General features: G+C 27.7%; 3 protein-coding genes across 5 annotated transcripts; 2 read left to right on the top strand and 1 right to left on the bottom strand.

Moving 5' to 3' along the window:
• Window positions 1-9,325: 9,325 nt before the first annotated feature.
• Window positions 9,326-11,322, top strand: LOC124812685 (GATA zinc finger domain-containing protein 4). The gene is made up of 2 exons (XM_065791720.1): window positions 9,326-9,447; window positions 9,565-11,322. The coding sequence occupies exon 2, from the start codon at window positions 9,566-9,568 to the stop codon at window positions 11,210-11,212; it is 1,647 nt and encodes a 548-aa protein (XP_065647792.1). The 5' UTR covers window positions 9,326-9,447; window position 9,565; the 3' UTR covers window positions 11,213-11,322.
• A 4,318-nt stretch (window positions 11,323-15,640) lies between these two features.
• Window positions 15,641-46,627, top strand: LOC100213884 (14 kDa phosphohistidine phosphatase). Of its 2 annotated transcripts, XM_065791718.1 has the most exons (4): window positions 15,641-15,767; window positions 23,910-24,078; window positions 42,863-42,987; window positions 46,089-46,627. In XM_065791718.1, the coding sequence occupies exons 1-4, from the start codon at window positions 15,720-15,722 to the stop codon at window positions 46,182-46,184; spliced, it is 438 nt and encodes a 145-aa protein (XP_065647790.1). In that variant the 5' UTR covers window positions 15,641-15,719; the 3' UTR covers window positions 46,185-46,627. The 2 variants fall into 2 exon arrangements, with proteins under 2 accessions (XP_065647790.1, XP_065647791.1); XM_065791719.1 differs by lacking the exons at window positions 15,641-15,767; window positions 23,910-24,078 and adding an exon at window positions 33,088-33,321.
• A 24,472-nt stretch (window positions 46,628-71,099) lies between these two features.
• On the bottom strand, window positions 71,100-128,108 carry LOC100211520 (GDP-D-glucose phosphorylase 1). Of its 2 annotated transcripts, none has more exons than XM_065791716.1 (11): window positions 127,525-128,108; window positions 116,957-117,073; window positions 93,289-93,396; window positions 92,887-92,922; window positions 92,693-92,785; window positions 86,537-86,595; window positions 86,335-86,437; window positions 86,145-86,245; window positions 79,263-79,399; window positions 71,732-71,797; window positions 71,100-71,287 (listed from the first exon to the last, which is right to left on the bottom strand). In XM_065791716.1, the coding sequence occupies exons 1-11, from the start codon at window positions 127,594-127,596 to the stop codon at window positions 71,172-71,174; spliced, it is 1,008 nt and encodes a 335-aa protein (XP_065647788.1). In that variant the 5' UTR covers window positions 127,597-128,108; the 3' UTR covers window positions 71,100-71,171. The 2 variants fall into 2 exon arrangements, with proteins under 2 accessions (XP_065647788.1, XP_065647789.1); XM_065791717.1 differs by lacking the exon at window positions 71,732-71,797 and adding an exon at window positions 71,651-71,713.
• Between the last annotated feature and the right edge of the window lie 16,071 nt (window positions 128,109-144,179).

Below are 144,179 nucleotides of genomic sequence, written 5' to 3'. Positions count from 1 at the left end.
GGAACTACTCCTCCTGTTTTAGCCTAATACTCATAGCCTCTAATTGAGAACCTATTGAGTTACAATGTGTGGCGAAAGCCTTGTTTTTAGAATTCAAATCCGTAATTTCAGATTCCAACTTAAGTACCTGCATTTTTAATTGATATATTTGCTCCACACAAGTTTCTTCTTTAAAAGCTTATTGTTCAACTTGACTATTTAGTTCCTTTTTTTTATTTAAAATTGAAAAATAATCTGCATCTGCTGATTTTCTTTTTTTTGTTAGTGGAGCTGGAGACAGTTGCATTTTAAAAAATGCTTCGTTTTTTGATGCTTCAAAATATTTTTTTATTTTATAATCTTTTTTTGGCGTGTTAACTTTAGGCACATTTTATCGAAACCATTAAAACTAGGCAAAGTAAAATCAGTTGGCAAAATAAAGCTCACAAAACTAAATAAATCCCCTCTTAATTTAAAGGCTGTCATTAAAATAGAAATGACATTATTATTGATCTTATCTGCGTTAATTATTCTCTTAACAAAAGGAAAGTTACATTTATCTTTCCAACCGTCTTCCCATCCAATGTATACTTTCAAAATTTCCCTCTCAGTTGAATACATAGTGACGTAGGAATAATAATAAAATACAAGCAAATAAAATAATATTGACTGACAAATAGATGCACTGGATAAAAGAAGATTTAACAACTTATCTGATATATATCAGTGATACTTATCTGATATATATTAATCCAATTAGCCAGAGAGAAAATTCCGCGTAACTTTGTTTATTTTATACCTCCAAAATTTGTCTCGCTGAAACAGTTGCTTCAATAAAATTCGTTAGTAAATAGCTTGGGAAGTAACGCAATAAAGTTACGTCATCGCTTAGAAATGTCAACACAAGTTTAAGCGTAAAACTAAAAAAATTGGTTATAAAACATGCCAAGTTTAAAAACATATTCGCTAACATAGCAAGAGGTACATAAAATAATTTTTATATCTTCATCTGCATAAAAGGTTGAACTTACGTCATCCATCAAAAAATTAATATTTTACATTTAAAAGAAATAAATTTAAAAGTATAAATGCATTAAAAATTGAGTTATAGTATAAAAATTACACGGGTGACGCAGGAATCTGATAGAATATACATTCATTGATAAGTGTTCCAAATTTCAACCATCAACCATGTAGCTATGTTAGCGAATCTTGGTTGGCCCAAGACAGGTTTTCCGTAAAAATCGCCAAAAACAGAAAAGTGATCCAAAATCATTTAAAATATTTTAACAATGTTTATTCTTATTTCGTTTGATGTAAATATTTATTTAACGAAGAAAGATAGTTCTTTTATATTTTTTAATTCAAAGATGAAAGCGTTTATAGAAAAAAAATACTACTAATTTAAAGTTAGTAAATTTGTATACTTTTTTTGCGGAAATTCTTTTTTTTTTAAAACACAAAAATTCTTGTGACGTCAAGCTCGGTTTTATATTGAGTGAAACAGCCGTGTCGACTGAGGGTTTGGTTGGGGCAGACAGTCTACTAAATAATAAAAAAAAATAAAAAGTATATTAAGATATTCCTTATGTTTATATTAAAAAGTCACCACTTTGAGGAAGTCTCACAACAAGCGAAAAAATAAAACTATTTTATGCCGCTTAACTGCAGATTTACCCATTTATATAAGTAAATGATATAAATATATATCTTTATATGTTATATTTAACATTATATTTATGTATATATATAATTATGATATAAATATATATCTATACATATTATAATAATATTATATTTATGTATATATATAATTATATAAATGCTTAAATACAACTATACGTATATCATTTACTTTTACTATAAGTGATATAAATATAAAATAAATAACATAAAGTGTAAATGATTTGAGATCCTTGAATCATACTGTTATTATAAAATTAATTAGTCATAGGTTATACCTGAATGTTATAACTTATGACAATATTCATTATTAAATAGTATAACCTATGATAGTATAGTCTATATAATATAGTATAACTTATGACAATTTATTACATAATATCATAATATTTGATTTTATTTTAAAAGTAAGTAAATGTTTTTTGAGGATCCCTAATATGCTTTTTAATACAAATTATAAATGAATGGAGATCCTCAAAACACATTTACTTACTTAACGTAAGTTTTTATTTAAAAAGTAATACTTTTAAAATAAAATCAAATATTATGATATTATGTAATATATTGTCATAAGTTATATATATTAGATTGTTTATTTTATATAAAATAAATAATATAATATATTATAATGATATAAATAAAGTATAAATGATTTGGAAACTCAAAAAACATTTACTTACTTTTAAAATAAAATCTAATATATAAGCGTCTATAATTCGTTTTGCTATAAAAGATTTCTTATTATTCGTTAATGAATTCCAATAAAATTATAACAAATAGAAATCAATAAAAAGTAATAAGGAAGCTAACCATTGGAATATGAACAGCATGTTTGTATGTATGTATGCATGTATGTATGTATGTATGCATGTATGTATGTATGTATGTATGTATGTATGTATGTATGTATGTATGTATGTATGTATGTATGTATGTATGTATGTATGTATGTATGTATGTATGTATGTATGTATGTATGTATGTATGTATGTATGTATGTATGTATGTATGTATGTATGTATGTATGTATGTATGTATGTATGTATGTATGTATGTATGTATGTATGTATGTATGTATGTATGTATGTATGTATGTATGTATGTATGTATGTATGTATGTATGTATGTATGTATGTATGTATCTATGTATGTATCTATGTATTTATGTATATATGTATGATACAAAACATATTGTAGTGTGTCTGGCAAAGTAAATGGTAAACAACAAAAATTATCTGATTTTTTTTTTTTTTTTCTTTTTTTTGTTTTCTATTACAATATTTATTACAATTTAAATGAATAAAACTTTGTTACAATAATAAAAGTTAACAAGTCAAGATATCGTTAAGAAAATAAATATTAAAAATAAATATAAAGAACGCGGGTTACTCAAAGAAGACCATCAGGTCTTGTCACAGAGAAACTGCTAATTGCTTGTGGATAAAAAAACAAACAAAAAAATAAATAAAAAAGAATATACATTAAATATATACATATACTAATATAGATAAGGGATTTTCAAAAAATTTTAAAATTTAAAAGTTATAAATAAAATCTTCAAAATCTTCTAACTCACTTAATTCCATTTATATCACGCCAGGCCCATAGGAATAATACGTCCCTTGAACACTACTGCGATGTCAATATTATAGTTGGATTAAGTTTATTTTCTGTGTTAGAATAGTAATTTTTCTTCCTATTCAGAGAGACATTTAGAAAAAAGTTTATCATTGGTTATATGTTTTTTACAATTATCTAAAATAAGATAAACTGCTCGAGCCGAATCAATAAAATCTATGGGTTTAATTAGTATCAATAATAAATACCGTTGTAGAAATGTTAGATTGAGTTGTAGTATTTAGATAAAAATACTACAACTCAAGCTTTAGGATTATTTTAAAAATGCTAATATTTGAATTCTTAGTATTTCTGTATTTTATAAAAAGTATCATGTTCAAAATAAAAATGAAACTAAAGACCTTAACATAATTAAAGCTTTTATGTTGCTAAAAAGTTCAACTGAGATTTTTACAGTATTTATTTCAACAACCTGGCCAGGGATAATTTAGTGCAATAAAGTATGCGCTTTAATTCGGCATTGATCCTGAATCTGACTTTAAAAGAGTTCAAAGAAAAAGACTATTGCCACAAAACATATATTCTAATTCATATTCTCAGACGAGATTTACTTTTCATACATTTTACAGATCGGAATTTGAAAAAGTGTAATTCAATTATTAAACTATTGTTTATTTTATTAAAAGCACTGTGAAGTATCAAATACTTTATGGAGATCTCTTTGGAAAAAATTATAAAATTATTCCCTCCAGGTTTTGATGCATCTAAAATAAAAATTAGGATGGAATTTATTATTTTTTATTTATGGAGTTTTTAGTGTTGGTTAATTGTTGCAAAGGCATTTCTAATTTATCAGAAATTTTTAATGCATCAAAAACGCACAAGAAGCTTTTGCCAAATATAATAAAATGTAAGGAACAATGTTAACAGTACCCATAGGTATATCATCATAGGCTTTCAGAACACATAAAAATGTGCGGGCTCCAAAATTTGTTGCTTTTTAAAGTGTTTTATTAATTTAAGTTTTATTCAAAGTTTTATTATTACCTAATAAAGTCGTTTTTTATACTTAATTATTTTCAAAGTTTGTTGCTTTAAACTTGCGATAAAACCATGGCCCTTATGACTTCTGTAGCGCCGGGGGCCGTATCATCAAATGAAAATTTGATGACATAAAAATTGATCATAAATTGTTTCAGATCCAAAATGTACGTTGACCGACTAAAACCTTGATGCATTTAAATACTAACAAAGATACGTTAGACATAATTTATTTAAAAGGGTTTGTTGAAAATGGGCGTGAAACAACGGTATTTCAATCTTTAACTAAATTAAGAATCAATTCTCTGGTTTGAAAATATCCTAGTTATTTCTAAATCAAGATAAAGAAAGCAACGTTTTCTGACGTTATAGTTTTTTGTTTTTTTTAAACATTATATTTTGCTGTTAAATTAAAAAACCTACACAAATTTACAAATAAAATTAATGGTTGGAGCAAGAAGAAAACGTTATTTTTGTCTTATCGACGAGCACTGTGTTACAACATATATTTTTTTACAAAATTTTTTCCAAGAGTATAAAGTATAAACTAAAAAATAAGAAAGATGTTTACAAAATGTATTATAAATGACAAGTTTTGACTGAGAACTTATTATTAATGCAAATGTTCATTATATTGGTTCTTTAGTAATCGACATTACTATTGTGAATGTACAATAAAAAGAAAATACTATACTAGAATGATTAAATTTAATGATAATAAAAAACAATTAGTCGGTGTTTATTTCTGTTCATACTCCCCAATAAAATACGTGTTCGCACCGGCCCTGATTATATATATTTTAATTTTGTTATTTCACTATTTGAAATTTGTCAAAATATAAAATTAAAATCATCTTTAATTAATGTGATATTCAGGGCTGTGAAGTCGAAGTCGCGACATTTTTAGCGGAGTCGCTTAACAAAATCGCGACTCCGACTTCAACAATAAAACTTCTCGGTATTGCACATGGATGTACAAAATATTTAACCTTCAAAGAATTTTTCATTTATTTGACATAAAAAAAAAATTTAAATTATCGAGTAACAATTTTTATTGAATTCAAAGAATTTTTCAAAAGTTATGCTTTGGAGTCAGAGTTGGAGTCGGAGTCGGAGTCGTAGAAAATTTCTACAATTGGAGTCGGAGTCGAAGTTGGTACTTTATTTTTACGATTTCACACCCTCGATGATATCAACATAAACCTATTTTCAAATGTTAAAACATAAGCTAAAATTCAACATTACCAAAAAATATCTAAAATCAGTTTTTTAGTAATCAACATTACGATACTAGAATGATTAAATTTAATGACAATAAAAAAAATAAGTCGGCATATTTTATATATTATTTATGTATACGTATTTGTGCTTGCGTATACCTTGATGAGAGTGTGCGATGAAAAGAAATTAAAAAATTAAATTAAAATAAATTAAGTTAAAACGGAGCTGTATATATATATATATATATATATATATATATATATATATATATATATATATATATATATATATATATATATATATATATATATATATATATATATATATATATATATATATATATATATATACATAAATAAAATATAAATAGAAAGTAATTATTGAAGAGATGCGATCAAATTAGTTTAAGCCAGGGTTCTTTTTTATCGCTTTAAAATATTCCAGTTTTCGGGTATTGAAAAAATCTGTACCTAGGTAAACAAACTTCCTTACCATTGCGCACACAACCTGAACGACACCAACGAATAAACCTTTTGATTTTATTCCCATGCATCCATCTTCATATGTTTCGCACTACGATTTATCAGTAAGACTATATTTTTAGGAAACTTATTTTATAAGAATTTAAAATTTTATTATAATGATAATAATACATAATGTTGTGGTATTTATATACCAAAAACCTAACATATATATGTAAGGCTTTGATAGCCTTGAATTTATCCAAAAAAAATTAAACGCATTGATTCCACATGCATTAATTGTTTCTAGAGAAGGGTTATTTCAATTGTTCGTTGGGTACCTACTACCGTGCAGTGAAGGAAAAACCATTTCAAAAAATCTTTTGCTCATGCTCTCGTGTCCATGAGGTATTTTCCGAAGTCACTTTTTTTTTGGATAATCCTAATCATTTTTTCCTATACCTTCGTAAAATTTAAAAAGTGATGCCTCTTTTCTAATAGTGTTTTTTTTTAATTCAAGTCTAAATATATTCTTTGATCAGGAAGTTGGTACTTAGCTCCGTCACCATCCTGTAACTAAATTAGAGGTTGGCGAATAAACTTAAATATCTCATAGAAGAGATACAAGCCAATAAAACTGTCAGTCAGGGTTTGAAATGTGAAATATTAGAAGACGAGGCAAGATGTCTAACATTTCCTTGCATGCCTTCCGTGCAAAACTGTCAGTCATGGAATAGTAATACTTGTCAGTATATTTTTTAACAAATTATTTGCCCCTACTAAAGTAAAAAAAAAAAAGTTCTCTGTTTCTAAAATATTTTATAACTTTCAGATCCTTACCCCCTCCCCCACCACTATCACCAGAGTGATAGTGGTGGGGGAGGGGGTATGGATGCATCCCCCATCCCCTCTCCCCCCTAGATCCGTCACTGCTGAGTTGGCGCAGTTAAAAATAGTAAAACACGAAGATCAATCGCGTTAAGACTTGTAAACTATTAAGATAAAATATTAAGCTCAGTAATTAGAGGAACCGGCAACAAAGATATCAACAAAGATAACAACATTATATCAACAAAGATAATGCAAAAGAAACGATGTTAGAAAGAAAAAAGGTTTGGGAAGAATTTAAACGGTTACGCAACGAAAGTAAAGTTGCAATAACTAAATTTGATCTCTCCAATAAAATAAATCTCTCTCTAAAATCTCTCAAATAAATTTGATCAACATAGTAATTTTTCAGCTTCCAAGGAGAAAAGTTTGTAGCAAAACTTAAAAAGTAAAACTTGTTAAATTGTCATCTCGAATCTTGATTGGTGTAAGGTGGCTTACAATGTGGTTTTTTGTTCCCAGTTCACTATGTGCTTTTTGTTCCCAGTCGAATTAAATTTTAGAAACTTTTAAATACTTTTTTTAAAGTATTCTTAAGAAAAGCACGCTTTGTAAAACACCTCAAACAAGTTCCACCCGCAGAATATGACCTATTAGCAATAATCCTAACCGAATTCATTTTTTTTAACAAAAAAAAAAAACTCAAGCGTGTAAAACCATGTTAAGAATGTTTATAAAAAAACAATTGGTATTAAAAATACAAGCTATGTATACAGTTTTATTTCCACCTATTTTTAAAGTTTTATGTTGAGTTGTTAGAAAGAGTGGGACCATCTTACCCCATTCTCCACCTTTCCCTTTTGTTCTTCCTATATCTATTTTATAGGAATATGTTTACAGAAAAAGTTTGGTTGTAGAAGATTGAGATTGTAGGACGTTGGTTCACATCATAAATGGTTAACATTTATGATGTGAACAACTTCTAAACAAAGTATAAATTTGAACTAAATGTCTCACCAAACAAAAATTTGGTTTCTACTGAAAAACTATGTTGTGTTTCAAATATTGTTATTGCAATTTAGGATGGGAAATGGTGTTTGAATTTCTCATCGAATAATTTTATTATCACATCAAGTAATCTCAAAGATAAAAAATCTTGAACTTATTTAAAAATTTATATACAATTTTACTTTGGAAGAGCGTGCCACATTTTTCACCTCGTGGGACATTTTTCCAATAAAGTTTCCTTATTGAGCAATATATACTTCATTGAGTAAAAAAGATGGTTTAAAAAATTTTGAGCGAATCAATCTCAATGTGACGCAAATAGGGAGTAATAAATTTAATGTACAGCAGCCGTATTCATACCCCTCCGCTAAACCCTACGATAAGTTTTTTCTTAACGGACGCTCAAATCCTCCGTTAGTTTAACAGATAGATGTGAATACGGCTGCAGATTTTTTTTTCCAAATCTATGGTTATTTATTATTTTAAATTTTTCAATTAGTTTTTTAATGAACTTTCTAAATTTATCTCATCATTGAGCCGAAATTACTATACGAGGTAGTTTCGTCATTTATGAGCATTTCATAGTGTTATCAGTACATAAAAGCTTAGAAGTCTGAAATGTTTTTTGTTTTTTTATTTTATATTATAAATATATCTACAGGGCATCGATACGTACCATTTATTTGCGTTACAAAAGCAAAGATTGTTTATAAATGACATAATAGCCTAATATATAATAATTCTTTTAAACACCCAATAATTACATAAAGTAAGGTAAAAGTATGAAAAACAAAACAAAACAAAAGCAAAAAAAAATTTAAGTACTTTTTTGCATTGTTCTTGGAATGTTCTCTTCCATCAGAGCTCTAAATATAAACCTTTGTTCCTTTTAATTCCAATGTTGGAACAATTGTTTTAAAATCGCCGCAACATTGGCCTCCAACACTTCCTGAGGGCGTGCAATTATAATTTTTTTACCCTCGATTATACATTGGAGCATGTTTATACCAACTTTCTGGCATATTGTCAATACCTCACCCACAAATGATCGTTGATTGTTCATTAACGACATCTGAGTCCGTATAATCGAGTAACATATGGGGGTTGTTTAAAAGCCTGATAAATAGGATAAATATGACGATAAAGCCTGATAAATATGACAAAACTAATCTACTTTACTGTATAATTGATAATAACTTTCTGTTAACAAAACACGGAATGGGGAAATAATAATTTGAAACCGGAATATAAGGTTTTTTAAAAATGGTTTATTTTCCAAACTCATTACCCTCTCACCGCTCCCCCTTTTTTTTTTTCCTCCACAGTTGCATGAATCTTTGAATGAATTTAGAAATACAAAGTTTTTAAAATACAAAATAACAACAATGCAATTTTATAAAATTAAAAGAAACTGTAATTAAGCTCTTAAAAAAAAAAGCCTGCTGCAATAAATAGACATCAATTAGTACATTTCATTATTGATAATAATAAAACTTGAATGATTTTAATACCTATTGTATATAGAGTTAAATTTTCTCATCAAGGCAACTAAAAAAAAGCATTAATTTTTTTCACAAAGCTTTTTTACTTAAACAATTTGTTAAACGGAATGTTTTAGAATAAATTAAATGGTTATGATATGACTCAAGTATTTTAAAATTAAACTTATATATAAATAATAATAAATTCTTATATATATAAATTTTCTCGGCAATTTTATCTTTGGGTTTTTTATCATAATCTGATATATTTGATTATCTTGCAGAATGAACGCAAACATTGATGACTTGCTTATGAGGTGTTCGCTCAATAAACTTATTAAAATTGTTGAGTTTCAAAAAGATGTTTTAACGCAGCAAACACATTACAAAAATATTTTGAACCGATATGAAGCCCTTTTTATAAGTGTAATTAATGAAGAAAAACGAAAAAACACTAATGTAAATAGCAACGCCGCAACGAAAAAAAGTGGACTAGATCGAATTCTGTTAAATTCATATAAAGTTAATGAAGAAAACAAGTTTTGTTCTGACAAAATTAGATATAGCAACGAAAGCTTAAACAAAGAAGAACCTGTTAAAGAAGATCTTTCTTTTAAAATAACGAAATCGTGCTTTAACAAACAGGAACTCAATAGACCTTGCAACATGTTTAAAGAAAGTATGGTACAATTATGGGAGCGTATTCATTATGATTTTTTATACAAAGGTTTTTTAGATAATAACTTTCCAAAAAGAAGTTTATCGTTAGATTCAGAGTCGAATTTTTCAAAAAAGACCTTTTATGAAAGTAACTTTTTAGACCATGATTTTTCAGAAAGCTACATATCTGAGCACAGTATTTTTAATCGTTGTTTTGAATACGACTTAAATGTTGTAATTGATATAACAGAAAGTTTTTTATCAGACAGCGGTTTTTTAAGAAAAGAAATTTTTAACGAAGAAAAAAAAACAAGATTCTACGAACAGGCTATTGCAAACGAAAAAAATCTTATTCAAGAAATTGAATTTAAACTCCTTAAAAAACACAAAGAAAAGTCAAACGTACTAAATTCTTTAAATGAATTACCTTCTAACTTAAATGAAATAAATTTGCTTACAACTGATGATAACTTGTGCACCGACGTCATCAGCATTGAAAAAATATTATTTGAGATAAATGAACTTTTCAATTATCCAATATTACAAAACTTAGATACCACGACCAAACGTATCTTTTTCGAATTAAAAAGATTGGAATCTTCTTTAATGAACGAATTATCGTCTCAAATCTGTGTACAAGAAGTAGCAACAAGTAACCCAACATTTTGGGAAAATACAAATCTTCAGTCAAAACAAATAAGTTCATACAGCGTAAATCAACTCTTTTGCAACACTCCTACAAATGAAATAAATAATCTTGAAAAATATCGGACGTTTTATCTTGGTTACTTTGATTTTTCTCATAATACAAAAACAGAAATAAAGAAAAATGTTTTTTCACGTGGTAGTGCTATTGATGACAACGTTACACCCGAGAACTTTAACCACGATAACAACGTTACACCCGAGAACTTTAACCACGATAACAACGTTACACCCGAGAACTTTAACCACGATAACAACGTTACACCCGAGAACTTTAACCACGATAACCTCAACATTTTAAACATTAATATAAGTGATAACCAAAGCAATATCCAAGGAAATAAACATAATACTTTTGACAAAAATGATATCATTGATGAAAAGGTACCATTTACTAAATTGTCAAACGACAGGCTGGAAAATTATAACAACAGAGCAAACTTAGAAAACAACAGAAAAGTAATAAAATCAGTGCTAAAATATTTTCCGCAATCTAAAGATAATTTATTTGGTGAAATCAACCCTCACTATTCACCTTTTTGGAGTGTTATTCCAAAAAACACGTAATTTCTTTATTTAATATTTGAAGGAAATGTTATATATTTATGACAGATGTTGTATATTTATGAAAAATAATGTAATATTTATGCAAAAAAAAGTACAAATCGTAAATTAAAGTGTTTATTTAAATGTTAAAGTAGTGCCCAACTAAAAATCATTAAAAAAGGTAAGCAGTTAAAACTACATCATCACCTCATTATTATCATTATCATCATTACTACCACCACCAGCTCCACCATCGCCATCCTCATCATCATCATCATCATCATCATCATCATCATCATTATTATCATCACTATCATCGTCATTATCATCATTACTATCATTGTCATTGTCATTTTATTTTTTTTTTCATTTTCTTTTTTTTTGTGACTATCATTACTATTTTTTCATTTGACTAAAAATTATTATTTTTATAATGAATAACCAGAGAAAGGGCAACAATATTTGTTATCACCTTTGTAATACTATATAGTTTTACTTTTCTTCACAGTATTTGCAAAAAAAGAATTATAAAATTTTAACACATACTATTGACAATGAATCATAAAATGCCACTATTACTAGTGTACCAATTTTTTCTGGTTATTGAGTTTTTTTAAAATGACCAAACGGTCTTACCACAGAACACGGTGGAAGAGCATTTCACGAGTAATTTAACGCCATTTTTCTTTCCAATGTCAGTTATAAGGCCATATAGCTGTCATTAGAAATTAAACCTCGAACCTCTTGATTACGATGCCAACACTTTAACGCCAACTTTTGTGCCACGGCTGCGTAATATTGCTCCTGAACCGATACCAGAATATTTCATGAAAAATTTATTTATAATAGTTTTTTCTGATTTCCTTAATGTCAGAGTAAAATCATTGGGTTGAATCGATGATCAAAGTTCGTTCTTTAATATATATTGAAACTTAGCATAAGTCTACCAACATTATAATGTATAAATAAACTATTAAATTAGATAAATACATAAAAATACCATACTGGATTTATGAGTTACAAATATATATTCTAGTTAATTAATAACTATTTATCATAGATGATTATCATAGGTGATTATTTGGTGTTTAGAAGGGGTTAGAAACATAGAACTTTTAACATTAGTAATTTAAACTAAATTGATGATGCACTCCTTAACAGCTCTCCTATCTAGAAAATTGTTCTTAGAAGTAATGTTAAGGAGTACTGTAAAGGATTGGGAAAATTTGAAGAGCGGAGGAGCTGTTAGAGTTAGTTTTTTAGTCTACCTATTTTTATTAGTGCATCAAAACATGTAAGAGATATCATTGGCGCATGCAAGTAATATTATCTGAGTAAGTCAAAAATATCATGTAATTTAAAATAACGCTTTTACGATAACAAGTGAAATTACTAATCTGATCGCAGTTACTCACAAGAAAATAACGAATTTTTAAAATTTTGAAGCGTAACGTCGTTACGCTTTCAAAATTAATCAATAATTACTAATTAAACAATTACTTAAAATTAATCAACTATTACTAATACTGTTACAAAGAAAATAGAAACACCCTTACAAAATGAAATAAGTAGCGCTTTTACCGTCATTGTTACCGTCACTGTTACCAAAATTGTTCCCATCACTGTTACCAATAAAAGTAGTTTAAATAACATTTCAATAAACTGCTACAAGAAAAATGCCTAACTTATAAACATCAAGGAAAAATACCTAAAATTCATTTTATTCAAACTTGAGCACTTCGTTTATTTTTTTAAAACTTTTATTTTTAAGAAAGTTATAAAAAAGGCATTTTAAAAAATTTAAAAAACTCTATTATCAAAACCATTTTTTTTTCAAATTAAAATGTACATCCAAATAATTACTGTAAAAAAATAGCGTGAAGGTTTTACATGAACAAAAAGTCATAAAAAAAAAAGTTTGTTGAACGAGTCTTAAAAAACTCAATTGCTTTAGTGTATTTTTAAATACAATCCGTTTTTAATTTGTTTTTAAAAAAACTTGCTTTATATAGGGCAGCCAGTAAATATTTAATACATTTACAAAAAAATATTTTAATTTACGTTGTTAAATATTTACTTTGTTCTCCGGTTTTTATTCAAATAATAATGAATAGATATTATTGTGATTCAGGGGCGGACTCAAGCTATCGAGTAAAGAGGGAGGGAAAATTTTAATAGTTTTTCGATTCAGTAGATCCAGGTCATTTAGTGAAGAGAGGGGGTAATTTAAAGGATTTTTGATGCAGTAAATCCACACCAACTAGTAAAAAGGAAGAGGGCAATATTTTGGTTTCACGATTTGTAAGCGAATCATAAAACGTTTTTGAGTAATTTTTGTTAGAAAAATTATTTCTATACAGTCTTAATTTATGTAACTAATAAATTACTTCATACGTCGGACAACATTCCGATTTAAAATTTACCCCACAAAGCTTTATGAAAACATCATACCAATTTTAAACAGCCATCATTATTTACCTCATTATTCAAAAAAAAATTGCTGAATTAAATATAAATACAAACAAAACGCTGACCTAAAACTTTAAGGGGAGAGGCAACTTTTGATTGTTCCACATCGTACTCCCCCCTCTTCCTCCTCCTTGCGGATTCGCTTTTGTAGTGAGTACATATAAATCATATAAAGAAGCAAAAAATAAAAGCTTAAATTAAAACCTCAAAAAATCTTCTAGAATTAAGTTAAAAAAATCTATTTTTTATAAATTTTATATTTTATAGTTATAAATAAAAGAATGAACGAGTTTTAAAGTTATAAATGTAAGAATGAACGAGTTTTAAAGTAAATGAATGAACGAATAAGCAATAACGGATTTCATTATTTGAGCATAATAACTAGTTTTTGTGGTTTTATGCGTAGGCATAAACGTTCTATAAAATATAAACTTTATTATTTGAAACACAATTACTTAAAGTGAGGGTAAATGCAGCTGAACGAGAATCTTTTCGAAAGCGACTAAAAATGTTTTTTGTAAGTAAACCTAATATATATTAAAAAAAAAATCATTTTGAAAAGGAAGGATTTGCTCGAAGTACAATATATGATAACCTAAAAAGACTTGAGACTGTTCAATCGTTTTCTGATAGAAATCACGCTGGTCATCCGAGATCCTGGACAAGAGAAAAGAAAGCCGAGTTAACGAGACTTGTCAACAATCGAAAAGGGGTCAGTCATAGAAAAATAGGTATTAAATTCGATGTAAATCAATCGACAATTGGTCGTCAGTTAAAAAAAATGAATATTAAATATAGAAAACGTGAAAAGGCTCCAAAATGCACTATAGAACAACAAATAAAGGCCAAGAAAAGAAGCAGGAAACTAGTTAACCAACTCTATAACACAAAATCGCTTCTAGTCATCGATGACGAAAAATACTACTGTTTTGCAGGGGACAACATGCCTGGAAATTCTGGATACTACACAAACAACAAAAAGACATGCCCAGAAAGTGTTCGTTTTATAAGAAAACAGAAAGTTTCCAAAAAAAATTATTTATGTGGATAGCCATATCTGACCGTGGTATGTCTGAGCCATTGTTTCGCACTTCCGAGGCTGTAGCGATCAATTCATCAATCTACATTAATAAATGTTTACAAAAATGACTTCTTCCATTTATTCACAATTATCATGGAGACTTTAACTATTTATTTTGGCCAGATTTAGCAAGTTCTCATTATTCTAAAGATTCTCTAAATTGGATGGACCAATATGTCTATTACGTTGATAAAGAATCCAATCCCCCAAATGTGCCTCAAGCACAACCAATTGAAAATTTTTGGGGACATTTGGCACAGAAGGTTTACGAGAGAGATTGGCAAGCTTCAACAGAGCAAGTTTTAATTGATCGCATTAAACTAAAACTACAAGAAATTGATTTAAACTTTTTACAGTCGCATATAAAAAGCGTCAGAGCAAATTGAGATCAATTGCAGATGGTGGTGTTTTTTCATATAAAAAATAATATATTTTTATTAAAAGATAAATGCTTTATTTAAAAAATTATAATAGTAGTTTGTTTTTTTAATTATAAATAAGTTATTGACGTTTTTATTTTGTCCGATAACTTCCGCATCACCCGTTAAGCAGCTAAAGTACAAATAGTCCATTAAAAAAAAAAAAAAAAACTCTAATTGTGTTTTTAATAAGAATAAATTTGAAATACTTTTAATTTTAAAACTTTTCAAAAAAGATATTTTTTTTGACTAATTTTATAAGAATAAATTTTTAAGCATTACATAATGTTAATAACAATACTAGTATTAATAAAATAATATAAGTAAATATTACATAATATTAACAACAATACCAATATTAATAAAACAACATCAGCATAAATATATATTATTCTAATTGTTAATAACTTAATATCGTTTGCTTATAAAAAAGAATTTCGATACAACAAAATACATTTATTATGGTTAAATGTAATCAAATATAAATGAGATATCTTAGCAATATATACTGAATGTGGATTTCTTTATTTTATTTAAATAAAGAAAAATTCAATTATCTATGATGCTTCTTAATTCAATACGGACGTATCGAAGCAAGGAAATGCTGGTTTGTAAACTTTTCATTTGTCGTTAATTGATAATGCAAATAATGTTTTTTGTTTGTTTTTGTTTTACCCAATTACAATATTTTCATTCCAATTTACTTGATGCTTTAAGCAATCAAAAGAGTTTCTTACTCTTTCATATAAATTGTATTTTCAATTATTTGGTTGCGAAACCAACGATTAAAAAGTAAGAGCTTATTCGAGCTAGTCTTAGTATTTCTTTACAAACTTACTTTTCAAAACATTAAAAAAAATTTTTTTAAGAGTGGTAATAAGTAAAATGCGTATGACGATGCTTTCTTGTTTTTGAGATAAATTAAAAGTGAAAACTTAAGTTTAAAATTTAATAATCGACAGCATAGCATGAAAAATATAATTTAAATTAGAATATAATATTATTAAAACACAAACACACACAATATAATATAATTGAAAAAAAAAAAGAAGAATTTACAACAATAACAAATAAAATATTTGTATATAAGAATCAAAACGTTTATGTGTGTTTTGTAAAATACTTTAAGGCTCTCGGTGGTAAGACTCATCGCAGATTTAAACGAGTTTCTTTATAAACTTATTATATCAACATTTTTATAATATATTCAAGTATTACGCTTATTCAATATTTTTCTTAAAATATCTCTAGAAAGTATTTTATATATATATATATATATATATATATATATATATATATATATATATATATATATATATATATATATATATATATATATATATATATATATATATATATATATATATATATATATATATATATATTTAATAGAATTTTATTTTGTTCATATTATCGTGGTGTAAAACACTGTAATCAATATATAGATATAAAAATATAAATTAAAAAAAAAAAGTTGTAAACCGTTAATATGAGAACTTGTTTTGAAACCAGGATCTTATTAGTAGTAGATAATGTAATAATTTATTTGTCGTTTTTAATACAATAATCATAATTAAAATCAGCTCCAATTAAAATCCAAAGTCGATGTTGTACCATCTAATTTTGCCAATTTATCTTATAGGGATTTCCTATTGTCAGTCGATTTATAAGCCTAATATTGCACAAAATATTTTTTTTATAAATTCAAAAAAAAAATTTCAAATTTAGCATTTGTTGCCGTTTATTTTTAGTTTGCATAAAAGTTTATTGAGTTGCAGTTTGCTGTTTTTCATTAAATTTTTTTTTTTTTCAGTTTTTCAATAAAGGTTTTTATAACAAAAATAAGTACTAAAAATTTCTACTGAAAATTTCAAAAGTTTCCTAAGCCTATTTAGAATGAAAACTTAAAATACATTTTGAAAAAGTTATTTATCTTGAAAATAAGATCACAATTTATTTATCAAGAGTAGGAAATGAACCTGAAGCAAAAGATCAAGAGGTATCTAAAGAAATATAAACAATTACCAATGTTGTGGTGAAAATTGGTATCAAAATAAAGGTTTTAAATTCAAGTAAACAAAGTGACTACAGCTAACCGCAAAAATAATCACGTGGTCTGTTAGGGACAAATTATGCGATTCTACAGTTCTATATAATTATAGCAATAAATAAAAAAATAGTGAATTTTCAACGCTAAAATTAACTCATCTTAGTTTATTAATGATGGTCTTAATGATTGGCAATTCATTTTCAACATTGAAAACCACAAAAACAGTTAGCTTCATCAAGGTTAACTGGTAGCATATTTAACCACCAGATAACGTATAGAATTATGACATTTAATTGATAGGCAAATAACGAAGAGTTGTATTGTAAAATGGGCTATCATGAAAACAAAGAGAAACACCTTATCAAATTGGAAATGTTCATTCAATAATTGCAAACAAAGGCGTTGTTTTAGCCTATCTATTAATCCAACACCAGGTCTATCACATGTGGATCAGTTATGTTATTGTGCGGTACCTTATAAGGGGTATCAATCAATAAAGATTTTCAGATGTTGTTAGAACTGAAACCAGGGAAAACAGTGTGTCACCATGTTTGTAAATACTTGTGCAAAGTTAGAAAAATAAATATAGAGGCCATAGATCAATAATACAAACATTAGTTATATGAAAATGCAGTCATTATGCCAGGGTATTACAAAGAAATGCAATAAAAGTTTATGAAATAAAACAAGTTTTCTATTTTTTTCTCTAGCGCATTATACTTTGTGAACTTTGTTCAACTTATGTGATGATACAGAAAACTTACTTTTCTACAAAACACTGCTTAAATCTTTTTTTACCTAATAAACGAGCCGTCTTTAAATAAAGTGAAAGGAGCGACTTTATAAGTAAATTTTTAAAAGCTATAGCCATTGGAACTGCTTCATTGATTTTTAAACATTTTTAAGAGTTTAATTAATTTTAAAGATTAATAAAACTAAAAGCTTAAAATAATTCTGATTTTGAAGAATTTGGATTTGAATGATTAAACTACGAAAGCTAAGTAATAAAATAATATATCTATATAAAATGTAAAAACTTTTACATGTTTTTGCAAAACTTTAAACTTCCAAAATGCAAGAAATTTTTTTTTTTTTTTCAGTTTACAATGTTAGTCGTGTTACATAATTCGTAATACATAAACATAAGTCATAATACAATTACTTAAATGATACAATTCAGCGTACTAACAATATAAAGCTAGGTTTTTTGAAAGAAGATCATATTGATCTTATCATCGGAACCTTAAAAAGTAAAAATATTTATTTATAACATTTATATATATTAAAAATTTAGCGTATTTACATTATGCAAAGATACAGCACCTTTTAATATATAATAAGCTGAAGATTTAACAAATACATTTCACATACATTTTTAGTAGAATTTTAGAATGTTGTCCATAGAGAGAATGAATTTTTTTAACTTTTTAAACAGGAAGAGTAATAGAAGGATCAAAATTTGGTAATACTATTTTATTCCAAAGGTGGGGTGCACGATATGAAATACAAAACTGATTGAACTTAGATCTACAAAAAGGTTCATTTAAAAAACTATTATTTCTTAATCTGTACTTATTTATTGGTTTTAAAGAAAAAAGGTCATTAAAAACAAATAAAGATAAATCTTTTTTCCATATAAAAGTAAAACATAAGACATTAAATATGTTCAGTTTATAAACGTCTAGAACCTTCATATAATCAAAAAAATATTTTGAATTTGAAAAGTGATCTTTATAATTAACTATGTGGATTGCATGTTTCTGTTGGCGATAAAGATGTTGTAATTTACTTTTATCCGTACTTCCCCAGGCGATGATTGCATAATTAATATAATTGTGTATAAATGAATAATAGAGTTGGGTTAGTTTTTTTTTGTTTAGATAATTTCGGGGTTTGTACAAATTGCATATATTTTTAGAAATTTTTGTACTAACATGATCAATATGTCTTTCCAAGTAATATTCTCATCAAGATAAACACCTAAGAATTTTATAAAAGTATTTCTTTTTATTATCGTTTCATCAATATAAATTTGAGGCATATTACTTGGTATAAAACGTTTTTTTGCGCAGGAGTTTGAATAGGTACTTCTGATTCTTCCTCAAAAACCCCATTTCTGTTGCGGAGTGAATTATTTGAGGATTAGTGAAGAGCGGCTTTTTGTCTATGTCATGGTTAGTTAAGAACAATAATATGGCATTAAGAAAAAATGATATCCATTTAAAAGTAACTTTAAACAACTGCTGAAACTAATTTCCCATTATAACCCTGTTTTTAGGGAACATGTGATAAAAGTTCAACAGAAAAAGATTAAAAAGTTTAGCTAATTAATCGGTCATGAAGTTATTTCATTTGAATTTGCGTTGTCGAAGTTAATTTTTTTAAGAAAAAATCAAATTAGTTTTCATCAATAGTTTAGGCCATCTCTGATTTAAAAATGAACAGTTGGATAAAAATTAATTTATGATACTGTAGAATTAATTCTGAAAACTTCGAAAGACTATGGCAATAAAGCCAACAAAGTAATGAAGAAAAATGCATTGTCTTTTTTAATGCCACCTTAATGCTACTTTAAGAAACTAACTATAAACAAAACGATGTTGAATAAAAACTGTTCAAAATTGATATATTTTTTATTTAACCATCATATTATTAGTTATTGTAACATTGTCTGAGCAAGTACCTATACGTCAATATCAAAACTAATCTGTACGTCAAAATCAACACTAATTTAGGGGAAAAGTGTCAATAATGATACTCGAATTTATACGCCAAAATCAACACTAATCTTTACGTCAAAGTTAACACTAATCTAGGGGGAAAAGTGTCAATCGTGATACTCGAATTTATACGCCAAAATCAACACTAATCTATACGTCAAAATCAACACTGATTTATACGTCAAATACAACACTAATCTATACGTCAAAATCATTACTAATCTAGGGGAAAAGTATCTATGATGATACATTTAATTTGAAAGCTTCAAAAATTAATAACCTTAAAACCTAATATTAAAATTTTTATACTTTATTTCCTGTATCATATTGAGTTTTTTCAAAATTTTTAGTTTTTCATTTTTATAAGTTAAAAAATTTAATTGGAATGTCATTATCGGCAACCAACTGCTTTTATGCTGCAAGATTCTTTAAATAAAAAAGGTAAACAAAAAGTATTTTTGCTTGTCATCAACAATAGCACAGCATATTATTTTAAGAAATCTATAAACATATAAACTTCCTCAATTTTTTTATTCATGCCTGCGTATAAACAACGACATCAAGAGTGGCAATTTTAACAGTTTTTTTGAACAAAATTGTAAATTACTTTGGCTTTTTACAAAATAGCTTTGCATCTGATTTATTTCTAATAAATCAGATGCAAAATTAGTTTCAGTTACTTGTATTATTTTCCTCACTGCAGTATATTCTTCTTTTAATTTTTGTAAAAAAAAATTTATTTTTAACTTTAAAATATTATACTTATAAACACCTGACACATGCTACCTAACGGATCGTACTTATTTGCCTCAAAAACAATATCTTATTAATTTGCTTACCAGCTCATTTGTCACACAATCTGCAGTCCCTAGATGCTGGTGTTTATTCCCATGTTAAAAGAGTTTGTTGCAAGTTACTTCAACAGTCTTATGCATTGACAAAGTTCAGCAATTTGTCAAAAGATTACTTTGATAGATTTGCTATGAAAGATTTGTCAACTGCAAGCAAAACTTTCTAACTCTTGTGAAGTTTTTAGACGTGCAAAATTAATCATTTCAAAATACCGGTTTATTTCCAATCAATATCAATAAATTTGATCAATCAAAATTACGTATTGCTAATAGGTTTTTTTTTGCCATACAAATATATAAATGCAGTAATACAATAGATACTTTATAAAAAGACCCAAAAATTTAAGAAAAGTCGCATATACCATATAAATTTGTTAATGGTAACAATGATAATAATAATTCTTTTTAAAAAAATGAAGGAAATAAAAAAATTAAATTAATAATTTCAAAAAATCAAAAAAAAAAAAAAAAAGCAGATACTATTAAAAAAAAAAAAGGATTAACTATTTAAGATAAAATACTAATTAAAAACTAAGTTAAAATTTACGAACCGAAACATTCAATGTAAATAGAATATATATTTATATATAGTAAAAAATAATAATATAAACTTATATATAGAAGCCTAATTGGTCCATCAGTCAAAAATCAAAGAAAAGTTTCGTGATCTACTCAAGACCACACTACCCAAGGCCACACTAGATTGAAAATAATAAAACTTAAAATACTTAGATAAAAAATTTATCAGTATCACCCAGATAACGGTAGAAAAAGTTTCGCATTGTATCGATAATCAGTAACATCTGCTTAAATTTTGCTTTTACAGAAAAAAGAACAAATGCAGACGCGCCAAGATTCGATGGGGAATATTTCAACAAAATTAAAATACTTTAGAGGCTGCAAGATGCTAAAAGAAAAGTAACCTAGGAAACAACGCTTACTTTATATTGTTTCTTAGCTTGCTTTACTTGTGATGAGCAGCAAATAAATTACGTAACAACAACAACAACAGCAAACAAAGTTAAGGTTAAAAAGTGCCGTTAAGTTTTGGGCGAAGCTTCAACAAGTCAAAATTTTATATGCAAAAATTTATAATGCAAGATATGACTTTGTCAAACATACCAAAGCGATGTAAAAAATTGTTATTACTGCTCCAAAGAGCGGCGCAAAAATTATAACTTTAGTTCCTGAACCTATTAACTACTCAACTTCAAAAACAAAATTGATAGTTTTTTAATTGTTTATTTTGCATTTTTTTAGTTTTTTAACCTATTGGCTTGCATATTTTATGCTCCCAAAATGTAAGGTTTTTTTTTCATTTAAATAAAGTTTCTTAAAAAATCTAAAAACAAAACTTACTTTGCTGTTGAACATTTTAGGTCAATGCTTTAGTAAACAATAAATGACGTTGACATAGAACTCCTTAGGCTTGAATTAAAGAAGTGATTAAGAAGGTGTCGGAGCGCTTCTTCGCCGTCAAGTTTCTTTATTGCACAATCTCTTGCTCAGCAATTGAAAAAAATAATAATCTTTTTGCGCAAAGTTGGGCGGATAGAGCGAGTGAGACTCGCTCTAATAACTTTTAATGCGTCAATTTTGCAATTTGAGAACGGGTGTTGTCATGGAAGAAACAAACTTTGTTGTGCTCAAATCGTTTTTTTAAAGAATTTTGCTAAAAAATTGTTGAATTAAGCACTGTAAGTTGCTGCCGTAATTGTGATATTTGATAGAAGCAGTTCAAAGAAGAAGTAAACAATACCGCGCACGTCCCACCAAACCAAAAGCAACATCTTTTTGGAGTGTCAATTTTTTGAGTTGGTTTAATCAGTTGTTTTTGCCCGAACCACCTGCGCACCCTAGTATGGTTTACGTATAATACCTAGTTCTCATCTCCTGTAATGACATGATCAAACTTGTTAAACCTGCGATGTATAGCCTAGGGGCTCATGCAGGTGTCCGCTCGCTGGCCTAAAAATTGACCAGCGTTCAGTTTACACAGAGCTTTGAGGTATTTTTAATTTGTGTCAGTTGTATTCTATAGTACTAAGTTTGCTTTCAACACTTACTAAGTTCACTTACGTACTAAGTTTGCCTCCTAAACACGTAGATAATCATGGATCGCTTTCAATTAGCTGCTTTAAATGCTCCAAATCCTATTAGTTTAGCAATTAGTTATTGGTTCTTAAAATTATAGGTCACCAACCTTGTACTAATCTGTTAATTGAATGTTTATTGCAATTGTTTAGTTGTAAATTATGTGTTAATTAGTTTTCAATTATGTTGCGATTAGTTCAATCATCTAATATCGAAAAAATGGCCAAGGTAATGAAAAATGAAAACCATTGTTTTTTAAGACAAATTTTATTTTTGAAAGTTTTTTTAGATATTTTTAGCTCATTTTTTAATTTATTAAAAGGATTTATGTAAAAAAAATTCTTTTGTGATTTGGTTTTAAAAAGCTTATATATTTACATTTTCATGGTGGAGATTTGTCCTCAACCCCTCCCCCTGGCTTAACATCCAACAAACAAATGAAGGTTTAAATAAATTAACTGATTTAAGAAATGTTTCTAAGATTATTTTAATTCAATTTTTCATTCAATTTTTTTAATAAAAAACGATTTTCGTAATCAAAAAAAAAAGCTTTTGTAGAAAAAGGGTTTTACAAAGGAAACCTATATATGTGATATATATAAAATTTCAATAACAAATAAACTCTTCCAAAACTTATTTGTAGCACATTTAAGTTGTTATTATTTTTTGTTAAAACATTAAGAGTATTATTACAATATTTTCTGCTTTATTAGTTGTTAAAAAAACAAAAACTTAAATGACTAACGCATAATAATAATAATATTAATAATAACAAAATAATAAATAAACTTTTTAATATAATTAGATGTTTTTCCAAGATAATGTTTTTTCATTCAACCAAAGAAAGAAATTGAAAGCCTTATTGTTTGTTTTTTTGTTTTGTTTTTTTTTTGTTTTTTTTTGAATTAGTTTTATTTTCTGTTTTTTTTTTTTAGCGCACAGTTAATGTTAAATATTATTAGAAATGGATTAAAAAAATTTATAAAAATAATAAAAAGTTATAATAATATTTATATTTTGTTATAATAATTAAGATTCTTGGAATGGGTAGAGAAAAACGACAAAAAGACAAAAAAAAAATTCAATCTGTTGAAGATGTTAATATTTATGAATCTGGTCGTTTTAAGTACATTCTCATGAAGCTTTCGATTGGCAAGTATAGTAAAACAATCATAAGGGGATTTCAGTCTGTCGAAATACACGGTAAATGATTTTTGGTTTTAAAATGTTTAATTATATTATTAGCTTTTTATACATATATTGTTTTTACAAATATCACCTATATATGTATATATATATATATATATATATATATATATATATATATATATATATATATATATATATATATATATATATATATATATATATATGTATATATATATATATATATATATATATATATATATATATGTATATATATATATATATATATATATATATATATATATATATATATGTATATATATATATATATATATATATATATATATATATATATATATATATATATATATATATATATATATATATATATATATATATATAGTGGTTTCAAAAATGTTAGAATTATTTAAAATGCATAATACAAAAGGTTTAATGTAATTTAATTTAATTTAATAACTTATTTAGTAAATCAATTTTACTGCTCAAATCAAATATTTTTTTACATTATTTATCTGATTAACACGTTTTGGCCAATGTTTTGAACATATTTCTTTGGTTCTATGCTTATAAAAGAGTAGTTAAAATCAGCTAATTCAAGATCAAGACTATAAATTAATCGCAAAATGCGAAAGTTCAATGAAAATATAACAGACAACTATTTCAAAAAAAAAGTTAGTAACAGTAGTCTGTCAATTCTTCTCCAATCAACAGCAGTCCGATTTGATGATGGTTTTTTGCTAAAGGTGGCTGACTTTTTGTTTATTGTCTCAGCAGCAGCCAATCCTTGGTCAGTGAGCGACAAAAACTTGCTAGATGCGATTATGCCTTTAAAACTAGCAAATTGTGGTCAGATTGCTTCTGACTGAGACCAACTTTCGTGGTAATATTTTTTTAAGAAAATATATAATGCATCAGCAGGGCTTCAGCCTTTCTTGAACTTGGATAACTAAGTTTGACTATATTTATAATGGAAAAAGAAATTAATTGTTGATTAATTCAAGAAAAAACATGCAAAAAATGACTTGTCTTGAAGCTTTAACAGTTTCAAGACAAGTAATTTTAAAGTTTACATAACTGTGTGACATATTTATACTAAATTTAGTATAAATACGTCACACTGTAAACTTTTTAAAAAATCATAAGAAATGTTCAAAAAACCATTTTAAAACTTTTTTTAAACTTCTATAAAATATAAAAGACAAAGCAAAGTTTTAAAAGGTTTCAATAACCAATGAATACTCAAAACTTTTGAAATTAAAATAAACTTGTCAAACATCCGATAGGTTCAGAATAAAAAACTATCGATGAATGTTGATATAACTAAATGGATTCCTTCCATCTTTATATCAAAAGACACGTACTTCCTAATAATATGACTTTTTTCTATGATTTAATTACCTAGAGCGTTTTTTTTTGTCAAGTTTTTAAGGGGGCTATATTTACAAGATTCTTACACGGTAAAACCACATTGCTAAATTGTGTAGTGAAAATTCAAAGTATTGCTATTTTAAACAAAATTAAAATTTTTTTTAACAAATGTATTTTAATTCAATTACATTATTCTTTAATTGATCGTCATAATAATTGTACAAAAATTATAGTACTAATAAAAGAAAACCTGAACCTTGTAATAAAAACTTTGAAGAAAAAAAACAAACTTAAAGCATGTAACACACTTTATAAATTTTTAGAACCATTTTGCTAAGGCATTTGTTAATTAATATGAAACAAAATCTTTCAATATAAAAGATCTTAAAAATGTTTTTATTTTTTTATTGTTTATTCTATTAATGTGAAACCAACTCTTAACCCGTAAACTTTTAATTGCAAGTAGATAGAAATAAATTTTATAGAGTGATAAATCAATTCGACAACAGTTTTCTCAAACTTACAGTAGTCTCTCGCTTAATTGCGCACCCAATTAGTTGCGCATTCCAGTTAATTGGGCGTTTAGGCTCAAAATATTTGTGTTTCAATTTTTTACTGAGTTTTTTTATTGAAAGTGTAATTAGATCAGAAAACGTAACTATTATTTTCCTGTGTTAAGTTAAAAACTAGTTTTTATCATAAATATTTTGAGATAATGATTATTTTTTGAGATAATGAGGTATATTGAAGCAATCAAGGAAGATGTTGAAGATTGTTTGTCTCTCGAAGAAAATAATGATAATGCAGTTGCTATGGATAACAATTCTGACGAAGAAGAAGCTAATAATGATGAGATAGATGATGGTACAGATTTCTTGGGTATTGAATTTATACATTTATCTCCGATCGATATTGGCAAGCAATTAAAGTGTCAAAAAGCTAAAGCAATTTTAAAAGACGACAACGATAAATTAATGAACAACTATCATCAAACATACGGTCAGTAATTATGAAAATTAAACAAGAAAAGCTGCAGAATGCATATCAGCCCACAATTCATGACTTTTTCCGTCATGCATTATATATTTCTTAATAAAGATTTGTTTATATAGTTAATAATTTAGTTTGTTAAATTTTTTCTTATCTTTTTCTTATTTGCGCACTCCTAGTTAATTGCGCACTGCAGTGCCTGTTTCAATTTGCGCAATTAAGCGAGAGACTACTGTAATGTCCTTTTGTTTATGTCCAGCCAGAGACTTCTGTATTAAGAAAATTATTTTGTTTATTTTGCTGCCCATTTTGATTAAACAATATAGTTTCAAATACTGTATATATATATATATATATATATATATATATATATATATATATATATATATATATATATATATATATATATATATATATATATATATATAAATCAGTCCCGTAGTAACAAAAATTATGTTGAAGGGGGTGGGGGGGGAGGGCAATACTACTGGGTAGATCAAGTAGTAGTAGGTCGACAATTTTTATCAAAGGAACTTACGCTAAAAATACGGATAACGAGTTTGGTCTATTCTATCCTTTATACCTTTTATATCTTCTTTTGTAATTGTTTGCCTTTAACTAAAAACTAACTTCAAATAATCCATTCGAAAACCATCAGCCGGGGGGAGGCGGCAAATGGCCATGCCGTACCCCGGTTGCTACGGGCGTATATATATATATATATATATATATATATATATATATATATATATATATATATATATATATATATATATATATATATATATGTATTAGGGTGCATCAAACGCCCCATACTCTTGAAAACTGATCTGTCTCTATTCTTAAAACTTTCTATTGGTTCTCACAAGACACTGTTATATTTTTTCAAAATTGAATCAGATTTAGGGGGGCCACCTTAAGTCTGAAACTTGCAACGAGACCCTAAACAGAAGAAAAAAAAGGTTTTTTAAATGTATGTTATGTTGTTTCTCAAAGAAGCGAAACTTTATAAAAATTTCAATAATAATTACCATTTTTTGTTAAAAATATCTTGAAAAAAAATTTCGACAAAAACCATGAAAAAATGGGTTATTTTAATTTTTTGTTAAAAAATGATCATTTTTATGCAATAAAACTTATAATAATAATTATATTGTAAAATTTTTATTATTTTTGAAATTTTTATATAGTTTCGCTTCTTTTGAGAGTCAACATAACATATATTTGAAAAACTTTTTTTTCTTCTGTTTAGGGTCTCATTGCAAGTTTCAGATTTGAGGTGGCCCCCCTAAATCTGATTCAATTTTGAAAAAATTAAGCAGTGTCTTGTGAGAACCAATAGAAAGTTTTAAGAATAGAGACAGATCAATTTTTAAAAGTATGGGGCGTTTGATGAACCCTAATATATATATATATATATATATATATATATATATATATATATATATATATATATATATATATATATATATATGTCATATATAGTATTATATAGTATTATAGTATTATATAGTATTATATGTTATATATAATATTATATAGCATATTTTATATGTATTTATATATATATACATATAGCATTATATTTGTATCAGTGTGATATCTAATATTTCCGATATTTACCTTGTATTAGGAATTGTGAAGCTCCAAACTTAAGTATGTTCATTCTTGTGTCAAATGAGAATGTTTTAAAAAATATTGTGGTGATTGGAGCCTGTGAACAATAATATCCCAAAATGGTTCGTTCCCTTAAGCCCAAATTGAGAACAATGCATACAGTTGCTAGTAATAAAGTTGTAATTAACTACAATAAAAAGTTTGCTTTAAAAAGAAAATACTAGAACCTAAGCGTATTTGAAGATAAAAGAATAGTTTGAAGTTGAAAAACTGGTTTCATTTAATAGTCAACTTAAAGTCCTAATTTGAATCTTTAATATAAGTTTGACTTTATGCTTATTATTTACATAAATTTGTATGACAAAATTATAAAATTAATTTGCACTAAGATACTCTGCTACTTCTTTAGATAAAATATATTGGTTTTTCTTGAATTTTATATATTTCCAACGATGTTCTTATTGTAACGCGATATTTTTCTTATTATTTGATGCAATACTAAAGCAATTATTTTTGAATTTTTAAATAAAGTTTAATATGATTTTCAATCAAAGTTTAGATGTGCGTTAATCAAGGATTAACGCACATCTATTTATAACGTTAAAATGGTCTTTGGTCTTTTACGACATACAGCTTAGCTATTTAGTAATCTTTTGATCAATTTTTTACAGATGTTATAATTCAAATTTTAAAAAATATTTTCTCTAGGAATATCTTTAATCAATCTATTTTCTTCTTTTTTTTATGGTTTGATGAGGAAAATGAAAAACGTTTTATTTTTTAGATTGCATTACATTTTCGTTGCAAAAAGAAAAGTAACATTTGCAACCAATTTTCAATATATTTTTATCTGGAATGTATATATTAACTGTACAAATAGAATTAGCCAGATTTAAGATTTATTCAATATTTTTGATGTTGTAATATAACCATCAACTTTCGATGAACAAATGCGTGCTAACCTTTTTATACTGTCTTCATAATACGCCGTTCTTTTTAATATTACAACATTATAATAATCTGATAGGGCTCTAAGAATAGATTGTAGCGATTTAAGTTATATGTAAGTTCTTTGAGCCCCCCCCTGTCTGTTTTATATATTATCTTTATGTGACGTAAACATTTCTTTGTTATTTATTTTTTGTTAAAAAATAGTAATAACGAGATATTTCTTCGAGTACATTACACGTTACTTTTATAACTTAAATACGGAGAATATTGAATATTTAAAAAATGATAGACAGGCATTTGGTTCTGTTAAAAGCTGCCCTAGTTTTCTACAGCTTTGAACACAGCGTTAAATTTAAGTATAAGGTAAACAGACTATAGCTCTTTTACCCCTACCTCTTAAGAGTGCCCTTAAAAATTGCCTTTAAAAAAAGGTGCAGCTTAAAAGAGAATAAAAAGCAGAGAGCTGAAAAAGAGCTTATAAGTTAGCAAAATTAGAAAGTTTCATGGCAAAGATATATACGTCAGTCACAGGATGTTCATTCTGTTTCTGATACAGAGCCAGAAGCTAGTTATATAAAGTTTACCTTCAGCCAATAAAGAAATAAATGTTATAATTTATAAACCAGCCACTAAAGATTCAGTATTAAAAAAATAACAGAGTGATATTGGTAACTTAAGTAATGATGAGATATTACACTGGCTAAAAAAAAAATCCATCAAAATTTTAGCACACAAACGGCTTATTTGAAAAATCATAGATACTTTTTGAAAACCAAAACAGATATTGTTTAAAAAGATTGTTCTATCCAAAGCTGGCTGATTGTGAAAAATATTGAATGATTAGTATATTTTCCAACAACTGGTTGTGTATACTGTTTTGTGTGTATTTTCGAAGTCATCTAAACCATTATCATCCCATGAAATTTGTGATTGGCGCATAACATGGAACTTTCGATTGTTGCAATACCTATTTAGTTCAAAGTCATAAAAACTCTAAGGACTATAGAACAGCTTCTAAGAACTTCAACAATTAACTGCTAACTTGAAGAACAAATAAAAAAAACTTGAAGAACAAATAAAACTATATATAAATAAGCAGCACAGTAAAAATGTTCCTGGATGAGTTGTAGAAATATTAATTAATATGGAAGAGCATGGTTTATCTTTCAGAGGAGACAAAAAACACTTCTTTTCACAAATTAATTTTGGTGAACTCAAACCTGTAGCAAAATTCCAATTCTTTTTTAAACCATATAAAAAAGTTTGAGAATAAAGGATGAAGTGCCACATCTTATCATCAAACTTACATTACAAGTTAACGCACCACTTGATCATTATAATGGAATATTTTCTAAACTACAATTGCTGGATATTGATGCTACAGTAAAGGCAAAACAAGAAATACATTTTGAACGAAAATAGAGGAGTTAGAATTTATACTTTAGTTTTATTTGTATAGTTACTTTCTGGATGGTCACTGCAAGACCTCTAAATCAGTTTAAATGTATGTAGGAAATAGTCCGCTTCTCTTTTGGATTTTATTTAAGATTTCAGAGATATGTTCATTCATTTTGAAAAAAGAAGCAAAGGAAAAATTGCCCTATATTTATTATAAAAAGATGATGCTTTAGATAACCTTGAGCCAAGAGACAAGTTTAGAATCAAAACATTTATACCTGTGGTGAATAAATTACAATAAAGTTTGACACAGAGGGCCACAGTATACAATGATGCTGCAAAAAAGTTTTTATTCTTGCCATAATTTGAAGTTACAGATAACAAGATTTGTGAGGGCGTTACAGCTTTATCCCAAAGATATCCTTGATGATGTAATTAATGACATTGGCATGTAGAAAAAGGGATGTAGAAAAATACTTTAATGTAATATAATATGCTGATCTTTATAACATGTTTCAAAAAATTAGAAAGATAATCTCAGTAAGTTGTGAAAAAACATTTTTACTTTTTACCAGGTTTTTCATTTTTAAGTTTGTTTTTGAATAAAATGATTATAAGTTAAAGATTTCACTATTTATGATCTTCTACTCAAGAGTGCTTTTATCTTCTGCTCTAGAGAGTTAGACTGAACTACAGTTTCAAACTACAAATTGTGATTTTTATTTGTAATTTGCATTTCAGTTGCTAGTCAAATTTTAATTGTAATTTTCATTTTAGTTCAATCTTCTAGGTGTTAGCAAATCATACTTGTCCCGGATATAGAATATCAACTTATCAAAGACCCATATCTCATATAGCTTCGGGCCTAATCAAGACTAAATCCGGCCCTGATTGAACATTTTATGTACTTAACAGAAATGAGAACGCTGATGTTATTTCAAAATAAAAAAAACTATTCAGGCTGACAAAAAAACAGATTTCTTGAGCTAAAAACCAGTGCACCAAGGATGATATGTATACGCGTTTGCAGGCTCGCAGGTTTTAAGCCAAAAAAATTTCTCAATGTTTATAAAAAAAATTTCATTTTATTTATTCCAATTTAAATTAAAAATTTTTTTTGCAGTTTTTTTATATTCATTTTGTGGCAGTGCACAATGGGATAGAATATACAAAAAGTTACCAAAACCACAAAAAATCTAAGCATGGTCATATAAAATTCAAAACCTCATTTTGATATTAGAGAGTTTATTCAATATGCAGACAACGACCTTGTAGCAACCGGGGAAAGAAAACCAATTTGGGGCTTTTAATTAAGTGTTAGTTAAAGTGTTAAAGCTTTAAGTTAATTTTATCCCACAATACATCGTGGGACAAACTAAAAAAAAACAAAAACTCCAGTACTGGAATTTAGTGTCTCTAGTACCACTGTACTAGAAGCATGAAATCCAGTACTAAAGTTATTTTTTAATGGGAAATTGTAAAAAGGTAAAAAAAACTAATTAAAAAAATAAAATCTTTGTTTTTTGAATTATGCATAAACTTATAGGTAAATATGCAGAATAATTTAGAAATTTTATATTATTTCTAAATGCCACAGCTGTATTCTAAATATATTCAGATATTTCACGTTTTTCACAAATGATTCAACTATTTTTTGACTTTGAGGCGCCCTAAAGGGTACAAAAAATTGATCAACTGCGCTATAAAATAAACATTTTTTTTACATGGCTCCCTGAACACATAAATATCTGCGGGGGCCAATATCTGTGGTTTTATAAAAGTGTTTAATGAAACTCGTTTTTTTTAGATAATAATTTTCAAAGGTTATTGCTGTAAAACTGCGGGAGCCATAACCCCCGCGACCTCCGCAATGTCAGGAGATATGATTAGTCCTATATTTACTTTTTTAGTAATTTGCATGTTGATTCAAATTACTAAAAAAGTAAATATAGGACCTTTTGTTTTGACCTTTTTGCTAAAGGAAATAGGTTATTAATCCGAGAAAATTGTTTTGTCAAATATTTTGAAATAACCTTTATACAGAACGTTATGTATTTAATTTTGTGCATATTTAAAATAAAAATTCAAATTGAAAAAACCGAGTGTTTTTTTTCTTTTCCGGATTAATTTAGTTTATTAGTAATAAAGTGTTTTAAACCGATAGTTTTCTTTGTTTTAACATTAAAGTATGTTTATTTATTATATAATTTTGTCTTTTATAACTATAAATAACGAAGATTTACATTAAATCTATTTAATGTAAACCTTTGTTTTTTTTATAACTTACAAACCTTTTTTCAACTATATATAACAAAGTTTTACATTAAAAGTAACATTAATATATGCGGAATGAATTAAACAAGAAAAAAATTTTATGCAAAAACTTTTTTGACTTTTCTTGGTTTTTAATTAATTTAATTTATCATAAAGTTGAAAATATATAAGTAAAATACAGAAGTTTGGTTTTTATCATTACCAATTCAAAAATTTATCAAAAGCATGCGTTTTTTTAACCCTGAAATTCCCCTCTTAAAAAAGAAATATTGAAAAATTTTTTAATAATCTTTTTTTAATTAAGCATTACTAACCTAGTTTCTTAAATAAATATTTGAAAAATTAAAATCAGAAAAATATTTAAGAAATTATAATCCTATTTCAATGCAGTATACAACTGATCCTATTCAATGCACTATACGACTGAGCAATGTGCGCCACGTGAACAATGATCCTATTCAATGCACTATACGACTGAGCAATGTGCGCCTTTATTCCGAAGCTAATATATTCGTAATTGTCGCCTAAAAATGTTGTCTGAATCAACCTCATCTAAACTTGATAGCGTAGAAGATGTTGCTATAGATGATCATGGAAAATTTAAATATATTTTAATAAAACTACGCGAAGGAAGCAACAACAAAATTGTTGTGCGTGGTTTTCATTGGGCTGAATATCATGGTGAGATAAAAACTAACTTGTTACTTATTTTTACTCGACTGTTTCTAATGAAGCTTCTCGTAAAATTACGTATAAACACAACCATAAGTTTTAAAATTCACCAGGAACCACATTTTCTTAGGAACTTTTTATTTTCTTAATTCTTTAGTATAATATAAATTAAAACTGTTAAAACTTTTTTACGTACATTTGCTCTTAACCTGCCACCTATCTTTAACTAATGATTTATTTTATAAAATTAAACTTACACTGTAAGTTTTATTTAACATTTGTTTAAAATCATAGTTTGTAAGCTACAGTGACTTGACAGTGACTAAATTTTAATAAATATTTTGCAGACGGTAGCAGCCTACAAAAAGTTCATCGAAAATTTAAAAATTTTCTAATCATTTTAATATAAAAAATATCATATGAACATTCATTGTAAATAAAATCGTTTTTTTTTTATGTCTAATATTTAAACATAATACTTAGCAATATCAATAGGCTATACACTTATCTAATTCTTATTAATTAATCCGGAGTTGTAAAAATAGGCCCTTTTCAACAATATACATCTAAAGTACTACAACAGACACTTTCCCTGAGCAACAAGACACTCTTAATACTCTAATATTTTACAGCTGTTGATAGAGCCAGTTTCTTGGATAGCTACCACACACTTTAGATAACCTCACTACTGATTGGATTAAGAACCATTAAATTGAGTTTTAAATCTCTCATTAGGAAAACATAAAATAAGTTGTATAACCATTATTAAAGAGTTACAAGCAAAAATTTATGAATAGAGTCAAGAAGATTCATTATCTTAGGCAAAAAAACAATGTAATACAGGTTTACACCGTTAGTCTATTAGAAGTGGATAGTGGATCTAGTCAGCAGAAATTTTCTGCTGACTAGTCAGAAGAAAATTTCTGAATAGTCAGAAAAAAAAGTTAAAAGTGGATCTAGTCAGCAGAAATTTACTGCTAAATTGACTCCGCATCATTTGCAAAGCTTATTTAGTGTGAAAGAATTTAAAAACTTTATCTAGGAGTAACAAAACATCTTATTTACATTGTGACGTCTATTAAATTAATAGTAATATTAGTAGTAGTATGAGGGGTAACTAATAAATTAACTAAAAAAAGTTGCACTATATTAAGTTATAAAAAAATAAATAAATGGGTGAGTGTACAAAGTTTTAATTTTAAAAAATTGTTAAAATTAAGAAATATTTTAAAATTAGAGCATGAGTATTTTTAAAATTGATCATACCCCCTTTCCCCTATTACTTTATTAAACACTTTTTGCAGATCCCTACTCCCCCTTAGATACCTATATATATGTGTGGTGTGTGTGTGTGTGTGTGTGTGTGTGTGTGTGTGTGTGTGTGTGTGTGTGTGTGTGTGTGTGTGTGTGTGTGTGTGTGTGTGTGTGTGTGTGTGTGTGTGTGTGTGTGTGTGAATATACATATACTTATTTATTTATGTATACAGGTCTCAGAAAAAATAAAGTCTGCAATCTTTTGCAGACTTTATTTTTTCAAAACCTGTTTTTTTATTATCTCAAAACCTGTTTTTTGCAGACTCAAAAATAAGGTTACCTAAAATACACAATCCCCTTTATATCCCTCCCTCCCCTATACCATACATCCTCTTATATTGGGAAACTAGGATCTTTAGTCAGAAAATTTACTTTTCTATTGGTTAGCTAGTGAATTATGGACAACCATTAAACAGTATGGTTTTATTTTCTATATAAAAGAAATGTTATTTATTCAAAAATATTTAGTTGTTAGCAAGTATTGTTAATTGTGATAAATTAGAAAAACAAACATTACTAAGTAATTTTTTTTAAATTAGTGTAAATGTACTTTTATGTTGAACTCTCCCTTCCTTTCCCCCATACACTTTTGTATGCTATTTGAACAGCCCCTTACAGATGTAGCATTAACAACAGTCAATCTAAGTAAAATGATACTTGTTAATAAATAATGCTTAAATTGAGCAAATAAATTGTTATTTATGGTATAATGTAATCAATTCTTAATTTCATTTTTTCTTTCAGTTTGAAGTGTGTTTAACATATTTTACCAAAAATAATTAGAACATAGTTGTTGTTTCACAAAAACATTGTTTTAGTGACTGAAATATTTTTAAATTAGCGTGTTTTTGAGAAAGTTCTCAATTCCTGTTAAATACTGAGCATTTTTTTAGAATATTCCTAAACTACTAGAATTGACTATAAGTTCCATAAATTTTTCATAATATTATAAAACTTTCAGCAGATGTAGAACGTTCTCAAAATGTAATTGTATAACTATAAAAGCACACTCACACCTGTTGTAATAAAAGAATAACTAGTTATGTTTGAATAGCAATTATTTAATTTGAATGACATCTAAAAGTTGTTGGCTTTCAGCAGATGCATTTTGCTTTGTGTTTAGGCACAAAGTTTGTAAAGACAAGATTAAAAAAGTATCCATTAGAAGCAAGTAAAATATGTAAGGTCTATTAGGCATACTTTGGCATGTCTGTTAGGGATTAGGACAAGTGTAAGAAATATACATGTAGTTTCACCTCAAAAAGTTGAAAATGATAAAGTTTCCATATATATTGGTACACTATATGAAATAATGTTATATGTTATAATTATATTTTGTATTAAGTGATGTGTGAAGTTTCTTGACGAACCGCTCACACAATTGCTACATCTACATTGTAGATCCTACAAAGTAGAAGTAGCAATTTTACCATCTAAGTTATTTGCAGTGACCTGCTAATTTATGTCTCCAAACTTCTAGAGTTTGTTTTTGTTAAAGTTATTAATCCATATAAGAGTAATACTTTATCGATGTGTATATCAACATTTCTCGATATAAAATAAAAACTTAATAAAGAGAAACTTTAAAGTAAAATTAATAAAGAGAAACTTTAAAAAATTTGATTCCGATTCTTTAATCCTAGAAATTTTTGATATTAGGTGGGAAATCATCTTCACATAAAAAGAAGATGATTTCATTGGATAAATAAATCTATAGATTTTTTTATGCTATATAATCTATAGATTTATTTATGCTCATAGCATAAATAAATCTATAGATTTTTTTATGTTAAACATTTGAAAAAGTATTAGACTGATATGCTCCCTACAAAGAATTAACAAAAAAACAAATCAAACTTCAATCTAAACCCTGGATAACTTTTGGTATTCTTAAATCAATTTCTGCTAAAATCATACTTTATAAAAAATTTACTAAATCAAAAAATGCCATCATTTGCTAGATTACTAAATACAAGAATTTCAAAAAATCAATCAATACATCTTTTTTAACAACCTCATTAATGCAAAGAATACTTGGAAAAGAATTAAAGAAATCATAAACATCAAATCTTCTGCCAATACTAAGTCTTTAGTCTCAAAATCAATGAAAATGTGATCTCAGATCATACCAGCATTGCTAATATATTTCATAACTATTTTGCAGCTATTTAAGACAAACTAATTAACAAAATTGTTTCTTCTTATTGTGTTTTAAGCATTTTTCTTAAAATACTTTGTACTTTATTTTTTGATTGATCCCATGACTAGTAACTAATCTCATAAAAGGTACCTTTAAAGATAACTCAAGTCTTGAACCCAATAGTCTACCAATAATCTGCCAACTTTTCTTCTAAAGCTGGTATCTCACATAATCTCCAAACATCCATGTACTATGATTAATAATTCTTTCAAAAAATTTTCCAGAAGCTTTGAAGATATTGTGTATAGGAAATACTTTTAAACCAAAGTAATCCAATTATCAAGCCATTTCTCTTCTTTTCAACTTAAGTAAACTATTTGAAAAATGTTTCACAGACTCAAAAATATTTTGGAGAAATGTCTTTACAAACATGGTTTTTGCAACAAATACTCAACAACTCATTCATTAAAAAAATAACAGAAAATTAGGGAAGTCCTTGACAATAAACACTTTGGATGTGGAGAATTTATCAAGATAAAGAAAGTATTTAATATAGTTGAGCACACAATCCTCTTTGATAAACTGCAACACTACAGTGTTAATGGTATTCTTTTTCCTGGTTTCCTCTTATTTTTTTAAAGAACACAATTTTTTTCAATTAACCGTATTAACTCAGAACTAGCTAAGTCTTTTAATGGTGTTCCATAATGCTCAGTTTTAAGACCATTTCCTTTTCTTTCTTTTTTTTTTTATCAATGGTTTTAAGGTTTCACTTTTTAAATTTTCTACTGCTTTTCATTGTATGGATGACACCAACTTGCTCCAATTAATAAATCACTTAAAAAATTTAACAAAAATATGAATCACAATCTCGCTAAAATTTTTAATGACTTCACTCCAATAAATTATCTTATGACTCTAAAAGAACTAAAAATATTATATATAAATCTGTTCAAACAAAAAAACAAGCAATTAAATTTCAGTATAAGTGGACAGAAAATAAAACTTTTTTCTAATGTTAATTCACCTTCAGGCCACTACAGTTGAGGAGGCTACTTTAGTTTTGGTTACAACACTCTATAACTCTATAACTCCGAAGCACAAATCTTGAGAAACAAGACTGCTGTGCGGAGTAACAAGTTAAGCATGGTACTACCAGGACCTGGTGGGGATCCAACTTTGAATTTCTCGCTTATGAGGCGAGCACTATACCACTACCGCATTTATCTAGTTTACTCTATTAAATATCTCTGAATTCAAAATACTTTAATTTATCTTTTGCGTTGTATCTTTAAGTCTTAACATTGAAATTAAGCAGATCGAACAGTATGTTAGCTAAAATCCATTATTATGCTAATCATGAAATTTTGTCTAATGTATATCTTGCTATTTTTCACTTTTAGATAGGTTTCAGATAAGTTTGAAAACAATTTAAGCAGCTTGCTTTTTAAGACTAACTCATCTCCAATATAAAGCTATGAAATTAATCCATTTCTAAAGTACTAATTCAAATTCTAACATGCTTAATTTTTTACCTTAAGATTTTGTGACTTTATTCAACAAATAAGTTGTCTATTTGTTTGGAACCGAAATCATAATAATCTGCCTCTTCTATTCAGGGAAGAACTCAGACCTGTTTTAGTGCCGCTGGAGTGGGATGGGCACCCAAAAATTATTTTATCTTTTAATTTTTATTTTATTTTCCTATTTTTAAAAATAGAAATATAATTTTTCGGCCTTAAATGCAGTAGTATATAAATAATTTTCAGTTTATTTTAGTTATTTTTTCTTCAGGACGATAAAATGAAACAAAAAGCAATTGCATTTTTCACATAATTATGTGCAACTTAATTTTAAAAACTTGTTACTAATTTTATCACTATGGAGTGTATAGTAAAATTAACTTTTGTTTGTTGGCAATTAAGAGTGAATTGCTTTTGGTAATAAATGAACAAAAGTAACAAATTTCAGTCTATCACTCAAAGTATCATGTAAATTTAATTTTTGAATGTATGAACTTTTGATCTTTAGCTTTCTATTTTAGTTTACATGAGGAAAGTTCAGAAAGTTTTGTTTCTTTTCCATATTCATTTTGACTCATGGTTGCATGGTTTTAACCAAATGGTTTAAACCATTTGGTTAAAACCATGGTTTAAACCAATTAAAAAAATGTTGGTTTAAACCAAATTAATGTTTTTTTGAAAAGATTTGACCTTACAACAGAAAACTAAAACAGGGTTATGTTAACAAATATAACTATTCTTCAATATAGATATTTTTTTTAAATCCATGATTTTTGTTTCTGTTTTTTCATAGAATAGAGTCCTCAGTGTTCTTATAGAAAAGAGCAGTAATAAATTAGTAATAACACTTATTTATCTGTTTTCTTCTACAGGCTATTTCTCCTAGTTTTCTTAATGTATATTTAAATGTTTAGCAAAACTATAAGTAGTTCTAACATAATTTATTGATACCACAAAAATGTCTCAAAAAACTGCGCGCAAATGTGATATGATTTGGTTAAAATATACACAGGTGACTATTCCAGAAAGAAAGGGGTGTAGAGCAGTTTGTAATGCGTGTAGAAAAGAAATGGAAGGTCAAATTCAAAGGATGCATGAACATATAAAAAAGTGCAAGCAATCACAACCCCATGAAATTATGGAGTCAATGGAAGATCAACAACTTCTTGAAGATAGTTAAATTACTGCATTGCCATTTTAAATTTTAAATTTTCCCTAAATTGTAAACATATAAATTGTAACTAAGAATAATTCAATAAACTGCAATTTCATTTTAAAGGTAACTCACCATCAACATCACAACAACAAATGAAAAAGTCTCATAAATATTTGAAAATTGATAAGTTTTTCACACGAATAAGCCTCAAAGAGAAAGATTTATTTGATCTGCAACTTGGTAGATTTATATACAGTACAAACTCTAGCTTCAGAACAGTTGAACACAAATAATTTTATATATAAAAAATAAAAAATTAATCAATATGCTTTATCAAGGATACACTCTACCTAATAGAACTCAAATTGGAGTAGAAATATTAGATAGAATTTACGCAGAAGAAATTGAAAAATGTAATGTATTGAATGGGAAAATTGTAGCCATGTCTTTAGATGGCTGGAGTAATGTACATAATGAACCTATAGTTCGTATCTCTGTAGTTACAGATAAAATTAACATTTTAGTAGAAACAATCAACACTTCTGATCATTCACATACTGGTGAATATCTTACACAATTAGCATGAGAAGCAATAGATTCTGTAAGATGTATATTTGGATGCACAGTAAAAAGCTTTGTGACTGATAATGCAGCTAACATGAAATCAATGAGACAAGTACTGTCATCTGAAAGAGATATTATCATAACTTATGGGTGTGCTGCTCATATGCTGAATCTTTTAGCAAATGATCTTAACATTAAAAATGTGAGCAAATGTTACATAAATAATAGAATATATAAGAAATAATCATTAAGCTGGAGCAATTTATAAATTAAATGAAGGAACAAAGTTGCCACTTCCTACTGATACTCGCTGGAAATCTGTATGTGATTCATTTGAAAAATATGTCAACAACTGGAGCATCATTTTCACAATGTTTGAAAAAAATAAAGACTTGGATCCCATGATTGGTAAAAAAGTAAGTGATATACAGATAAAGCGAAACACAGAAGATTTATTAAAAATATTAAAACCAATTGCAGTAGCTCTAGATAAGTTGCAAAGAGGTCAAACAAAAATAAGTGACACTGTTGAAATTTTTAAAGATTTGATAAACAGTTTATTTTTAACAAACGAAAAAAAAAAAAAAGTTGAATCTAGATACCTTTAGACTGTCAGTGATGCTCATTTCCTGGCAAACACAATAGATCATAGATATTTTGAATGTAATCTTTCTGAAAATGAAAATGAAGCTGCCATGAATTTCGCAGATAAAGAGTTCAAGAATTTGTTACCAATAATATTCAAATTAAAAGCCAAATTTGCTCCATTCGGTAAAAGCTATTTGTATAGTGAATCTGTTTTAAAAAATGTATCACCAATAGAATGGTGGAAATCTCTAAAAGTTGTGGATTGTAACATAATGGATATTGAAGGTTTATTAAATGCACCAGCTTCTAGCGCTGGAATTGAAAGAATTTTTTCAACTTTTGGCCTTGTTCATTCATTCTAAGTTAAGAAACCAATTGGGGGTAGAAAAAGCAGCAAAGCTTGTATTTATATATTGAAGATTAAACAATGATGTATTGAACAATTTTGATGAAATTTTACAGTAATATTGGTAAAGAATATAGTATACTCAAATAAAATGCATTATACTTTTTTTTAATTTAAAAGGATAACTAAATACGGCATTATTTAATAAAAACCTAATTTTAACCAAAAAAACCCATGGTTTTTGGTTTTTTTTAAAAAAACCGGTTTTTTTGCAACCCTGTTTTGACTAATAATAAAAATAACTTAATAAAAGTTTTATTAAGATCTAGTTGTTTTTAAACTTCAATGTTTTAAATGTTTAAAAAAATCCATAGTAAATGTAACTTATTTATTAAACGTAGTTTTTAAAAATTATACTTAATGAATAAAAAAAGTAAAACATTTTTTTAAAATATAATATGTTTATTAATCAAAAAACTATATCATTTTAATAAAGTACGTTTACTGTAATTATCTCTTTTTTAATTATCTTTAATTTAAAAGGCGCCTTAAAATCACTTTAAAAATTTTAACCTTTAGTAAAAGTTAAATGAACAGGTTTGCTTATATTTAAATCAAAATTTTAAAATTAAAATAATAGTAAATATGTTTGTTAAATATTAATGTTTTTTATTCGAATAGTTATTTGAATACAAGACAAAACTATTTTGTTAATTTTACAAATATATTACACAATTTAATATATGTAAATGTATTATGTAATGTAAATATTGATTGAAAGTTGTTTAAAGTATTTATACATTTAATTACTAATTATTTAAAACATTAATAACTACTAATATTAAATTTACTTAAATATAGTTAATAAATGTTAAAAATACTTTCAACAATTTTCAATTATTATTTACAAATAGCATGGTTAAATTCTTAAGTAAATAGTTTTTTAGTGTAAATAAAGTAACATGGTTACATCTAATGGTAAATTCATTTATTCAAAGAAATGCCTTTAAATCAACTCTTTTCTTCGGAAAAACTAAACAAGATAAACACAAATGATTAAGATAATGATTTAAAAAATGATGATTAAAAATCATTGTCAAGGCAACTGTTTTAACTAGGGTAGAAGGAGGCTGTAATCTTGAGAACATTCCCCCCCCCCCCAACTTTGCCGTAAAAAAGCGGTATCCCCAAATAAACTTTGTGTTTGTCATTGCTATTTATCAACTTTTTTATTTATAGGGAAAATTGTGATTATACTCTATGATCTGCTTGCAACTTTAAATTATCTGTCCCTAAATACTGAATAATTCATTACGGCTACGAATCCATACAACATAAAAGCATAAAAACATGGAACATACTTTCCCAACACTCTTAAAATTGAAAACTGCTTTAACTCTGAGCTTTTACTTATTTACATTTTTTTCTCTTTTTTGTTGTGTTATTAAATAACTTTTATTAAATTTATTATTTTAATCTTTTTTAAACTGAAATATTTGTATTAGTTAACTCTTCATCACCATTATTGTTATTATTACTATATTTTCATCATAATAAGTGTTATTATTTTCACTGATATTATTGTTATAATTATTGTTTCTGTTATATTATCGTTTTTGTTATATTATTATTTGCGTTTTTATTGTTATTATTATCATTATTACTATTAATAATAATGATAATAATAATAATAGTTATTATTGTTATTATTATTATATTGTTATTAATATTATTATTATTATTAATTATATTATTGTATAGTACATATTTTTTATTATTACTACTTTTATTCTTTTATTTATTATAGTTCTTATTATTATCATTTTTTTTTTTTAATTATTGTTTGTAAATATTCTTGATATAATTTCAGAATATATTTGATTCAATTCAATTTGATTGTCAATTTTTATTTTGTTTAGCTGATATTTACGAAAAAGAGGAACAAAGTTTTGCTGAACTTGGTATTCATACTGAATGTTTAGGCGGAGGTCGTATTGATCATGATAAAGATAAAAAAATGATTTTAGTATATGGATATTCGGTGGTACAATTTTGTTTAATAAAATATCTTTCATTAACATCGTAACAAAACATTTATTTAAGAATTTAATAAAATAACTTTCATTAACATCATAACAAAACATTTATTTAAGAATTTAATAAAATATCTTTTATTCGCAACGAAACATTTCATTTAAGAACTAATTTAATAGTTCTTAAGGGGAAAAGTTAGACAATAGTTCAAACTGTAGAGGTTTTGTGTTTTACTAAATCTGTTTTTTAAGTTGTAAATAAAATGCTAAAAATGTGTTTTAATATATATATATTTAATTTTTTTTCTCTTTGATATTGAATAATCAAAGATTATTCAATATCAAATCAAAGCAATTGTCACTTAAGTTTTTGAATTTTACATTTTCTTATACTCTAATAACAATTCTTTGTTATTAAATAAGCATAGTTGATCATTGTTATTTCAAACAGTTCACCTTTTTATGATTTTGAAATCATTCACTTTTTTATAATTTTGACATCATTAACCTTTCAATGATCTTGTAACCATTTATCTTTCTTATCTTGAAATCATTCACCTTTTCAGGATCTTGTAACCATTTATCTTTCTTATCTTGAAATCAATCACCTTTTGATGATCTTGTAACCATTTATCTTTCTTATCTTATCTATTTTATATTATATATATTATCTTATCTATTTTATAATTTTAAAATTATTCATTTTTTTATGATTTATGAAACTATTCATTTTGAAAATTAGAATTTTCAAAATGAGTAGTTTTTACTTTAACACTTGTGAAATATTAAGGATACAATTCAAAATAATTTTTTTTTTAACTTGCAATATATGACATTAAATTAAAAAGAAAGAAAAAATATTTAAAAAATAAAAATTTTAATCTTGTACTGCATTTGTAAATTTTGAAATTTTAAAGACAATACACTGGCTGTAATACTTTTCATTGTTTTTGTATAGACTTTTGAATCTTGTAAGGAATCTTTAAGTATAAAGATTTCTTTGAAGACAAAAAATACAAAGTTAAACTAATAAGATAAATTAATATCAAAATAATATAAAAACAAATCTTGTTTGCAGTTTTGTTTCAGTAAGTTTCATTTTATTCCATTTTGTAAAATAAAAACTTCATATTAAAAATATTATGTATGTTACTTTTTTGTCTACGAGTGAAATAAAGCTAAATTCATCTTTTTGTTGGTTATCTAAATATTTTCATTAGAAAGTACTATCTTTTAACTTTTTTTTTCTCAACCCTTGAATGTCATGAAGTTGTGTGTGTGTGTGTGTGTGTGTGTGTGTATATACATACATATATATATATATATATATATATATATATATATATATATATATATATATATATATATATACATGCACACGAAATCAAAATGTTTCAGTAAAATCTAAGAGAGTCCATGAGAAACCTTATAAAAAAATTTTAAAATGATTTAAATACTCTTTTAAAAATTTTAAACTAAAATATAGTTTCAAACAACTTACATTTAATACAAAGAACATTTATGACAAAAAACTTTAAAGTGACTAATCAAATAATTGAAACAAAAACAAAACTTTTTTATAATCTGCAGATCATGTTGGAATCATTAGCACATTTCATCACTCTTTCTAACTCCTGAGTTTACTTTTTTTTTAGCCATAATAGCTAATAATTTTTTAGTTAAATTAAATATACAGTAGAATCTCTGACTCTGAAAGGAGTGTGTGTGTGTGTATATATATATATATATGTATATATATATATATATATATATATATATATATTGTCCAACTTAGCCAATGTCAGAATTAAGCAAAGTTCTCCTTATGTCAGACTTATTGAAAATTGTCTGAATCATCAAGATTTTGGAACTTATCAACACAGAATGGCACAGAAATGCTTTGTTGTCGGGTGTTTAAAAGCCACTTATAACATGCTCTATCCAAATCTTTATTTAGGGAGACTCACACCCTCACTCTTTTCGCGACAAGTTTTATTATTTTTGATCTGAATATATTGTATTTTTTTCTTTTGACTATTCAGATAATGTTTGCTTTTGAATGTCATATTTCTTTGATATAGATACAGATAGTTCTCCTTTGCCGAGTTCTTTTACTATTAAGTATTTTTCTGTTATAATTCTACTTTCTTTTAGCAACTGATGACTGCTTTCTTCTAGCAACCTTCGACATTAATAAAGTTTAATAGAAATTTAACCAAATCAAAGATATCAGTCAAGTTGTTTAGTTTTGTTTAATTATATTTGATGCAAAGGTATTTTATTTTCAAGTGTTTAAAGTTAGGAATTTTTATTGAAGTATTGGAAGTTTCGTTACTTATATGCAATTCAAAATAAAAATCCTTGTTAAGCAAATTTACTTATAAACAAGTGCGAAAATAGTCCTATGACTATGGTTTAAATCTTGGTATTAAAATTGAAACATCTTTGTCAGATAATTATCTTGCTGGAGTACACTGGATGAAAGGATTTACAAGATCGCAAAATAGTTACTTGTAGGAAAGAGTAACCTGTGTTTTTTGTTGATTACATTTTACGTTGATACAATGTTTGCATTTTATGATTTATAAAACGTTGTTGGTTTTAATATGTGCTTTTATTTATCATTAAAATTACACTTATTTTTAATGAAATTTCTTACTGTATTAATGTAAACAGAGCGTGTACCAGAAAAGATCAATAAAACATAAATTAGTAAAATTAACTTATTTATGTTCTGTGTATTAAGTTTACTTTTCCGTAAAGTAAATTTAAGACAAAGAAGTGTGTTCTAATAACTTAAGGAATGTGTTTTAATAATTTAAGATGAGTGTTTTAATAATTTAAGAAGTGTGTTCTAATAATTTAAGAAGTGTGTTTTAATAAAGTGTGTTATTCCTTTACAATTTGACAAGTGAGAGTAGCAAACTTATAAATTTATATATTTTAACAGAAATAACTTATAGATCTTAGCTAAAAAAACAAACAAAAAACTGACTCATCTAGACAAATTGTTTATTTGACTTGTAAGAATATGGTAAGAACACGGTAAAAAGAAAAGGCTTATTTTTATCAAAATGTTTGTTTTTATAAAGTTATTTACTTTTTGTTTTAGGGATTTGGTAGAGCTGACCACTCTATTGCTGTTGAACTCTTGAAGTTAAAATTTCCTCATTATACCAAAATATCTTACACGAATGAAGGTTATTAGCAACAGAAAAGATTTGTACGTTTTTTATAAATATTAGCTTAATTATTGAAAGATTATTGAAAAACTTTAATTTATTTTAAAGAGATTGAACTTTCTACTTAGTTCTTTGGTATTATTGCATATATGAAGATAATTGCTGCATATATGAAAAATTTGTGTATTTCAATTTTGTTCGTATTTGAATATCGTTGCATATTTAAACGTTTCATATATGAACACAGTTTGAATGTTGTATATAAGAATATATACATAACATTTTGTATTTATAAATAATGTTGCTTATACGGATTGCATAATATTGTTTTTTATACTATATTTCATTTTGATCAACAATGTTCAAATTGTAACAAAGCAATGTAGCAGTTGCAAATTATTTATAACTATGTAAATAATTGAAGAATTTATTTCTTCAGTACTTTTTATAAATACAATTAATATATGCATCTTGTTTTGTTTGTAACCAAAGTTACACTTTGAATTTTATCTTGCATTTTTTTTTTGCTTTAATATTTTTTAACCCTAGTTGCGGAATGGAGTGTTGATATTAAATGATTGAACCCTGCTCTATTTAAATGCTTTTTCTACATTTTGATCATTGATGATATGCTAACTAAACCATGTGCAAATTCCTTTCTCTTTTTCGCGGTCTGTTGAATTACGAGTCGTCTATAAAGTACGTACGCCAAAAATTTAGAATTTTTATGTCGTGATATCAACAAATTTCTTGTATTTTTGCAACCTGACTTAGTGACGTTAGACGTAGTGACGGTAAGCATAGAGTTGCATTCGTGTTTCGTCGGGCAATCCAAAACAAGTGCATCATTCATTTTTTACTAACATGAGATATCAACTTACTAAGCCTTGTTAGTTATAACTGATAAATACAGGGTTCCCACTCCTCCTTAAAAACCTTAATATCCTTTTTAAAAAAAAAAAACTCCTTAAAAGTCCTTAAATAACCTTAAGGAAAGTTAAAATTTAACTGCTCTCCTTAGTTTCTCCTTATTTACTCTCATTATCTTCAAGGAAGAATTAAAGTATATTGGATTATACTTGTCAATAGAGAATAATATAGTATTATCTATTAATAACAATCCACCATAATTTTTTTGAGATCATTCGACTTTGATTGATAATTAATCAATGACTGTTTGACTCTTTTCAAATATAAAAAGTGTAAATTGATGAGCATCATATTTTCTTTTAAGGTGGTAACCCTAGAAATATATGTTGATTTTTGATGAAATTTTCATAAAAAATATTTCTATTATATTTAACTAAGGATTTTAATATCTTTTCAAAAGTGTATAACATGAATAGGTTTATTAATATGATTGTCAATATATTGATATAATTGTGAATTGGTTCCTGCTACTTTTCCCTAACAACACCCTAGCAACATATAAATGCCCTAAAAAATGCAGCAGAATACTATTTTTGAAACATTTTTATGGCTATAAAAATAAGTATAGATATTCATAGAAGTATCAATCGATGCGCTAATTATCTGGGTTTTTTTTAACACTTACCTCATAATCTAAAATAATTATAAAGGCCAGAATTCACTCTATTATTTCAAAATTCCTTAAAATTGCATTTGCCTTTGAGTAAAACTTTGAACTTATTTGCGAATTAATAATAGTTGTTAGAGAATTTTTTTTTAAGTTGTTATAAACAAGTTTGTGTAAATGAAATTTAAAAACTAGTGTCTAATCAACTACAACATTTCAGTAATAAAAAAATCAAAATGACTGGAAAAACTATTGATAATATGACAAAATGAAAAATCATAGCAATGAATGAACAAAACATCTCAATGAGAAAAATTGCGAAACATTTAAACACAACACATGCAACTGTTAGCAGAATAATCAATCGATATCATGAATGTAATACAACTGAAAAATCTTCCGCCTCCCAAAAGACCTAGCATTTCAAATAAAAGAAATGAACGTTCACTTATTCGTATAGTGAAAAAAAATAGAAAGTTATCATCTACTGATCTCAGTCGAAAATGGCAGGAAGGTTCTGGTGTTGCTGCTAGTGCTCAAAAAATTAGAAGAGTACTACAAAAAAATAAGAAGAGTACTACAAAAAAATAAGAAAAGTACTACAAAAGCACAATTATATAATTACATAGGAGAGTACTACAAAAGCACAATTATATGTAGCGATCTGCTTGCAAAAAACTACGTCTATCAAAAAAACATCAGAAATCAAGAAAAAACTGGTGCTTAGATCATAAAATTTGGTCTAAGAGCATGTGGCACAACATTCTTTTCAGCGATGAAATGAATGTTGAGTTTGATTCAAGAAAAAACCGAGTAATGCTGAGAAGAATGCCACATGAAAAAATGTGCCCAAATTGTCCTACATGAAAAAATGTGCCCAAAAAAATGTGCCCAAATTGTCCACATGAAAAAATGTGCTCAAATTGTCCTATGTATAGAACAAAACAAGGTAGTGGTGGTATTGGCATCTGGACCTACATGAACTATGAAGGTGTCAGTTGCTTCAAACTATTTAATGAAAGACTTGATTCTCAAAAATATTTAAACATATTGGATATTTATTGAATGCCTTCTATTGACATTTTCCGAAAAGACATGGGAATTATCTTCCGACAAGATAATGCTCCATGTCATACTGCTAAGATTTGCAAGCAATGGTTTGAAGAAAACAACATTAAAGTCATGTCTTGGCCTGCCAATAGTCTAGATCTCAATTGCATAGAGAATTTGTGATCTTGTTTAGACCACAATCTTGGTAAAATTGAAATAAAAGATCTGGACCAGCTGAAAGAAGAAGTAACAAAGTTACTAAATAATGTTCCAAAAAATATTACTTAAAATTTAGTGAATTCCATGCTGAAACGAATCAATGAATGCTTAAAAGCTAAAAGATTGTCAACAAATTTTTTTATTTTTGTGTTTTTTATTTATTTTTTTGTTCGTATGGTTATTTAATTTTGTTGATGTGGTTTGTTTATTTTGGCCACATTATTTTTTTGATACAAATGAACACTTGATTTCATTTCAATATTTTAGTTTTTAATTTTTTTAATTTATTATTACTTTATAATAAATTTATATGGTAGTCATTTGATTTATTTAATAAAAAAAAATTAAAGAAAAAATCTCTTTTAATTTTTAAAATATATAATTTCAAGCTTATATACAATAACATGATGGATTGTTTTTATGGCCAATACTGTATATATATATATATATATATATATATATATATATATATATATATATATATATATATATATATATATATATATATATATATATATATATATATATATATATATATATATATATATATATATATATTAGGGTACATTATAAATATATAATATTTATAATGTAACCTATTTGACCGGTCCCGGATGATTTCAAAAAAGTAGTTTTTCAAAAGTTGGTCATGTTGGGTCTCAAATTAGGATGATAATTATTTTTGATATTTTATAAAAATTTCAAAAATAATCATCATTTTATTAAAAAAAATTCACACTAGATTTTACTGCAATAAATATGATATTTTTAAAGGAAAAATGAAAAAGGTGCATTTTTTGTAGTTTTCATAGCAGTGAAATATAAAATAATGTTTTTGTTTTTTTAAATGATGATTATTTTTGAAATTTTTTTAAAATTTTTGTTCAAAGTAGCCAGCCGCTTGGGCTGGCTACTTAGTACATGGAAATCGAAAACTTAAGTATAATATTTTTGAACCTAGTGGTGTTACATATAATTTAGGTCAAGTTTTGAAATTTTAAATTAGGCTGCCCTTGTTTTTCTTTTACTTTCCGTCTGTAATTTTAGTTAGTTTCTTCTACACTGTGTAAATAAACACTGTGCGATAGGGAAAGAGTTTTAGTATTGAATTGCCCCTTTTTTTAATTACACCTAAATATACATATTTAGGTGTAATTAAAAAAAGCTAAAAAATATTAGGTAGATTGGATACAAAAGACTATTATTTGATTTTAATAAATTACCTCAAGATGCCTAAATATAAGAGTAGTTTCCAAGAAGTTTGGTTAAGTAATGATAGTTACACTTCTTGGCTTCAAAAAGATAAAAATCCCAGCCTTGCAAGATGCCAAGTTTGTTCTAACTTGTTTTTAATAGCAGCTATGGGTATCAAGGCTGTTGATACACATGCAAAAAGAGTAAAGCACATAGAAAAATTGCCTCAAGAGGGTTACTCTGTTTTGTTCAAAGAAACTGTGCAATTAGAACCACAGAAGCCTATCTCATCAAAGCAATGTAACATTTCAGATATGCTTCAAAAGGAAGCAGATTTAAAAGCAGAGTTGATTTGGTGTTTAGATATTGTTCAAACCAAATATTCTTTTAGATCAAGTGAGAATGAGTCTAAACAATTTTCATTAATGTTTCCAGATAGCAAAATTGCTAACAACTTTATCTGTCGTCCAAAAAAATCTGACTATATAGTAACTCACGGTCTTGCCCCGTATTTAAAAAAATTCTAATAGGAGATCTTTACAAGCTAGATAACTTTGTTTGTCTTTTTGATGAGACTTACAATAAAGTAGTAAAGAAAAGTCAAACGGACTAACATGTGCGATATTGGAATGAAGAGAGTAATACCGTTTGTACTAGATATTATACTTCAGAATTTATGGGTAAAACTGCATCCCCAGATATTCTAAATATATTTAAATCCTGCATGATTGGTTTGAATGATGAACAAATGCTTCAGGTATCTATGGATGGCCCTAATGTTAACAAACGGTTTTTGACAATGCTCAATGAAAACGACAGACCAATGAACTAAGTACGCTCATTGACTTTGGTACCTGTGCATACTATAAATGGATCCTTACAAACTGGTGCCAAAGCTACAGGCTTGAACATAATTAACTTATAGTCTTCAATGTACCAAATATTTCATGAAAGTCCATCAAGAGCAAGTGATTATGAACGAATAGCTGGCGCAACAAGTTCAGATTTCCCTTACATGTTTTGTAGCACTCGGTGGGCCAAAAGCCAAAGTGTTGCCAAAAAAACAATACAGGGGTGGTCAAAAGTAGTCTTAGTTGTTGATTACTGTAAGTCTTTACCAAAGAGCAAGCAACCTGGATATAGTAAATCAGGGCAAAACAACAGTTTCAAACATTTAAGCGCTCGAGCAAATAAAGTTTTAGTTCCTTTAAAGTTAAAGTTTTTTAAAGAAATTAGTGGCAATCTAAATTCATTCCTTGGTATTCCTTATTATATTCCTGATGCAATTGTATTGCTGTTTATGGTCTTTAATATGTTTTGAGAATTAAACTATTTTCTTATTATTTTCAAATTTCAGAAAATAATGCAAAAGGTTGTTTTCAATATTACTAATTTTTTTCTTTTAGTTTCTTTTAAACCGATAAGCTTTAAAATGACTCCTTTTCTTGTGGTGACACTTTAAGAACTACTACGCAACTTTTATGCAAAATTCATTCGATAGCATGTTCTTGTAAACGTTAAAACTATAACGTCTTTATTAGAAATAGATTTATCTAATTGTGCAAACCAGCTTTTAACCAGCAAGATTGATGTTGGCTTTTCGTTGAAGTATGATCTCCTGCAACTTTAGAGTAAAGGAAAGATTACTGAAGTTCAATTTGACAAGTTCATGAGGGAAGTATGCGATTTCCTTGTCTCGATGTGTGCTCATATCATTGAGAAGAGCCCTTTGTCTTCTCTGGTTGTTTGCTGTTTGATGTGTATTTTCCCATCATTTATAGTTGAATTCCGAGAAAAATATAAATATTTTTTTGAAAAACTGTTGATGAAACTTGTTACTTAAAAGGAAATTAGAGCTTCTGTTGGTGATTTAGCTAAGAAAGAATATTCCAGGTTATGTAAAACTGTTGTTGTTGATAATAAAGAATTATTTTTTAATTTTGATAAAGATGAAGATCGTTTGGACTACTATTTGTGGAAATACACTGATTTATAGCTGTATACAAATCTACCGCAAACTTTTAAAATTGTCCTCATTTTATCGCATGGACAAGCTCTAGTTGAACGAGGGTTCAGCAGCAATAAAAGTCTGATTGATAACAGTATGTCCACAGACACCATCATCTCTTTACGTTCGATCTACGATTACCTCACTTTTTATGGGTTCATGGCACATGAAGTTGAAATAACTAAAGATTTGTGCTGCAAACAGGCAAGAAAGAGATATTTGATGATCAACGATCAAAAGCCCTCTCTGCAGAAAATGGAAGCAAAACACAAAGTAATTGAGGATATTGAAGTAATAAATAAAGAAGTTCGACAGGCATCTACAAGTGGCGAATTGATTGCGAATTGAAAATTCCGTGAAAAATTCTGGTCTTTAAATTTATAAAACTTTTATGAATGGTCCGAAAAAAACTCGCAAAAATGGTTTTCAAGAAAAACGAAAAAAGATTAGAAACTTTTACGGAATTTTCAATTCACGATCACTTAATTTATCCCTTGATCTATGATTGAGAATTTATAGAAGTCGTCTGATGAAATTGGATTCCGTGCTGAAAAAAGGATAGCTTTAGGTTTGTGCCTTGATTATAAATACATTTTTAGTTCATATAATACTAAATGAAATGTCATTATTTAATGACATTTAATTTTTTAATGACATTTCAATCTCTTTGTATTTAGATGATATTAAAGCTTCCATATCAAAATCTAATGCATTAAAAGAATTGCCTTTAAGAAACAAGAGTCTTTTGAAAAAGTTTTTGTTAAAAAAAAGAAGCTTGTTTAAAAGAAAAATGAACTTACATAATAATGTTATATAAATATATATATATATATATATATATATATATATATATATATATATATATATATATATATATATATATATATATATATATATATATATATATATAGTATATTATACTTTTTTAATAATAGTTTATCTATTTATATTTAATACTTATTGAAAAAAGAAAGATTCTGTTTTTAAAGTAATTATTTTCTCCTTAATTCTCCTTATTTTTTCCTTGAAAATTGGCGTTCGAGACCAAATCTCCTTATAAATTGGCAAAATATATCCTTAATTCTCCTTAAAGTCCTTATTTTTAGCTTCAGTTTTAATAGTGGTAACCCTGTAATAAGAATAAAAAATCGTATGAATGATTAATTTAGTTGGCTCATGACATCTCGAACTTTATTTCCTGTCCTTTGTAAGAATATAACTCTTATAACTGATTAATGAGAAGGAAAACGTACAAAACGTTTTTTGACTGCAATATCGCGACGTTAGAATTATCTTGTTCTAAGTCCATGTTTTTGCAAACTGAGAAAATCGATGTCAAAGTTTGAGTTTGTTTGCTGCTAAGTTAAAAAAATTATTTGGGAATTAAAGATTTTCTTTAGATTTATGATTGTTCCGTTGTTTATTTTTAAATAAAAAAAACTTATAAAAATTTCGCTAACGCCCATATTTTCCCACCCACTTTTGAAGATAGAACAAAATGACTTTGGTATTTTGTAAAATACAAAAATGTTATTTTGTTACATTTTATATATTAAATATATTAACTACATTTTTTAACAAAGACATGTTGAAAATTGATGAAATTTTGTTCTAGGTAGTCATTCTTCTTACTCAGTGCTGTTACACCCCCACGCCCCTAAATTAGGGTTGGGAACTCTTTTTAAAGTAAAAGGAGTTTTTTTTTTTGTAATACCTGAAAATGGAATTTTTTAAAATTTATTTTTGGAGGGGCTCCGACCCACTAGCTATTGCACTGTTCTTACAAGTTTGTTTGATACCTGTTCGCGCCGGCTCTGAACAAGACTAAGACATCTAATTTAAAACAGAACACTTCGCTACATAATAAAAAAAGGGTAATATATAGCGTATAGGAAAGGGATGAAAAATATTTATCAAAGAAATAGCTTTTTTTAAATTTTCTATCAATTATTTAAGTCTTACAGATATTAACACAACAATTAAACTAATCTAATTACAAAAAACATGCAAGATGAACTTGATTTTATTTTTCGTATACCTGTGATTCTATTACAAGAGTTTAAGTATTTATTAAAAACTATTATAAATAATAAGCTAAATAAGGAATTTTATCAAGATTTCTAAATAATAATAATAATTATATGTTTTATATATCAAAACTAAATAAATAACAGAGAAAGTCATATATAAAATCACTTTATTAATGCTTTGTAAAATGCAATATCAACATCAGGCATGTATGAATACATGGAAATGATATCATTGGCTTTTTCAGCAGATAAAGACTGATAAGGAGCATGTAAGAAAACTGCCATTGGTATATTTGTCTTTAATGATTTTGTAATAATGCTTGATGCTGCTCGCTTGACAAACTTATTAATACGAGCTTGTGAATAATTGTCTGAAAATGAGGTTTTAAAAAAAACATGGTATGGCAGTCCATTTCGATAAACAAGATTTTTAACTTTTGTATAAGGCACTAACTTATAACTTGAAAAACCAGCAACAACTGAAAAATTCTTCACATCTATTAATTGCATTTGGTAAACAGAGAATGGTTTTTTACAGTTTACATTTTTAATAGCTCTTTCTAGTCCAAGCGGACTAAATATTTCTGCAACAGAGAGAGATTTTTCAATTTGACTATGAATGTTATCACATTCTTGAATGCTGGAGTGACCTGGCTCGCAGAAATTTTGCTCAATGACTTTAATTTAAATTCACATAAAGCTGCTGACATGAAACTATTGTGGTACACATGAATCGAATCAAAGTATGAACTTATTTATGTCAAGGTCATCCATGATTTTCAGAAGCAGACATGTTACAGCACTGGCAAGATCATTTTCTCCACGACCAGCCATAGCTCCATGCCAAAGGACGCAATAACCTTTCTTGTTAAGCGAACAATGACCAGTTAAGTTATAATTTGAAAGTTTCCGTTTGTAATAAAAGTTTCCAACATTAGCCCGAGGCAAAATTAAAACATTTTGAAGATCAATACAAACAACTGCAGTTTTAGGATCAGCATTTTGATGATCTTTTTCACGCTCAGTTTTGGTATCATTCCTTGATGTTATGTGCTTATTATAACTATCTGTCTGCTCATTGCTTGCATTAACAATGTTGCAATATTCATAGCATGTGTCACATAAATCTTTCTTTGGTTTTTGAAATTCTATGTTGAACTCGTGATTGAAGATATAACGATACATATGTTCTTTTACTGGTATATAGTCATTTTCATAACAATATATTTTAAAAGATCATACAGTTTACCTATATTGAAATATAAGAAAAATGCAAACTGACGTTGCATTTTTCTTATATTTTGTTTCCAATTACTCGCATCAGCTTTACGCTAATTAAGTGAAAAAATACCTTCGTTTTGATTTAGAGCATGTTCCATTTTTGGGTCAATTTTTTTAGTTGCCATTTTGAAAATTACAATAACAACAAAATTATTCCGTACAAATATGTAATTGTAAATATATGATTGGTTGATCGGAGATAAAATAAGATAACATTTTCAAATTTGCTTATTTAGGAGATAGAACAATGCAATATGGCATGCAACACCGTATTAAAAGTTTTATATGTTTTCAATATAAATAAAATAGAAAAACATAGTGCAAAACTATTCAAAAACTATAAAAACTCGATTTTTTCCAAAAGCGGAGATAGAACAAGATAATTCTAACGTCGCGATATGTAGACCACCTTTTTTTTTTTGTAGTTTTTTTTTTAAATTCACCCCTAAAATGGCTGAAAGCAACCAGTAAAGTATGAGATCAAAAAAAGAGAGAAACGGAAACCGTTTTTAAAATAAATTAACTAACACATTAAAAAAAAAAAAAAACATCAATAATGTTTAATCAACTAATAATAGTAGTTGTTAAACAACATAAAAAAAAAAGAAGAAATTATAATTTATTCATCAAAGCAATTTAAAAATTGCGAAAAATTCATTGCTAAAGATGGTAATTTTTTGCAACTTTTCTTAAAAAATAAAAAATTGCGGACGTTTTGGACCAAATTTCGTACTTTTTTAAAAATAGGTTTGGGATTTTTAAGGCAAAAAAAATCGCCGTGTACTATAGAAAAATTTATGAAGAAAAAGCAACGAAACCTGGAAGATAGAACAAGAAGAAATAATCTACGAATCAATGGAACTGATAAAAATGGGCAAAAATCATGGGGGGACTCTGAAGAAAAAGTTCATAAATTCTTCTGGCAAAACTTGGACTGAAAAATATTGAAATTGAACGTGCCCACCGCACTGGATTGAAGAAAGATGGACGACCGAGGACAATAGTACTTAGCAGAAATTACTTGCAGAAATACAAAGACAAAATAAAAATCTTGAAAGAATCTCATCGACTAAAAGGCACGAATTCCTTGATTAACAAAGACTTTTCTCGTAAAACCGTTGGTAACGGTTTTACGAGAAAAGTCTTCCGGATAGCAACGAAAAAAGTCTTTCGGATAGCAACGGCGTTGCTATCCGGAAAAAGTTATTTGCGGAAGTTACACAAAGGCGCTCAAATGGTGAAAATGTAACGGTAAGATATAACAAAATTATTTGCCATAATAATAATTCTAAGATCTTTCAAATCAATTTCAAATCAAAATTCTAAAATCAATCTTAACAAATAACTAGCACTCCTAAAAAGAAATCCTTTGTTGTTGTTTTTTCCATTTATTATCATGGCCATGACTAATAACTTTGAATCACTTTTTTATTAATTTATATGAAACAAATCTCTTTTTTTCAGAAGAAAACCTAGGCCCTGAAAATAATTTTTATCGCAGTATTTTATCCGATTGTTCGCGTCAATTTCCGAGCCAACTAGAAGGGTTTCTTTTTAAGAATGCTCGCGAAAAAAAAAATCAAATTGTAATTCTCCACCTCGATATAAGAAGTTTGAAATGCAGTTTTGAGAAACTTGTAAATCTATTAGAAGAACCTAAACACATTTTAAATATAATTTGTTTAACTAAAATTTGAATCACAGTAGATGAAATAGGTGGTAATTTTGATATTCTTTATTTTAACATAATTTCTATGAAGAGAAAAATAAATAAGCGCGGCGGTGGAGTAATAATTTATGTTCACGAAAATTTGACGTATTGTTATAGGAATGATTTTGAGCGTTTCAGACTGCGATTAAGAAATTGTAACTATTGAAATTACAAACAATCAAACTAAAAACATTTTACTAAGCTGTTGTTATCGGCCACTTGGCGGCGTGAGTGAAAACCTGAGCATGTTCTTAAAACAAATCATTAGAAAAGGAACCAATAATAAAAAAAGAAAACTATATAGTCAGAGACTTATGAACTGTTATATGAACTGAAATATGAACTGTTTTCTCTATATTGACGACCATAAAAGTAAGAATATTTATGATGCAATTTTTGAAACAGGGTCAGTTACTTTAATAAATCGACCCACTAGAGTAACAACAAACACAACAACTCTTATAGATAATATTATAACTACTGATATTTTCAATAATAATATACAAATAGGTATCATAAAACTGATATACCAGATCATTTTCCTATATTCCTGAAACTTAATAAAACAAACCCAAAAAACATTATTACCAAAAAAGTAATACAAAAACGCATTTATAATGAGACTAATTTAAATTATTTAAAGACCAACTATCGTTACTGCATTTGAAAAACATAAATTTTGATGATAACGCAAATAATATTTATGAAATTTTTTTCAAAGCATTTTTTTCTGTTTATGAAGTTAATTTCACAATCGTAGAAAAAACAATAACAACTAAGAATATCAATACACCCTGGATTACTAAAGGTTTTAAAAAATCGTCGAGAATAAAAAGTTAGGTATAAACTTTTTAAAAACAAAAACAGCATTAAGCGAAAAAAATTTATAAGGACTACAAAAACCTATTTGAAAAAATTGGCAAAAACCTGAAGAAAAATTATTACTTCCAATTATTCAATACATTTAAATACGACGCAAAACGCTCGTGGCAAATAATGAAAGAAATTATTGGCTAAAAATAAATCATGCTCAAGCTTCCTGCCACAAATGGTTACAGTCGATAACTAAAGTTTATATGAACCAAAAACTATAGCTCAAGAATTTAATAAATATTTCACTCATATAAGACTGTCTGAAAAAATCCCTAAGACCAAATCTTTGTTGACTGATTATCTAGAACCCCTGGATAATTGCATTTGTTCAGATGAGTTATCTTCCGAATTAATGTTTGATGAGAATAAAATATCCTTCAAATCTGTTTTAAAAAATAGAGCAATTGGAGCAGATCAAATTAATGGGAACGTGGTTATAGATTGCTTTGAATAACTTAAAGTTGTTCTTTTTAAAATCTTTAGGGCTTCTATCCATCAAGGAGTATTCCCAGAACAATTAAAAATTGCAAAAATTATTACTATTTTTAAAGAAGGGTGAAAATGTGAAATCAGTAATTATCACCCTATATCTGTCCTTTCCACATTTTCGAAAATTCTAGAAAAAATTATGTTCAACAGAATATGCAAATATTTTCATGATAATAATTTACTTTACATTAATCAATTTGGTTTCAAGAAAGAAAACTCAACTGAACATGTAATTATCCAATTTGTACGTAAAATCTCAAAATCATTCAAAAAAACCACAACATACACTAGGAATTTTTATTGACCTATCAAAAGCTGTTGATACGGTTGATCACCATATTTTGATTTATAAACTCGAATATTACGGAATAAAAAATAAAATTTTAAAATGGTTTAAAAGTTATCTATCTAACCAAAAACAATTTGTACCATTTAACAATAATTATCAACCCACTTTTCTTAATATTAACCTGTGGAGTCCCACAAGGTTCAATTCTTGGCCTCTCCTTTTTTTAATTTATATAAATGACTTAAATAAAGTTTCAAAACTAACGGGCATTATGTATGCAGATGATACAAACTTATTCCTTTCTAACTATGATATCGCTGAACTTTTTAAAACAGTAAACGAAGAACTCAGACATATATTTAATTGGTTCAAGTGTAATAAGTTAAACTTGAATAGTAATAAAACAAAATTTCATTTGATTACAAAAAAGCGATTTCTCCCATCAAAATTACCTCAAGTCTTTATCGATCAAAAGGAAATAAAAAGAGATTTTGTGACAAAATTTTTAGGTGTTTCTCTTAATGAAATCAAGAAAAGCACCTTAAAATTTAGTATAATCAATTAACCAAATCGCTTCACTCATTCGAAACATTATTTTATTGAAATGAGAGTTCTGAATATATACGAGTTTAATGTATCTAATATTTTATGTTTTGTATATATGTGGATAAATAACTTATCCCTAGCTGTCTTCAAAGATCTTTTCTCTTTTAAACCAATCAGTAAATATATTTTGAGAAATAATAACTTTTTAAATGAACCTTTTTGTCAAACAATCTTTAATCAACTTTGTATTACCTATCGAGCGCCACACCTTTGGAATAAAATTGTTTTGCCAAATTTTAATTTTGAAGTACCTATTACTTTTTGTTTTTTTAAAAAAAAAACTGAATAACCTCATTCTTTCATTAGATAATATATTGAGTTATTATTAGTAGTAAAAGTTAAAAATATATTTTGGCTACTTTTTTTATTGAAGTTATAGAAGTTTATTCCTACTTATTTTATTTGTTCTCATACTTTTTACTTTTTAATTTAAATGTTTACTCTAGTATAAAATTCTGATGAGAAGACACTCTTGATCTTTCTTCAGACACAGATTATTTATCTTGCATTTTTGTAAAAGTTTATATATATTTTTTTTTATCTTATCTTTGTTAAATGCTTATTTAAGGTTCTAACAAAGAGGTCTTTGCGGTCTTTTTTCAGATACCTTGTTTATATTTGTTATATTTTCTATCATTGTAAGTTTATATTGTTATTTTTATTATTGGTTATTTGAAGCTGTACAACGATTAACAAATGTAAAACAAAACAAAACAAAACAAAAAATACACCTTTAGCAGAAAGCTTATGGAAAAGACCAGCATGCCATACTTTATCAAAAGCTTTAAAAATGTCAAAAGCGATTGCCTTAACCTCTTTACCTCCATCTAATGTATAATAAAACCTATCAGTTATTACTGTTAGAAAATCAGCTGTTGAACGATTGAAATCCATATCGAAAAATAAGTTATCAGATTCAAGATGAGAGATTAAGTGTTTGTTAATTAAAGACTCAAAAAATTTGCTTATAATAGGAAAAAGACTAATGGAACGGTAGTTAGGCAAGTCAGAATTTTTGAAAATAGGGATAACGGATGCCGCTTTCCAGCTGGCCGGAAAATAAGACTCTGATAAGCATTTGTTAAATAGTTTTGAAAGTATTGACGACAACTCCAGAGAACATTTCTGCAAAATTAAAGCAGGTGTTTTGTCTGGACCACAAGCTGTAGAAGAGTCTATGCAGCAAATCGCTTTAGATACAGAAGTTGAAGTGATACGAATGTCAAGCAATTGATCAACCTGTTTGTTGGCTATATCAAGTAAGATGTGATTAGAGGAATCAAGAGATGAGATTGATGAAAAGTTTTTAGCAAACAATTCAGCTTTGTCTTTAGGTGAAGTAAGAAAATTTGAACTATGCAAGAAAGGTGGAACAACAGATTCTCTGGAGCCTAATTTTTCACATGAATAACGAGGTTTTGTGAACTAAGAATAACGAGCTTTGGCGTTTGGAAAAAACATTTTACAATTCCAGAAGGCAATCAACTCTAGTTGTATATTTTATTCTTATCTTCTAACTTTTTCATTTATTACATTATATTTTTTGCATTGTTGATTTTAAATATATTGTCTAAGACGGTTGTAATATCGGTATTTATGAATTTCTCGGATTTACAATCATAATACATAAATCGTTTACCTGCATGTAAAATAAAATAAAAAATTAAACACATTTATTTTGTATATATTTAGTATTCTTATCTCTAATAAAAATATTCTGGTATGTAAGAATCGATCAGCAAAATTGATTAAACGTACAGCGTGTTTCTGACGGCCGTAAGACGTTTTAATATACTTTTGCCTCTACTACTCTAGGCAGTAGTTTCACTATTTATATAACAGTGAACAAATGAGTAATAAATTTGTGTTTTTTTATTTAAATATATTCCAGCCTTTTATAAGATTCCAATACTTTCAGACATTCTAGCACAAATATAATTAATATGTTGTTTCTATGTGATGTTCTCGTCAAGAAAAACACCTTAAAACTTATTGCTAAATCTCTTTTTATTTCAATTTGCAGATCATCATTCATAGTCGAATAGAATTAGTAAATATTATTATTAGCGAGGAACAAATTGATATTATCTTTAAACAAGGTATTTAAAAGATTTGAGGCTTGAAGAACAAAAGTTGCCCTGAATAGAAACTTGTGGAATAACACAGGATATTTCTAAAAAGTTATTTTGATATATTGGGAATATGCATTAAAAATGAGCGTTTTTTTGTGTGAAAAATTAACAGTTTACCCTGAGACTACCAGACCCAGACCATCCAAAATACTGTCCATCAGCAGCTACGATCTTCTCCAAGGTAGCATTCGGATTCCACGCTGGAAAAAGTCTTGGTTTTTTGAGGCAATCCAGTTATCGACCCATTTTTTGGTATTGTCATAAAAAGAAAGTCAGCTCATCAAAAAGTCTCAATCAGCAAGTTAGCCAGGTTATGTGTCATCGACCGGAACAAATGGTAATTGGAGGCGACAATATCTAGTGAATACGCTGGACGGGGTAGGACTTCCATTTGAAGTTCTCTAGATAGTTTTTTCACAACATTTGTAACATGGCATCGTGTGTTGTCATGTTGAAGAATAACTTTGACAAGTCTTTTGGCGTATTGTAGCCTTTTAACCTTCAATGCTTGGCTCTTCTTGATCAATGATCGTCGGTAACGGTCTGCTATAATCGTCTCGTTTGGATTAAGCAGCTCATAAAATATATTACTCTAAGCTGGTCTCACCAGTTACAGAGTAAAATTTTGGAACCATAAGTATTCGGTTTTGTTGTCTATGTTGATGGCTTACCCGTAGGGTGGAGCTTATTTTTTAAGTTTCAAAATTTAATTATCCAACCCTCCCATTCTATTCCTTTATATATACAAATAATTACTACCAATATGGGCTCATTTAGACAAAATTTAGAGGTAGCTCTAAATTTTGCCAAAACGCCTCCCTAGCTCCCTTCAGGAGCGAGGCGTACTGTAGAAGGCGTTTACTTTTACCGGGTATGTGTACTCCTTTTCTCTTAACGACCCTGAGCGGTCCTTTATGTACTTTGTTGCTTATTTTCTCTTGTTGGCCCTTCTGGCCTGTTTATTCCTTCCCATTTATTGGTTGGTAAAATCAACTTAAATGATATTTTATTAAATGGTAATACGCAAGGTAATCCGAATGAAATTCTTTTTTAAAATAAATGAATATATTCTGCAATATAAGCTAACTTTGAATAATGTGAATTTCTTTTTATTTTAGAATATAGAAAAATATCAGTAGCAACTAGATCTAAAACACAAGTGTATCTATTTGGAGATTCTATGGCTGAACTCACTGGAAGTAAGCTTCCACCTTTGCGTATGGCTCTTGGTTTGTTTTTGTATCACCACATAGACCTGAAAGAAACTGTTCGACAATCATCGTCTGTTACAGTTAATGAGATTGTTAAGTTTTGGCCGAAAGCTCGAATTCCAATGAGAGAATATCGAAATTGCCATACAAAACAGGAACAATCGTTTGAAGAATGGCGTTTGCTAAAAAAAAAAGACAAAAGAAGAAAATATACAACTCCGCAAGCAAGAGAGGATTCTTTTATCTCCAAATTGGATGATTTATTTGATTTGGCTCATGCTAATGCTGTGAGCATGATTAACATTCAAGAAGACAAAGACTTCTTGTTTGCCCAGCGAGAAAAAGGAAGGCGAGGATCAATGGCCGGATTAGATCTTACTTTGAAAATGAAAGAAAAAAGGGCAGCCGAAAGAAAAAGGAAACTTTCAGGCGTCAACAAATGGATGATTAGGATATGCAGCACATACAGACTGCAATTGAAAGTTGCTCATCATCCGAAGAAGATAGTTCAAATGTGGAAACTGAAGACGAGAGTGGCGCTGGATTGGGAGTGGCATTTTGTACTCCAGCAAAAAGAAAGAGGGGTACAAAATCTGTTATACAAGGTCTGGCAGCTGCTCTAGACAGAAACAAATTATCTCACCACAAAGCTGCATATGTTATTGCTGAAACAGCTCGAAGTTTGGGTAAAAATATTGACAATCTTGCCATAAATCAAGATTCAATACGTCGACAAAGGCAGGGGCATCGAGCCCAGAAATCAGTAAGTTTAAAAGCAGAGTTTCGTGTGGTTTCCTTTGGTTGTACATTAGGACGGCAAACTCATTCCTCATTTGACTGACAAAGAAAAGGTGGATTGTCTGTCAGTATTGGTTTCTGGCAAAGGTGTTTCTCAACTTTTAACTGTTACCAAGCTGTTATCTGGAATTGGGGAGATTCAAGCTTCTGCCGTCTTTGGGGCAATTGAAGATTGGAATAATATAACAAATAGCATCCGAGCAATGTGTTTTGATACGACAAGTTCCAACACAGGCAGAATTGCTGGTGTATGTGTTCTTCTGGAGCAAAAGTTTGGCAAGGAGCTTCTGTACTTTGCATGCCGACATCATATTATGGAACTCATCATTGGTGCCGTATTCCAGGTATGCACGGGGTCAACATCTGCTCCAGAGGTTCTTCTCTTTAAGAGATTTCAATAGAAATGGGAATTAATGGACACCGACAGATATGAAACTGGAATGGCAAATGATGTAGCTTATCTAGTGGAAGATATTTGAGCAAGCGCAATCGAGTTTTATAACAAGAATCTTCAACAAATTCAACCTAGAAATGACTACTGGGAGTTTTTGGAACTCGTCATTATCTTTCTTGGTGCCGTATCTGAAAGAGAAATTCGGTTTATGAGCTCCGGAGCCATGCATGTTGGATGTCAAAGGTGATTTACAGTTTGAAAATCTGGATGTTCAGATTAACCATTTAAATTAACACTGACAGAACAACTGGGATTACGTGATGTTTGTGTATTTACGTGTCTCCTTGTATATAAGTATGGATCACAGCCCCACTAGCTGCTAATGCTTCATCCAGCGATTTGATGTAAATGAAATCCTTGCTGAAGTACTCGACCATCCATCCAACAATTGCGAAAGCTACATCAATCAAGCTATCTAATCATTTTTGCTATTTTTCGCGAGCAGCTTTTCGCAGATTAAAAATCGTAATTTGATGACCCTTGGTTTTAACTCATACGGCTCCTTATTTCCTTACTTTTGGATCATTCCCCGTTGTTTCAGGCGCTTAGAAACTGTTAATTGATCGACTTCTAATGTTTCCGCGAGCTCTTTCTGCGTCTGGCATAGATCTTCATCAAGCACTGAAATCCTCCAATTCAGTATCTTTGAACTTTTTCTCAACACTAGAACGCTCTTTATCTTTGAGGTTAAATTCACCACCCTTGAGTTGTTAAAATCATCTTCTGCATGTTTATTTTGAAAGAGCATTGTTACCGTATTGTTCCACTAATATTCTATGCGTCTTAGCTGCTATTGTCTTTCGGCGGAAGTAATGTAAAGGAATTCCCCGCAAAAACAGTTTTGCAGGCACGAGCTCAACTATGTTAAAGTTTTGGATAAAAACGTCTTTACACTCCGCAGTTGAAATTGGACTGATGTTTGCAGCCTAGGGTTTTAGCTTTCAGTCAAAATTTATTTCAGCCTGATCGGATATATACTTTACCAAATTATGAGTCTCAATACAAAAGGCTCATTTTCAATGTATACTCTCAATATATCATTATAATAGACAAAATATTTTCGATTTGATAAATAGTTTCAAAACTATTATAGAACTAGTGTTTTATGACTTTTAAATAATTCGGCAGTCGGCTAAATTGGCTAAATATATTTTCTAAAATCGACTTATACATTTTTAAAATTGACGACTTTGAAGTCGACTAAATGTCGATTTAATCGAAATATGGGTATTAATTTTTTTTTTTTTCAAAATAAATTATAATAAAAATAAAAAAGTAATTTATATTTGCTCTCTGTTTTCTAACACCATATCAATTAAATAATAATGAAGCAAAACAAAAGCAGGGTCACTCCAACAATGGGACATTTTGTTTCCAGACCCCAATGATTTTGAGACCGGCCAAAAAAATTTGTTAAATATCAAAAGGTCTGTTTATTATCAAGTCATATTTACGATGTTATTGTTGTCATTTTGATTTTGGAGCTTCACAAATTAGATTTGCCCCAGGTCCCCGAGCTAGCTTGGAACAGCCCTTTAAGAAAGTATTTATAAAAATCACAAGCATAAAGTAAACAACAACAACATATAAAATTAATGAATTGTATAACCAAAAGTTTAATATGGTATAATTAAACTTTCGTAAATATTGCTAACATGCTAAGAGTGAGATATTTAAAAGGGTAAACTATGAATTAAAACTATAAGTGTGTAAATAAAAAAACAGTATATAATAGTAATAGTTGTTCATGCTATTTTTATTAAATAAACAAACAAAAATTCAAAAATTAAAATCGAATATAAAAACAGGGGTTTTAAGATTTTTTCTCGGCTAAATCGACTTTTAGTCGATTAGTAGGAAATCCATAGTTGATTAAATTGACTATTTGATTTTTTAAAGTTGATAAATTTCAACTTTCGACTAGTCGACTACTGTTGCTTTACATTAATATTCTCATGAAACTCATCTGAATTAAATAATACTTATTTGGATTTACGATTAGGATTAATAGATAGATTCTTCGAAATTAATATTGAAAATACTCTCTTTTTTTTTAACAAGCAAATTATTATTATTATTATTATTTCTATTATTATGTCATATAACGAAAGAGATGTATCCCAATCATTATCAACGCGAGTGTCTTATAGATATTCTATAGTCCAGTGGGCACGGGACATAAAAAATACGTCTTTTAAACGTTTAAAAGATGTCTTTTTTAGGTGCTTTTTTTCACGTGCCGAGTTATCCTACAATCTATTTTTTTAATCAATTTTTAGTTTTACTTTAAAGGTCGTTCACCTTCTGTGGCAAATAATGGCGTTGTGTTAAAAATTCGAAAAGTTTTTCTATATGCATACTAATTCATATAGAAAAAACAAAGATTCATTTAAACTATTAAGATGCAAATTATCTTTCATGAAGTTGTCTTCTATTTAACAAGCTTTTATTTTTACCTTTGATCTTTCAACAAGATGAAGGCGGATCTTAAAAAAACAGTTTTTAAAATTCCAAATCTTTAAACTTTTTGAATAAAACGATGATCAACTTTGAAAAAATTCCCTTCAAGGATCTTGTTGAAAAAAAATACATTTGCAGGTTCATCGTGATTTTGCTATCATCATAAGTTTTGCCAAAAATTCTATTTCATAGTCAAGAAGAGTTATCTGCTCATCATCATCAACTCATCATCATATGCTCATCATCATATGCTCATCATCATCTGCTCATCATTATCTGCTCATCATCATCTGCTCATCGTTATCTGCTCATCATCATCTGCTCATCATCATCTGCTCATCATGGTTCGATGTTTTAGATAAAGCTAAAGCAAGGCTTTAGGGCAGATTTTCTGTATTTTCCAATGCTGAAGATCAACATTGCTGCAAGATCGATTGACATCAATAACTCATATAATCCTACCAAAATTGACGAATAATTTGGTATGGTAATAAATGCAGTCTTAAAAGTAATTAATGAAAAATGCAAATACGAGTGATACAAGAAATACAAGAGTTATTAAAGATTGGATTATAAAACACTTCTTTGAGGGACGCTGCTAACCACTTTTTCCACTCGGACACTTATTCTCCAATTACTGCACGTTTTTTTTATTAGCTAGCCAACCAGTGATCCAGTTTAATAGCTGGCCTCAAATTCCATAGATATAAACCTTATGAATAAGTCATTGTATGACACTTTATTGAATGGTTTGGTAAAATTTGTAAAAATCACGTTAACCATGTGTTCACGATAAACTGCCTCCGGCAAAATGTTGCAGGAATCAATCAGGTTTGTTAAGTAGCCTTTGCAATGTAAAAAGCTGTGTTGAGACTTTGAAACTAGATTGTCTACAGTGATTTAAAATTCAATCTTTGATAATTTTCTCCGTTACTTTGCACAGTATAGAGTCGAAAGACACCAGCTTGTAATTATTAGCTTTGACTTTGTACCGTATTTAGATACTCAAAGACATTTTTGTTCTTCGTATTCTGGTGCCCCTATTATCTTGGCGCCCGGGGCACAATTTTTATTTATTTTTAGTTATTTTCTTAATCATCTGAGGAAGAGCATGCTATTTGTTTTCCTATGATTTTCTTCTTGTATACTATTGCCAAACTTAATAGTAGTGTTAGTAGAAGTCGGCAAACTGAAATCGGCGAAGGAGAAAGATTTTCTTTATGTTTTGATGAATGGACATCACTACGTAACCGTTGCTACATGAATATTAATCTAAATGCACAAAATTGTCAATTCTAAAGCTTAGGCTTAGTTCGTATAACAGGATCAATGTCTGCAAATAAGATCTTATGTGCTAGTCCCAGTAAAAGCAACAGATGAGGTCCTTTACCATCGGGATGCTAACTTGTTTACAGCCGATGTTGCCTTAACTTTTATGTTAAAAAAACTTCAAGATGTTGACAACGTTATAATTCAAAATTGCATTCATCTCTCGTTCTTCGAATGCAACAAAGACGTACCTATGTAAGTGGGGTTCTTCAGTGTATGCACAATGGTAGAACCAACGTTCAGTCCAAATCTGAATTAGAGCTAGTTCTGTCTTTAATAAAATGTCGCAAACTAATTGTTGAGTTACTCAAAAGACGAGACGTTTCAAATTCAGCTACTTCATTAACAGCTTAAGAGTCTGAATCTGAAGTTGAACTTTCTAATTCAAACGAGGCTCGAAATTATTTCTTAATCTTCTGACTCTTCATTTGAATCTATTTCTTCTGTTCTTGAAAAGAGAAAAAAAATAACAGACGAACTAAATAAAACTATAAAAAAAAGCTCACTTGCCCAGAATATTCGATGTGAGACGTTGCTGAAAATTCAAAAGGAAATCATGTTGTTTGAAATTGAGAAACACGTGATGATTTTTTGCAAAGTGCATATAATTTTTTAATGTCTATTAGGCCTACCAGTGTAGAATCTGAAGCTTTTTCTGCGTCCGTTCTTTTTGCAACAAAAATAAGAAGTTGTGTAGGCAATGAAACTTTGGATTTGCTCTGCTTCCTCAAAACGTATTTCAAAAATAACTATTTATGTATATTATATCCATAATAACAACGAATTTTTTATAATTTAATAATTATAATTATAGTTTTTTTTATATTATACATACAAAAGTATGCATAATATATACATGCAACATTTTTGGTTCGTTTCATTTTCTTAAGTCTGGTCCGTGTCAACGTCACGGAAGTTTTTTAATAATTAAATGAAGTATCTAGAAGTTTCCAGAAGCATGCAGAAGCTTCCAGAAGTTTCCAGAAGAAGCATCTGGAAGCATCCAGAAATATCCAGAAACATTCAGAAGCATCCAGATGCTTCCAAAAGCATCGAAAAGAAGCATCTAGAATCTTCCAGAACAGGTTCACACAGGTTCATTTTACTATATAAGAGACATATAAATCGACGTGTAATTCAGTCAGTATATGGAAGTCAATCAGTCAGTATTACCAAGAGAGTTTAACGAAGTGAGTTTTATCAAAGTGTTTTATAGAAGAACATCAATATAAGAAGTGAAGTACAACAAGTGTTTCATTACATCAAGAACAACAAGTGTTTCATTACATCAATACAGTCCACATCCAACCAAGACGTTGTGTTCCACAGAGCATTATTGTATCATCACAAGGTAAATGTAACACGGTAGACCTTGAGAAGCGTGATTATTTATTTTTATTATTTTTATGACTTCAAGTGCGAAAATGGCTCCCGACAGTCTTGGATTGGAAATAAGAAAGAAAATTATAGGCGATTACGTAAGTGGAATGTCACAAAAAAGTATTTGTGATAAATATCGCGTGAAAAAATGGACCGTATCAAGACTATGTTTCAAATATTGCTCTACGGGGAAGTTGGCAGCAGATAACAAAGGTGGAAGACCACGTTCCACCACTTCTAGAGAGGATTCTATGATCGTCAGATCCGTCAAGAAGGATCCCTGGATATCATCAGTCGAGATACAAAAGCAATTAGAGCTTCCTGTATCGGACCGAACAATCAGACAACGTGCTGTTGAGGCTGGATTGTTTTCTCGACGCCCTGCAAAGAAACCGCTGATTTCACTAAAAAACCAGAAGAAAAGACTCCTGTTTGCTACATCTCATATTGACTGGAATGTGCAGAAATGGCGAACTGTCGTGTTTAGTGATGAATCGAAGTTCAACATCATTGGGAGCGATGGCATTTGCCGCGTACGTCGACCGGCCGGAAAACGCCTCGATTTACGTTACTGCCATAAGACCGTAAAGCATGGTGAAGGCAATGTAATGGTATGGGGGTGTTTTTCTGTTAACGGTCTAGGTCCAATACATCAAAACGATGGAATAATGGACCGTTTCATGTATAAAAATATCCTGAAATATGTTATGTTACCTCATGCTGAATGGAATATGCCAATAAAATGGGTTTTTCAGCAAGACAACGATCCGAAACACACTGCAAAAGTAGTCAAGCAGTGGTTTCAAGACAACCACCTATCGGTGATGGATTGGCCGCCTCAATCTCCGGATCTCAACCCTATCGAGAACCTGTGGGAGATCGTCAACCGCAAAATTAATCGTGAAGGTGTTCGTAATAAGGATCAACTGTTTGAACAAATCCATAAGGCCTGGGCAGCGATTCCACAAAGTTTCATTGATCATCTGATCGAATCTATGCCTCGAAGATGCAAGGCTGTGATCGACAACAAAGGATTCGCCACGAAATATTGATAGCGAAATACAGCTTGGTCAACATTTTGTCGAATTGCACTTGTTTTGTCCAGAAGGAAATCAACTTTTTTTAATACTTTTGATTAATTTATTAACTTTCGTGTACAAATAATGAACTTTGTGATGAATAAAACTTGAAGAACTTTGTCTCTAAACAGTTACATAGTTATTTCTCTAAATTGAAAAAATGCCGCACTTTTATATAAAGAAACTAAATTAGCATTATTTGGTTGCACTCGTTTTGTCCGATACTATATATATATATATATATATATATATATATATATATATATATATATATATATATATATATATATATATATATATATAATATATGTATAATAGATATATATAATACATATATATATATATATATATATATATATATATATATATATATATATATATATATATATATATATAATATATATATAATATATAATATATAATATATAATATATATATATATATATATATATATATATATATATATATATATATATATATATATATATATATATATATATATATATATATATATATATATATAAGAATTTCCTTGTAATTTAATAAATAGTTTTTTTTAAATGTATTTTGAATGTGTTATTAAGTTTATTAAAACTTTACATAAATAATATGTTAAAATGTATTTAATTATCTTATGTAAAACACTTTTATAAATGCAATGACCAACTGTGGCAGATTTGATGTTCACTTTTATGAAGTTCTTTTAATCCCCAAACATTTGCATTATTATTACCCCCAGACTGCATAGAGGATCGACTTAAAAAAGTCACTTTAGGTTTTGCCTTAAAAAATCCTTTGTTTACTACATTAGTAAAAATAAATTGCAACATATATTATATCTCAAGAAAAATTACATTTGCAATATCATTGCAAAGAACTTTAACTACATTTTCAATAGTATTTTGTTGCAAAGAACTTGGAACTGCTCGTTTTGATAGGTTTGATGATTAAGTATCTTTAGAACTTTTTCCTCTGTCATCGTGTCGTATTCTTCTTTTTCTATATAATAAAATCAAAGAACTATAATTAGTCATATTTGACGTTAAAATCAATTAGTATAATCCAAAGGAAACATCTATAAAGCATGTCATTAAGTAAAGGGAAGAAGAGGGATTATGACATTAATGAAAATTGAATTAGAACAAAGTTTGTGCTTAAAACAAATTGACATGGAATTTCTACACTAAAAAAATAAACTTACTTAGTATTAAAATAAAGCCGTAAATGATAAATAAAACATATTTTGTCAAAAACAAGCTCTTGTGTGTAAAGAGAGAATTAGTTTTTATAACGAAATACTGATAGAGTGTAACTAAATGTTTGAAATGGGGAGGATGGACAAATAATATCTACAAATAATACCTTTTATTGGTAGAAAACCTGCCAATTCCAAACACGCCACATTAAATGATATATTAGTGTTTTCTAGAGAAATAGAAGTACCTTTTAAAAGTATGTATCCTGCGAGATCAAAGCAGCATGAATTCATTAATCTTGTTTCCTTTTCCCCTTAATATAAGTAAAAATTTATATCAACATAAAATTATTTGTAAATAAAACTTAAACACATTATTATAAAAAAATTTTGTTATACAATTATTTTAAATGTTTTATTTTATTACTACAAGTGTATCCAATTAAATCGAATCGCTGCACTGTGGAAAATAGTACTACAAAAACGTACCATAAATGCTTTTTTGCTCAAATTTCAATTTCACTGCAGAAATTCTATTTGAATTTTTTTTAATAGTTTAATAGTTTATCTCTTTACTATAATGTTATGGAGATTTTAGAACAAATTCATATTTTTAATTATATGGTTTTGTTTACTAATAATTAATTGAACTATAAATTGAGCTAGAAAATAAAAAATCTTAAAGTTCACCAATATTTTTAGTAACCACCCACGCTTCATTTTTGTAATTGATTTGTAGCTTAGGTGCCTATAAAATTGATTTATTAAAAATCAGCTGCGCTTTTTATCGTGGTTTCAGACTATATCTGTTTATAACAATAGTTTTGCGTAAGTTATTTTGTCAATTTTTTATTGAGAATTAGTTTTGATGAACATGCATTCTATTTTTGGTATTATTATTGGTTGTTGTAAATGAAATAAAAAGTCAAATATACTCTTTACGGCCATCTATAGTTAACAAATGTTGTAAAGGAATACTAGTGAAACATGAACTTTTTTTAACAATGATAAATAGAAAAGTGCCTCAGGTATTAACGGATACGCCTTCTGCGTCTACATGTACAATATGTAAGCTACTTCACGACAAATGAACGATTTGACTATCAATACGGACTGTCCACATTATATGCCTGGATTCGGTGTATGGAAATGATATTACATATTTTCTAAAACCTGCCTTTCCAAACATGGTCAGCTAAAAGTGAAGAAAAAAAATGACAAAAGAAAAAAAAGAAGACCTTGGAATAGAAACGCTTTCGTGACCAGTTTGGGTTAATCGTCGACAAACCGAAACAAGTAAGTAGTAATATCAATGATGGTAATGGTTGCTAGGAGATTTTTTTACGATGCAAGCTGCTCTTCTGAAATCACTGGAGTAAATAAAAATTTGATTAAGCGACTTTACGAAATTCAACACTTTCAAAAATCTCTTCATCAAGTTCTTGGACATTTTTGTACAACAAAAATATCCAAGAACTTGATGAAGATACTTTGCAGCTTTTAAAAGTCGACATATTTTATTCGATAAAAACTGTATAAAAGTTATTGATAAACTATTCTGAATATTTCTATAACTAGCATTTTATAAACTCTTGAAAATATTAATGTAAATATCGAAATATATGCAAATTAATTAATTACACGCAATAATTAAAAAATCAAATTAATAAAGTAATTAAACCTAGTATAAGGAAAATGTTTGTTAAAAAGTACGTGTTTGTTTATAGTCTAGAGTTTAGCCGAAAGCTCGTATAAATGTTTTTTATATATAAATAAATTTTATATAAATATATTTTCCAACTAAATAAGCATTTTATATATTTTTTGCTGTTTCGAATACTTTCATATAATTAAAAAGAACATGTCTAATTAAAAATAAAATAAAAAATGAAAATTTTGAATTTTTTGATTTTTATATACAAATTTTACATTTAAATTTTCTTTTAAGCGACATATATTACTTTACATTTGTGCAAAATTTCAACACTTAATCTTTAGTGAGAAAAAAGTTATTGATTTTTGATCCAAAACCTTTATTTCACACAGTGCGCTGCTAAAACATTTTCGTGTTTTTTATCGGAGACTTTTAAACGCTAACGCAAGAAAATATCGCTAAAAAATTTTTTAATAAGAAAAAGTTTCACAATAAAAAAAAACGTGTTTGACAGCAGCCATTAAAACTGAGTTAATTTGAGAAGAAGTCTTTCATCACTTTTTGATAGAGAAATGTGAAAAAAAATTTATCCAACTTATGTAAATTTAAAATTAAGTAAATGTAAAGAACAACTTTCTGTAAGAACCAGGCAACAAACTGTTATTTGCGACCTCAAAAACTGTTACTTTTTTAATATGTTGTTATTATTTACACTAAAAGTTTTCTTTTGAAACATTTGCTTGCCAACTTGTATTAAATTATTATATTTAAAAGTAGAATGTTTTTTGACTTTCTTTTTTGTAACTTTGTTAAGTTGTTTCATACTTTGAACTGATGTTTATTCAATACTTTATACTGTAATTGTTTTATTCTTTCGATCACAATAAAAAAGCAGGCTGTTATTTTTTTTAAATGTTTTTTAACAACTTTAATTTTATAAGCAATAACATTTTCTTAAGTTTAGTAAGATTTTTTTTTAAAACAATGATTTAATTTTTTTAATTTATTTTTTGTAAACTTATTCTTGATTTTATGAAATTAATATTGCGGAATTTATCATAAATTATATCAATAGGATTTTTTATATTTTTGCACTAAGTTTTCTTGATTAGTGTAAAACGATAAGTAAAAAGTAAATTTTTATTTTTGAAAACAAAAGTTGATGTTGTTTGTTGTTTTAAGGTTGTCGTTCTAGATTTTTTTTTTCTTGCTTTCAAGTTTTGTAAGGACCAGCATTTGATCAGTTCTTTATAAGTTTTACTAGCAAACTATTTAAAATTTAAAAAATAACGTCTTAAAACATTTATATATACTTGCTTCAACTTTTTATAAATTTTCAAAAAAGTGTTATAATGATTTAAACATAATTTTTCGATATTTTTATGCACATTTATAGGTTAAGCCAGTTGTTAGGTTTTTAGTCACATAATTTATCACGATTTATGAATGATTGAGACTTATAAAATGCTAAAAACATAGGCAATATGCCTAGCAAATCTCATCAACAGAAAATATGAAGGTTCAGAGTAAAGAGAAACCAATGGCTTTTAGAACCTAACATTGGAACATTACCTGTCAAATCAGATGTTCTATTGTGCGGGTGCATTAAAACTCCTGAACGGTGAGAAAATTATATAAAAAAGCATATAAAAAATTATTCTTAATAAGTAATATATTTAGTCTAGCCTTCAAAGTTTGTTTAAAATTCTTCAAAACATTCACACTACCTAACTTTGATTACTGCTCAAGTCTAATAATTTACTACACTGGAAAAGAGATACAAAGCCTTAGCAATGCTATGATTGCTATTGCTATTTATACTATGATTTTATTTTTACTACTCAAAATTAATATTCAAAACAAAGAAAACAAACGAACAAAAAAATTTCAAATCAATCAACAACTTAAAGCATACAACCTACAAAGGTTTTATCATCGATTTTTCTGCAGAGCACTACAACTACGCAATAAAATTTATTACAAGAAACCGATAAACTTATTTAAACAATTTGATTTTGTTAACTTTGATACCATCAAATACAATACCAGAAATAAAAAATTTTAAACTTCAAAGTATCCAACAAGCATGATGAACAGTCATTTAAAACCTTTTTCAGCAATATAATAAACAAGCATTACATTAACAACACCAAACTTTATTAAACAATATCAACTCAATTATGACACATAAAATTATTAACAACATAAGGTTAGATGTCAACATAAACAGATTAAATAACTATATTGACTTTTATTTAAACAAAAAAATTAGAAAAAAAGAAAGACTAAACATTTATTAAATTTTCTTAACATCTCATTTATTTTCATTTAAAATAATTTATTATACTACTGGTATCTCATTTTAATAACACTTCTATTCACCAGCAATGGTAAAAGATATATAGTCCATAGAAAATTTCTAAAATAGAAACCATAGTTCCTATTGGTAATAAAATATTTAAATTAGTCTTTTCTGTGCTTAGTTCACTAGCCCATGTCTGTAATATATAATTTAAAAAAATACTTTTTTAAAATATAAGTGTTTTTAAGAAAAAATGTTGGTTCCCAAATATCTTAGTGTATCATGAGTAGTGATCCCTAAAAATTGCTTATTCGCATAAGTTTGAATCCAGCATAAATATTTTTGAAAATATTCTAATTTTTGCTTAAAGTGCTCATAATATCCTAATCTACCATATCATATCTAGTAAAGTTCTGAAAGGTTGCACATTATGAGTCGTTAAAAATGAACCTTTTTCCAAGTTATTTTAAATGTTAAAACTTTCTAATGAGAATTTTCTACTTATATATGAAGCTCACCTGCAAAAACAGGACATGACACAGCAAACATATAAATAGAAAATAATTATTTTCTCATTATTTTTACTTATTTTCTATAAGATTAGCTTCTATGCTAGTTCATAAAAGTATTAAATAAATCTTAATTACTACCTTTTTTAATTATTATAGGGTGTGTGTGTGTATATGTATATATATATATATATATATTTGAAAGATGACATCTTGTATGAGAGTATATTATATACTATTTTAAAACATCAAGAAATACAGTTTCTCTCAATACAAATAATATTATTTTATAAGTAAAATAATATTATTTGTATTGAGAGAAACTGTATTTCTTGATGTTTTAAAATAATATATATATATATATATATATATATATATATATATATATATATATATATATATATATATATATATATATATATATATATATATATATATATATATATATATATATATATTATTACTGTATATGAATAAAAGTCAGTTAAGCTCTCAAATAGTCAAAAATTAAAATGAGAAAAAAAATTAATTAACATTTCTGACAATTTTCTATTGACCATTTTTAACAAATTTTATTCTAAATATTTATGTACTTCTTTCTTCTTAACACGTTGCGTACGGAGCGATACGGCAGATAATTAGCACTATAAACTCACAAACCAAATATTTTTTTATTTAATTTAAGCTATAAAAATAAAATTTCTTTTTATTTAATTTAAGCTTTAAAAATACTATTTTTTTTAATATTGATGACGAGTATACTTGTCAAACGTAGTGTGGAACGTGATTTTATGCGCACTATGAAAACGAAGATACTCATGACGAGTATACTCGTTTTCCGTAGTGCGTATGAAGTTTTTATAATGGAAAACGAGTATACTCCTCAGCAAAAAAAAACCAACTGAGTTGCTTTATTACTGTTAGAATTCACTAAAATTGAAATTATTTCAGTGTAAATTATGAACTTCTTCCAAAAAAAGTTTCTTTCCTTTTAAGTAACTGTACAGCTTTCACAAAGTAATGCCTTTTTTTCAGATTTTTTTTATTATTTAATTATTTAGTTACTTCATTACTTTATTTATTTTAATTGTTATTTACTTTTTACTTTTCATCATATAATTTTATATATAATTACTTCAAATATAATTTTAATGGTTTGATTTAGTAACTTTTTAATCTCTGTTTTGTTATTTAAATATAATGGCTTGTAGATATAACGTTGAAGAGGCCTTCGAACTGATGAATAATGAATTAGAAGAGGTGAGATCATGTGATTCTTTTGATAATAATGATTTTAATAATGATACAACGCCATCTTGTTCAGAGTTAGACTATTATTCAGATCACAATTATTGTTGAACTATTTCTGTAGCCACTGTTTCTAATCTTGATTCTCAATTACAAGGACACCCATGTACAAGAGGTGGAAATACCAGAAGTCTCTGAACAAGAAGTAGAATGCGAACTAGGGGAGGTTATAGAAGTTTACCATCAATTAAACAACTTGACTTGGTTACTCTAAGTAGCGACACAATAAGTGAGGATTACTAAAGTATTGATTGGAAAGAAGATCCACAAAATATCAAAAGTTTTATTTTTAAAGAAATACCTGAATTGAATCTGGATGTTTCTAAGAATGCATTTCCAATGATTTTATTCAATTTGTTACAGACAGATGACTTACTGAATACTTTGTTACAGAAAATAAATGAATATATTGACAGAGTTATTAATACAGTAAGACCATTACAACGCAAATCTTTAAGGAGCCAATGGAGAGATATCAATCTCTAAGAGATGAAATAATTTATTGGAATAAATCAGAGACTCTCAAGAAAGACAGAAAACAGAACCCAGAGGCAGTTAAAAATGCAAAATTAAAGAAAGGAGAGATTTTTGGAGGTCTTAAATTGATGTTACAGTTTGCAAATGAAAAAACATGTGCTTAACATATCCAACGCACATGGTCCACAAATGTTAAAAGTTACCAAACGCCATGGAAAATAAAAATAAAACCTAAATATTATCTGAGACTACAATAACTCAATGTCCGGTATTGATTGAAGCGACCAGAGGTTATCCTATCACATTAATCTCCGAAAAGAAGGTGGTACAAAAAAGCAGGAGTCCATATCTTGGAAATGAAGTTAAATAATTCTTTCTACCTTTCTACCAAATTTTCAAATAATAAAGAGTTTTGCCATCTTGTTGAGTTTTGAGAGAATATTATAAAAAGTTTTATTGAAAAATAAAAAGTAAAACCATCTGCAAGAAGACCTTCGGCAAGTTTCCATTACCCATTGATAATTCCATAAAGTTGGAAAAATAATAAAACCTACAAAGAAATGTAAGCAGTGTATAAAAAATCAAGTAAGGAGAAAATCAAGATACTGCAGATACTGCGCTGACCAACCAGCTCTACGTATTGATCCTTGTTTTAGGTTGTATCACCAAAACAAAGGGAAACACATGAAGAATAAACGGTTTCGAGTGATGCAGATGATATATAATACTTTTATGTAAATGTTATCTTTAAATCAGTATTTTTTTAATGAAGAAATAGTTGAAAAAAAACCCTCAAGTATAAAAAGTTACAATACCTTACTCATAAAAACTGTAGCAAGTGCACTTTTTACCTAAAATCAAAGATAAAGTGAAATATTGACGAATATATGTTCTCACTTAAAAACTTGACTTATGGATGTTTAATTGAAAATTTAAAAGCAATTAAAAAAAGAGAATAAAACCTTCAGAACAAAAAATTATTAGCATTTAAACTCAAGCGAGTATACTCGTCGTCCGTACGCTAGGAGAGTTTCTTTCGACAAGTATACTTGTCTTCCGTACGCAACGTGTTAAACTTAGCATTCTTTAACTTTTTTTTCTAAATATTCATGTTACATGGGCAACAAGAGTAAAAATTATTAGTGAAATTAGTAAATTAGTGAAAAAGTAAATTAAAAGTGAAAAATAAATTTAAAGATTAAAGAAAAATAATTTCAAGAATTAAATAAGAAAAAAATCCAACACAAAATTTTTAATGTTTAAGTTGTCAATGTTTAAATTTTTTTATTTTATAAATTAAAAAAAATTTTCTATCAAAATAAAAGTTTATACATAGCATCATATTTTTTTTTGTAACAGTAAAATTTTGAATTACTAAATGTAATAAACCAAGCATTATTCTTAGATTCTAAATTCTTGAGTCAAAAACTTGCAATCTGGTTTCATTTTTAGCGATTTTGTGTAACATTTATTACTAAAAAGTATAATGATAAAATCCTATATAGTTGCGACAATAAAGTAATGCTTACCAAACAGTGGCACCTTTGGAAATAAAAACACTGTCACCATCAACAAATCGCTGCCATCAAAAGCTAAACTTTTGCACATGAACAGATTATGGGCAATATTGTTTTTGCAAAAGAAGTCAGTTATTATTATAATGTTTCTAAAATAAAAAATTACAATCTTCAATGTTCAATAATAAAAAAATTACTTAACAAGAATAAAATTTTTATTAAAGAAGTTTATTAAAAGAGTGTATAAACTAACATTTCACCAAGGCACTAAATATTGAATAAAAATATTAATTGCACTTGTTACCCTTAAGAATGATTTAAAATTTATAGTTTAAATATAAAGCATACACATAACATTAAGTGTTTTGCTTTTACTGTATTTTTAGCATTCGTATTTACTTATATGTATTTTTTTATTCATATAAATTATTTAGTTTAATATGAATCAAAGAAGAAAAGGGGCTGAGAAAGAACGTATTAAAAAACTAAAAAAGTTGAAATCTTCTGCAAAAGAATGTGTGAAACTAACACCTTATTTTTATAAAAAAAAAGACATATGCAGGTCCTCAATAGAACTCGTACAAGAACAATCACAATAAATTTTTCATGACAAAATGTCATTAGGTCTACTATGAACATAAAAACTATTGAGCAAAATATTATAAAGATATCGCCTGAAATCAAAATTTAATACATCACAAAACATATTATAATAACAGACTTTCCAAAAAATTTTGGATCAAATGGATGGGCAAATATTAAATGGACATGTTATTCTGTAGTACAGCAAGGTTTGTTTTATGGCCCATGTGCTTTATTTTGAGATGATAACGGGTTTTGTTAAGGGTTTTTGTTAACAAACCCTTTAATAATTGGAAATTAGATTGCGGTAGTGGTGTTGTGGTAGAGCGCTCGCTTTATAAACGAGAGGTTCTTAGTTCGATCCCCACCACGTCTCTGGCACTCAACTTGTTTCTCCGCGCAGCGACTTTGTTTGTCAAGGTTCGTGTTTCTGAGTTATAGAGCTGAGAGAGGGTTATAACCACAATTAAGTAGCCTCCTCGGCCTTGGAGAGGTGAAATAACAAAAAAAAACAAAAAAAAGATTCTCATGAAAATAGAGTTTATCACAAATGTTGATTGGACATTATACTATTTAACCCTTAATTTCCGCGCTTCTTTTACAACCTTAAGCACCGCCCTTGGCTGCTGCAGCCAGAAAGAAAATATAAGGCTTCGACATTTCAAGTTTAGTAGGAATCCATTATAACTTTTTTTTTTAAAAGAACAACAAAATTATGTGTTATTTATGGTTTCTTACGTAAAATATAAAAACAAAATAGCAATATTTCATGTCGGCGATAATTCTACGTCAATATTTACAAATATCACAAATAATTGACGAGTGTTCTCCGCAAGTGTGTTTAGTGCACTTGGAACATCTTGTAAAGACACGCCGCTGACGAAGCGGACACAAATGACATGGTTTTCTAATTTTGAGTAAGGCATCTTGGGGTGGATTATTCTGTTCTGTAGACATAGAAGCAATGGCGCGTCTAGGCCCAGGTTGAAATGCCCCTCTCGGATGTTCAATAATTCAGTGTTCAATTGCTGTTTTCATCATTTCCAGGCTCATTTTCAGCAAGAATTGTCGTCTTTTTGATCCACTATGATCACCTTCCCACTGTGGCTTGTTAAAGAGGAACAAAACTCTGGCATTAATGGCAGCAAGTTTGAGGAGATGGCCAAACAAAGTCATTGGCCAACGCAGTGTCTAGAAAAAATTACAAGATACAAATTTATTAAAATTATAAAAATCGTAAGGAAAAAAACTATTGTTACTAAATTTTAGTCTCGCCGTGTAGTATATGCATGAGCTAGTTGGTCAACAGTATCTACACCAAACTTAGTATTATTGTATTGGAGGATCGAAAATGGCTTTCCATGCCCTTCTTCTGATACTTTCGTAGATGTATGGAGAGTAGACAACTTAATGACAACCTTGTTAGTTTTTGGAATGTAACTCACTAGCTGCATTTTTCCAGAATACACAGTTATAGAATCAAATTGAACTCATAGAAGAAGTAGTTGGAGAGCGATATCTGGTTTGTTACGATTAAGGGTTCTGAGCAGAGTAAGGTTCTGTGCTAGAAGTTCTTTGGCTAGCAGAATAGATGTGAAGAATTGGTCAGTTGTGATATTTCTCCCACTACCATGAATTGGTTCAGTTAGCTGTAGCACCACTCATTTCCCTTACCCTACTTCTTTTTCCCTGGCAATCATTCCTAAATAAATCTCAGCATTATAAAAGTAGCAAGACTTTGAACAAGTTAACGCCCACACTTTGATGCCATATTTGTCAGGGTTTTTTGGCATGTAAACTTTAAAAGGCACTTGCCCATGTGTTGGAACTATTTGTTCATCAACACAAACCATATCGGAAACTATGAAGCATTGGCGACAACGTTTGAGAAATTGCTCCCATATCTCTCTAAAAGCTGCTAGTTTATCACGTTGGCGTCTTTCAGTGCGTGTTTCCTTGTTATAAAATCTCATGAACTTTGTGATTAACTCAAATCTTTCACGAGACATTGTGGCTTTGAAGGCAGAAATTCCAAGTTCGTCACTCCACAAGTCTCTGAGAAACACATTGCGTTGTTTCAAAGCACCCATAAGATAACCAATGCCAAAATATCCAACCAGTTCCTCCTCTGTTATGTCATACCTAAGAAGACCAATAAAAATATGAATATTTATGTTAAGTAAACAAAATAGTATAAACTTATCAAGACTACATTATAAATGAAGTCGAAATTACATTTTTAACATATTAAAAGATAGTAGTTTATTGAAAACTTACCAGCGTTGTGAAATATGTTGAGAAACTTCTCCAGCACTTATGGCACGTTGGGCCTCTTGATCACTTTCATGAAGTATCTGGTCTTTCATTTCTGCTTATTAAAAATAAGTCAATACCCTCACGCATTGTAGCAGGATTTGCTTTTGGCCGCATTCGCTCCTTTACAATTTTTCCCTGCCTCGTCTACTACGTTGCTCATCATCTGCTATTTTAAAAATTCTTCCGTTGCGGCCAACATACTCTTCTCTAAACGGATCATGTTCTACTATATCTGAAACTTTGTTTTCATTGTCATCTTCCAAAACGTTATCTTCTAATTTTCTTCCCAAAGATTCATTTTCCAAATCAAAACTTGCCAGACGTTTAAATATATTTGCATGCATTATATTTTTCTAATTGAGTACTAAATGTATGGAATAAATATATACAATCCATATAACTTGTTTTTATGTATAATAAAAAAATTTCTGAGCCTAAATCATAATTCATTACAGTGTATTTCATTAAATAACTAGTCTAAAGTACATAACTCAGTATATAACTTTCATAGCTTTGGCTGCATCAGCCAAGGCCTGTTTCAATGAAAGTATTATATTTGGGATGGGGGGTTGGCTGTTACCCAGCAGTAGAGTGATCAGCGTTATATGCCATTAAAAACATATTATAAAGTTACAAAAAGTCAATGAAGCTCAGGCTCATTAGGTTTAGTTAAACCTCATAACTTTGAAAAATAATTTTGAAATGGCTGCATCAGCCAGAGCGTGAAGTTTAAGGGTTAACCAACACTTGAAAATGTTTTTTTTAGAGCTGACAGTCAACTAAGTAAATAACTTGCTGAACGAATCAAATGCAATACACAAATTTTGAAATGTATAATGAAAGCTGTTATTTATTGTGGAAAACAATGAATACCTCTGCATAGTACGCTTGAAAATGTAGACAAACTTGAAAATGTTGGTAATTAATTTAATAGGAGATTCTAACAGTGAATTGTAACAGCATTTGTTAAGTCCAAAAATAAAAAATGCTCATCATATTTCACCAAAGGTTTAAAATGAGATTATCTCGGTTTTAGGAAAAAGTATGGTACAAGCTTCTATAAAGAAAGAAATAAAAAAAACCAAATATTTTTTGCAATTAATTCTCACCATACTCTGTGTGTGAGAAATAATTCCAGATGCAACTAATTCTCACCACACCGAGCAACTATCCTTTGTACTAAGATTTGTTGATAAGAAACATGAGATATGTCAGGAGTTTCAAATTTAGTTTGTGGCATTTGTAAAGTTGGAGCGTGTGAGAGCCAAAGATATTTTTACTCAAAATAAGCAAACTTTAGATTATCTTAATTTAAATATTGAAAATATGAGTGGTCAAGGGTATGGCAGCATCAATGGCAGGTTCGTTATCAGGTGTACAAGCCCAATTTCTGAGCATTCAACCAAAAGCAATATACGCCCATTAAGCTGCGCCAGTTCTTGTTGAAAAATCAAATGTAAAGTCAGTAACGCCATGAGTACACACAGGCTAACAATCTTATCAAGCGAATCTGTCCTTTAAAGCGTTGGAAGAATTTTTTAAAAAGTCTCTCATTCCATTTATAGATCATATATTAGTTAAATTGAAAGATAAATTTAAATTATCAGACACAATTGAGTTATTGTTAAGTTTTGTACTTTCTATTATCTGTGTGAAAACTTCAATAGAGTTATCTGAAATGAATCAAAGAGCTACAATACATTATGAAAGTATATAGTCCATAACTCTAACTTCCTTGATTAAGATATAATTATGTGGCAAAAAATGTAGCTTAGGTGTCAACGAGATAATCGACCCTCAAGTGCTGTTAGTGCTCTTACAGAATGTAAGTCAGAAAAGTTTCCAAATATTTACATTCTTCTTTTCCTTGATTGTGTTCTTCTAGTCACTACTGCAGAATGTGAAAGAACGGGAAGCGTAATTTGACGCCTTCATTCGTACACAATAGCAACTCAAGAACAGGAACAACTTATTGAGTTTTAATGCACATTCACTAATCATAGTGGATGTGCATTAAATTTTGAATGTTTGCAAAATTACACCTGAGAAGATTAGAACTTGCCTTCATTCTTTTAGATGATTAGCAATTGCTTTAATCAATTGAATACTTATCATTGAGACCAAATGTTTGTTAATTTATTTTTCATCACTTATATTATATTAAAAAATGCTAAAAATTTTCTGTTTAATTATATTATAATTAAACACAAAATTATTATAATATAATTAAACACAAAACTTTTAGCAATTTTCAATATAATGTAAATGATGAAAAATAAATAAACAACAAACATTTGGTCTCAATGATAAGTATTCAATTGATTAAAACAATTGCTAATCGTCTAAAGAATGGAGACAAATTCTAATCGTCTCTTATTTTTTTAAACAAAATTTAAGGGTCATTTTTTTAAAATATTGTAATTTATAATTTTTTTAAAAATGACCTTTAAATTTTAAAGAAACAGTGGGCTGCAGTAAAAATTGTCATCCTCCTAAAAAAAAGTCTATTTACAGGCCTGTCGTAATTAAAGCTGAAGAAACTAGAATCAAAAATCTAGCAAAAATTTCTTAAATTAATGAAAAATGAGTAAACTCATATTTATTGATGTTCATATGTTAAATAAAGTTATTGACTGTACATTTGCATTTAATGCTGCAAATAACAAAAAATTAAATACATCCAGTCTAACAATAAATAAGATTAATTCATTAATGATTTTTAAAAAGTTTATTACAATAAAAACCTTCATTAGTAAATTAAAAACCTCAGCTGATTCAGTAGAAATTTTAAACTGAGGTAACTGAAAAGCTTATTTTGTTAGCTGCTTTGTACATATATGTACATTTTATAAATATAAAAAATACTTTATGATATAGTATAAGTGCATATAAAATATAGCATAAAAGCTGCAGGTATGACTTAAGCTAAAACAGCTATAACTTAGAGAGGCAAAGCAACTAAGAAAACAAGCTCATTTTTAATAAAGGTAATACTAAAATAATTAAATAACACTTTTATTTCATTTTGTTATGCTGTCTGATCTTCCTATATCAATTAATGAAAAAAAATTTCTGGCCATTTATTTGCACTTAATTGTATCTTAACATAGCATCCCTAATATATCATATTATATTCATAATCATTAGATATATTACAACTGTTTCAGTAAACAATTTATTAGATGTAAGCACTTTTGCAAAATAATAAAATGTTTTTGATATTTGTGATAAGTATTTTAAATACTGCACAATTTATTTAGTTGTAGATGTAGCACAATTTAATTAGTTGTTTAAGCAATGTTGATGCTGTTAAATTTCTCTGTATACTAAAGTGCACAGGTTGAGGTGTGTTTGACTGATATTATTTGACTGATGCCTTTAACAATTACTTGATGACTGTAACTGCTTTAATGATACAATCCCTTAAAGAGAGTTTAAACAAACTCTATGAAGCTACATAAACATTTTTAACTCATAAAACTTTTTGTGATAAATATCTTTTTAAGTTTTTGGTTATTTAAAATAAAGTTAATCAAATTTTAGTTGAAGTAGGACAAATATCTTTGGAAGTTATTATTTGTCTCAACAAATATTCACTTTAGTTGGAAACCCAAACAGTATATGGATAAAATTTTAAATAAAAAGTGATACAACATTTTACAGCTTTTTCTAAAACGCTTTCAGATAAAAAAAATTTAAACTTGACTTTTTCACAAAATAAATCTATAAATGTTTTTGAATAAATATATTTTAGAAGATTTACAAGTTGTTTTAAAAAACATTTTATGCTTTTACAAAGTTCTGCTTTTTTTTTTAATTGCCTTAATTTTGAAACATGTAAAAAGCAACTCTTCAAATACCTCAGAATGTGTTTTGAAAAAAAACTGTAGCATTCACTACTTTAAAAAATTATAAACTATACTTTTTCTAACAATATCAATATTTAATGTACAAATGTACCTCACAAAGATATCAATATTTAATGTACAAATGTACCTTACAAAGATATCAATGTTTTGGTTGGTAAGCTGTAAAGCAAGTCCATTTACCATGTAGTCTTTGAGTATAAATAATTCTTTGCCAATCCATTGAACCTTCTGATTTTATCAAAAATAATGTTTTGTCATATTATTTATAGTAATATAAATGCACAACCCAAGAAAAAAACAAAAACAAAAAAACTTACACTTTTAGATATTGGCAAAATATGGTCTACAAACAAAATATGGAAATGCTGATGATTAACTGAAGCTAATGCACAAAGGCTGTTATAACCAATGCAAAAGCGCCTAAATGAAAATTGTGTAAAAGGAACAAGGAACCTTTTAAATTATAATTAATTGTATATATTATTAAATAAAAATAACAATAATAATTAAAAGCAGTACTTATCAGTTGATAATAAACAAAGTTGTGTTGCCTTGACAATGCCATACTGATTTATTACCTGAAAACAATACCAGGTCAATCTCTTTGATAAACAATGGAACTTTCTGTATAAAAAGGTAATTAAGTTTTATATGTAACTTTGTTATTAAAACTTTAAAATTTAAAAAATTAATGATTTATAATAATAATAAGCTTTTTAAATTTCCAATAGAATTGCAAATGATTTAAAAATGATTTATTACATTCACATAACGGTTACTTTCAGAGTTCACTTAATAAACCAATTTTTTATAATTTAAAATTAATAAATCTTTTTTAAAATATGGAATGGTTAGGCTAATATTAAGTTCCTAAAGTTTTTTTTGATGTGTGCATTTATGCTCAAGTAACAACATTTTTTGATTGAAGTCAAATTTTGATTGAAGACACTTACTCATTTATAATCAAGGTGACCACAGCTCCTTTAAAATCCTCTAAAGTCCATTTTTTTCAAAAACCATGTCTAAAATCCTCTATTATCCTCTAAAAAGTTTAAAATTTGATCAAAGCTCCTCTTTAACTCCTTTTTTTTACTTCTTGATGGAAGTCTTGTCAGGTCAGGTTATCCTGCTACTGGTAACATGTAACCCAGTACAATCTACTTCATGTCCTGCTGCCTTGTAGAATACGCCTTTTCAGGCAAAGGCTAGGAAATGCCAACTCCAACTTAAAACACCCCCTGCCTTGGGGCTCCTGGTTGAGTAAAGGCTACAGATGGTGTCTCGATAAAAATACTCATCTTGGGCAGATGTTAAATGCACCCAGCTACTGTCTTGTAAAGGCCTGGTAGGCAAAGACTTGAGGGGTAAACAGATTCTATCTGTTGACCAGCCTCGCACCCCTTCTTCATCTATTAGGCTTGCGCAGATGCATTTTTAATACATTGTTTCCAGTTTAGGATGTTGAATGCTGGATCTTCTTGACTCAATGCATGGGTTATGCATGTGTCTCTGTTTTTATGACTAGGCAACTCATTCTATTATCTCCTAATGAGGGTACAGCTCTAAAACTCAGTTTCATGGAGGCCAGCTGATAGTCAGGTTTCCCAAACTCTGTGGTAGCTCTCAGAGAGGCTGATTCCATCAACAGCCGAAAAATATCAAAGTTTTAACAGTGCCATGTTGCGCATGGATGGTGTCCCTATTTGTACTTTTGGTGTGCATTGCCGAGGCCACATTTGGAGCCCTTTGTTACGGCTAAGGGTTTATTAATAGTGATGTGGCAATTGCTAGGGCTATTAAACAGTGCTCTAAGTACTATCTATGCTTTGAGTCAAGTTCTTCAACAAATTTAAAAATGAATAAAGAACCAAAAACTATGAAACAGAAAAAAAACCATCATCATCACCAAGTTCTCTAAACCTATCATTCACTAATATCCTGGTCTTTGAAGTAACTTTTCTTCTGTTGAGTCTTATCTTTTGCAAAGTTCACCAGACCTACTTGCTCTTTGTGAGACTAATTTGAGTTTAGCTGTCTCATCTTGTGATCTTAATGTTGATGGTTATCTTCCTTTAATTTGTAAAGACTTCAATAGTCACATGCTTGGCCTGGGCATTTACATTCGTAAGAATTCACCTATTTGTCGTGAAACTAGGTTTGAGTCCACAGACTATTCTTTCATGTGCTTTTGTTTAGCACCACTTCACTCTATTGCCTTTCCCTTTGTTCTATATCGCTTTCCTTCACCTCTCATCAAACTGAATGGCTTGGTGACTTTAATGCTCATCAAACTGAATGGCTTGGCTATAGTGTCAGCGATTCTGCAGGCATTAAAGCCCACAACCTTTGCCGTTCTCAATCCCTAACTCAAATATTCAACTTCCCAACTCACTTTTCAGACAACCCGATACATCTATCTTCTCTACTCGACTTATGTCTTGCTTCTGGTCCTAGCCAGTGCTCAATTTCTCCACATTCACCCTTAGGTGCTTCTGATCACAGTTTGATCTCTCTAAAACTAATATCTCATTCTTCTACATCACCTGAATCCCCCTATTATCGTACCTCTTACAACTACCTTAAAGCTGACAGGGATTCTTTCTGTGATTTTCTTTGTGATGGCCCTTGGGTAGAAATCTTTTGTCTTCCTGTCGACAAATGTGCTTCTTACATAACTTCATGGATTCAGGCTGGCATAGAATCTTTTGTTCCCTCTTAACGATCCCAGGTCAAGCCTCACTCTCCTCCATGGTTTTCCTCACATTGTGCTGCTATTCTCAGGTCATGAAATCTCATCTCAAAAATTAGGCTCTTGTGACTTCTGGAGAATCTTTAATAGTATTAATAATAAGGGCAAATCTTTATTCCACCTCTCTTGTATGGTTCAGACTTTGATTAAGACTATTCAACAAGTGTTCAGAGTCTTGTTTTCCAGCCTGCTCGAAAGAGGGATCTGTTATCCCTATCTTCAAAAATTCTGGAGAGCAATCTGATTCGTCTAACTACCGCCCCATTAGTCTTTTTCCTATCATAAGCAAGATTTTTGAATCTTTAATTAACAAACACTTAATTTCTCATCTTGAATCTAATAACTTACTTTCTGACCATTAATATGGATTTCAATCTTCTCATTCTATAGATGATTTGCTAGCAGTAATAACAAATATGTTTTATCGTGCATTAGATAAAGGTGGAGAGGTTAAGGCCATCCCTCTTGATATTTCAAATGCTTTTGATGAAGTTTGGCATGCTGGTCTTCTCCATAAGCTTTCTTCTTATGGTGTATCTGGTAACATCTTTAAGATTATTGAAATCGTAGTATAAAAGTTGTCCTCAATGGGCAGCACTCTTCCTCTTATTCTGTAACTTCAGGAGTTCCTCAAGGTTCTATCCTTGACCCTATACTCTTTTTAATTTACATTAATGATCTTCCAGATATTCTCATATCTAAAGTGGCATTGTTTGCTGATGATACTACCACTTTTTCTTGTCATGATAAGAAGCCAGCACTCTCTGATTGCTTGGAGGGGGCATTTGAGCTTGAAAAAGATCTCACTTCTGCTAGAGCATCGGGCTAACAGTGGGTGGTGAACTTTAATTCAAATAAAACTTTTTTTCAACCAATCGTTATCGCAATAATTTAGATCTTCCTATATTTATGAGCGATAATGTACACAATGAGTCATCTACCCTTTATCCTATAGGATTAAATCTTACTTCCGATTTTTCTTGGAAACCGTATATCAAATCCATTGCAAAATTAGCATCTGCTAAGGTTGCACTCTTTATTGTGCTCGACACTTTCTTACTCAGGATTTTATTCTTTATCTATATAAATCTCAAATCCACCCTTGTATGGAATACTGTTGCCATATCTGGAGCAGATCTTCTAATGCTGCCCTTTCTCTTTTAGGCATAGTGCAAAGTCGCATTGTAAACATAGTTGGACCTGCTCTTGCAGCCAACCTCCAATCATTATCACATTGTCGTAATGTTGCTTCTCTTTCTCTTTTGTACAAATACTATAATGGGCACTGCTCAAAAGAGCTAGCGCCTCTTGTGCTATCTACTAAAATTCATTCTCGTGTTACTCGTCATTCAATTAAATCTCATTCTTTTTCTGTGACTGTTCCTAAGTGCTCCAAAAACTCTTATTCATCAAGTTTTTTTTCTCAAACATCAGTTCTTTGGAAATAAGTTCCTTTATCTTGCTTTCCTGATTCATATAATTTGCAATCTTTTAAAGCGTCTTGTAAATGTAATGAAAATGAAAACAAATGTAAGGTAATGAATGTTCTTGTATAATCCAATTCACCAAAATTTAATTACTTAATAAATCCCCTCAACACACAATAAAAAATAGGCTCAGTAAAACAATATCTAAACCTAATTTAGATATATTATTATCCAGCCCTCAGAATTAAGGTCAGCATTCGGCAATGCCAACCTGAAAGTGTCTGAGGTCAGAGATTTTTTGCTGACCTTGCTTCTATGATGTTATGGTGAAACAATTGTAAAAAAGTTTTGGGCCAACCTTCTGCCAACCAAATAAATATTTCCTTTTTTTAATTATAAGAAATTACAAAAAAGAAAATATTCTAACTATCAGATCATAGATAACCATGATGAAGTCCTTAAAGTTATGAGACAGCTCATAAAAAATACAAAGGTAATTGTATTCTGGGAATTCTCAAAAATACTTATAATTTAAAAAACAAAAAATAAATAATTGATTGTTAATCCTGCAGTAGAATTTACTATTAAATCCATTAAAATTAAATAATTGAGAGAGATATTGAAAAAAGTTATGCATACAGTGGTGGCACAAAGTCATGACCACACGCATATTTTGATCTCTCTAATAGTGTACTTTGGCAATAATAACTAATTTTTGTAGCGATTTTTATTCGGAAACCTTACTAAATATCGAGTTACCGATGTGGCGCGTTATTAGCAACCAAACACCATTATTTTTGTTATTATATTTACTGTAACTTTTGTTAATTACTGTTCTGTGTTGATTTGATCAGAAATTGTTGATATCAGTTTAATAAGTTTAAGATTTTTCTAGCGTTTTTTTAGTAGATATTTACTTGAAATTAATGTATTATCACTTGACTACATAACATACCGAAACGTGGAGCTAATATTGAGAATAAATTCATTAGATTTAATTATAATTATAATTAGCAGTGCTAATTAGGATTAATTAATCTTAATTAGCTATAATTAACAATTTTTGGGAACTTTTTAAGTTTTATTGTATTTCTAAACATTTGTTGTTGTTAAATAATGATAGAAATCATGTTTTCTTTCATTAAACAAACATTTTATTATTTTTGTATTATAATTTTGCAGAAAATTGTGTATGCCATGTATCAGAAGCTATCAACTGAGCAACAACTGAAGATCATTGTTATGATTAAACAAGGCATTTCTTACAGAGATATTGCTGAGCAAATGAAAATTGGACTGTCAACTGTTACCAGAACAGCCAGAAAAGAGAAAGACACCGGTACAGTGGCAGACTTAGAGCATGTTGGACGACTTCGTAAAACTACCGCAAAGCAGAATCAGCTTTTGGTTCGGACAAGTTTGTCCAATCATTTCGCCACGGCTTCAGATCTGGCAAGCTACATGAAGAAAAACCATGAAGTTCATCTGGCAGCAAGGACAGTTAGAAAACACCTGCAGCAAGCTGGTTTGAATGGGAGAATTGCTGCGAAGAAGCCTTTATTGTGATCTGATAACATCGCAAAAAGAAGACCATTCGCGAAGATGCACAAAACCTGGACTGTCACACAATGGAATAAAGTATTATGGAGTGATGAAAGTACCTTTACTGTTTTCTGTGGAGCTAAAAGAGCTTATGTGAGGAGAAGAGTTGGTGAACGATTTAGTCCTCTGTGTGTAGCTCCCACAGTAAAGCATGGAGGAGGCTCTCTTATGGTATGGGGTTGCATGTCAGGATCAGGTGTAGATCATTTATATCGTTGTACGGGCACGGTAAACCAGGATAAATATTTGGAAATATTAAAAAACACAAATGAAGCCATCAGCAAACAAACTATTTGGTAAAAACAAACCATTTTTCTTTTAGCAGGACAATGCTCCTTGCCACAAAGCTAAGAAAGTAATGGAATATCTCAAATGTGCTCATACCAATGCTATTGAATGGCCTCCACAAAGTCCAGACCTGAACCCCATTGAAAATTTGTGGGAGGAGCTCTTCAGAAAGGTACAGAAAACCAAACCCAGCAATCTGGATGATTTGTGGCAACATTTGCAAGCTGCATGGCTAGCAATCCCTGTTGACACCATCCAAAAGCTGGTACAGTCTATGCCAAGACGTGTACAGGCCATGCTCAATGCGCATGGAGGACATACAAAATACTAGTCTTTTAGTCAGAATTTCTTATGTTTTTTTAGTGGCGCTTATTACTAACAATGCAGAGTCATTTTTATTTCAATGTGGTGCTGTTTTATTTTATATTGTGCCGAAAATGAATAAAAATCTCTTGTTTTTCAATTGTGGTCATGACTTTGTGCCACCACTGTAATTCTAAAAATACATTTTTATCTTTCCACTTATTTATGCACATAACTTTTTTCAAAACTCAAAACAAAATTATAATAAATTATTACTAAATAACTATTAGTAATAAAAAAACTTACTTGAGGCATGCCAGATTTAGAATCAGGGACTAATAGAACATGTCCATAGTCAATTGGACTAACATTTATAATAATGAGGTCACTTTTTTCAATCTAGAAATTTGATTGAATTGTTTAAAGACCAAAGTAAGTAAAGTAAAGTATACACAACTAGTTCTCTTACAATCATAAAAAAATTTCAAATAAATGATTACCTCAACTTTGTCTTCAGATTTAAGCTCAAATAATATCTTAGAAAAAAACAACTTTAAAATTAGAACAAAAAAACTAATTTTAAAACATATTAAAAGAATAACCAGAAGAATAAAGCATAGTCAAGATGTAAAAATATATATTATTTTATATTATTAAGTATATGTTAAAATCTTTAAATTTTATACATTTATCTATATAAACAATAAAATTAAAAATACTTTTGATTACAAAAAATTTAATAATACTGTTAGAAGCATTGTTAAAAACGATGGTTGATGTGATTTTTGGTGACCCATACCTATTTTTCTTTTAGATATTATTTTTAATAATATTTCTAAAATATCTAGTCGCAATAATTTGCAACTTTTAAAATCTTTTTTCTTTCAGTTGATTATTTATACCTCTCGAGGATGAATCTTGGTAAAGTTAAACTTTTCATTGTCGAACGGCATTACAACATTTGTTGCAGACTGAGGAGGTCTTCTATTTGCAAATCGGTTTTCATTTAACTAAAAATTATGTTAAGAAAGCTTTTTAAAAGAAACATTTAGTTACTTTTTTAATAAACTATAAAACAAATAATTTCATTGTAAAATTTGAGACAACATAAAAGCAAAAATTGTTAACATTGATATAAAAACAGCAATTAAAATATATAAAGTTTATAAATAATAAGTAAAAAAAATAATTTTAATAATAAAAACAAAAAAATTTTATTTTATAAATAAAATAACTAAAACATTTGTAATAATATATGTTATAAGTGTATTATGAATTTATAACATTTATATATTATTATTATTATTATTATTATTATTTATATATTACTAGTTACAAAAAATTTGGACACAAAAATTTAGGTAATTAGTTTGACTTTTAAATTCTTTTTTTAGTGATTTGTACAATCTTTGTTGTTTTAAAATTATGTGATTGCTGATCAAAACATCATCAAAAAACCATTTTTCAACCATATGTTATTTATTAATAATATGTGTGATCAGGAAGTAATAAAAAGAAATTACAATGATACCACAACTTTTTTTCTCAGAATTGGAATTGTGAAATGTGTCATTTTTACTCATAATTTTAGATGAAATTAAGATCATTTTGGTGTTATTTTGAAGTTCTAAGTGCAACTTTTATGTTATATTTTGAAGGTTTAAGTGCCACTTTTATGTTATATTTTGAAGTTTTAATGCAACTTTTAACTTTTTCTTACAAAAAATGACAGATTTTTGTCAAAATTTAAAAAAACTTGAAAAAAAAAATTTATAATTAAAACTTACACATTCAATGAAAAAATATTTAATCAAAATTTAAAGAAACAATTTCAAATGTTTCTGGAAATATTGCTGACTAATTTGTTTTAATAAGCATCTCTCTCACTCAATCACATGTTCTTTATTGTTCTCTTTTCTTCTCAAGACGGTTCTCTTTTAGATGTAATCTCTAATCAAATTGAGCAAGTTCTTTCTCTTTATCCCTCTGCTAGTATTGTTGTTATTGGTGACTTTAATATTTATCACACTGAATGGCTTGGCTCTAACACCACTAACCCTGGTGGCTCTGATCTCTTACTCAGATAGTCAACTTTTTGACTAATTTTCCAGGCAATCCTAATCACTCACCTTCACTCAGTTTCTCCTTGTTCTCCTTTAGGCAGTTCTGACTAGAGGGGGATGAATATTTGTTTATCGATTTACTAATGTACGAATACTAGTTAGAAAATACTTGTTTAAATTATTAATAGTTAGAAATTATATATAATTTATAGTTAAAAATTATATAGAAATTAGAAATTAATACTAGTTAGAAAATACTTGTTTAAATTATTAATAGTTAGAAATTATATATAATTTATAGTTAAAAATTATATAGAAATTAGAAATTAATACTAGTTAGAAAATACTTGTTTAAATTATTAATAGTTAGAAATTATATATAATTTATAGTTAAAAATTATATAGAAATTAGAAATTAATACTAGTTAGAAAATACTTGCTTAAATTATTCATTAACATATTTGTTAAAAATACTTGTTTAAACTATTTGTTGAAGAAATTAACAGAAATAAATATATTTATTTAAACTTTTCAAATAATAAAATATTATCTAATTATCATTTAAGAGTTATGAGTCACCTTCAGTGTCAAATTTTGTAAAAAAGACTTTTCTTACTTTTTTATAAGCATTGAGGCATTCAATGTGGGCAATTGAGGCATGTGCCTCAAGAACCATTTAATGAAGGCTCATGCAAGAAATTAAATACAATTGTTATTCTTTTAGATCTCAGGTTGGGGTGTGCAATGTCAAGTAGTACAAGAAAACTCCACTGCATTTTCTCCTGAGATTGTACGGTATTATCCCAAAGTAATTTTTTTTTTAAACATCTTTGCTTTCAACAAGACTGCAAGCAACCACTAATTAGAGTTGAAAGTTACTGGAAGAGAAAAGATAAAGATTTTAGAGCAAGATAACAATTCACAGGCGACTTAAAGGATTGGAAATTATATGAATCAGGAAAACAAGATAAAGGAAGCAAATTCCAAAGAACTGATGTTCAAGGAAAAAAATTTAAACTAAATATTCTTAGTTAAGGTTTTTCTTTAAATTCTATAATTAACACAGAAACTTAATAAAATAATGCAATTGATGAAAATAAGATTCTTGTGATACAGTTGAAAAAAAGTTTAATTTATATTTTGCAGGTAACTTCTCGTAAGATTGTAAGATGTCAACATAAAAAGAAAATTGTATGATAGCCACATCAATACCAGAGATTTTAAGAATAAGAAAATAGAGTATTAAACAAAAAAAAAGGTCAAAAAATTGTCCTTCCAAAATCAAAGAAAAACTCATTATGCAAATCAAGCAGTAACCTTGATGTAAAATAACAAATGATGTTTCTGCTAACAGTTGCTCACTAGAGTTAGAAGAAGAATTAAAAACTGTTTCTTTTAGCGTTATTCAAAATGTGAGTGTCAGTGATTATGTTCTTTGTGAGGTTTGTAGTAAAAATGCTATTTCTTATTATGTAAGCATAGTGCAGAAAGAAATAGAAAAAGAGTTTGATGTAGAGGTTAGCTTCCAAAAATGCCAGAATAAGGAAACTTATAACTTTGTCAAACCTTGAATTAATGGCATTCTTAGTCCGAATATTAATGATATAAAAGCAGTCCTGCCTCAACCACTTGCTGGAACAACATCAAGAATAAAAGCTGAAATCATTTTCCAAGTGAATTTTGGCACATTAAATGTGAAATAACTTTTTTCTTTTTTTAACAAAGAAATTTTTAATTTTTAATATGTAATCTTATATATGTAATTTGATGGAAAAATGGATTGATGCATTGACTATTTTGTTTTATTTAAATTAAACTTTAAAACCAAAAATTGCTCAAATTAACATTTAACTAGTTTTGGAGTCGTTTTTATATAGTCCCACTTCTTCCCCAAATGTCCTGCTTCTCATGCTCACTTGTTCCAAAAAAATACATACTTTATTAAAACATACTACTAATCTTAGGGGTAAGATCAGTGCACCAAATACTGCTTTATTTGTTAAGACTTGTTTGGTTCAGATCATACATCAAATAAAAAAGATATTGTAATTACCCTGAAAAAAATATTTTGTGTGGTTACTTCTCCCCATACCTAAAATTTTCAATTTTAGTTTTTTACTAATTTTTAATTTGAAAAACATTTTTATTTTTGTTTATATTTGATTCAAAATTTTAAAGATTTTGATTATGAAAAAATGAAAAAATAAAAAAAAATAAAAATCTTTCCAGAATTAAACTTAATGATGAACCAAATGTTAACCTAATCAAGCAATTGCTTTTATTTTATGGCTATAAATTATGCTATTTAAGGAATATTACATTAATGTTGTATTTTTAAATGTTCTTGTAAATAATGTAAATGATTTACTGAATATTAATTGTATATTTTAGTTTCAGTTCACTAGTTATAATATTATAATACAATTTTTATTGTATTATAATATTATTACAAATTTAATAATAAATAACAATTTTTCCAATTACTACTACTTTCACTTATATGTAACTTATAACAAGAAAATTTAGGGAAGCTTGTTGCGCTCACTTTTAGCAATCAATTACATGTATAAATTTTATTTATTTTGAGAAGTAAGGTGAAGCTGGGAAAGCCAAATAAAATATATACTACACATACCAAAAAATATTAATTATGGTTTTGCTTGTAATTAAATAATTATTTACTTTGTGAAGAAAAATTTTTGATTTGTTTTTTGTATTATGTATAAACTGATATTTTTTCACCAGACTAAATTATTTTAAACTATTAACTAAAACTACTTTATTATTAAACTAAATTATTTATACACGCTACTTAAAGCGTGTATAAATAATTTAGTTTATTATTATAATTAACAGATAATGAGTAATAAAATTAAAGCATTACAGAGTCAGAGAACCAGTAAACTGGGCAATTATATGTTTGATATTTTCTTTTTTTATTTTAAATCCTCAGTGCTCCAAACAATCATGACAATAGCAGACAAAGATTTTATCATGCTAATGAAGATAAATAAATTTATCTTTTTTAGCAGGATAATCTTACCAGTAAATTTTTCTTTGAATTTGTTGTTTTAAATTTAAAAATGTACTAGTTTAAAATTATGCTGCAATTAATTAAATATTAACTTATTGTTTAATTATTTCTTACTAATATTACTATCTACTAAATATTTATTCATCATTTTTTTAAACTAATTATTTGTTCTAACAAATATTACTTGTTCTTTCAAACATTATTTGCTCTAATAAATACTTTTTGCTCCTAACAAAAATTAATAGTTTAAACTAATAATTTTATTTGTTTATTTAATATTTTTAAAAATATTACATTTTATTTAAATTAAACATTTCTTTATTTAAATTAAACATTTCAAAATTTTTTTTTCAGGTTGCAAGTTTCCTTTTTTTAAAGTTATTTTAAACTTATTTCATTCATCCTATTCTTATATCTTACTCATGCAAAATGTAATGTTTGTGACAAGGAACTTGTTGCTAAGCTGGTAACACTTCGTGTCTTCTTAATCATTTGAAGAGGCAGCGTAAGCATAATTTTTATGAATATGAGAAATTCAATAAAGCCCAATATGCTCAGACAAGATGTCATGTTGTTGATGATAATGACTCTTCAGATAACTATTTCAACAGTACACCCAAACGAGCTCATGTTGTTACCACTCCTAGGTTATGCCCTCAATCTTTAACATTACCTGGTTAATCAAGCCAAAACATCTAGGACTTTTCGTGTTGTTGGCCAGTGATCCAAATATCACTTTGACAATGCAAAGATAGCTAAGTGACTAAGTAGGGCGTCCATCAACAGTTAGCTTTTAAGATAGTGAATATTTTCATGAAATAATGAAGTGAACAGCGGAGGGAAAGTACAGCCCTGTTTCATCAAAATTACTTTCTTGGGACAGAATCCCTAAATTATGTAAACTTATCGGTGACTATTTAAACAAAATTATTGATGATGAGAACAATGACCTTGACGGCTGCTCCTTTACTACTGACATCTGGACTTCCTCTAAAAAAAATAGTTTTCCAATCTCTTAGTCTTCTTCTTCATCACAAGGCTTTCAGTTAAAAAAACTTCTTGTCAAGCTTGATTCTATTACACATGATGCCTAAAATATTTTCAAAAAATAAGATTACTTGAAAAACGCCTAAATTTGGCTTTAAAAAACGCTTTAAAAAAGGAAATATTTACTTGGGCAACATCTGATGGAGATTCAAATGTAATGAAAGCTATGCGGATCAGTAAAGTTATTAACAAAAACCTTTGTTGCGCACACAAGCATTAACTAGTGTTACTGATTGGTTAGAAATTTACTTATGCACATCAGTCATTCTTTTAAGGCCACAAGTATTTTGAGGAAAATTGGTATTAGCTAAAAACATCACAAATGATACTTATCCAGAAAGTAGTAACTCCTTGGAATTCTGATTTGAAGCAGTTAAAATCAATTATTGATCTAAATATTGATCTAAAAAAGAGTGCTTGACTATTATGGTAGAAATGTCAAGTAAATTTTAAGGCTGATTGCTAACTGTTGATAAAGCTAACATCATCAAAAGTATAATTGAATTTCCAATGGATAAAATATCATAAGTTTTGAGTTCTGACAAAGACCCAACAATCAACATAGTGTAATTGAAAATATATAACCTTAGAAAAAGATTAAATAAAATTGAAAAACTAAATTCTGACTTCGATGGTTCAAAGCTGGCTATGGTCATATATGCAACATTGGTAAGGAAGGAGGCACACAGAAAAAATATAACAGAAACTGTACTAGCAAAATTTCAACGTTTTCCTGATTTTTGTCATAAAGTACCTGAGCATTCAATGGCACATTTTATTGATTGGGAACAATCATTTTTGGGAACAATCATTTTTGCACTCAATGAGAAAAATATCATGGATACTGCTATCTAAGTCATAATTGATATGCATGGAAGAGATTCAAGCAAAACTTCTACTAGCATTGAAAACACTAAACTCTCTTCTGATGAAGCTGTTCTGTAAAAGTGCTGTAAAACACTAAAGAAGATGAGAACTCCACTGATGAAGCTTTACCTAGTGCTGTAAAAAAACAATATTGAAAAAATAAAAAATAAAAACACTGAAAAAGATTGTTTATGAAAGGCATTCCAAAATGCCGAGAAAAGTTGAGTTTATATTAAAGAAAAAAAATGTTTTAACTGAATATGTTTTGATTAAACAGAATAATAAACATATACTAAGAAAAACTAACTTTGTAGTTTTAGTTTAAGCTCGCTGCCTCCATTTTAGTGTGATTTTAAAGTCTTTAAAACTTATGCAGCAATCTAAAGACTTAGTAATTTATTCAAGTCCATTTAATTCCAAAGAGTTTCAGTATATGATGTCATTGTAGAATTTCATCAAGAAATCTAGAAATTCTTTTTTTCTTCATATTATGGAATTTTTTTTTACTAAAGAATTTGTTTCGTTGCTTATATATGAAATTTTTTTCATCATAAATTAATAAAGAGCTTGTTTAGTTATTTATTTTCTAATTTTTGCCAAACTTGCATTAAAAATATGAATAAAATATTTTCAATATTTTAAGCTTGTCTATTTCTATAAATTATTTATGTGTTATACTTAATGTTATTAAATGATAATTATACTTATTAAGATTCTGTTAAAAAAATTATTTTGTATTATTTAATCATATAAAAGTTTAATTAGCAGCAATTAGTTTAGCATTTATTTGTTAGGTTATCAAACTCCAAATGCAAAATATAACAAAATTACCTTTATATCCATACGCAAATTATCAAAATTTATCATTTTGCACTAAATTGACATAATTATCAATACTTTCTTATTAAAAATTAAAGAATTCAGCAAATATCTCTAATAAACAATGTCATTTACCAAAATTATTTATTAACTAATAATTTAAGAATTTGTAAAATATCGTTTTGATAGGAGAACAAAAATGTCATATCGATAAATGGCCTCAATGAAACTTTTAAAGAGGAAAGCGAAAATATAAATTACAATGTGTTTCCTGGTACCTGTATCCACATTTAGCTTATTTAAATGAGGCGTTGACTTCCATAATGAAATAATCGTGGTTCGAGACCCACCACTTCTTAACTTTTTTTGTTTTTTTACACACTCACAGAGCTGAATGTTAAAAAAAACGTGTCTCGGCTAAATAACTGTAGATAAAAAAAGTACAGGAAAAGAAAGATAATATGAAACAATTAAAGTTATGTGTAGATGACATGGCCTAATTAAAGCTTAAAAACTATGTACATATGTGTGTGCCTTACTTAGAAAATACACAAAAACGCTTAAATGGTATAAGAAATCTAAATGTGAAGAGATGTTTATTAATTAAAAAACATACAACAAAAAGATTTTTTATATACAAATAAGAAAAGATAAATGGTTACAAAACAAACATATGACCAGTGGTATTTAGAAGAAAACCAAAAAAAAATTGGACAATTGTAGGAATAAATTTAACAACTTATCCAAATAAGCTATATGTGCGTATACTCAAGAACAAACAAATATAATTATACAATACATAAAAGTTATACATATAAGTATAATTGTAACATTAAAACTATACAAAATGTATAACATATAAGAAATCCATTCTTTTTAATGTCAACTTAAAACTATTTTTTTTGTTGTTGCTTTGACTTATTATTTTGAATTATTTTTTGTTGCTGAATGTAACAACCACTCTAAAGAAACAAAAATAAAAACAGTACACAAATTATTTAAATTATTAGTTGTTTTTTTTTTCTATTTAAGTTTATTTTAACTCCCTATTTTTTTAGTTTTGCTTTCTTTGTTTTTGAAACTTTTATCAGCAACACTTAACTATAATAACTATAATAAAACAGCCATGACTAAGATATCTTAAATAAAATACTAATGCGTGGACATACAAGACTAAAAACCACACGCGTTTCCTGGGAAGGCTTGTACAATGATGTCATTTTGATATTAAAACTATTTGGAATTAAATGTGTTTAAATAAATTATCAAGTTTGTATATTATGGTGTATATTTCAAAGACTTAAAAATTGTAGAAAAACTACAAAGTTAGTTTTACATGGTATACGTTTAAAATTCTGTTTTAATTTAAAATAATTCAGGCCAAACATTTTTTTAAAACATTCTCTTAATATGAACACAATTTGTCTTAAACATTTTGAATAAACATTTTGAATAGTTAATTTTATTTTGTTTTTTAAAAATAGTTTTAAAAGTAGAAACAATCTGTTGCAAAAATTAAACAAGTGATTATTGCAAACGTTAAAACCAAAAATTAAATTATAAAAAAACTAAATTAAAAAAATTAATTATTTTACTTCAGTTTAAAGAAATTTTTATCTAAAAAAGTAAATTAAGCATAAATTTAAACTTAAGGAAATATAATTCGATTTATTCGAGATAAAACTAAGGAAATATAATTTGATTTATTTGAAATTGAACCAAATTTTTTTCTTTCAATTTTTATTGCAAAACAATTTGAATGAATAAATTGAATGAAAACATCAACTTAAAAACCATTTGAATGAAAAACTTAATTATACTTAAATTTTTAAAAGTACCTAAGATCAAAAAACAATAAATTATAAAAAATGTGGTTTCTAATGTTTTATTGCTTTGATCTTACTCGTTTAGTCTTTAGATTATAGATTCGTATGGTCTATAGTTTGTGCAAATATGACGTTTAAAAGTTTTATGGCAATATTTAAATTTATTAGTTAGAACAATTCTATTTAATTACTTCTTTTTATTTTTAACGCGTTTTATGTTATTAATGTTATAAACTTAATACTCTTTAAAAATAACACATTTCAATACTCTTTAAAAATAACACATTTCAATACTCTTTAAAAATAACACATTTCAATACTCTTTAAAAATAACACATTTCAATACTCTTTAAAAATAAAACATTTCAATACTCTTTAAAAATAACACATTTCAATACTCTTTAAAAATAAAACATTTCAATACTCTTTAAAAATAAAACATTTCAATACTCTTTAAAAATAAAACATTTCAATACTCTTTAAAAATAACACATTTCAATACTCTTTAAAAATAACACATTTCAATACTCTTTAAAAATAACACATTTCAATACTCTTTAAAAATAACACATTTCAATACTCTTTAAAAATAACACATTTCAATACTCTTTAAAAATAACACATTTCAATACTCTTTAAAAATAACACATTTCAATACTCTTTAAAAATAACACATTTCAATACTCTTTAAAAATAACACATTTCAATACTCTTTAAAAATAACACATTTCAATACTCTTTAAAAATAACACATTTCAATACTCTTTAAAAATAACACATTTCAATACTCTTTAAAAATAACACATTTCAATACTCTTTAAAAATAACACATTTCAATACTCTTTAAAAATAAAACATTTCAATACTCTTTAAAAATAACACATTTCAATACTCTTTAAAAATAAAACATTTCAATACTCTTTAAAAATAACACATTTCAATACTCTTTAAAAATAACACATTTCAATACTCTTTAAAAATAACACATTTCAATACTCTTTAAAAATAAAACATTTCAATACTCTTTAAAAATAACACATTTCAATACTCTTTAAAAATAACACATTTCAATACTCTTTAAAAATAACACATTTCAATACTCTTTAAAAATAACACATTTCAATACTCTTTAAAAATAACACATTTCAATACTCTTTAAAAATAACACATTTCAATACTCTTTAAAAATAACACATTTCAATACTCTTTAAAAATAACACATTTCAATACTCTTTAAAAATAACACATTTCAATACTCTTTAAAAATAACACATTTCAATACTCTTTAAAAATAACACACTTCAATACTCTTTAAAAATAACACATTTCAATACTCTTTAAAAATAACACATTTCAATACTCTTTAAAAATAACACATTTCAATACTCTTTAAAAATAACACATTTCAATACTCTTTAAAAATAACACATTTTTTTGTCAGCATGAACATATAAAATAGTTTTCTACAACTAATTAAAAAAAATATATATAAAATTTTAAATATTGTAATATTTGTGTTTTTACTTTTACTTTTTTAAGTATTATGTTAAAAACATTTAACAAATATATAATATCCTAATAGTATTAAATACATTGCTTGCTTCTTACATTATAACTTGCTCACTATAACTGCAACTTAAGCTTTAAATTATAACTTAAGCTGTAAATTATAACAGTAACTTATGCTAATTTAAACTCTGTTAAACAAGAAAATTATAAGATAATATGTAAACACAAGAGATAAAAAAATAACAAATACGAATTATGTAGAAAAAATACTATTTTTACTATATTTATACTAATGGATCCCCATTTACCGCAAAGCGGCGCCAGGAAAGAGGGAGGGAGAGGGGGGGGGGGAAATAAGGTAAAATTTTTTTTTTTTGAGATTAGATTTTTTGCTTTAACTAGAGATCTGATATATATATATATATATATATATATATATATATAAGGGTGACAAAAAAAAAAAAAAAAGAGTTCAAAATTGGACTCTCAACCCTTTATTGTGTTCCTTTTAACTAAAAAATGTGCAAAAAACTATAGTTGTGCAAAAAATTATTGCTCAATGAACTTGATATTATCAGATTTTAGGGTCAATGGAAAATAAAAACAAATTTATTTTAATTTTTTTTTGGATGCAAAGTTTTAATTTTTTAATTTAAATTTAATGTTTATTTTAATCAGATTTTAATACAAATTGTTCACTTGTTTTCGCTTGTTGATTGTTCACTTGTTTTCATTAATGCCACAATTCACAATTGTGGACTTAAACATATCTGAAATTTGACGTCGATGTTCTTCCATAGTTTGTAAAACAATTGAGTTTGATCTTTTGTCAAGATTTGTATGTAACCTAAAACAAGTTTCACCCCTCTTTTGGCTGTCATTCACAACTTTCATAGAATTAAGGATTTTGTATGCTTCCTGGTATTCAGTTACTGTACTCCATGTGTCTAGGCAATGATCCTTCATAAATATCCAATTTATTTCAATCAAATACATATTTTGATCTATTTGTTACAATTCAGTTGCTGAATCTGCCATAAAAGCCATTCTGCAATGGCTTTTATGGCAGATTCAGCAACTTCTTTGTCAAATATTTTGAAATTATCCAACTTCTTAATCAGTGTCAGGGTCATTGCGAGGGGCAGATGAAGAGATGGGAGCCCGAAACCAGTGTTCCATGTAAATCAAAATTGAAAAAATTAAAAATTGTAGAAGATTCTTTTCTTCATTCTTTGTTAAATAAAATTGATGTCGAAACAAGTATATTTTAATAGAGTAGAGTGCTTTTACCATCTATCGTGCTTGGTGCATAGCACCAGGAGTACGAATTGGTTATTCTGCTTTGACCTGGAGGAGTTTTTCCTAAAAAAATTATCGATAGTTGCAAAAATTCTTTGTAACCATTGCGAAGTTGTTTTGTTCCTAGCAGCATATTTACAGCAAATTCTATTGCTGGTATGAGCAATAGAATTTGCTGTAAATATGCTGAAGTAAAAATTATATTGATGGTACAAGCAAACCATACACTTTGAGATCTGTATCAGTTAAGAGCCGAGATTCAGAATTAAATTTACTCCACTGATCACGAAATTGTTGAAACAACTTGACCTCTGGACCAATAGATGCTCCAAAGCAAGTTTTGTAAACATGGGATAAAATCACTTCATGAGCATGGTGTCGACAGGCTGTGTATAATAAAGACTTTCCAATTAACTTTTCCAGCAAGGTACAAGCACCTAATGTATATCTGTGCTACATGAAGTAGTATTAAAACAGAGTGCCACAATTTTGTCATATGAAATGTTCCAATTTTGTCATATGAAAATATTCCAATAACTCATTTGTTCACCGGTACATCTATCTGGTTTTGGGACTGACAACAGTTTTTCTACATCATATCCTGTCACTAATATAGGCAGTCGATCCATTTCATCTCTGCTGTTCAAATCAGGTAACAATTTTCCGTCCCAATGAACAGCTAATGGAACTTGCGGCTTGAATTCAAAAATGATTCTTTTTGCAATTTCTTTACAATTTTCAATACGTGCACATCAAAGAGATTCATATAATGTTAAAATATGGTCAATATTGGCACCTAACCCTTGGCAAATTGTAGACAAAACCAAGGAACCAGAACGATTTGGAATTTTTGAACAATCAAGAGCTGAACAAAATGCTGGAGTAATCACTTTTTTTTATTTGTTCCTTCCCTCTTTTTCAATTTTTTTGCTATTGAGGAAGCAAAGTCATCTTTTTTTTTTTTCCTTCTTCATTATAAGTACCCTGAGAGGAGTCTGATTCTGTCAAAAGTGGGTCTGTGACTGTTGAACACATTTTTTTCTTTTCTATTTAGTTCTTTCGTTTCTCTTTTTTTCGTTTGCTTTTTTTGTCTAAAATACGCTGTTCTTCTTTGAGCAATTCACAATTAACTGATCTAGTGTAGCCTTTTCTTCCTTCTCTTTGTAGTAAGAAATGTCTTGTCTTTTTCTAGTGTGATTAATTTTAAAGCATCTTCATGAGCAATATCAAATAGTTCTTCAATTTCTTAAGAAAAAGTTTCTTATTTTTTTTGCTGAGTTTCTGTTTTATGGCCTTTATTCTTTTTCAGCTTTCCGTATTTCTCAACAAGTTTTTCAACATGTGTTATAACATGATAACGTTGCTTTGTCAAAACTCTAGCTCTTTGCCAAAAGTCTAGAACCAGATCTGTCACAAGGCTTGCACTTTATCAATCATTGTTTGTTTTTTTTAAGAAAAAATAAGTTTGAAAAACTTGCCTTTTAGATGGCAATTTTTGTTCTGTGATCACAGCTGTAGCTTGATCAACTTACTTCATTTGACTTCTAGCCTCCATTATAAATCCACAGTCTTGAGATGTAGTAGAGCGATATAGAACATAAAGAAAGGCGATAGAGTGAAGTGGTGCTAAATGAATGCGCATAAAAGAATAGCCTGTGGATTCAAACCTAGTTTTGTGACAAATGGGTAAATTCTTACGAATGTAAATGCCCAGGCCAAGCATTTGGCTATTGCAGGCCTTGTTAAGAAGCGTTACGCAGCTCGCATTTTGCTTGCGAAAAGGCGATTTGCCTACGCGTTCAGCAGTTTTGCGCTACGCAAAAACTTATATCTTTTAGAATATTTAAATTATCTTTTGATTGTCGTTAAGGTGTAACATAACGTAACGTTTATTCAGAAGAAATAAAGTCGTTAGTAAAAGCGTTTAACCGCAATTGTAAAGTAATAGATTTTTTGTTAAAGAAACAGTTTGTTTCATAATTTTTTTTGTTGTTGTTAAAAATTAGTTAAAAAAATAAAGTGTTTTAAGTTTTATCTTAAGGAATTAAATATATAAATTCCTTTTAAATATAAAAATTATTTTTAGTCATAATAATTTAAAAAATGCACGATTTATTTTGATGTAAATATTTTATTAATAAGATTTTTTGTTTATTGTTAATTCAATAACGTAAAGTTTTAAAGACGTTCGTTTAATTTATGAAAATAAATTATGATCACGAATATGTTATCGGTAACTGATAAATAACAAAAAAAAAACTCTTTATTGTTTAAAAACGTTATTAAAAAAAGTTCACAAATTAAATAGGGCAAAATTTATTAACAGTTAATAAAATAACCAAAAACCAACTGTAAAATCATAAGAAAATAAACAAACATTATTTTACGTTTCATGAAAAAAGTATTTTTTTTCAAAATAAAATTTAGTTCATATTTGAAAAAAATAATTAAAATGATTTTTTAAATAAGAACTTAGATTTTATTTGTAACTTTTGTTATAGTGAGAAAAAAAAAACTGTTTGTATGATTTTTAACGCGTTAATAAAATAACTTTAATTACAATGAAAAGACGCTAGTGACGCAATATAATTTCTAACGATGCAAAATATATTTGCTGAGTTGAGTTACTTAGAAATGCGTTACGCGTTTTCGCTACGCAGCGAAATCTCGTAACAAGGCCTGCTATTGGAGTCTTAGTTAAAGGTTGTTAAAGGATGATAATTATCAACACTAAGATCACAAGATGAGACAGCTGAAATCAAATTAGCCACACAAAGAGCAAGTAGGTCTGGTGAACTTTGCAAGAGATAAGACTCAAAAGAAGAAAAGTTAATTCGAAGACCAGGAATATTAGTGAATGATGTTTAGAGAACTTGGTGATGACGATGGTTTTTTGTGTTTTATAGTTTTTGGTACTTTAGTCATTTTTAAATTTGTTAAAGAACTTGACTCAAAGCATAGATAGTACTCAGTACACTATTTAATAGCCCAAGCAATTGCCTAAATACTATTAATAAATACTTGTTAGGACAAAAATACTTTAATATATAGTTATTACATATGTACTTAACTAATTAAAAGAAGAAAAAAAATTAAGATAATTAGATCTATTCAAACCTTGAGCTGCATGAATTTTTGATTCTCAACGTATTAAGCAGTATACTTTCCAGACAAGCATACCTTTTGCATACTTTCATTTGCATACTTTCCAGACTAGGATTCAGTGTTAGAAGTTGATTTTGAACCAGTGTTAGCGGTTGGTTTTAAGTAGAATTATGCTTGAGTTTTTTGTGTTTTTTTTTTTAGTTAAATAAGTCTATATCTTGGCATTTACTTATATTACTTATAACTTTTAAAGAGCACTTTTTATTAGACTTTTGGATTTTTATTGGATTTTTTGACTTTATATCAATATTTTAAATACTAGAACAGCTCTAGTTGAAGTGTTCAACTTTTCTTTAACATTTATTTCTGATAATTTACTAAAAAATCAACTTTGTTTTTATTAGAACTGTTTTACTTTGAAACATTTTATTTCCCTCTTTATATAAATTGGGAGAACAGGAATAGTATAAATATCTAGCTTTTTATGTTTCTTAGAAAAAGATAAATTATTTAATAATATCTTTTTCTAAGAAAACAACACTAAGATTTTTATTTTTCGTTACAAACTTACAACAAAATAATATTAATACCAATAATAATAAATTAAGTTTGATAATAAAGTTGGATCACCACCATGTCTCTGGTAGTACTGCGCTCAACTTGTTTCTCTGCGCAGCCGTCTTGTTTGTCAAGAGTTTGTAAGAGAGGGTTGTAACCACAACTAAAACAGCCTCTTTGACTGTAGTGGCCTTCATAGCCTTAGGGAGGTAAATAGAAAATATATATATATAAAAATGAAATAAAATTATTAAGAATAAGTATAAATAATAGATTGAGAAGGAAGGCGCCACTCACACAGAAACCTTGATCAAAGGAGACACCAGACAATAATAAAATAATAATATTGTTAACAATAACAAAAATATTACAAATAATAATTATAACTATATTACAACTAAAAGAAAAATTTAATATTAATAATAATATAACATGTTTAAAACAACAGCAACAACTATAATATTTATAGGAAAAGTTGGTAACTATGTTAATAATAACAATAATAAAAATAAAAATAGCAAAACTATTAGCAGGCCTTGCTAAGAAGCGTTACGCAGCTCGCATTTTGCTTGCGAAAAGGCGATTTGCCTACGCGTTCAGCAGTTTTGCGCTACGCAAAAACTTATATCTTTTAGAATATTTAAATTATCTGTTGATTGTCGTTAACGTGACGTTTATTCAGAAGAAATAAAGTCGTAAGTAAAAGTTTTAATTTATTTTAACCGCAATTGTAAACTAATAGATTTTTTGTTAAAGAAACAGTTTGTTAAATAATTTTTTTGTTATTGTTAAAAATTAGTAAAAAAAAATTAAGTGTTTTAATAAGTTTTATCTTAAGGAATTAAATATATATATTTCTTTTAAATATAAAATTTATTTTTAGTCTTAATAGTTTAAAAAATGTACGATTTATTTTAATGTAAATATTTTATTAATAAGATATTTTGTTTATTGTTAATTCAATAACGTAAAGTTTTAATGATGTTCGTTTAATTTATGAAAATAAATTATGATCACGAATATGTTATCGGTAACTGATAAACAACAAAAAAAAACTCTTTCTTGTTTAAAAACATTAAAATGAGTAATACATATTAAATAAGAAAAAATTTATTAACAGTTAATAAAATAACCAAAAACCAACTGTAAAATCATAAGAAAATAAACAAACATTATTTTACGTTTCATGAAAAAAATATTTTTTTCAAAATAAAATTTAGTTCATATTTGAAAAAAATAATAAAAATGATTTTTTAAATCAGAACTTAAATTTTATTTGTAACTTTTGTTATAAGTGAGAAAAAAACAAACTGTTTGTATGATTTTTAACGCATTAATAAAATAACTTTAATTACAATGCGGTACTTGAAAAGACGCGAGTGACGCAATATAACTTCTAACGATGCAAAATATATTTGATGAGTTGAGTTACTTAGAAATGCGTTACGCGTTTTCGCTACGCAGTGAAATCTCGTAACAAGGCCTGTATTAGTAAAAATAAGAAAATAATAATAATATAAATTTATTTGATATATGAAAAAATAAAGAAAATGATAAAAAGTGATAAAAAATGATAAAAAGTTAATGATAAAAAATAAAAATAAAATTTTAATTTGTTTAAATTTATTTTGTTTTAAATAAACAAATGAAGATAAATTCTTTTGACAATGTAATTTTTCGAACTCATTAACAATGCATACAACATATATCAGTGCAATTAAGCATTTTATTCATAGATGGAATCTATGAATAAAATGCTTTCCTATAAAACTTTGAGGAATGCTTCAAAGTTTTATAGGGATGTACATTAAACTTTCCATTGTTGATACTTCTGGTAGTTATTATTGTATTAAAAAAAAACAACACTGATCTTCCACCTAACTTTATTTGCTTATTAAAGACATTATTAGGAAAGTAATATGAATTACGGGGGAAGGGGGGAGGGAAGTTTTTGAACTTCCTTATTATAAAAAAAACATAAATCTCAAAGAAAACGAGCTTTTGGTTAAGCTACTAAGTAATTTAAAATTTCCAAAATATAAAATATAAAAACCAAATTATAAAAACTTAAAAAGTATACCTCACCATAAGTATAAAACTTATATAAGCATATTAAATCCAATTGAAATTATAATAAAACAGCTTAAATAAATAAGAGACACCAACTTTGTTTTGTATAAAAGTTTTACAAGATTTTGATTATGACCATTGAAATTATTTATGAAAGTATTTATATATTTAAAATGGTGTCAGATCAGAAGTGAGGTGGATCGCCATGATAATAATGATTCCATTAGGAAAGCTTTGAAAATAAATGGCTTATGCATATATATTTTTTTAAAGTTGATAATAAAACCTGTTTAAAAACTTGTTTATTATTTCCTGGAAAACCCTGTCTGTACGTTAGGAGAGTTCATCCCTCCCTTTATTTATTAAAACTTGATATGGCCCTTTTTTAAAGAAACCCCTTCTCGTTACATCTGGAGAAAAAACTCTACCGCCTTCTAACAATACAACCCATTGTTTATTGAATTTGATAGTAAATTCCCAAAAAGCAAATGAAAGGTTAAGCAACTAAATGAAATGATTAAAAAAATGTTTTAAATTATATCTCTTTTTAAAGACATCATTCCATGATATTAAAATACTGTCTAAACCTTTTTGCCAAAAAAAATTTAAACCATTTCTGTTTATTTGAGATGCTTTTTAATATTAATACCGTAATTTAATAGTGCTGTCGTTTCACTTTTGTTTTTAAAGTAGTTTTAAATAGTAATTAGGCTTTTCTGAACTTGAAAGAGCGCATTCTCAATATACACATGGTCATTCAAAAAATCTACCTACCAAGTAAGTTAAAACTTTTTACTTATTGTTTTTTAGTTTAGAAATATTAGATAAATTATAATAATAATATTAAGATCATATTATAAAAGAGGTAAGTATAAGGATCACCCCCTTCTAATTTTCTAAATGGTTTTTATTTTGTTTGCTTTAGATTTTCTTTAAGGTTTATTCTTGGTTTTTTTTTAGCAGTTTTGTTTTTATTTAGCTTATATTTTATTTTTTTAGAGATATGGATAAGGTCTAACTATTTTTTATGTACATTTTTTCACTAAAAAAGAATCTTTCTAAAGAACTTCTAAAGCGATTCCATTCAAAATTCTGTAGAATTGCTGATAATATTCCTGATTTTTGTTTTATTTCATACCTTGATTATTATGTTGATTATTATTTTATTGACATTTCTGTGATGCTAATTTTTTTTGTTCTTCATTAGAAAATTTAGAAAAATAAATTAAAATTTCGAGGCAGCACTGACATTTTATTGTTTGTAAAGGTTATGTTTTGTTTTAAGGATTGCAGTTCTTTTATCTGTTTTTTTTGTTCTTTATTCAATAAGCACTTGATTTAAATTAAATATGATTATAATTTATTTTATTACGAGATATGTGTCTTTATATATGAATATAAAGGGTGATTTTTTAAGAGGTATAGGATTTGATTTAAAAAAAAAAAACAGAAAATTTGAAAAAATTGATGAAATCTTTATTTGAGTCGACAGAACACTCGATATAATTTAATATTTAAAGATTATTTCATGTAAATGTTGGCGGCTGCGCTTTAGATGGCCCATGCATAAGGTCCAATTTTGGCACACTCTCTCCAACATATCAGCTGGTATCTCACGAATAAATGCTTCAATATTGGCTACCAGTGCATCAATCGTTGCTGGTTTATCCCTGTAGACATTAGCCTTAACATGGCCCCACAAGAAATAGTTTAAAGGCATTAAATCACACAATCTGGGCGACCAATTGACGGGCCCCAAACATGAGATAAACTGCTCACCGAACTCGCCTATCAATTGGGCCATTGTTCCATGTGCTGTGTGGCATGTAGCACTGTCTTGTTAAACTACATGCCAGCCAAGTTCAGCTCTTCCATTTTGGGCAAAAAAAAGTTTATAATCATTGCATGGTAGTGCTCGCCATTTACAGTAACGTTCCGGTCATTGTGGTCTTTGAAGAAGTACGGCCCAATGATGCCACCAGCCCATAATCCACACCAAACAGTGACTTTTTCGGGATGCATTGGTAGTTCTTGTAATGCTTCTGACTGGTCTTCACTCCAGATGCGGCAACTTAGCTTGTTAACATATCCATTCAACCAGAAATAAGCTTCGTCGCTGAAGACAATTTTTAGATAAAAATGTGGATCTTCCTCCAACTTTGCCAGCACCTATTCACCAAATGTTAAATGTTGTGGAAGGTCGTGTGGCTTTAATTCTTGCACCAGCTTATCTAATAAGGTTTTACATTCAAATCCTTTCGCAAAATTTTCCATATAGTGGAGTAACAGAGGCCCAATTGCTGCGAACGGCGGCAAATTGACATTTCACAGTCATCACTAACACTGGTGGATACTGCGACAATGTTGGTGGTTTAATGTCCAATAATGTAAACTGGGTTCGAAATTTAGTCACAAGCTTCCGAATAACTCCCTCAGTAGGCTGATCAAACTGCCCATAAATTGGAAGAAGTGTGTGATGCACTCTCTTAACCAAGCATGAATTTTTGATAGTAAAATTCAATAATTTGCAAGTGTTGTTCGTCCATAAGTCGATTCATGGTTAAATTATAGACCAAACTGAACAAGTTTGACAATGACACAAGACACAATACATGCGTGATCTGTCAAAACCAGTGTTGCCAAAAAGATACCAGCAAAAAAATCACCCTTTATATGTTATATAAAGTTAAAAAAATATATTGTGTTTTATAGTTGGTATCAGGGGTGTGGAGTTGTGAAAAAAAAGTTCCAACTCTGACTCCAATCATTGAAATTTTCAGAGTACGACTCTGACTCAAAATTTTTGAAAAAAAAATTATTACGGGATAGTTAAAAAAAATTTTTTTATCAAATATATGAAAAGTTCTTTGAATGTTAAATATTTTGTACATGCACATGCAATACCGAGAAGTTTTACTATTGGAGTCGGAATAGCAATTTTGTTTAGCGACTCCGCTAAAAATGTTGCACCTCTGACACTCTGACTCTGGTTAGTATAATGTTTATATTGCACTGGTTAGTATAATGTTTATATTATGTCGTTTCCAAGTGGTGTGACTTGGCAAACATGTGTAGCAAGATTTGTCAACCTTGCCAGTGAAGCGGTGTTACTGCTTTAGGTCTAGGTACTGTCTAGCCTTCATTAATAATTATTCTGGAAACACAAATTAATATCTTTAAACAATATTTTGTGTAATGCTGTTACCTATGTTACTAATGTTGTTACATTTGTTAAAATTGATTAATAGATTATTGGAACTCACTGCTTTTAATCATTCACTAAAAGCAATCCAAGAAAAATCATTTTTCCTTATACACATTTTGTTTTTATCTAAATTTGATTTTTTAGAATCATGACGAACCAAAATGAATTGTTTTCTAAAAGCTAGCATGAAATAACAATAATTAACAACTACTACTCTGGTATCACAACAGCTTATCTCTATTAGGTACATTGATTTTCAATTCATATTTATGTTTTTCTTTGTATTTACTTATTTGTTACACTTTTTCATTTCAGATTTATCATAAAATATATTTATGCGATATAGAAGAACAAACTATTGTAAACTTTTATAAATTTTTTAAAAACATCTACTAATAATTAGTGCAGTCAATGTTCAAACTTCAACATTGCATTTGTCATTTTTAAGTAGTTTCTTATTCATTTGGTTTTACAAGCAAGGCCTGCAAGCAAATTTGAGCTGAAAATTTTTTCTTAGCCTTTAAGAAAAATTGATGTTGATCTCTGTTTGATTTAATTTGTTTAAATATAGTAGTCTGAATAAATGTTTGTTTGTTCTTGATTTTTTACTTATCTGTTTTTAGATTTTTAAGAACTACGCAGCTTATCTAAGCAAGTTTTTTTTAAGTGCAATTGGAAAAAGCTGAACACTAATTTTTATAGCAATTAAATCACCTGAAGTGTTTTTTAGTCACTTTAATTCAATAGCTTTTTTTTTTTTTTTATAATAGAAGGTTAATAATAAAAAAAATTTACACAGTAGAACTGGTACCGATTTGAGTAAGTTGACTAATTTGTTTTATTTTATATTGGATTTATTTTATATTGAATACATATTATATAAATATCTTTAAAAGTCATATCATGTTATATGATATGTATATAAATAAATTGATTTTAATAAAAAAGGCAACGTATAACTAATTTTTTAAATATATTTTAGATATAACAATATATTTACAATATTTCGTTGACCTATTGTGGTCAGCGTCATCAGGTAATGAAAAAAATGTTACAAAACAACATAAAACCAACCGTTTAAAAAAGAAGACATTAAAAAGCATAAAATATAAAAACCAATCAAATAATATAATAGTGACGTCAGTTAAATTTTGGTCAAAATTGGTCCCCAAGTTTTTGTTTTCACACTATCCCCGTCATCTCTATTTAGAACAGTTTGCCCAATACCTATCTCGTGTCGAATTCTTGCTTTATTTATCTCCAGGGATTCTCTAACTTTTCTTATCCTGTATTCTGGAATGACTGCCAAGGTTTTAGGATTCAGCCAATCAAAAGTACCACGGCATGTTCTAGAATATTCTGTGGCTCCTGAACTCGACCATTTTTGATTTTTACAGGCTCTTTGGTGTTCCGCACTTCTTGAAATGATTTTCTTTTTAGTCTCACCAATATATATACTTCCGCATGAGCATTTAAGCTCGTAAACACCCGGATTCGAGTTCGGGTGTTTACGAGCTTAAATACTCGTAACTTAAAAGTTCGTTGACAATAGGTCAACGAAATATTGTAAATATATCATTATATCTAAGATATATTTCAAAAATTAGTTATACACTGCCTTTTTTTATTAAAATCAATTTATTTATTATATTAATATATATTTTATGTCTTTAACATGGAAAACTGACTGCAATTTTTTGACACATGCGTTTATATACATAAACGTGCCTATATTTCAGAATATTTTATATTTCTCTGCATCTATATAACTATTCTTTCTAAGAAAAAATAACAAACAATAGAAAAAAATTATAAATTTTTGCTAGAAGTAGTTGACAAAAAATTATAATGTTTTCCATATATCATTAGTTAACAATTAGAGAGAAGCTGGAATTTAAGAAGTGCTGGAAATTAACTTTTAAGTTTTATTGTTACCAGTAAACAAAATTAATTTTTAAGGTAAAAATAATTTTGTTTACTGGTAACAATAAAACCAGTTAATATTATTTATGGCGTGTTTTTTTACTTTTAAACATGCTGCTTTGAAAACACTTTCTTAATAAAACTTATGTGATTACCATGCTCTTATGTATTTCTTAATACCACAATTGATAACGACCATTTATAAGAAATATTTTACGAGTTGCTTGCTATTTTATGATATAATTGTTCAATTTGTTTAACCATAATTGTCCCTCAATTGTTCAAATATTGTAATAAATAAAATCTTTTTTGTTCAAGTTTTTTAGTTTATAAAATATCTTAAGTTGTGGTGTTATTGCCAGTTTTATTAAGTTGTGTCTAGCCTTTTTATAAACTTTTTTTTTTTTTAATTATTCTGAAGACACAGTAATGTGTGCTTACAAATATCTTATGCTATACGCTATTGTTACTGTGTTTTTTGTTGATAGGTCTAGGTTGTTACAGCTATTTATTTATTCTTTATATTTTCTGTTATATTACTATCCTAATTCTACTAACAATAAAATGCAAATAATACTTTTGAAATTAAAAATTGCGATTTTTTTTTTCATTTCTTTATTTAGGTATTTGCAGGCTTTACTTGACTTTCCTTTTCTGGTACCTGCTGTGCATTGACAGATTTTAAAAAGAACTTAACTGATATTAATGCAGACTTTTATGTCGTTAAATATACGCATTGACATTGTTGATAGGGAGTCAAACTTAAAATATTATTTTTAGATAAACTTGTATTTAATTTTTTAGATAATATATCAAGTTAATACTGTGTTTTTATTGTTATTAATGATTTAGTTACTAATAACCCATATTACAGTCTGCTTACTGCTAGTAGTTACTAATAACCCATATTATGGGTTGCTTACTGCCAGATGCTTTATAATAAAGATTTTAATATTTGTTACAGACTAAACTTAAATTATCCAATGCATCTTTTACTTCTTGGTAAAAGTTTTTGCAAGAAGCTTGACAAAGATCAAAATTCAATTTTAATAAAATATTTTTCTAGATGCAAAAAAAAAACAATAAAAAAAAAAACATAAGTAATGGAATGCTAGCAATAATAATATCAGTTTTACTTTAGCCTATTAAGTAGAAATGGTAGTTCTTAACAACTGTAACTTTTCTGCCTGTTATAATTACTAGATATCATAATTTGAAAATGATAATGTAAAAATAATTTATTACCTGTGCACAAATATTGTAAGTTCCACCTAAACAACGTTGCTGTATATGATCTAGTTTATACCAAAAATAACCTGCAGACATTGCCTTTTCCCACAAATTGCATAAGTAATCATCAAACTAAAAAAAAATGTATATATTTCATTCCTGAAAAAAAGGTTAGCACCTAACTCAAACTTTTAATAGCGTCAACAAATTTAAATCACATCAATATAAACCAAGATTTAAATCAAATGATTATTTTAGATGACTAATGATTTAAATCAAATTTTTCCTTTATGCTTCATTTTAATAATAAAAACTATTTTAAAACTTTTGTTTGTCATATTTAAAAACAAAGCAAAATAAATAAAAAAGAACTATGTATTTATAAAATTAATAACTCAAAATATTTCATAAGAATAAAATACTATAGGTAAAGCTACAATGCACAAAATTATTCAATTAACAACTAACTTTTGTCTGAATTTTATAACTGTAGGAATAATAAGTGGGTATTGTAGATTTGCATATTCCAATGCAGTATTTTTTGCAACTTCAATCAACATTTAACCTTCATAATGAGGGTGAAGAAGATAAGCCAAAAGATGGGATGACATCATTGCCTTTTCATATGTCTTTTTGAATTTCTTTTGAACAACTTAACTTTTACACAAAAGTTTGTTTTCTTGAGTCTTCCACAAATTCACTACATTTGCTATTGTGCATTATATCATAATTGACAACAGAATGTCTCTAACATAGTTTAATGACAATGTTAGAGACATTCCGTTGTCAATTATGGCATGGTTAAACTCACAGATTTTCAGCAGAGTTGACCAATTGGCAATATACACTTTTATACAGTCACACAAGGTATTCCAGTGAGTATCTTGAGGCAATACAAGATTTAGTCCAACAGTTTTTCTATATTCTGCCATAGCAAAGTGATGGTTCCTGAAATATTTGACAATATTTACTATATGATCTTTAACATTGTCAATAGGTCATGTGTTAACAAATTCATTAGTTGTGTAGAGCAACCATATGTAACTACATTAGCTGCATTGTCAGTAACAATACTTCCTACATAAAATACTAACTTAAACTTAATATAACAAAGTCCAGAAAAACCACTTACAATGGCTGAGTGTTGATGGTTTTCTTTAGACATAAGGATAAAAGAAATGATTTTAGAATTTTAGAAAGTATGCTTCTGGCTTATTTGGCATTTGCATTATGTACAAAAACATAATCAAATTCAGGTTACTTTAAACTATTTTGAAAATTCATCCAAAAAATCTTTTAAACAAAAAAAAAATCTGATTTAAATTTAAAAAATCATATTTTTTTGATTTTTTATAAAAAGTTATTTTTCCAAACCTTGTTGTAAACAAAACTATGACCTGTAACTAAATTAACTTATAAGACTATAACTATAAGTAATCAGTTAAACTTTTTAGTTCTGCTAAAATCATTTTAAAAATATGATTAGTTGACTAATGCTTTAATTTAACTTAAAGCGTTAATTAACTAATTATAATGTTAAAAACTGGTCTTCTACCATTTTTGAGGGTATGATGATGGTCATTTTTTAATTTTAAAAGTAATCAATAAACAATTTAAAGGGAGAATTTTAATAGTAATCAATAAACAATTTAAAGGGATCAAATAAAATAGTTCAAGATAAAATTCGAGTTAACTGGTGCTCAATTTGCTGGGAATGAAATGTATTTCACAAATCCACAGTTAGATTAAAAATAACAAATTTAAGAAGAAACTAAAACTTACAAGAACAGAAAAATGAGCATGAGGCACAGTTGGATGGCAAGCCATATCATATCAGCTATTTTTACCATGTTTTTGTAGGAATTGCTTTTATATTTTGCTTTCACTGTCAATATTGTTGAACATGAACTAATTAATGAATTAATAAACTTATTGGTTTCCACTTGATAGAAATAGTACATACAATTTAGTAGAAAATTTGTTTATATGTTTCATAAAACGAAAAAACAGATATCTCAAAATATATGAAATTAAAGAGAAATTCAATGGAAATTAGACACTTTTTTTTTTACATCTTCACTTCCAACAAGGCTGCGAGCAACCACTATTAGAGTTGGAAGTTACTGGAAGAGAAAAGATGAAGTTTATAAACCAAGATAACAATTAACGTAAAAATAGTGTATGAGGGTAACTGGCAAGCAAAAGACCTGAAGCTACTACAAATCAGAATAAAGCTTTGTCTGAAAGAAATTGACCTTAACCTTGTATTTTCACTTTTTGGGTCAACTAGTCTTAGAGTTGGTGCATCCAAAGAAACAGACTGGTTAAAGACGAACTTAATTAAAATAAATAACTAATAAATAACTCTATTTAATAATATTTTTATTTAATCTCTACCTTAAAAAATATGATAGTAATTGCCTTGAAAGTATGTCCGGATCTTTAGTAACAACCCATTATATAGGCTTCATTTTCATATTAAATCATTACCTTGTATTCAAATTTAAAAACCATTTTTTATCTAAAAACAATGAACTAACTAATATGTTGAAAGTCAGAGTTTGAAATATAAAATGATTAAAAAGCCAGACTGTTAACCTGTTGACCTTTGTCACTTGATTTTGCTTTTTTGTTTTTATTTAGATCTTCATTTGCAAATAGGATTGTATTAGCAAATAGGATTGCATTAGCAAATAGGATTGCATTTCTGTGAGCCACACTAAGTAAATGTTAAGAAACACAGGTCTGCAACTTTTTTTTTTTTGAAATAGGAGTTAATTTCTATGTATTTTTAGTTGCTGAAATTAGGAAAATTATCAAAAAAAATCCATCATATAAAGTTTTTCTGCAAAACGCAAAATACTGTGGGATTGCCTATCTTCAGGCGCAAAACGGGGTTTATTACCAAAATATATATTTTTTATTAATTCCTTATTTTAATTTATTATAAGACAATGTTAAGTTTTATACAATGAAACAAAACATTTAGTAACTGATGACAATAATATTAGTCATCATTGAATCACATATTCAAGATTTTCCATAGAAAATATGGAAAATCCCAATATATACAAATACCAGAATTCCCATAGTTTATTCCCAAATGAAATTTGGGAATTCCAAAGGAATTTTGTTTGTGCAATGTTCAAGGGTAAAGCACCAAAGGATCCAGGCTGCAAGAGAGGAATTTATAGACACCTGGAACCTCTTTTGCTTGGTATAGAAATAGAGAAAAAAAATTTGAGCCTTTTTTTTCTTAAGGGGTAAGCTAGTCTTTTGTTCCGATATTAATGGTTTAATGTCAACATTCAAAGTTCAACATAAAGCTGAAAATTGGAGACTGTTAATTCATTGGAAAAAAAGATATGCAAACCAAAAGCAATCATTTATAAATAAAAAGCTTTCAAACACAACCACTCTCTCAAAATATATATGGGAAACTAGGGAAAAACTGAAAGAAACACCAGAATTAGCTTTGGACAATACAAATGTTAATACAGGTATATTTATTCTTCAAAAATACCTGTCTGAAAAATAAAAAAAGTAATATATAAATCTTTATTTAAGTTATATATTTTCATATTACTATATTATTTTAGGTAAAGATAATGGTTTAGTAGCTTGTCTTGAAAAAATATTGGAAAGAAGAATTTATTTTATTGGCTGTCTTCTACATGTTAATGAGTTACTAATGCGCCATTTGATTTCTAAACTTGATGGTTCTTTTAATAGATCAAATAATTATGCGGGTAATCTAAATATAATATTATTTTATATTCTGGTTGATAATAATATTAAAAGCAACATAATTAAAATTTAAAGAAACTTTTTTACTTAAGAGTTTTGTTGCTGCTTCACTTTATTCTGATGAGCATAATTATAAATTATTATTTTTAGATTAAAAAATTATATTTGATTAAAATAATAATAATATTTTAAAGGACCAGTTGGTTAATCCAACTCATTTAAATTTAACCTTAGACTTCATACAAGTTGAGACAGATGTTGAATATCCTTCTCCGTATGTTATTAAAGACCTCTCTGATAACCAGAGAATGCTACTGGAATACAGTATTGGAATTTATAGAGGGTTTTTAGACAGGAAGTATCTGGAAAAAAAATTGGTGTGTTGTTCTGTAAATCATTTGTTTTTAATATTTTTCCTATTATTTAGTTTGTTTGAAGTGTATATAAATATATATTTATTAATATACAATTTACTATAAAATTATAAAATTGATTAATTTTTATATATAAAAGATAATATTTTTAGGCCCTATTTGTCATGCAATGTGGCTGACAACAGCAGTGCGGATCTTGGCACTATACACAAGAACTATCAATCACAAAAGAGAGCTCAAAATCTTTATTGTATATATTTAAACAGTATATACCCCAATGTGGTTTAATATCAAAAAGTCTAAGAGTTTCACAGAGGGGCTAAACTCATTTTCAAATTTATTTAGCAGATTTCGAGGCTGGATACTGAAGTTCAAAATATTACATTGCTCATAATTTATAGAAACTCATTTTGTCTCCAACCTGAGAATTTCCTAAGATATCCTAAAAATTTAAGTCAAAAAGATTTATATCTCTTATCTTTATAAACAATCCATTCATAAAAGTTCTTGTGCATTATTGTTTCAAATACTTATTGTGTGACCTCTTAAAGTTTATACCTTTTAATGATAATATTTGATAAATATAAATCCAAATGAGATAGGATCGGAAATACCTGAAGCTTTTATATTTTGCCCATAATGTTTTTATGGTCTAAAGAAGGTACTCCAGCTTGAAGTAATTGGAATTTCAAAAAAAAGTTGAAAATCACTGGTGTCCTTGGACAACAAGGTAGTTACACAAAATTTCCTTGTTGTTTTTTTTGTGTGAATGGGATAGTCGTACTAAAGCTAAACACTGGAACCAGAAAGTGTGGTCAAAATCATCATTGAAGGTCGAAGAGAAAAACATGCACTTTGAATCTTTGGTTGATTATAAAAAGGTTCTTCTACCACAGCTCCATATCAAATTTGGCATAATGAAGTAGTTTGAGAAGGCATTACCAAAAAATGGTGAAACATTTAAATACCTTTCAAGCAAGTTTCCTCGTCTGTCTGAAGCAAAGCTAAAGTTTTTTGAAAAGTTTTTGTTGGTCCTGACATTTTTAAGCTGATGAAAGATAACAACTTTGAAAATGTTATAAACGATGTTGAGAGGTGAGCATGGAATTTTTTTAAAGATGTAATTACGAAGTTTCTAGGGAATTAGAAGGACCCAGACTTTAAAAACATTGTAAAAATATATTGTGCATTTTAAAAATCTGATACGCTCGAGTTTTATACTCCATTTTTTGAACTCCCATTTGGATTACTTCGTGAAAAATCTTAATACAGTTAGTGATAGGTGACTACTGATGGATGCTGCATAGGGAAAATATAACATCCCAGAAAAGAAAAAGGACAAAACGAAGCTTCGAAATTAAAAAAACCAGATTTTATAAACATTTATAATTGTATAAAATATAAATGAAAGATTTTATGACTTAAAATTAATTAAACTTGTATAATACCATAACTAGTTTTTTTTTTTGTTGAACATTCCCTACAAAATTAGTGTAAGGCAGGTTTTGGCTATATTTTAATTTCCACTTTGCTGAAAATCCTTACGTGATGGGTCAAAATGGATGGTATTCTTGAATTCAGCATATTGAAATACATATAATTCATCTATTGCTATTTTTAAAAAAATTAAAAACTTCAATTTGCAGACCTGTGTCATTAGCCAAAAGTTTATTCCACTTTATTATAAACATGTTGCTGTAATCTTTTTTTGAAATCAATTCTAGCTAAAAAACAAATTTACTGTGCATTTAATGTGGCATTAAATGAGAGCCTTTCAAAGTGTAATTATTGTTTTATTTTAATAATATAATTATTGTAGCTACGTGTCTAAAATTTTTTCCTAAATAATAAACAGGGCACGCATCAAACTTTTTTACTTGATAGTTATTGACTAAGTGAATTACCCCATGTCAAATCAGCAGAAAAAAAAAATTTTTGCTAATTTTTTTGTTATCGGGTTTATGAAAATTAGCAAAATCTGAAATTTATAACCTTCAACTCCATATGATTCTTGATATATTTAGATCCTGACAATGTCCTCCATAAGATCTTGCTTGTTAGTAAGATTTTTTTTTCGAATCTCTCACTTTACTATTTCCCAAATGTTTTCTATGCAGTTAAAACCAAGTGAGTTGCCTGCCCATGGCAATACATCAACTTTTTTCTGTTTTAAATGAGCCATAACATTTTTTGCTGTGTGGGAAGTTGGACCATCTTGCATAAATATAAGAATATGAATACGAATAAAAATACTTTTTCCAATCCTCAACAGACTAGTGACAATAGTTTCGAGCCCACTGAAGTAGGTTTTGGTTTCTTGGCTACCAATTACACATCAATCACTCTTCTTTCAGCCTTCTGTGAATGGTCTGGTCTGACACAACAATACCAACTTCATGGACAAGCTTAGTTATTACGTTTTGTGGCTTTTTTTCTGTTTTCTAGGCAGATATTTTGGTTTATACAGTCTGCTCTTGGTGTTGTCTTGCGTTCAGGGAAATATAAATTTTTTATAATATTATAGTTTTAAATTAAGTAAAATCTTTCTTTTAATGGTTGTTTAATAAATACGCTTATTTAATTTATATTATTGTGTGTTTTTTTAAACTTATTCAAAAATAGAGAGTTGTTTATTATAATATCCAAAAATATTTAAGTCTTTATTAATGGTTTTACTTGTTTTCTTTTTTTTTTCCTTTTTTTTTGATTTTTTTTTTAAAGAAAAATAATAAATAAAGATTAACATATATGTTCATCTTTAAAAAAAAAATTTAAAATAAGTAAAAAAAAAAGAAAACAAGTAAAACCATTAATAAAGACTTAAATATTTTGGATATTTTTGATAATTTGATACTCGTTGATATATAAATAAATTAGCAGAAAAAAAAATTATTCACGAAACACTGCAAGAAAAACAAAAACATAATTTTTTTTGAAAACTTAAATTTGGCAACCATTTTTGACTTTGATGGTAACTATCTCTGGGATTACTTTCACCATATATTTTAATATTTTGTATTTTCCTTAATCTGAGTATTTTAAAGCAGTAGGAATTTAGTTTTCGAAAATCTGAGACGACTTTTTTTTGTATTTTGGCCACCCCAAAACACATGATGCACTGGCTTCCATCGCCCAAAAAAAATTTTCAAAAGAAAGCTTTTTTGACGCTGGGAGGGATTCTATTAAATAATCTCCCCCCCCCCACCCCCACCCCCACCAACTCTTGTCAAAGCCACGCAAAGCTACTGTCATCTAATACTGGAAGAAAAAAAAGATGCAATGTTTAAATGACAAATAATTAAAGCTCTCTATTTTTTATACAAAAGGTACAAAGTCAGCTATTTTGTATTTATACTCTAAACTAATATACAACCAGTAGTTTTATAAAAACAAGTAAAAAGCAAAAAATTAAATTTTATAAACAACAACTTTTCAAGACAACTTTAAAGAAATTTGTGAAAAAATTATTGAAAATTTTTAAAATCACTGCTAATGATTTGTTATTTAAATTATTGATTATTATACATATATATTTTTTCATTTATATATATTTATGCATTTTTTATGATACATATATCATTATTTTTATGATATATATCATAAAAAATACATAAATATATATAAATAAAAAAATACATTTTTTTTTTTTGTTAATTCACCTCCCCAAGGCCGAGAAAGCCACTACAGATAAGGAGGCTACTTAATTGTGGTTATAACCCTCTCTCAACTGTATAACTCTGAAACACGAACCTTAATGAACAAGGCCGCTGCGCGGAGCAACAAGTTGAGTGCGGTACTACTAGGGATGTGGTGGGGATCGAACTCAGAACATCTCGCTTATAAAGCGAGCGCTTTATCACGACACCACTACCACATATAATATTCAATATTTTAAATAAAAAATTATTAGCAGAGATTTTAAAATTTTTTAAAAATTATTAGCAGTGATTTCAATAATAAAAAAAAACATTAGCAAAAATCTAAGTTATTTAAAAATTATCAACAAAATTTTTTTATCTTTTTGAATGTATTGACTTTATTAATTTTTTTACAAATTTCTTTAAAGTTGTCTAAAAAATTTATTTTTTATAAAATTTAATTTTTTAAACAATATAATTTTATATAATTTATATAATATAAATTAAAAAATTGTATACAACTTTCATTGATAATTTAAACAAAGATTATTATCAGTAATTTGTAACTTTATTTAAAAGGGTTTTGCTAATATAAAAATCATGGTAAAGATAAAAGTTTAAATGATATTTATTTCTAATGTATAACTTTAATGTATAAATACAGTATAAAATCTTTATTATTCAGCGCGTTTTTAAAATGTAAATAACCATGGTCAAGACCTTAAAACAAAGTTATCATTTGTGTGGTCATATAATGGCGTGCGATTGCACACCTTCTTGTGAAGACCTGACTATTGAACTTATATGCTATAAAATATATAAACTAACATTTTATTCACTGATAGCTAAAAGTCAAACCTTAAAGACTGTAACGAGTTATTAATTCACAATGGGTGTATAATATTGGGTGACTTTGCAGAGAACTTTCTATTTATTGTTCAGGATGAGGTGCAAAGTGGAATAAACCAAAATGTACACTTCATCATATTATTGTATACTATAAGTCAAATGGTAAATTCATATCTAAGTCATCTTGCTTCCTTTCGGATGACGTTGTGTTGCTTATTACCAAATACATGAAAGCAAATACTCTACTAATTAGTAATACTAAATACTTCACTGATGGATGATCAGCAGAAACTTTAAAAACATTGTTAACCTTTTTTATCATCAAGTAGACTTTGATATTGATGCTGAATGGGTATTTTTTTGCTACAACCCATGGTAAGTCTGCTTGTGATGGCATTGGCGGCACAGTAAATCGAATAACTGCACCAGCCAGTTAAAAAAGAACAGTGACCAGACAGATTTTAGATGTAGATAAGGCGTTTAAACTTTGTGCAGCCAATATAAAAAACATTCAATTCGTTTTGGTTTATAACAGAAATAAATGAAGTTCAATTATCATTACAACCAAGGTTTACTATGGGAAGAACCTTACCAGTAACAAGATGCTTCCACCATTTTAAACCAATTAATAAATGTACAATTACTTTTAAAAGGATGAGTCAACAAACTGATGTTTAGACATTCAACTTTGGGCAGATACCAAATGAACTGGTTGCACAGCAGGATATTTACAATTATATGGGTTATGTAGTTTGCAAATATGACAACTTTTGGTGGATTGGAATTATAACCTGCACAAGAAGATATGTGTCGGTTCCCATCAAATTATGTTTTATGTACCACTGCTCCACCATCTATACAAAACTTCAGAAATTGAGTTTGCAAAAATTATTAAACAAAATAATCAAGATTTTGTATGTTATTTTTTCAAGTATAGTTAAAATATAATTGCATGTGAGATGCTTAACTGCCACAATTTGACCACATAAAAAAATTATCCTACTCACTCGTCTGTATATGTTTAGCAAGTAAAAAAAAGGAGGGGGCGAGTTTGCCTAATTACGGTATAGCTAACTTTGTCATAAATAAGTTAGCAATATGTTTTACTTCTATAAAGACTGTAATATAATACTACTTAATATAATAATATAATACTACTTGAAAGGCTGCATTTAGAAAAGTCGAAAAATGCAATAATATATTTTTTATTAATAGTGATGTTTGGTACCTATAGTTTAAATTGTAATAATGCCTCAAAAAAATATATCAGGGTGACATAATCATTTTGACCATCAAAATACCCCCATAAATATGCCTTCTCATTAATCAACATGTATTTAAGGTGAGCTTTAAAAAGTTTTATTTGATATTTGTATCAGCCATGTGAAGGATTATTTATTTATCGAATTTCAGGATGAAACCTCATTTCATAAGATCATAAAATATTGCTATTTAACAACAAAAAAGCATTTTGAAAAAAGAAAAAAGAAAAATGGAAACCTGATTATCTGAAGAACCATAAAGAGTTGGAGGTTCCAATTTTCGAATATTCCTAATTTTCATAAACCTTATAAACAGTTAATTATAACTTCTTTCTTAACAAGATTTTTTGAAACTATACAAAAAAAAAACTTGTGAATGAAAGTAACTTAAAATTAAATATAATGAAAAGTTTAAACTTTAAGCACTTTAAAAATAAAACTTTTGCTTTATGTTAAACTGCTGAATGCATAGGCAAACCACCACTTTTTATGTAAAATGTGACCTGCATAACGCTTCTTAACAAGACCTGCCGAGGAACTAGAATAAGATTATTTTAGATTATTAAGATTTATATCAAGATTATTTAAGTTTGATATATATTGGCTGATCATAGCTAACATTTACAAGTTACAATTAATTTAAGTCATATATTCCATTAAATTTTTACATAAATAAACAAGAATATAAAAATGAAAGTGAAAAATAATTTTACCTCACTCTTTGTTTTTTTATCAGAGCTGGAGTACACAAAATTCAATTCTTTGATCATAAATGTCTCCACCATTTTCAAACTACAAATATTGCATGAACTTGATTTATTCTAAAATTTCTTTCAACATTAATTTTTTTTTTTTAATGTTTTCTAAATAAAAAAGTACTTTAATAAGAAATACACTTTTTCATTTCTAATGTTTTAAAACTTATTATTTTACACTAATGTTTACAAACTTTCATCCAAATTATCTTATCATTGTCAGTTTTACTGACAATGATAAGATAATTTATAGTCTCTATGAAAAAAACAATGTTTACCACATTTTTAAAACAATCTCTTTTAAAATGTAAAATGAAAATAATAAACCAACTTTCTATAATTAAAAAATCTCTTCATACAAACTTTTATTTTCACCTATAAAATTCGAATTAGAGAAGTTGTACTTTATATAGTACACAATTCTAAAAAAAGTTGTAATGTATATTATTTTAAACATGCTAGTCCAGCATTTTTTTTTGTCAATTCGAGCATATTTTTGAATATGTGTATTTGAAAATTGAGTTCTTAAAAATACAGATAACTTAAAGCGTTCAGAATTATGCTTGTTTATAGTATCAACAAAAGGTTGTGAATTCAATGAAATCAGAAAAAAACTACGTCTTACACACTTTACTTTCAGTGTTAATATATAGAATTGTACATAAGGCCCACAACTAACAACGTCTTTAAATGACAAAGAGTCACCTCTTCTGAGAAACTCATTGCACAAGAATCAATGAAATGAAATAAATCTTCTAAACATTATAACAGCTTGCTTGAATGGATACATACATTCCTTGAAAATGTTTTAATACTTACAGATCTATTACGTATCTACTAGTACTGCTTATAAAAGTTCTTGAAATGTTACAACTTATTTTAAAAAATTTTAGAATTTGATTTGTGTCTTCTTCCTACTTTTCTTAAAGCTAATGCAGATCTTTCAATTAATTTGGTCTACTATGTACAATTTTATTTGCAGCAGTTTTTGATGCAAAGAACGGTTAATTAAAAACACTGCTTTTAAGCAAGCTTTCAAATTTAAAGTTTAACTTATGAACAGCACTCATGTAATAAGTTAATTTGTCAATAAAAAGTCTGTTTTATGAAATAATTTTTGACATGACAGCAAAAAGATACACATATAATTTCAACAATTTGTAGTTTATCATAAAATTATAATCATTTGGATCCTCTTCAACTTGTTTACATTTTTAGCAAGAGTGTTGATAGCCTCTAAAATGACACATTCTTCTAAGTTTGTGGTTTCGCTTGTTGCCAATTACACTGGTCAACAATGAATTTGCACCAGCTTTAATTTTAGGCTTACTAGATTTAGTTTTTCACACTGATTCCAAATCTGTGTTTAGTTTTTCTCCAGCACGTCTGAATCTTGAGATAATGTATGTGTGTTTTTCGCACTAATATATAGTTTCAGTGTGAAATATACTAATGTTTCTTTATTTTCAGGGTAATTATTTCAATAAAATTAACTTATATAATGCCTAGAAATTGCAAAAATTCACCAGACACCTTTTGCTATATTTGCGGCCAATTTACATTGTCAGGGCAGCGAAAGAAAATCACTCCGGAAATCTCAAAAATTTACTGTATTTCGGTTGTCCTTTGGGAGACAAGTGGCTTGTTATGGTTGTTGCAGCTTATTACGAGATTGGATCAAAAAACGGAGGTCTTCTTTTCGATTTGCTATACCAATGATTTGGAGGGAAGCAAAAGATCATTTCAATGACTGCTATTTTTGCGCGGTTAATACTGCTGGATTTTCGTCGAAAAATAAGCACCAAATTGTGTACCCGAATTTCGATTCGGCCATGAGGCCTGTTCCTCATGACAGCACCCTGCTCGTTCCAGTACCACCAGCTGATGGATTAGACTCCGTTGAATACGAAAGTGTTGTTTATGTTGAACGTCAAGATGCGGCTGGTGTTGACTTTGATCCAGATATTGACGGCGAAGAGCATAAAAGTTTTCACACAAGGTGAACTGAATGATTTGGTTAGAGACTTGTCCCTTTCCAAGGAAAAAGCAGAACTTTTGGCGTCAAGACTGAAAGAAAAGAATTCGTTAGCAGTTGGTGTCAAAGTATCCCACTTACGAAAGCGCAACAACAATTTATCTAGGTTTTTCACCATTGATGGACCCTTGTGCTACTGCAACTCTGTCAATGGTTTTTTCGAAAATTTATCCCAAGTGCATTCGCCTCGTGATTGGCGCCTCTTCATTGATTCATCCAAGAGAAGTTGGAAGACTGTGTTGTTGCATATTGGCAATCAGAAGCCATGTATTCCAATCGCTCATTCTGTACAATTGAATGAAACTCACGAAAATATGAAAATATTACTAGACGCTATTGATTACAAAACTCATCATTGGAACATTTGTGGTGATTTGAAAGTGATTGGTATGTTGATGGGTATGCAAACAGGGTTTACCAAATTCTGCTGCTTATGTTTCTTATTTTATTCTTATTTCTATATTTCTTTGTTAATGGGATAGTCGTGCTGTGAACGAACATTATGTAAAACATGATTGGATGTTGAGAACTGAATACGAATCTGGTGTAAGCAGCTTTAACCATATTCCTCTGGTTGATTCAGACAAAATATTTTTGCCACCGCTTCACATCAAGCTTGGTTTGATTAAAAAACTTTGTAAAAGCATTAGGTAAACCTGAATCAGCGGGTTTTCAATACTTGATTGAAAAATTTCCCAAAATTAGTGCACTCAAAGAAGGCGTTTTTGTCAGACCCCAAACTCGAAAGGTTTTGAAAGACCATGGATTTGAAGAGTCACTTACTCTCGACAAAAAAAAAGCGTGGAAAGCGTTTGTATGGGTTTGTAAGAACTTCTTGGGAAATCACAAATCGTGTGAATATGAAAATTGTATTCAAAAGCTACTCAATTCGTTTCAAAAAGTGGGCTGTCGTATGTCATTGAAATGCATTTTCTGCATTCGCATTTGGCATTTTTTCCTGATATTCAAGTGACAGAAAAGATATCAATATATTCAAGTGACAGAAAAAGTCTACAAAAGGAAGTCATATTCACAGAGATTTTAGGTGATTTATATGCTTTAGTCAACAGTCTTTAAACTATTAAATGTGTATGTTTACGAATAAACCTAGTCACAGAGACTTTGACTTATTTGTATAGAAACATAAGTGATGCTTGAAATATTGAATGTTTATTAATGTTTATGTAGAGGGATAAAGTACAGAATGTCCGAAAATTAAAGTTCCAAATATCTCAAGAATTAGACGTGCTGGAAGAAAAATGAAAGCAGATTTGAAATCAGCGCAAAAAACTGGTTTAGAAAAAGCTATTTAGATTTATGGTGCATTCAAAAAGTATTTTTTTGTTGACCAGTGTTATTATTGTTATTAATTAATATTAAATACTTTAAATATACCAAAACAATTTAATAAGTAATTCAACATATTTATATAGCATTAACGTAGCATTTCAAAACAATAATACAATTTAATAAATTATTTAACGTGCTTAAAAAACCAAAACGTGTTCACTGTGTCTGAGTTATGTATGTTAGAAAATTGACAAAAATATAAAAAAAAAAAAAAAAGAATCTTATGTGTTATAATTCTTAAAAAAAGATGTTAAAAATGTAAAACAAAAATAATAAAGTCTATTTTTGAATGCTTTGGAGTACTTTATATACAGTTTACTTATTTGCACATTACTTAAAATACACCTTTGACAACGAGTTGCTTAATAGAGTTTAATTTTAAGCAAAAATAAATTACTTATATTGGGAGAATTAAATTTTACATAAATTTATTCAAAAATAATCTTTAAAAATCTACTACAGGGTATGTTATTTAAATAATTGTAATTAAATACATCATACTTTTAAACGCTCGCTTTGTTTACTTTATTTGCCATACAAATCAAATCAAATCAGTATATTTTCACTTTAATAAAAACTGTATATATATACAACCATGTGGAACATTTACAAACAGTTATAAACTGACAACGTGTAAAGACCTATGATGGTATAAATTATAGCATAATAATAATAATGATTATAATAAGTAATAATAATAAATAATAATATATTATAAAATATATTATTATTTATTTAAAATAATATTAAATACAGTATACTGTATACTTTTTTATATTATAATATAAAAAAGTATAATATATATATATATATATATATATATATATATATATATATATATATATGTATATATACATATATATATATTTTTTTTTTACTATATATATATATATATATATATATATATATATATATATATATATATATATATATATATATATATATATATATATTTTACTATATATAGATATATACTTTACTAAATATTTATCTATATATATAATAGTGATTATCATTAATAATAATGCAAAATAAAAAATCTAAAAATCATAATAATATCAATAACAAAAATATAACAGGTAAAAAGAAGGAAAGAGAATAGAGAGAAGTTTAACGACTTGGTATGAAGAGTCGAAGAAGGAGAAGTCCTAGGAGTGTTTTGGTATTAATTTTTTAAGCAGAGTATTTTATAAGGAAATAGAAATATTGAATATGCATTAAAGTAAAATAAAAAGAATTGAAAAAAAAAAAAAATTAGTTATAGAGAATTAATCGGGGTGATTGCATAGTTTATTGTTTATCTATTACATGTTACATGGTTTAGTAACAATGCCACAAACTTTAGGGTTTCATACTTTTATTATATCAAAAATTTAGTTATAGAGAATAGCTAGGGGGCGATTGCATAACTGATAATTCATTTATAATTTTTATTGAGGATAAACTGGGTTATGAAGGCATTTCTATTTGTCATTTTTGAGAATACTTTTTTAGTTTCAACAGGAAGAGAGTTCCAACAGTGAATTGATTGATACTTAATTGACTTTATGCCATACTTATGTTTGTTTTAAAGGCATAAAAAGATTACAATAAGATACAGACCTAAGTTTATAACCATGAATATCACTTGTGAACTTAAAATAGCTAGTGAAGCAGCTGGGCATATTATTGTGGGCAATGTCCCACACAAGAACACAGTTTGATAAGTTCGTCAAGCTTCAAAACTTTAGAAAGACTATACAGTATGTCAGAACTAAAACAATTTGGTGTAAAGTGAATTATTCTTGAAGATTTATTCTGGAGATTGATATGGTTTTTTTATAAACAGATGAACTTTATCCCCATCTGACAACTATAGTGTAGATGGGAGTTAAAAATAGCATGCCAAATATTCACAAGGGTTTCATAATTTACAAAATGCCTTATTTTGGTAAGCATTCCATTTGCTCGACTTAGTTTGTTTGATATGGATTTAATTTGTTGAATGAACAAAAGATTTTCATCTAATAATATGCCCAGATATTTTATTTTATCAACAATATTTAGTTTTTGACCACTAATTCTAAAATTAAGTTTTTTGGTAATTTTTTTGCCTTGAGGTTTAAATAGAACTAATTTGGCTTTTTTGACATTTAAAGATATTTTGTTTGATCGCAACCATTGAACCAGTGATGTTAGGTCATAATTTAGGTATTTATTTAGCTTTTTTAAAGACTTATCTACAATCAGAAGGTTAGTGTCATCAGCAAAATGATACACCTTCGAGTATTTAATACAAGCGTTTAAACCATTTATGTAGATAAGAAAAAGAAGGGGACCCAGATTTGAACCCTGAGGAACGCCTATAGACGTAAACATTTTTTTTTAAACATTTTTTAAATTGAAAATGCTTTATTTTAAAGTATTGCTTTACTACTTTGTCGGGAAGCCCTTAGCATTAATTACTGCTTAACAATGACAAGGCTTGACCTTAATTCTATTGAACATCTATGGAAACACATAGATTGACGAATTTCAGGTTGAAAATCAGCAAGTAAATTTGATTTATTGAATACTCTGAAACAAGAATGGCGAAAAATCAAAATTATTGTGATTATGAAGCTGGTGGACTTAATTCTTTGTCACTGTCATGCAGTAGTTAATGCTAAAGGCTTCCCGACAAAGTACTAAAGCAATTTACTTTAAAATAATGTATTTTCAATTTAAAAAATGTTTCAAAAAAATCTAATTCAAGTTTTTTTTTCTGTTCGGATACTTTTGCATGCAAATTTTAATTAAATGAACTTTTAAGATTAGATTGCTTAGATTTAGTAAAAATTAATTTTTTTTAGATTTGTAATTAACTTTTTGACATTTCAGTGAAAATTTGAAAGAAATTGGACTTTTCATTCAAAAGTTATCTTAAGTTATGCTCTTGTCCGGTTACTTTTGCACGCTACTGTATATTTGTAAATTATACTTCAAACAAGCTTTTCTAACGAAATTCAACTACAACAACGTTGAAATATTTGTTTATATTGTAATAATTTGTAAAAGAATTTAGCGTAAATATAATTAATTATAAAAGAGAAAACTATTATCTACGTACGAGCAAGCCACGAAATAAAAAATTAAAAAAACTATGAACTTCGAGTTTTTGATTTTTATGTACATGCGTTGCGTGTCATAATAATTTTTATGTACAAGCGTTGCGTGTCATAATCATAATGCATTGCGTGAAATAATAATATGGGGAATGGTGAATTGCCATTTCCACATGGACTCTTTCAAAAAAATATTTTTTTTTCTATATAAACTGACCTTGAAGTTTTAAACGCTGAGAACTTAAAAATTATGTATAAATGTTAAAAAGAGTCCATATCCCATAAGATTCCTTTTCCCTTCTTTAGTATATATGGAAAGTTTCATACAAATTGTGTTTTGGTGCTTAAGAAACTACTACTGAAAAGACGTGTCCTGTGACAAGTTTTTTTTATCAATAGTAGTCATAAGACATGAATAATATATAAAAGAAGTCATATTAAACAAAGTACTTTATAAATGGTTTGATAAAAGTTGAGTCAACTAATTGATGCAAAAAACATCCAAGCTCTAGCTTTATTATAAAAAAAGATATAAGAGAAAAAAGTTCATGAAAATTTAGTGTTTTTGTCAAAAATCAAATGTTTATCGTTGCGCTCTTGAATCGCTAACATTAATGACCTTAATAACTTAATAATCTTTTTAAAAAAATTAAAAAACAATTATAACTGTGATCTTAATCATAACCGTGGTCTTACCAATCTAGTTTAGTAGCTTCGTCCAAATAAACTTTTTCTCACCTGAAGCAAAGCTGAACTGGTTATATTCAAACCCAATAAGTAAAAATTAATAAAAACTTAAATTTTAGATTAAGCGGACAAAAAATCAATCCTGTAAACTCAATACATATATATATTATATATATTATATATATATATATATATATATATATATATATATATATATATATATACACATACATATATATATATATATATATATATATATATATATATATACATATATATAGCAGCCTTAGCAGCCGTGGCGCAGTAGTAGCGCACTTGCATCAGAAACAAAGGATCCGTAGTTCAACCCCATGTCTGGGCAAGTTTTGCGACATCGTTTAGGAAGTAGGTGTGAATTTCCAATTGTAATAACCCCATAAAATTTCTTTACTGAATAAAAAATCTGAATTAATTTCTAAATGCAGACATGAAAATAAGTTTCTTTTAAAAAATTATAAAAACAAATTACCAGTCTAAAATTACCCTAATTCTAAAGAATTCTTTTCATGATTTTTTAATTATCTAATGTAGTTGATGCAACTTCCTGGTTGCAAAATACTACAGTTGTTACATAATTAATTATATCAATTCCCAACTTCCTGTGAAATAATTTTTCTATAATTTGAACTTTTTGATGTTTGACATTCTTCCTAATGAGCCTACTGATGGCGAAACATGCTGTAGAAGATAAAAGTTAGATAAGTGTTTTTACTAATTTATATAAATATATATATATATATATATAAATATATATATATATATATATATATATATATATATAAACATCTATAAACAAAGTTATCATTTGCGTGGTCATATAATGGCGTGCGATTGCACACCTTCTTGTGAAGACCTGACTATTGAACTTATATGCTATAAAATATATAAACTAACATTTCATTCACTGATAGCTAAAAGTCAAACCTTAAAGACTGTAACGAGTTATTAATTCACAATGGGTGTATAATATTGGGTGACTTTGCAGAGAACTTTCTATTTATTGTTCAGGACGAGGTGCAAAGTGGAATAAACCAAAATGTACACTTCATCATATTATTGTATACTATAAATCAAATGGTAAACTCATATCTAAGTCATCTTGCTTCCTTTCGGATGACGTTGAGTTGCTTATTACCAAATACATAAAAGCAAATACTCTACTAATTAGTAATACTAAATACTTCACTGATGGATGATCAGCAGAAACTTTAAAAACATTGTTAATCTTTTTCATCATCAAGTAGACTTTGATATTGATGCTGAAGGGGTATTTTTTTGCTACAACCCATGGTAAGTCTGCTTGTGATGGCATTGGCGGCACAGTAAAACGAATAACTGCACCAGCCAGTTAAAAAAGGACAGTGACAAGACAGATTTTAGATGTAGATAAGGCGTTTAAACTTTGTGTAGCCAATATAAAAAACATTCAATTCGTTTCGGTTTATAACAGAAATAAATGAAGTTCAATTATCATTACAACCAAGGTTTACTATGGGAAGAACCTTACCAGTAACAAGATGCTTCCACCATTTTAAACCAATTAATAAATGTACAATTACTTTTAAAAGGATGAGTCAACAAACTGATGTTTAGACATTCAACCTTGGGCAGATACCAAATGAACTGGTTGCCCAGCAGGTTATTTACAATTATAACCTGCACAAGAAGATATGTGTTGGTTCCCATCAAATCATGTTTTATGTACCACTGCTCCACCATCTAAAACAAACGGTCATGTATACAAAATTTCAGAAATTGAGTTTGCAAAAATTATTAAACAAAATAATCAAGATTTTGTATGTTATTTTTTCAAGTATATTTAAAATATAATTGTATGTGAGATGCTTAACTGCCACAATTTGACCACATAAAAAAATTATCCTACTCACTCGTCTATATATGTTTAGCAAGTAAAAAAAAAGAGAGGGTGGGTTTGCCTAATTACGGTATAGCTAATTACAATATAGCTAACTTTGTCATAAATAAGTTAGCAAATATTTTATGCCAACTCAGCATTTATATACTACTTAAAAGGCTGCATTTAGAAAAGTCGGAAAATGCAATAATATATATTTTTAAATGTAATAATATATATTTTTTTATATATTTTTTTTATAGTGATGTTTGGTACCTATATTTATCAATTGTAATAATGTCATAAAAGCATATAGTGACAAGTAAGTATTATAACCTGCAAAAGATGTTTGGTACCTATATTTATCAATTATAATAATGCCATAAAATATATATATATATACAGTTGCGGACAAAACTACGTGAACGATTGCAGATAAGGTGTTGAAACAAAAGTTTCAACACCTTAAAAAAAGTTTTTTCTCTAATACTATATATGATTGGATAGAGCGTTTTTTGCTCTATAAGATTGTGTAAAGTGTATTCTTTAATAATACGTATAAAATCATACATGTATAAACGTTAAAATAATTTCGAAAATTTTGAGCGACAAAACCACGTGAACGATTTATATAAGCGTCATTTTTGATGCAAATAATATTATATTCACATCGAAATCAGTGCTTTTAAAAATCGTTCATGTGGTTTTGGTATTCTAAGAACTTACAATCATTTAAATTTCTCAAGATTATTCCGTTTAACATCAAAAAATTAAAAAAATTAAACTATAATGGTTCGTCAAACTGATTCAAAAATTGAAAGCTTGGTTTTGCGTTTGCGCAAAGAAGAAAAATGGTCCATTGGGCAAATTGCAGCTCATGTGAAGATATTTATTTTTTAGTACTGATCGAAAAATTGTGCGAAAATCTCTTGAGAATCCACATTTGACAGCCCCTGAAATTCGTCTGCAAACAGGCATGGAAAACGTAAGCACACGAACGATTCAAAGGCGTTTAAACGAAGGAGGTCTTTATGTGCGCAGACCTGCAAAGAAACCATTCCTTAAGCCCAGGCACGTCAAAGATCGCCTACAGTTCGCTAAAGATCACTTAAACTGGACGGTTGAAAATTGGAAAACAGTTTTGTGGTCAGATGAAAGTAAATTTAACATGGTTTGCAGCGACGGTCGAGGTTATGTTAGGCGTCCAGTAGGTAAAAGATTTGCAAAAGAGTATACAATAGGAACTGTAAAATTTGGGGGTGGCAATATAATGGTTTGGGGGTGTTTCTCCTGGGATGGAATTGGTCCGTTGTACCGTGTAAACGGTATAATGGACCAACTACAGTACAGGGAAATATTATCTAATCAAATGTTGCCACACGCTTTAGAAAAAATGCCTCACAATTGGGTTTATCAACATGATTATGACCCTAAACATACAGCTTTGACTGTAAAAAATTGGCTCATAAATAATAGCATAACGGTTTTGAAGTGGCCTGCCCAATCTCCCGACTTAAATCCAATCGAAAATTTATGGATTGAAGTTGAGCGACGCTTGGGAGGTCGCAAATTTCAAAAACCGGATGAACTTTTTCGAGCCGTACAGTATGAATGGGAGGCATTACCAAAACAGTTACTAGAAACTCTTGTAGAATCTATGCCAAGACGGTGCAAGGCCGTTATCGATTCTAAAGGCTATGCAACTAAATATTATTGTTTTTTTTTTTTTTAGAATCTATTATTTGTTGATGTTAGTAAAATTATTCTTTTACGTTTGTATAATCGTTCACGTGGTTTTGTCGCGCAAAATATTTGATGCTTTTTGAACATTTAGATATGTTTAATTTTAAACAAATTATTAGAGAATACACTCTATATCTTATAGAGCAAAAAACGCTCTATCCAACCATATATAGTATTAAACTATAAACTTATTTTAAGACATTGAAAATTTCATTAAAAAAAACTATTTGCAATCGTTCACGTAGTTTTGTCCGCAGCTGTATATGTATATATCAGGCCTTGTTACGAGATTTCGCTGCGTAGCGAAAACGCGTAACGCATTTCTAAGTAACTCAACTCAGCAAATGCATCGTTAGAAGTTATATTGCGTCACCAGCGTCTTTTCATGTACCGCATTGTAATTAAAGTTATTTTATTAACGCGTTAAAAATCATACAAACAGTTTGTTTTTTTCTCACTATAACAAAAGTTACAAATAAAATCTAAGTTCTTATTAAAAAAATCATTTTTATTATTTTTTTCAAATATGAACTAAATTTTATTTTGAAACAAATATTTTTTTCATGAAACGTAAAATATTTGTTTATTTTCTTATGATTTTATATTTGGTTTTCGGTTATTTTATTAACTGTTAATACATTTTTTATTATTTAATTTGTGAACTCTTTTTAATAATGTTTTTAAACAATAAAGTTTTTTTTTGTTATTTATCAGTTACCGATAACATATTCGTGATCATAATTTATTTTCATAAATTAAATGAACGTCATTAAAACTTTACGTTATTGAATTAACAATAAACAAAATATCTTATTAATAAAATATTTACATCAAAATAAATCGTGCATTTTTTAAACTAATTATGACTAAAAATAATTTTTATATTTAAAAGGAATTTATATATTTAATTCCTTAAGATAAAACTTAAAACACTTCTTTTTTTTTAACTAATTTTAAATAACAAAAAAAAATTATGAAACAAACTGTTTCTTTAACAAAAAAAATCTATTATTTTACAATTGCGCTTTTATTTCTTCTGAATAAACGTCACGTTAACGGTGGTGATCAAAAGATAATTTAAATATTCTAAAAGATATAAGTTTTTGCGTAGCGCAAAACTGCTGAACGCGTAGGCATCGCCTTTTCGCAAGCAATCGCCTTTTCGCAAGCAAAATGCGAGCTGCGTAGCGCTTCTTAACAAGGCTATATATATATGTATATATATATATATATATATATATATATATATATATATATATATATATATATATATATATATATATATATATATATATATATATATATATATATATATATATATATATATATATATATATATATATATATATATATATATATATATATATATATATATATATATATATATATATATATTAGGTTGAGTTGAAAATAAAAGTTTGGTCTATCAAAGAATATTTTGTTGCGTCTAACTGTAAATGAACAAAAAATATTAAAAATATTAATAAAAAACATGGGAAACCGCCCCATTTTGACCCTTAAACATCAGACAGGTCCCTAATTTTATATAAAAAAAATTTCTTTAAAAGTATGTCATGCTGGGTTTTAAATGAAGCAAAACTTTATAAAAATTTCAAAAATAATAATCATGTTTTATTATAACATCTCTAAAAAAAATTGACTCAAAAACACCGTGAAAAAAATTGATTTTTTTAATAATGTTAAAAAATAGCACATTTACGCATTAAAATGTAAAGTAATAATCTAAATACAAAATAATAATAATAGTTTTTAAAAATTTTTTAAAATTTCGCTTTATTTGAGACCCAACATGACATACTTTTGAAGAAATTTTTTTTCTATAATAATAGGGACCTGTCTGATGTTTAAGGGTCAAATTGGGGCACTTCCAGTAAAGCATTTTTATTTTTTATAAATGCTTCTGATTTCATACGTGGATTAGCAAATAAGTATGGTTTATTGTGATGAAATTCACACTTTTGTTTATTTTCACCCCAGCCTAATATATATATATATATATACCCCAGCGGAAAAAAGTCATGTTTCCAGTAAATTTTTTAATAGAATTTATCGCTAGATAAAGCAGAAACCCAAACATGATTTCCCATACATGTTTAATCGGATTCATATCTGGGCTCTGGGGTAGCCATTCCATTTCGTCAACACCCTTATCGTGTAAGAAATGGCACACTCGCTTAGCTTTATGGTAAAGTGCATTATCATATTGGAAGATAAAGGAACCTCTTCTGCCATAAAGCTCTCTGGCTGTCGGTAGCGTGTGATTTCTTAACAATTGAAGGTATTTGTCTTGATTCATGTTGTCTCTGCAACGGTAACAAATTTATAAATTCTGTAAAATGAACTAAACTTGATGTCGGACACATAACTTTTTTCCACCACTGTATATATGTTTATATACAAAAATTGGCAAAATGGCAAAATAGTAAAAAGAATTTTTTTTACAGAAATTCGTATTATCGAATTGTTTGTTTGTTTGTTTTTTTTATTATTATTTTTTTAGATTTTTATTTTATAGCTTTCTTGGAGAAACTTATTTTTCATTTATCATTTAGAAATCAATTCCGATTTTTGATTTAGTAAACATTCTTAGATGCATGTGTACTTATTTTAAATTTTCTATTAGCATATAATTTTTTTTTCTTGAATTATTATTATATACAAGCACTGTTTTAAGGACGTACAAACTCAATATAAAATTAATTGATGACTGAATATAAAATCCGGGTTTAGTGCTAAAAATTGTCTGAAAATATCACTTAGCCCGGTGTTTACTTGTCACATAGAACACAGTTTGTTTGTCACATAAAACACATTTTTATTCAAAAAAAATCCGGGTGAAATATTTGTCACATAGAACGCACTTTCATTTATAAAATCCGGGTGAAAAAAACGCAAAATTGAGTGAAGTGCCAAAAATTTTCATTTTTGGCCAGAATTTCATATTTGGTTTTCAAATTTTTTTTCTCTTTTAATTTCCATATGTATATCGACTGCGTGGTGAACACCCTGCATGGTGTCTTTTGAACCCTATTTATTTTTAAAGTTTATGATTTGCAAAACGTTTTTTTGATTCACTACGCATTATTTATAAACGATATTTAAAACAAACTTTACGTTAAAAAATTAAACTCATAGTTGTATTATTTATAACTTTATACCCAGGGGCTAGGAATAAAATAGGAATAAACCAAACAAAATGAATAAAATTTTTTACTTTATTCCAAATTTTTCAAATAAATAAATTTAGAAAACTCTCAGATAAAAAACGCACTGCAGTCCTTGTTTATAAAACTTTCCTTGAAGAATTTTAATTATCTTTAATAGCAATTTTAAGCTTAATTAAACTGTTTAGTCTAAAATACTATTAGTATTAAAAATGCTATTTTTTATAGTTTTATATTTAGTTTATTTTTACTTATAGTTTTTAATATAATACTTATATTAATTTAATATAATACTTATTTTTTATAATATATATATATATATATATATATATATATATATATATATATATATATATATATATATATATATATATATATATATATATATATATATATATATATATATATATATATATATATATATATATATATAGATATATATATATATATATGTATATATATATACATATATATATATATATACTTATTTAATATAATACTTAGATTAATTATATTTTAATACTTATAGTTTTTGATATTAATATTTATAGTTTTTATAATCATAAAATATTATTAGTATTCTTATTTAACTAATCATTGGAAATAAAATAGTCACGTGAACAAATGAATCACTCAATGAGTCTGTTGAAGTTGATTGCTTAAGAAAGTAAAATCTGTAGATGCGGTAGTTTACGGGCGTCATTTTAACAGTTCAGTAAAAAAAATCGCACTTTATTAGAAAAAAGGAAATGTTTATCAACCTAAAAAGGAAATACAAATATTATTTGAAAAACTACTAAAAGTATTTGTGACTTACTGAGTGCTAACTTGAAAATACTTAAAGTTCGTTGGGATAATATGAAAATAAATCGGGGCTGTGATAAAAAAATTAGGAGATAAGAAAGATATAAAATAGAGCTTAAATTTCCATGAATATTTAATATATTAAAAAGCTTCTAAAGGAATCAAAGCTGAAAGTGTATTAAAGTTTAGAACAATAAGGCAGAATCTCGAAAGATCGAAAATCTCGAAAAACTAAGAATTTTGACAGGTTAAGGCGAAAGAACTTAAAGATTGAAGGAATTTCAAAAGGTCTTAACGAAACTTAGGATGAAATTGAAGAAAAAGTTTAAAAATTATTTAGCGAAAAATTAGTAGTCATAAGAGTCAAAATTAAAAAGCGTACCTTATAGGTTAAAGAAACCTGATCTCAAACCATAGTATTGGAGTTGCTAAAATAGACAAATCAAACATTAAATTTTTAAAGACATCATTAAAGAGTTTGATATATATGCAAATAAAACCTTTTATTATGGACTCTTTATTTTTTGAGTTAATTTTTATAGAATGTTTCAAGGGAGTTGAAATTTTGTATTGTGTACTCCCTTAAAATATTGTATTGTGTACTCCCTTGTAATATTGTATTGCTTACTCCCTTGAAATATTGTATTGCGTACTCCCTTGAAATATTGTATAAAAATTAACTCAAAAAATAAAAAGTTACATCCGTAATAGAAAATTTTATTTACTTAAATGAAACATTAAAAAAAAAAACAAATAAACAAAACAAGAAAACTAAAAGGTTTTGAATCTATTAATTTATATTATTTACGTAAACAAGGATTTCTTTTAAAAGTCGTAAGCCTGTGTAAAAAGCTATTCACAGAAGCAAAAGTTCGTCCATTAAACGGAGATAATATGTGGAAAAAAAAATACTCCTGCAGCGCTGTTACAATCAACAAACTTTTGTAAATCAGAAATTTATTCCTTTTAACAAAACAAATCGCACCGGTGCTCCGCGGAGTCAATGATGCTTGTTTCAATAACAGCTGTCCTGGATTGAAGTCATTCATTTGTAGATATCATTTGACAAGAGCAATTAGCTGATAATGTGAACCCTGAAGAGTTGAGATTTGAAAATTAATAAACACTTTACTGGTACGAAAACGGTGATTCGTCAAAGAGGGATCGAGCAAAATTAAAGGGTTTTTTTTTTCATATATTTTGCTGTTCATACAATAATATGAAAAAATTATTCCATAAAAAAAAGAAAATATATATATTTATATAAAGAGACAGGGGCTTAAAGAAGATATGGATGACCAGAGTCAATCTTTTCATAGAGCCCCTATGTGAGCTTTAACAAGTGCAAAGAAAACACAATCTTTTCATAAAGCTCCTATATGAGCATTAACAAGTGCAACAAAAAAAAAGTTATAAAAATAAAATAAAAAAAAGCAAAATTAAAAAAAAAAAAAAACTCCGTTAAAATCTTTAAAAAATAACAAAACTCTGTAAAAAAAGAAGAAAAGTCCCAAATTCCAAATCAGCTGCTACCATGATGTATAGCGGAATGACAGTGGATTGCTTCTACCTCCCTACCTATTTGGTTGAAGCAATGCATTAAAGAACTCGATTTTTTGAGTAAAAAGCGAGTTCTTTAATGCGTATGATAAAGCATTTCCGATCAAGGAAATTAAAATGAAGGTCAAAAGTTTACAAAATCTATGGTTTTCAAAAGCTCTTGTCATCTAAAAAAAAAAAGTCTCATTCTTTTACTGTATCTGTAAAAAAAAAGTCTCATTCTTTTACTGTATCTGTCCTTGCATGCTCCAAAAACTTTTATTCGTTTTTTT

Source organism: Hydra vulgaris, chromosome 02, assembly GCF_038396675.1.
Source record: "Hydra vulgaris chromosome 02, alternate assembly HydraT2T_AEP".
NCBI classification, from domain to species: Eukaryota; Metazoa; Cnidaria; class Hydrozoa; order Anthoathecata; family Hydridae; genus Hydra; species Hydra vulgaris.
Note: the sequence above shows the minus strand (reverse complement) of the source record. Positions and strands in the feature narration are given on the sequence as shown.

Coding starts and splice junctions, on each gene's coding strand:
- LOC100211520 (XM_065791716.1), bottom strand. CDS start 127,596: ATGGTGGAGACATTTATGATCAAAGAATTGAATTTTGTGTACTCCAGC. Junction 117,074..127,524: donor ATAAAAAAACAAAGAGTGAG/GTAAAATTATTT, acceptor ATTTTTTTTTAG/TTTGATGATTACTTATGCAA. Junction 86,438..86,536: donor TGTTTATTATCAACTGATAA/GTACTGCTTTTA, acceptor ATTTTCATTTAG/GCGCTTTTGCATTGGTTATA.
- LOC124812685 (XM_065791720.1), top strand. CDS start 9,566: ATGAACGCAAACATTGATGACTTGCTTATGAGGTGTTCGCTCAATAAA.
- LOC100213884 (XM_065791718.1), top strand. CDS start 15,720: ATGATGCTTCTTAATTCAATACGGACGTATCGAAGCAAGGAAATGCTG. Junction 24,079..42,862: donor TCAGTCTGTCGAAATACACG/GTAAATGATTTT, acceptor TATTTTGTTTAG/CTGATATTTACGAAAAAGAG. Junction 42,988..46,088: donor TAGTATATGGATATTCGGTG/GTACAATTTTGT, acceptor TTTTTGTTTTAG/GGATTTGGTAGAGCTGACCA.